This window comes from Phascolarctos cinereus, unplaced genomic scaffold, assembly GCF_003287225.1.
Source record: "Phascolarctos cinereus isolate Bilbo 61053 unplaced genomic scaffold, phaCin_HiC Scaffold_5;HRSCAF=322, whole genome shotgun sequence".
Classification (NCBI taxonomy): Eukaryota; Metazoa; Chordata; class Mammalia; order Diprotodontia; family Phascolarctidae; genus Phascolarctos; species Phascolarctos cinereus.
In genome coordinates, this window is record NW_027555958.1 from 194149209 (window position 1) to 194293387 (window position 144179).

Sequence of the window (144179 nt, forward strand, 5' to 3'; positions counted from 1 at the left end):
TAGCATGAACGACAGAACCTGTACTCTACTTGGCCAACATCATCAGATTACAAAATGAGATATTAGAATAAGAATCTCTGGAGTAAGATGTATGATCTACTTGGAACAGGCACGGATAGAGTGACAGGCCCAAAGTTAGGAAGTTAGGAAGACTTGTAATTCTAATCTGGCCTCAGACATTTACTAGGTATGCAACTCTGGAAAAGTCCCTTAACTCTGTTTGTCTCAGTACCCCATTTGTAAAACGAGCTGGAGAAGGAAATGGCAAACAATTCCGATATCTTTGCCAAAATCCCAAATGGGGTTCACAAAGAGTTGGACACAGGTGAAATGATGGAACAACAAAACAAATACAATCTATCATAATTCATTAGAATGAACCAAAAACTTTTCTTTAAACATATAAAGAACATACACCCACAACTCTGAACACAGCTTCTAAATTTCTTCTATGGTCTTTGTACTGAAAATCAAGAAAATTAAATTGATTCTATTTTATAATTGATTTCATTTTGTATCATGACTGGAATTTTGTGAAACTACCTAAGTCACAGTTCATTTGTTTCAGAGTTAAGTTTGGAAGTTCAACTTTCCTGTAAATCACTCCTTGTCTCTGAGTTAAGTCTAGAAGTTTAGTTTTCCAGTTAATCACTGTTCTCTTCTTGAGTCAAAAAGATCTGTTATCCTTGAAGGATGCAGGTGGATGGCAGAAAGTCTAGTCTATTATCTCTGTAACACTGACTATCCTAAAAAGTTCTGTTATCACTGTGAAGTACTAGCCATGCAGGTTGACACCCACCAATGAGCTTTCCATAGTGATAAGTTGGAAGGAGAAGTTGTTGCTAATACCGCATTCCAAATTTCCAACCAATCATATTGTCTCCCACATCTATAATGCTTCTGACTTTGTAAACAATCATATTGTTTTCCCCATCTATGATGCTGTCTTCTAATTTTTTAATGCTACTCCTTTTGCCCACAAAATAATCTGTCAGCCCTCATTCACAGTCTTGTGGCTTGCTGAGGAGCTAAAGACCCCTTTTTTTGGTAACTGCTAGCCTTACCAAAAATTGAAAGTGCGCAGAACTTTGTTGCCTTGGTTTACCTTAATTTCAATTGCAAAAGTACATATTTCTAGAAAGGGTTGTTTTGTTTCATAAAACTCTTATTACGAGTTATAGAATATCAAACACATATGTGAAAAAAAGAAAATTAAAATAGTATACTGTTTACCTGTGAAGCAGGCATTGAGAAAAAAATCTTAATATCCCCATGTAACTTTTCCCAGATTTTTCTATTTTTTTCTCATCTGGAGTGAGCAATCTGTATGATTCAAATTGGTGTTCCATGATAAGTGATGTTTTTCTTCTTAATCTCTCTCTTTTTTTTTTTTGTGAGGGCAATTGTGGTTAAGTGACTTGCCCAGTGTCACACAGCTAGTGAGCATTATGTGTTTGAGACCAGATTTGAACTCAGGTCCTCCTGATTCCAGGGCTGGTGCTCTATCCACTGCACCACCCAGCTGACCCCCTTCTTAATCTCTTTTTGCAAGATTTTGTAAGACGGTTTTAAATTATCTCTTTGTCAGTGTCCTCTAGTGTTTGATGACAAGATGAATTGAATCTATCATTCATTCCTCTTGGAATCAGATTTGTTCCTTGATCTCAATAATTCTAGAAAATTTCCTTGTATTATTTCTAGAAATATGAATAATCAGACTTTTGCTCACATTTTAGGGGGAGTCTGTTAACTAAAATGATTTCTCTGATGTGTGTCCCAATTCAGTCAGTCATCTTTGCTTGTAAAGTTGTCAAGCCTTCTTCTAGTTGATTTGTTCTTTGATCTTGTTTCTACTTTTGTTGGGCTGTATCTGCTATTTTGTTTTTCAGCAAAAGAGCTCTATTTCTTATTGAAACAATATTCATATTCAAACTTTCTACAGATTTCTACATGCTATTGAACTTCTTTGACATTTTTTGTCTTTTTTTCTTTCTCCTCTCTCCATGTCTTTTTCCATCTCTGTCTCTCAATCTGTCTTACTGATGACATTGATGTCAAATATTTCATTACACATTATGTGTCTTCTTTTATTTTCTTTGAACTGTTTATTATTCAATTTGATGTCTCTTGCCACTTACCATGGGGCAGCTAGGTGGCATAATAGATAAAGTGTCAGGCCTGAAGTCAGAATGATTCCTCTTCCTGAAGTCAAATCTGGTCTCAGACATTTAATAGTTGTGTGACTTTGGGCAAGTCATTTAACCCTGTTTGTCTCAGTTCCTCATGTGTAAAATGAACTAGAGAAGGAAGTAACAAACTACTTTAGTATTTTTGACAAGAAAATCCCAAACATCACAAAGTGATCAGACACAACTAAAAACATCTGAACAACAGCAACATCACTTACCATAGTACTAGCTTAGTTTCTGAGGACACTATTGCTATCAATTTATTATTATTTTTTAATCTGATTTCTTTTCTTTAATTCTCTTAATTCATGTTATATATTAATTACGTAATTGATTCACTATATTTTCAGCTTTTTCTTGACCATTTATGTATCTTGTTCTTCAATCACCTTTATACTCTTCCCATCTTTTTCTTTAGTGATAGTTTTCCTCTGTTCTAACCTGTGAGAGATTGGATAAGTTGGGATAAATCTTGGGACTTCTTCCTCTCCAATCTTATAAGAATTCTCAATATGTCCACTTTTCAGATAAAAAAAAATACAGATGGTCCTTGAAGATTATGTAAATACCCAAAGTGGGTGAGTAGCTTCCTAATATAGAATTATGCCAGTTTAAGTATATCTAAGGGCCTCTTTACTAAAGTTATTTGCATCCTTGTAAATGCAACCTTAAAAACCACTGTTATCTCTTTTGGAGTTTTCCCCACAAGAGGCATTTTAAATGAATTCAATAAACTAAATTGACTCTACTGTAACTGCTAGTTTAATGAAAATCTACCCTAAGCTTCACACAGTATCTAATACCACTCTCCCATACTCTTTTCCCCAACATTCCCATGTTATTGGAATAAGATAAAGAGTATGGGACAAACTATTCCTTATCTTCTGAATTCCTCATTTTGCATTGGTACTAAAGAGTTGCTATGGCTAGAAGTAAACAATGCTGAGTTTTCCAGACTGCAGAACTTTTAGGAGCTAGATGACTTTGGGAATAGTAGACTACAATCTACTTCTATACTGAAGGGATCTGCCACATTTGTGTTGATGAGGGTCAGGTTCTGTCGCCCATGTCACCATTCGTAGGGCTCCTGCCACTGCCCTCATCATCAAAGAGAATGTCAAATTATCAGGTAACAAAACCCAAACCCATATCAAAATGATAGACTAGACCAGGGGTGGGGAACCTGTGGCCTCTAAGCCACATGTAGCTTTCTAGGTCCTTGGGTGTGGCCTTTTGACTGAGTCCAAGTTTTACAGAACAAATCCTTTTATTAAGGGGGTTTGTTCTGTGAAGTTTGGATTCAGTCAAAGGGCCGCACTTGAGGACCTTGACGGCCACACGTGGCCTCAAGGCCACAGGTTCCTCACTCCTGCACTGGACAGTCTGGATTAGAGTTAAGTTTCTTCATTAGTAAAATGATAGGTTTCAATTAGATGATATCTAGGTTACCTTTTAGACCTAGATCTATTATCCTAGGAATTTTTTGATACATGTAACTAATATTAATATTTGAGGTTTACAAAATTTTATATTTCTGTATATGTACATACAGATGATAGGTAGATAGACTGATTGATTCTCATGTTATCCTCACAATAACCCTGGGAGATATGTGTTATTATGATGATCATTTTACAGATAAGGAAACTCAGATTGATAGATGGACATTAAATATATATATATATATATATATGGCTAATGAGAAGCTGAAGCTGGATTTTAACTTAGCTCTTCCTGACACCAGGTGCTGGTCTAAGTGGCCCACTTGGACTGCCTTCTGCCTAGTTGATATTATCTTTGATAGTTAGTTAAACCAAAAGTAAATTGGAGGGATGTGAGCCTGAGTTCTGCTCCTGCATCTATGATAAACTTGCTGTCACTTTGTGTCCCTGGCCTTTAGTATTCTCATTTATAAAAGAGTTGAACCAAATGATCTACCACAACTTTCCTCCATCTAGCCTTTTGACTTTTGAATCAGTACCTCCTATTTATCCAATTGAAAGTAAAATTTGGTAGATTAAAATAGCTAAAATTAAATTTTAATTTAATTTATTTTTAAAATAAAATTAAAGTTTGCCGAGAAATATCTTATATATTAAATTAGCTATAATTGTTCATTTGACCCAGTAGAGAATGATGAAAGGTGATACTAGCCACTCTGCAAAATTATGCAAGAAATCTCGTCTCATATTAAAAACCAAGGAAATCACTAATTTTAACCAACCTTTATTTTTAAAATTCCCTGCTTCATATTTAGTTCAGGGAGAAACTAGTTGAAGGATTCATGTTGCAACTGACCACAATTATAAAGCCTACAAAGACAAAATGAGGGCATTAAAATGGAAGTTTTATAGATTATTAAAGGAAAAGGGAAGTATGTCAATACACACACACACACACACACACACATACACACATACACACACACACTCATCAATCAGTACTCATTCCAGAGGCAACAGAAAACACCAAAGTATGGGTTTGGGAGTAGGTTTGGGGAGAGACAGAGTTCAAGGCCAGTTCAATGGTGCAGAATCATATCTGGGTGCCTAGAATTTTCCCAAAAGATGCAATCTTTTCCCATAAATTAACATGTGCTTCCTGGAAGTCTCTGAGTTCCCTGGAATTTTTATTAAGTCATTCAACAATAATTTTCAAATAACAGCTTCTGTTAACAAATGCTTGCTGGTTACCTGTCAAACTCTAAAAATCTATGTTTGCAGAAATGTGAATCAAGGTCACATAAATAACTCTAACTATAGCTCACAAATTGTTTTCCACAAATGTTCCCAGTCTCTGGAATTGTTAGAGTGGATTCCTTCCTTAAGTTGTCCTCACAGGAAATAGTTAGAACATGATAAGTAAAGATTCTAGCTTATCACACAGACCTCCTCAAAATCCATGATCTGCCCTTCTCAAAGTTACCTGGCTATACATTATTGAAAGATGAGCTAATGACTTTAGGCCTTAAAATGTCCTTGAAAAAAGGAGAAAAAAAATAATGTTCCAGGATGAGATAGCACATCAAATGCTAATACGTTCTGAGGCGGGGGAGGGAGGGAAGTCTTTATACCAGATGTGTTATCTCCAGGCCAACTCTATAAACTTCAGCTCTTAATACAATCAAATGGAGAAGTCAAGCTTCCTCTAATAAAAAAAAAAAGTTACTTTTGAAATAACCTTTACAACTAGCTCTTTATACCATTGAAGAGATATTTGCTGAATCCCTAATACACATAAGTTAGCAAGATACAAAATATCAAGTTATCAATGTAGGGCATTTAGGGAAATAAATAGATATAGATACTGCCCTCTAACTGTTTTCAGTATGGTAGAAGGGGTAAGACAAGTATAAAAATAATCTGATTGTGAGACAGAATGAGACAGTAGCTATCAAAGGGTTGCAAAGAACAGAAAAATCACATCCATTGCAAGTTGGTGTAATAGAAGGATCACTAAACCTAGGAATTCAACTAAATTCAACAGAAATCTACTGAGTGTCTTTTATGTGCAAGGCACTGGGTTGGGCTGAGGATAGAAGAAAGAACAGAAAAGTTCCTAACATCTGAAAATTGTTGGGGGGGTAGGGGAAGACCAAAATTTGTGCAGTAAGTCAATACAATAGATGAAGTAATTCTCTCCCTCCTTCTCTCCTTTCCTCCTTCCTTCCTTCCTTCTCTCCCTCCCCTTCTCTAGTCCACATAAGAAATCATACCCTTAGCGGCGGGTTCTCTGCCCAAAAGAATATAAATTTTGATCACTGAAACCTCACAACATATATTGGGATTTATGGTGTGGATTTCTTTTTTTAGGGACCATGCTTTAAACCCAAATCACCCTGGCTTTCATTGATTGGATAACGATAGGTCCCAGCCCAAGCCTCACTTGGTTATTATTTGGGTTAGGATGGCTCAGAGCGAGTGTAAATAGCAATTGTTTCTGTTTTGGCCAGAAACACTGAGAGTCTTCCTCCTCCAGGTTTTTTTTTTTTTGCCTCATTTCTTACCTAGCCTTAATCACTGAATGGGTGTTGCCTCAGACAAACTGAGACCTGGGAAACACCTCAGCTTAAAAAGGCCAAGGTCTCCCACTGCATCCAGGGCCATCTCCAGTCATCTTGATATATATCTTGCCACTGGACCTAGATGGCTCAGGAGGAGAAAGTGAGACTAGTGACTTTGCACAGCCCTGCCTCACTTAAATCCAATTCACTTGCAAGTCATGACATCACCTTCTTGATGTCATGGTCCTCTTTGAGAACAAACAATTACAACACTCTGTTATAATAATTGACTCATTTTAAGCCTAGGGCACAATATAATGGCCCCCAAGGTCCAATAATTTCCTTCTCTACCTGGCTTTGAAGTTCTGAGTCTCTCAGCGTGTGTGTGTGTGTGTGTGTCTGTGTGTGTGTGAGAGAGAGAGAGAGAGAAGAGAGAGAGAGAGAGAGAGAGAGAGAGAGAGAGAGAGAGAGAGAGAGAGAGAGAGAGAGAGAGAGAGAGAGAGAGAGAGAGAGAGAGAGAGAGAGAGAGAGAGAGAGAGAGAGAGAGAGAGAGAGAGAGAAGAACCAAATCAACCCCCTGGCCTTTTTGTGGATATGGCAAAATTCAGTTTATTGGAAAGATTTGGGTAATGAAACATCAGGTTATATTATGGTGTGGGGGGGATAAATAGGCATTACACAGGCAAATTAGAGGAAGAAGTGGCCTTTTCTTGGTACTTCCATCACTTTGGTCCTCCATCCATAATACCCTAAGATCTAAGAATTCTCCTCAGTAACTCTCTTCTCTGGCCCCCAAGTGCCCTCCTCTCCCTAACGTTCCTATTGCTGTTAAGGGTACCACTATTCCCCCAGTCACATACTCTCACAACTTAGATGTCCTCCTCAATGCCTCACTCACTCTCTTACCACACCCATCCAATCAGTAGCCAAGTTGTATCAATTCTATCCTCACCATACCTCTCTTATCTACCTCCTTCTCTCCTTTAATACTGTCACTATCCTGGGCCAGAACCTTATCATCTCATCCTTGGATTATTGAAATTGACTGTTGGTTGGTTTTCCTGTCTCAAATCTCTCTAGTCCAATCCATCCTCCAATCAGATATTAAAAAGATCTTCTTCAAGTGCAGGTCTAACCATTTCATACCAACATACACACAAATTAAAAAAAATCCATTAATTCCCTATTACCTCTGGGTAATATAAAATCTTCTTTTTTGAAAAAAGTCCCTCATAACCTGGCCCATTCCTATCTTTCCAGTCTTTTTACTGCTTGCTTCCCTCTACAATGCAGTGACACTAGCCTCCCTACTATCTCTCCAAAAAGACACTCTAATCTCCTGACTATGGATTTCTACTGTCTGTTCCCTACTCCTGGGATTCCCTCCCTTCTCATCTCTGCTTCCTGGAGTTCCTATCTTTCTTTAAGTTCCAACTAATATCTCACCTTTTGCAAGAAATCTTTCACAATACCCCTTAATGCTTTTGCCTTCGCTCTGTGACTATCTCCAATTTATCCTGTATGTATCTTATTTGCCTTGCATCAGACTGTGAGGTCCTTGAGAAAACTGGTTTTTTGTCTTTCTTTTTATTTCTAATGATTAGTATAGTATTGGGCACATGATAATTACTTAACAAATGGTTGTGGTTTTTTAACTTCTCTGAGCCTCAGTTTTCTCGTTTTCTAAATTAAGATGTTAGACTGCTATTGTTTGTCCTTTGTTTTTGAAGGGGACCAATAACATAATGGGTGATGTCTTGACTTGTGCATGAAATTAGACTTAAGTGAAGCAGATGCGCAAAGCTGTCAACCTCCTTCTCTCTTCCTAAGTCATCAAAGTCCAGTGGCGGGACAAAAATCAAGATGACTTGTGATAGCCTGGGATGCAGTAGATGAGACTCTTGTTGTTCTTTCTTCCTTAATTTTGTCTGTCCTCCATCTGTCTTTTCATATCTCCATTCATTCTTTCCCTTTACTGCATATTTCTTCCCATTTTCTTTCTTTTGCTACTCTATTTTTATTGTTTGTTTGTTTTACTTTCAGTTTCATTGATTAGGTTCCAGGTAATAATTAAAAGCAAAACAACTAAACAAAAAGATAAGTTATAAATGCCACAGTGCCAGGGAATCTAATCTAAATACTTTAATATACCCTTATTCTTAGTCTATTTTCTTTCAGTAAACTGCAGTTATTTAGGGAGGTAGGGGAAAACAAGGAAAGTGACTTAGATCTGAGCTACAAATCTGTGTGTTATTTACTGTTTATTTCCTTTCTAATTAAAGGTTCCACCTCCTTGAAAAGAAATGCTGTATCCTATATTCTAATTTCTTGAAAAGGGCAGAGACCTAATCATAATTTTGTTTAAACTAACTAGATTTATTTGCTTTGCCTTAAAATGTATGTGTTAAAAGTGATCTTATTTTCCACTTGCACAGTCTAAATAGGTTTTGCATTCCTGAGGGCAATAAGAAACTGTTCTATAGCTGACTGGGGCTAGGGTTTCCTTTAACACTTAAAAATATCATTCTGAACTGTTTTCAATAATGTAGGCAAGGGAAACTATGATATCTGGTTTTCATTTATATATAACCATGAAGTCTTACAGAATCTTTTAAAAAATCAATTTTATTTCTCAATAAGAAGGCTACATGTACTTTTTCTTCCTTGTAATAGAACGATGATGCTAGTCTGAGAACAGAATGTACAGCCTGGATTTCCTTTAGTCACATCATCAGAAAAACAAAGGTGCCACAAGAAAATCTACTGGCTAGCTTGTTGCATGGATCATAGCTATCTGACAAACAGAAGATGGTTTGTATATTATGTATGTTTATCAATTTACCAGTAAATCCTTCAGTTAGTCTCACTCAGATCCACACTAGAGATGTCGTAAAATAAACCCTAGACAGAGAGTTGACATGACACAGTTGAGAAAATATTGGATTCACATTCAGGGGATCTCAGTTCAAATTTCACCTGAGAGATGCGTGGATTTGAGCAATTCACTTGAATTATGTGCTCCTGAGTTTCTTCATTTATAAAAATGAGGAGGCTAGACAAAATGACCTCTGCAAAGGACATTCTAATTTAGAAATTCCAAGAGTCCATCAATATGTATCATCTTCAACTAATGCCATTTCTGTTTGGTTGTTTTTGTTAATAACAATAGCAAAAGCAAAGAGCTTTTTTATACACACAGTAGAGCACAAAAAAGTTTTTTGTATGAAATCATGACTCTCCATTTCATAACACTTGCTTGTTTACAATAAATTATGTGATTTTCATAACTGTCCTACTTGTATGTGATTCCTTCTGAACTTCATTCAGTTCTCTTAATTTTTAAAATGTTACAATGACCCTCTTTTTTTGTCTTCTCCATTTCTAAATTTTCTTCCTCCTAACCTTTTTTCCCCCTCCCCTGATGCTGTTAAAAACTGAGAGAAAGGGGGGTAAACTCTTATAAAAAGAGTAAGCATAATCAAACAGAATGAATCCGCATAGTGTCCATATCCAGAAATATGTCTTTCTCTGCACCTTGTGTTCATTACATATCCATCAGGAAGTGGGTTACATGTTTCATATTAGGTTTTTTGGAGACATGGTTATTCATTGTGTTGATCAGAGTCCTTAAATCTTTCAAATCTGTTTTTCTTTACAATGTTGTTATTGTATAATTTGTTCTCTCGGTTATGCTAATTTGACTCTGTGTAAGTTCATGCTACACAGGAGTCTTTGAAAACATCTCTAATGTAATTTGTTGTGGTATAGCAATATTCCATTATTTTCACAGGCTACAATTTGCTCGATCATTCCCCAATTGTGTTAGAGGCAATGCTATTTTACATTCTTGTTTTGTTTGCTTTTTTCCCCCACACCCCTTTTAATTCTCCTCTAGGATCAAGAAGTTTATTTTGCTTGTGACACTTCTCTCCTCTCCCTCCCCAGCATTATCCTCCCTCAACTCTCATTTTTCTTTGCTACTTGTTTTCCTGTTCAGTTTGCTGTATTTCTATACCAAACCATCTATGCACATGTGTGTTCAATTCTTCCTTGTCTATTTTTAGATAAGACTAAAGCCTGTTCTCTTACCCCTTCCTCTAAATTTGTATATTTTTCTTCTTAGGCATCCCAATACGAAAAGTAGGAAGTTCCCCTTTTTTTCCTCCTACCTTCAACTAATGAATTTCTTTTACTTTTTCTTCTCTTTCCCCTCTTAAAATGCTCAGAACAGAACAAATATATCCCCATACCCCTTTTAATTCTTATTTAATTCCCTTAATACCCTTTGAAGACATTAAGTTTCTGAAGGGACACAACTGTCCTCCCCAGCTAGATGCTAGCATTATGCTATACATCCTTATATAGCTTCTTCCAATGCTCAAATATATTTATTTTTTAGGTTTTTTGGACTCGTATTTCTATACCAAAGTTCCTACTCAGTTCTGGGATTTTTATCAAATGTCTATTTTTTTTCCCTTGTAGAATTAGAAACTTTGTAGAGCAACTTAGGTTTAGTTGTAAGCCTTTCTCTTTTGCTTTTTAGAATATTGCATTCCATGGGCAGCTAGGTGGCCCAGTGGATAGAGCACTGGCTCTGGAGTAAGGAGGACCTGAGTTCAACTCTCTCCCCCCCAGACACTTGACACTTTCTAGCTGTGTGATCTTAGGCAAGTCACTTAACTTTGATTGACTTGCCAAAATAAAAAAAGAATATCGTATTCCAAAATTCCCTCTCATTTAGAGTAGAAGTTGCCAAATCTCACACATTCCACACTTGAGCAATTTAATTGTTTCATTCTGAACGCTTATAGAGTTTTTTTTCTTTGACATTAAAACTCTGGATATTAGCAATGACAGTCCCAAGATGTTTCTTTTGGGGGGGGGGATTTGAGAAGGTGATTAGTGGATTCTTTCTATCTTCACTTATTTCTGCTAATAATAAGTCTGGGCTCTTTTCATTTATCATTCCTTGAAATAAATTGTCTAGGTTTTTAAAATCACAGTTTTCAATGAGTCCAATGATTCTTAAGTTATCTTTCCTTGAAGAGAGCTCCATGTCAGTTGTTTTTTACATAAATCAATGAATATGTACTAAGCACCTACTATGTACCAGGTACTATGCTAAGTGCTGAAATATTTTACATGTTCTATTTTGTTTAATCTTTTTATTTTATTCTAACTTTCTTACTGTCTTATGAAGTCATTAATTTCAGTTTGGTCTATTCTAGTTTTCAGAGATTCCCTTTCTTGGGTAAGGTTTACCACTTTCTTTTCTAAGTTATTTATATTCCTTCCATTTCTTTCTTCTAGAGATTTTATTTCATTTTTTTTAATCTCTTGCCCCATTTCTTCTACTTATTCATACAGTCCTTATAGAAAATCAATTGTTTTCATTTAAGCCTTTACTTAATTTTTTTTACTCACTTCTTCTTTTGAAGGATCTCTAGATTTGCAACAATTTTTTTTATACCAGTAAATATTTTCTTTGATTTACTCATCTCTTCAGATTTAGTTCCTGAATCTGAGCTTGGTGCCCAATCCAGGCTCTGTTCCTGCTCTACTTTTGGATGGAGTGGTCAACCATGCTTTGTAGTGTTCCCTTGGTTTCTATACTGATCTTCAGCTCCTGGGATTTGATCCCCTGTATATTCGATGTTCAGAATATTTGGGCCTTCAACTGGAGTCTTACAACACGGCCTTTGGGTCCTTAAAGTCCTTTGACAAGGGTTGTCCTCTGAGTGCTACACAGAGTGGTATTCTTCCCCAGGGGAAGGAAACAAACATTTATTAAGTACCTACTATATGCCAGGCACTGCACTAATCACTTTGAAAATATTATTTCATTTGATCCTGACAACATCCCTGAAAGGGAGGTGTTATTATTATCACACCCATTTTATGGTTGAGACTGAGGCAGATAGAGGTTAAGCAACTTGCCCAGGCTATGCAGCTAATAACTGTCTGAGGCTAGATTTTGAAGGATCTTTCTGACTGACTCTGGGCCCAGCACTTTATCTACTGTACTACCTAGCTACCTGGCCAGTGTTTTTTACATCATCACCCTAGAGCTTTCTGATCACTCTTCATCTTCTTCAGGTGAGCTCTCCACTCTGGCTGCCTCTAGATACAGTCCTGCATGCTACATGTGTCCTTAGCTTATCTAAGCAGCCTTGAGAGACATCTCTGTATAGGCAATGGCTTTGCTAGTGGGTGTCATTTCACATTGTTATGAGCTTCTAGCTGACTTTTTGTGCAGTTCAAAGATGAAAGAAGTCACTTACTGGAGCTTCTCACTACATTTCTTGGTCATTATTCAGTCTAGGGTAAATTTCAGGATTTTGATGGAGTAGTTATGTTGGATATGCTGCTCTTCTTCCCATTCAAGCAGCTACCTTGACTAGAAGCCCCCATGTAGTAGGCTTCTTACTACAATTACTGCATTCAGTCACTTCAATTCTAATCTAATCCATCCTACATACCACTTTGAGACTAATTTCATCATGTTATCTCACACTCAAAAACTTCTAATGGCTTCCAAGTATTTACAAATTTTTGTTTGACTTTTAAAACCCTCCAAAATCTGGTCCTTCACTGTTATTGCAATCTTTTCTCCCATACTTTCCAACATATGCTTTGGTCTTCAACTTAGATGATTTTTCTGACATACTCCAAATGCTTATTGCCACCTCAAAGTCTTTGCTACCACCACACCTGAAATATCCTTCCATCTCTACTCTGTATACCAAAATCTTACCCTTTCTTTAAGGTATATTCAAGACCTGCCTTTTCCATGAGTCCTGCCCTAACTCGGCTGTATACTGTCCTTTCCTTTCTGACTTCCTTTGCTATGGTCTTATCTTTTATTTTAGCATTTCAAGAAGTACTGCCCTGCTTGGTTATTCAAGGAGGAAGTGAGAAGCAGGAGACTGTGATCTGTGAAGCACATTACATGTAATCATGATATACATCAAGTCTTTTCCTAGCAGTCATCATGGCTAAAATCAATCTCACCTGTACTCCTTAAGAAGCTGATGTCTATCATAGACATGACTTTACTAGCTGTCTCCCATATTCAGACTGTGTGTCTCATTAATAATGGTTGATATTGATTGAATACCTTAAGGTTCATAATACAACTAGTAAATATTGAACAAAGGACACAAATCCAGGTTCTTCTTTACTGAAGTCTTTTGTTCTTTACCCTATTTCCTGCTGCCAAATGACCTTAATTATAATTCTCAAACAATGAATGGAATGCAAACTCAGAATGATTAAACAGTGTGGTATAGCAGCCAAAAACAACAAAAACAACAACGACAACAATAACAAAACAATGTTGACTTGAATTAAAAGCTTCAAAGCTTCCAGGAATAAAGAGTTGATTGTCCCACTGTACTCTGCCCTGGTAAGACCACATCGGAGCATTGTATTCAATTCAGAGTACCACATTTAGAAAGAACATTAATAAGCTGGAGAGCACCCCAGAGAAGAAAAACTAGAATGGTGGATGGTTTTGAGTTTATGATTTATGGAAAAAATAGTTGAAAGAACTAAAGATGTCAGTATAGAGAAGAGAAGGCTTAGAGGACTCAGATGGGAGAAGGCATAACAACAGCTGTATTCAAATACTTGAAAGGCTGTCATTCACAAGAGGAATTAAGCTTATTTGGCTCCAGAACCAGTACCAGGAGCCATGGGTTGCAAAGAAGCAAGTTAGGGCTTGCTATAAGCAAAAGCTTCCCAATAATCAGAGATATACACAAGTGGAATGTGTATTCCAAGCTTCCACTTCCTCACCTCCAAACCAGTCAGACTCTGCTCAGGCCATCATACTCACTTTCCCCTCACCAGAAACTTGGACCACACCCTAAGAGTCATCTTGGGCTCTGTTCCATTATTTTGCCCAGAATCACTCCATTCACCATCCTGGTGGCCAGCTCCTTCTTTTTCCCTTTCATGTATTATATCCCCCCAATTATTAGAATCTAGATTCATCAAAGGCAGAAATTGTCTTGATTGCTTCTATTTGCATCCTTAGCTATTATCACAGTGCCTGGCAAATTGTAATCATTCATTATGTATTTTATCTATTTATCTATCTATCTATCCATCTATCATGTCTCTCTGTCATTATGTCTATGTATCACATAATTAACTACAAGGTATATAGAATACAAGATCATACTGTGTTTGCTGTTTGTTGCTTATTAAGAGAAAGAACATTGGATGCTGTAGAGCAAAAGAGAATCAAGTCTGTCCACCTGAAAGGTGTCAAACATTTGACAAATTAATATAAGATTCCTTGAAAGAGCCAACAAATATAACTTTCTAAATATTTATTTTTATAGATGGATACCCCAAAACTTTTCTCTCCCTGAAACAGAAATACATAGTTGGTGATAAAGTAAATCATACATGCTACAGTGAAAGTTTTAAGTCTCAAGTGGACAGTAACACAAAAGGGAAGAAGCTTTCAAATCTTCCCTGGATGAGGACAGATTTCTTGTCTTGCATTTCAAAATGAGTCAGAATTATGACCCTCCAGGAAAAACAAACAGTGATATCACTAAGTTCTCATGAAGTAAAACATTAATACTCAAACTCTGATTTTTATAAAATCATTTGATTTTCTTCTAACCTTTCTTGTCTTGGTAAGTTCATAATAGTTATCAGTGTTAAAAAAAAATACTGTAATAGGGGCAGCTAGGCAACACAAAGGATAGAGCACCAGCCCTGGAGTCAGGTAGACCTGAATTCAAATCTGACCTTGGACACTTAAAAGCTGTGTGACCCTGGTCAAGTCATTTAAGCTTGATTGCCTCTTCCCCACCCTTTAAAAAAAATTATGATAATGGAAGTAAAGGTGATGAGAACACCCTGAAGTAAACAGGATTTTGGGGGGGGATTACGATTTTGCAAAAAGAATATGCATAGATTTTAAAGAGGCAGCCTAGTAATAAATATATGAAAAATATGTCAATATAAATAATCAGTATAAATAATAAACATAAGTATACTAAATAATAATGAATAAAAATAATTTTAGGCTATAAAATTTAGTAATAATTTACATACAAATAAAATAATTTTAAAAGATATTAAGTAATAATAAGTTGCTACTCAGGGGTCTGGAAGAGATAAAAATCCCAGTGTCACATAAGGGAAGAAGAAAGACAAGAATTATATGCTGGTACCTTTAATTCCATATTCAAAGAGAAGTATGTGTGTGTAGAAGTACTGCGTAGCCAGGGAAGTTGGCCCAATGTTTATTAACCTGGAAGCTTAATGTTGCCAATCCATGAAGATGAACACAAGCACAAAATGTTTTACCTTCAAAGTTTTTGACTGACAAGTTGATGTCTTGCAAATTAAATTAGGATATCATTTAGTTAATGCTTGGATCTACTTTTTATACACTTCCACTCTCACCTTCTACATTTGTTCAATAATTAAGATAGGCCTTTTCAAGTCAGAGCAAGTTGGAATAGCTCGGTGAAAATCCAAACTCAATGAACTTAGGTCATATGGAAATCTGAGTAGAAAAAAATAAACTATTTTCCTGGAGTTTGTTTCTTAAAATAGTATTTTATTTCCTCTCGGATACTATACCAAGGTGCATCTTAATGGACAAAATGTGTGGAATCAGTTGGAAACACTTTCAGAACTATTCACATTATTGTGCTTGCCACAAATGTCTTACATCTCCACAACTGGTGGAAAAAAGGAGGGAAGGATTAAGGGTGAAAATGGGAAGAAGCTTTTAATTCAACTTTCTGATCTTTAAGAAAGTACCTATGTTTTCTCTTTAAAATATTGAGTGTGAAGACATTGATAGAAGGAATTCCTTTGAAGTCCTCATAACCTGTTCATAATATCTAAGAGTCATAAAAGACTCCAAAGGGTATCTGACCTAACCCCCTACCCACAATACAAATTCCCTCTATAACATTTCTATCAAGTATTCAGCCTCAGTGTACACAACTCCAGTGATAGGGATCACTGATGGAGCCTTATTCTATTTTAGAGTAGTTCTAACTTCAGGAAAGTTTTCCTTACATTGGACTGAAGAATGTGCCATTTTTATGGAATATTTCCATTTTGTTAATAGTCCAGAGGAAAAAAAAAACACGGAAGTTAAACTTTTACCATTGAACCATATTCATTTTGGGGGCTACTTAAGAAACTCAATTACCTCTACATCATTTCTTTCTCTGTTTCAGCACCAAGCAAAGATCCTTTGGAAGTGTCCCCAAAGTAATGAGAACTATTTCCCTTCCCCAAAGTTGTTTGCACCCCAAGCCTGAAACTGGAAAGGGAAAGAAACTCAAAAAAATAAACACTTGATAAAATAAACACTGGATATAAAACAAACATTAGATTTTAGTTGCTTTGCAAATCATTTCCCTTCTTCCCTTCCTATCACTCTCTTCCTTATTCCAACATCAAAAGAGATGGTAGAAGTTCATCTTGTACCAAACAGGAAGGCCTTCTTGATTGAGTAGCCTCCCTATTACAAAGAAATGAAATTTGATATGGTACTTGTCTATGTGGGACATACCATCTCACTTTGCCACACAACAACTAACCCATTTTGTGGAGATCTTAAGTGACTTTCCCCAAGTCATTCAGCTAACTAACGTCAGAAGAAATATTGGAAGCCAGACCTCTAGACCTTTATGAACTTGGTTAAATGATTGGTCTTTCCAAAGGCCAGAAAAGGAAAATACCTTTGGACCCAATTGTTAAATCCATGGGAGTAAAATTCATTTTGAAGAGGAAAAATAAAGTTTTCTTTAGTTTATATACAAGCAAACCAAAGGATTTCTTTCTCTTTGGGGACTTAAACTAAGGAGATATCCCAAACAGCAGATTCTACCATAGATACAAGGAATTTTTTAAATGACTCTTCCTCCATAAAATGCCAAGTTAAAAGTCCTTAATTAACCAGAGGTTACTAAAGTGCAATATAGATATCCATTTTGGGGAAGTGAAATATTTGTATCTTTTGATTAATAGCCTTTGAACTACATTTAATAGAATTCTGAATTATGGGAATTTAATGAACTGATACAAATTAATTTAAAGTAACAGCTCCTTCTCTCTTAGAACCGAAAGCATTTAGGAACCCAGGGTGTCATTTCTTACCTGGTACTACAACAATCTGGGATGCCTAACAGAAAACTATCATTGTTTTGTAAGCTCATGTACAAGCTTTTAATTCAGTGATTTTTGCTAATGAGGCTATCAATAACTAGTTAAATTATCAAAACTATTAGATTATTGACAGAACAGTTTCCACAAGGAATTTGTTTGCTAGAGGTCTATAATCCAGTATACATCAGGGGTGGATCTTCTGAGTACCTATTCTGGTGATAGATAGATAGATAGATAGACAGATAGATAGATAGATAGATAGATAGATAGATAGATATTAGATATAAAGATAGATATGTCTTCTTGTGCCTGAATATTATTGGCAAAAGTGTAAAGAGACCAATAATTCAATAATACAAAACAGAGACCAATACAAGAGCCATGTTGGTTATGAAGTTAGAGGGATAGATGGAAAAGTTAGCTGAAATGCTAAAGTTTTAAAGACTTATGTCAACTCAGGGAACTGGGTAAAACAGAGAAAATCCAATGACCACATTATTGGAGTATCTTGTACTCTAATGCATTTTTACTTTCATCATTTTTATTTTGCTACTTAGAACCATAGACTATTAAAGTTGAAAGGTATCTTTGAGTCAATACTCCATCATCTCTCTGATATCCTCCCTCCCTCATGTACACATAATGTCTGGATGAGATAATGAAGTCCCAAAGTCAAAATGACTTTCCTAAACTCACACAACCAGCAAGTAGCAGAACTGGGATGAGAAATCAGATCTTTGATCTCCCAGTACAGTGTTGCTTCCACAGCACCACTCAGTACACAAATCAGTTCCAAATATCAATCTGTGGAAAAGGAATAATGTCAGTGGATTTAATACAGGTCAGTAGCAGCAGCAACAGCAAGGGGCCCCAAGGGCTTTCAAGACATTGTGTATCCACCATAGACTGTTTTTGCCAGACTAGATTAAGACTTTTCCAAAAATAATATTTGGGTAGGCAAGAAATGTAGACAACTGATAATTTATATGACTGAATTTTTGTAACAATTCTATAAGTACTGAAACCAAGGATTTAACTGAAAGTTGTATGTATGGATCAACTCAACTACTTCCCCATTTCCTGAGATTCAACTCTGTTCCCTTAGAGGATTAAAATCTTAATGTCATGACTGAAAATCTTGGTGTCGCAACTGAAAAGAGGATTCATCCTTCTCTTCTTGGTGAGGTCCTCGACTTCTTTGGAACAGATACCTATATGTTTGTTTCCTTCAGTTGAAATGAAATATAGGAAACTTGGGATCTAAGAATGAGCCACCAAAGAACATAGCTGCAGGGAACATACCTTTAGTCCATGGACCAGATAACTTGCAAATTTCTTAATAATTGGAATCATTTGACTAAAGAAAATCCCCAACATTGTTGGCCAACATGGAATACATTTGACCACGACAAAATTAACTTTTTAAGAAAATCATTAGATAAGGCAGTAAAAATATTTAAGTCTCTTAAGTGGGAGACTTTTAATAAGTGGCAGCTTGAAATAACTAAAAGGGAAGTTGAGAGTAACCTGGCTTTTATTAAAGAGTGTTTGAGCAAAATGAAGTTAGAGAAATGGCAGAAGACTAGCTCTGTTCATTGAAGTTCCAATCTATGTCTATAGGCAATCAGCAACTAATAGAAACCCTCAAGCAGGAGATCTGAGATCTGAAAGCCTACCAGATGGTTGGTCCATCCCCTTCTCCTATTTATCCTTCTCTTCCAATTGAGTCACTGAGTGACCCTTTTAGGCTAAGAAGGATGCAATCATAGAGACAGGCAAGTATAGTAAGGATTTCCTTGCTGAACTTAGGTTCTCCTAAACTTCTTGGACTGAGGCTGAGCTCAGAGTCATCACTAAAGAATTTCCACAAGCCAGAGAAGACCCCTTTGTCCTATAAGCGGAAGTTCCAAGTCACTCCACCCACAACCCTAGACTCTCTGACCTGTGTCAATTAGTCCAAACTTGTGGAAATTACAGGTCACTGGCTAAGGCCTGCCATTCAGGGGTGTACCAATAGGCTTTCAAAAGTGTCCAGGAGGTCATACAAAACTTCCTTGATGCTATTCCTGAAGCTTTCCCCAACCGTGTAGACTGGGAAAAGGTCTAGGCATGCTGCTAGGAGCTGGGTGAAAGCATCAATAAATTTTATGATCACTTCCTCTACTGTTTTTATTCACATTTGGAACTATGACACCGTAATTCCCCATAGTCACTTCACATTTAATTCTTTCTTAATTAATGGCTTCAAAAAAGTACTTGGGTGTTTAGTTAAAAGGAATATGCTAGACTGGCAGACAAAAGAAACCAATGTCATTATAGATGTAGCCGACCGCTACCTGTCCACACTATCCTCTGAGAGGACCAAATGGGCTAACAAAATTATGAGCCTTTAGACTAATTAGCTGCAGAGACAGGAGACTGGCATTTGACACTCATGCCCAGAAGGGGAAATAAACAAAGGGTGCCCAGATCGCAATTGTTTTTACTGCAAGAAATCTGGGCACTGGAATAGCAACTGCCCTGCTATCCAAAGAAAGTCCAATTGTGCTCCCAGGTCTCCCTCAGTCACTCCACCCTACCAAATTCTTGGCCACCACAAAAAGAGCTGCTATAAATATTTTTATACATTTGGGTCCTTTTCCTATTTTTATGATCTCTTTGGTATACAGACCTAGAAGTGCTGTTGCTGGGTCAGAGGGTGTGACATTTTGATAGCCTTTGGGCATAGTTCCAAATTGCTGTCCAGAATGGTTAGATCATTTCACAACTCCACCAACAATGCATTAATGTTCTAATTTTCCTACATCTTCTCCCACATTTATCATTTTTCTGTTTTGTCATGTTAGCCAATCTGATAAGTGTAATGTGGTACCTTATACTTGTTTTGATTTGCATTTCTTTAATCAATAGTGATTCAAAGCATTTTTTTCATATGACTATAGATAGCTTTAATTTCTTCCTCTGAAAACTGCCTGTTTATAACCCTTGACCATTTATCAGTTGGGGAATAACTTGTATTCTTATAAATGTGATACAGTTCTCTACTATTTTAGAAATGAGGCTTTTATCAGAGACACTGGCTATAAAAATTGTAGCCCAGCTTTCTACTTCTCTTCTAATCTTTATTTCATTGGCTTTGTTTGTGCAAAAAATTTTCAATTTAATGTAATCAAAATAATTGATTTTGCATTTCATAATGTTCTCTATCTCTTGTTTGGCAATAAATTCTTCCCTTCTCCACAGGTAAATTATTCCTTGCTCTGCTAGCTTGCTTATAGTATCAGAATGGCTTGTATTCTTATAAATTTGACTCCATTCTCCATGTATTTGAGAAATGAAGCCTTTATCAGAAATACTTGCTGTAAAGATTGTTTCTCAGCCTTTTGCTTTCTTTCTAATCTTGGTTGCATTGATTTTGTTTGGGCAAAAGCTCTTTTTTTTCTAGGCAATTGGGGTTAAGTGACTTGCCCAGGGTCACACAGCTAGTAAATGTCAAGCGTCTGATCTGAAGCTGGATTTTTAACTCAGGTCTTCTTGACTCCAGGGCCAGTGCTCTATCCACTGTGCCACCTAACTGCCCCTGAGCAAAAGTTTTTTAATTTAATATAATCAAAATTACTTATTTTACATTTCATAATTACATTACATACATTCTCTATCTCTTGTTTGGTCTTAATTCTTCCCTTCTCCCTAGATCTCACAGGTAGACTATTCCTTGCTCTTCTAATTTGCTTATGGTGTCACCCTTTATATCTAAATCATATACCCATTTTGACCACATTTTTGTATATGGTGTGAGACGTTGGTCTATACCTAATCTGTGCCCTATTTTTTACTGCTCTGTAACATAGTTTGAGATCTGGTGTTACTAGGCCATTTCCCTTTGGGTTTTTTTTTTCATTAATTTTCTTGATACTCTTGACCTTTTGTTCTTCCAGATGAATTTTGTTGTTATATTTCTAGCTCTATCAATAATTTTTTGGCAGTTGATATGGCACTAAATAAGTAAATTAGTTTAGGCAGAATTGTCATTTTTATTATATTGATTTGGCCTACCCATGAGCGATTGATATTTTTCCAATTCTTTAGATCTGACAAAGTGTTTGTAATTGTGCTAATATCGTTCCTGGGTTTATCTTGGCAGGTAGACTTCTAAGTATTTTGTATTGTTTACAGTTATTTTAAATGGGATTTCTCTTTCTATCTCTTGCTGCTAGGCTTTGTTGGTTATATAGAGATGATGATTTATGTGGGTTTATCATACAGTAGTTCTTTAGTCACTTCTCTAGTGTTCTCTAAGTTTCATCTGCATATCATCTGCAAAGAGTGATAATTTTGTTTCCTCATTGACTATTCTAATTCTATTTCTTTTTCTTCTCTTATTGCTATAGCTAACATTTCTAGTACTATAATTATTAATAATGGTGACAGTGGGCATCCTTGCTTCATCCCTGATCTTACTGGCAAGGCTTCTAGCTTATCTCAGTTATTGATAATGCTTGCTGAAGGTTTTAGATAGGTACTACTTATTATTTTAAGGAATGCTCCTTTTATTCCTATGTTCTCTGCTGTTTTTAATAGGGATGGGTGCTATATTTTGTTAAAGACTTTTTCAGTATCTATTGAGATAATAATATGGTTTCTGTTGGTTTTGTTATTGATATGGTCAATCATATTGATAGTTTTGCTAATATTGAACCAACCCTCCATTCCTGGTATAAATCCCACATGGTCATAGTGTATAATCCTTGTGGGGTTTTTTGTTTTGTTTTTGTTTTTTGATAGAATTGCTATAATTGCCTTGCTAGTATTTTATTCAAATTTTCATTAGGGAAACTGGTCTTTAACTATATTTTTCTGTTTCAGCTCTCCCTATTTTAGGTATCAGCACCATAATTGTGTCACAAAAGGAATTAGGTAGGACTCCTTCTTTGCCTATTTTTCCAAATAGCTTATATGGTATTGGAATTAATTGTTCTTTAAATGTTTGGTAGAATTGACTCATGAACTCATCTGGCCCTGGGGATTTTTACTTAGAGAGCTCATTAATGGCTTGTTAAATTTCTTTTTGTAAGATAGGGTTATTTAGGCATCTTATTTCCTCTTCTGTTAAGGGGCAATTTATATTTTTGTAATCCATTTCACTATGATTGTCAAATTTATTGGCATATACTTGGGCAAAATATTTCCTAATGATTGCATTAATTTCTTTTTCATTAGTAGTGGTTTCCCCCTTTTTATTTTTCATACTGGATATTCTGTTTTCTTCTTTCTTCTTTTAAATCAAATTAATCAATGGATCAACTATCTTTTTTTGCATAAAACCAACTCTTAGTTTTATTTATTAGCTCAACAATTTTTTTTTAACTTTGAAATTTATTAAACTTACCTTTGGTTTTCAGGATTTCCAATTTGTTGCTCAATTGGGGATTTTCTATTTGTTCTTTCTTCTAGTTTTTTAGTTTCATGCCCAATTCATTGATCTGCTCTTTCTGTTTTGTTGATGTAACAATTTAGAGAAATAAATTTTCCCCTAAGTACTGTTTGGCTGCATCCCATAAATTTTGGTATGTTAACTCATTGTTGTCATTCTCTTTAATGAAATTATCGATTGTTTCTGTAATTTGTTCTTTGATCTACATATTCTTTAGGTTTAGATTATTTATTTTCCAACTGAATTTTAATCTATCTTTCCACTGCCTTTTGCTGAGTGTAATTGTCATTGCATTATGATGCAAAAGGAATACATTTAATACTCTGCCTTTCTATACTTGATTCTGAGTTTTATGCCCTAATTCATAGTAAATTTTTGTGTAGGTGCCATGTGCTACTGAGAAAAAGGTATAGTCCTTTCTGTTCCCATTCAGTTTTCTCCAAAGGTCTGTCATATCTAACTTTTCTGATATGCTATTTACATCCTTAGTTTCTTTCTTGTTTTATTTTTTGGTTGAATTTATCAAGTTCAGAGAGGGGACAATTGAGGTCCCCACTAATATAGTTTTGCTGTATATTTCTTCCTGTAACTCATCTAACTTCCATTTTAAGAATATGGATGCTATACCATATGATACATATAGGTTTAGTTATTTGTATTACTTCATTGTCTATGGTAAATTTTAGCAAGATGTCATTTCCTTCCTTATCTCTTATAATTAGGTCTATTGTATTTTTGCTTTGTCTGAGGGCAGGATTTGCTACACCTGCTTTTTTTTTTTACTTCAGCTAAAGCATAATAGATTCTGCTTCAGCCCCTTACCTTTATTCTGTGTGTGTCTCTGTGCTTCAAGTGTGTTTCTTATAAACAACATATTGTAGGATTCTGGTTTTTGATCCACTCTGCTATCTGCTTCCATTTTATAGGAGAGTTCATCCCATTCATATTCAGTTATGATTATTGTGTATTTTCTTCCAGACTATTTTTCCTCCTGTTTGTCCTCTCTCTCCTTTCACCTTTCCCTCTTCATCATCATTTTACTAGTGGCTACAGCCTCCCTGGATCTGCCCTCCCTTCTGTTAGTCCTTGCCCCCCCACAACCTTTATTTAATCGCCTCTCCTCCTAAGTCCCTGTCAGGAAAGATAGATTTTTTATATTCAACTGATTGTGTATATTATTCCCTCTTTGAACCAATTCTGATGAGAGTCAGGTTCTGATGAGAGTAAGGTTCAAGTGATGCCCATCGCCCACACTCCCATCTTCCCTTCCACTGTAATAGGTCTTTCACATCTCTTCACGTGAAGTAATTCACTTCATTCTACCTCTTCTCTCCTTCTGCACTCAGAATACTCCTTTTTCTCGTCCCTTAATTTTTTTTTGTCATTCCCTCTGTCTACATATGTTCCTTCTAGCTATACTATTAGTGGTACAATTTTTAATAACTACAAGTATCATCTTCCCATGTAGGGATATAAAGAGCTTAGCTCTATTGAATCTTTTATGTTTTCTTTTCCTTTTTTCCTTTTTTTTTTTGGCTAGGCAATGGGGTTAAGCAACTTGCACAGGGTCACACAGCTAGTAAGTGTTATCTGTCTGAGGCTGGATTTGAACTCAGGTCCTCCTGAATCCAGGGCCAGTGCTCTATCCACTGTACCACCTAGCTGCCCCACTCCTTTTTTCCCTTTTTAGTCTTCTCTTGGATCTTGATATTGGAGGTCAATTTGTTGTTCAGTTCTTGTCTTCTCCTTATGAAAGCTTGAAATCCTACTTCAAATGACCATTTTTTTCCCTTGAAGTATTATATTTAATTTCTTTGAGTTGGTCATTCTTGGTGGTAGTCCTAGCTCCTTTGCCTGCCAGAACATCATGTTTCATGACCTCTGATCCTTTAATGTTGCAGCTGCTAAGTCCTATGTAATCCTGATTGTGGTTCCCCAATATTTGAATTGTTTCTTTTTGACCTGATAGTTCTGAAATTTGTCTATAATGTTCCTTGGGGGTTTTATCTTGGGATCTCTTTCCTGAGGTGATCGATGGATTCTTTCAATGTCTATTTTGCAAGATATCAGAGGAGTTTTCCTTGATAATTTCTTGAAAGTTGCTGTCCAGGTCCTCCTTTTGATTATGGTTTTCAGATAGTCCAATTATTCTGAGATTCTCTCATCTGAATCTACTTTCCAGGTTAGTTGTTTTTCCCATCAGATATTATGTTTTCTTCAACTTTTCTGTTCTTTTGATTTTGCTTGATTGACTCATGATGTCTCATAGAGTCATTGCCCAATTCTTACTTTTACAGAGTTGTTTTTCTCAATTAGCTTTTGTGCCACCTTTTCCATTTGTCCAATTCTACTTCTTAAGCAGTTGTTTTCTTTTTCTAAGTTGTTGACTTTTTTTCTCCATAATTCTCTTGCATCACTCTCATTTCTTTTGCCAGTTCCCTTCTACCTCTCTTATTTGATTTCTAAGCTTCTTTTTGAGCTCTTCAATGAGTTCTTTTTGGGCTTGAGACCACTTCCTGTTTTTCTTTAGGGCTTTGTCCATAGCTGTTTTAACATTGTTGTCCTCTTCTGAGTTTTTGTTTTGATCTTCTCTGTGATCGTAACTTTCTATTGGTCAGATCCTTTTTTTCTGTTTGTTTTTCCTAATGTTTTTTGGTCATTTCCCTCGCTTTTAAATTTGAGCTCTGCTCCCAGAGTAGAAGGGGCACTGTTTCAGGCTTCTTGTATAAGGTGCTGCATGCCCTGGCTATTTACTTGATGATGCACTAATACTGCCATTGGGCCCATGGAGGACTCTCATGTCTGGTGCTGCACTGAGATAAGGGTGGGGTTTGATGAGTGCTACTGGAGGCAGTAGGGGTCTAGCAGCTTTCCTGTTGCTGAGCCAGGGGCCCAGTGTTGGTGTCTCATGTGTGCTAAGGCCAGTGGGGTGTTCTTGTGTTGCGGTCTGCCTGTTGGCCCAGGGCTACACTGATGCACATAGTATGTCTGTGGTTGCCAGTTCACCTGACTATGCTGGATTATGTGTGGGGTCCCATCATTGGCATCTACCTGTTTGTTGAGGGCTATGCTGAAAAACAGAGGTGATATAAACATAAATGTAAGCACTTTTTATACAAACTCAGATCTAAATAATTGAAGTAATATTTATTGTTCATGGGTAGGTAAAGCCAATATTTATTTTCAATGTCATCCCAATTAAATTCCAAAATAATATTATTTTACTGAGTTAGAAATACTATCAAAGTTCATTTAGAAGAATAAAAGGTCAAGAACTTCAAAGAAACAAGGAGGGGAAAGATGTAAAGGAAGTATATTCAGCAGTATCAGACATTACACTATATTATAAGGTGAGAGCATTGCTGAAGTGTAAAAAGGATCATTTTAATTTTTTTATTAAATTTTTCTTATATAAATGAAATCTATGTAGCCAAGAATAGAAGAAATGCAGAAAATTGTGGAGGAGAGCGGAACTTTCATAGACAATCTCTCAGATAGGATGTTATTGGGTTGGATTATTGCTATGGTATAAGAAATGATGAGCTAGTTGATTTAGAAAAACATGGAAAGACTTGAGCTTGTAAAGGAAGATGCTATCCACCTTCAGAGAAACAGATAATAGGAGGAAATAAATACAGTGAGGTTATATATATATATATATATATATATATATATATATATACACATATATATGTATATGTACACACATATACATATATGTGCGTGTGTGTGTGTATGACTGTATATGTGTATAGATGTGTATAGATATCTATGTATATATGCACACATATATGTATATGTGTGTACATATGTATGTGTGTGTATCTCCACACTTAATTGTAGCCTTCTTTAGGGTGATGAGGGGAAGGAGGGGCAAAAATAAAATAAAACATGCAAAGCAAAAAACAAAAGAAAACCAACAATGAAGCAAATCTAGGCAGCTTTGAAAACAGTTTAGTATTTATTATATAGGTTTCCATAAATGGAAATTTATTGTTTTATATTGAATCTTCTCTTATGGTCTGCTGTATACATAGCAATATTTTGTTTTGTTTTCTTTCCTTTTCTTATTTTGTATTTAAGTCTAAAATTTTAAAAAATTGCAAAAATACACACACACATATGGTGAGTCTCAATACTGGTGGCTGCCTGTTTGCCTGAGGCTATGCTGAAGTACATGGTGGTAGTCTGAGCTGGCATGTGCCCATTTCCCTGGCTATGCTAAGAAACATTGATGGGGAAGAAGGGAGATTGGTCTTGGTTGGCCTTTGCCTGCTGCACTGGAGCTTAGGATTTCCTGCTGACTTGCTGGGATGCTTCTTGTTTCAGACTGCACTTTCCTTTTACCTGAGTGAAACAGACCTTTCCTTCCAACCTTACAAGTTTCTTGGGCTAGAAGATTGTTTCACCCCATCTTTTTGCTGTTCTGCTGATCCAGGATTTCTTTTGGGGTGCTATTTAATGGTTGTTTGGAGGTATGGTAGAATTAGGGCAATTTCCTGCTTATTCTTCCATCTTGGTTTCTGGAAGTCTTGACCTAGTTCTTAACATTAGGGTGCGAGAAGACAAATCATTTATAAATGCAATGTGCTTAATCTACCTTTTTGTATCTCAGTTCAAAGCTGTTGTAGGAGTGCCAGCCTTGCTCCTCAGGTTGCCATTCTACTCAGCATTCAAATACTTGCCAGCCTCCAGCAATATTTCCCAGCATCTCATTCATATAAGTAAATTTGTACTAGAACTGGTTGAACTAGGGAAGAGATATGAGTCTCATCCCAGAGATTCCAGTCATTATTTACTTGATGATTCATCATTTCCATTTCTGCATATTTTAGCCAGAAAGTGTTATTTTGATAGTCAACATCTAAGGCACATTGGTATGTGAAACAAGTCCTTTGGATTTCTTTTAGACTCTCTTCCTGTTATGCATATTTTATCCAGTTAATAATCACAGTTCTTTTCTTCCTTAGATGTCTTCAAAAGTCTTTCTTTTACCTAGTTTAATAAATATTTAATTCTTCATCTGTGATCTTCTCTTGAGAAGATGGGTGGAAAAATCTCAAGCTCTCTTTCTTTAGCTTTGTACCTTGGGCACTTGGAGGATCCACTGCTTTCTGGCTGCAGTGGAGGCCACCATGTTTGGGCCCACACTGCCTTCAGAGCTGGCTCAAATCCACAAGCTATGACCTCTAATCTCCCACAACTGCCTTGGTTGGTCTCTGGCAAGCTCAAAAAGATCCAGCTGAGGGTCTCAACCTAGCCTTGCTGTGGCTGCCACTGTCCACCTTGGTCCATGGTCCTGGTTGCACCTATATTGCTCCACAGCTGCCGCAGCCCTCACTGTGGTGTTTGTGCTTCTTATGCTCATGATTCTTAAGCACTTGCAAGGCTATGTTGACCTGAACTCCACACTGCCCCCAAGCCCTGGCACCTACCACCATACCACTCCCTCTCCCAACGCTTTCACAACCTGCCCCACCCCCACCCACCCAGGCCCCCAGCCCCACATCTCCCCCAACCCCCATGTGCTGCTCCTTCTAGGAGTCCTTGATGGCTTCCGTCACTCTGAAGCCCAGCTACCCATCACCTCCAGGACTGATGTAAGCCACTAGTGGCTGTTACAGGAAACCAATAGAAACTATTTTGTTGAGCTCTGGTTCTCTGGTAAAATGGGGAGGATGGGGGGGGGGGGAGTCAGAACAGGGGACAGTCAGAGCCAAGGCTTACCAACAATTGTGCTTTAAATAAGTCCACAAAAAGTCTGTAATTTGACAGACCAGTCACCTCCTTAAATCCTCTACAAAACTTCAGCTGAAGGCTCCCTTTCCCCTCCATTTTTGTAGTGCTTTTTAAACTTTCTTAAAAAATTTTGTACTGTTAGTATTATTGATGTGGTTTGTTTTTATATTACAAACATTTACAAATTACTCTCACTTGTGACAGTTCTCTCATAACAAAGTAAAACAGTCAAATACAGTGACCTCAACTGAAAGTTAATGCAATGTTTCACATCTATAGCAATGCCACCTTTCTATTAAAAATAATAATAACAAAAATCTATTTCCCCTCACTCTTCCCACTCCACTGGAAAAAAAATCAAATTTCTTATAATTATACAAAGTCTAGCAAAAAATAAAATTCCCAATTGCTATACAAAAAAATATGTCTGTCTCATTCTATACCCTAATCCACCACCTCTTTGTAATGGGTATCATGTTTCATCATTGGAATGGAATCTTGGATGGTCATCAATCATAGTTCTTACAAGCTTTTTAAGCTGTTTGTTTTTACAGTGTTGTTACTGTATAAATTGTTCTCCTTGTTCTGCTCATTTCACTCTACATCAGGTTACAAGTCTTTGAGATTGTTCATTTTATTATATTAACATTTTATTGTAAATTATTCTTCTGTTTCTGCCCACTTTGCTCTGCAACTCTTCATGTTTTTTCATGTCTTTTTGTCCTCATCTCTTTCCTCATTTCTTACAGTATGATAGAACTCTTACCACATTCATATGCCACAACTTACTTTGTCATTCTTCAATTGTTTGACATACTCTTAGTATTCCAGTTTGTGTGTGTCTGTGTTTTGCCACCATAAACAGTACTGCTCTTTTATAGCAACTCTTTTTGTGATGAATGCCCCCTTCCAGAACTTTTTAGTCTATCTCTCCTGCAACCCTAGTTTGAGAAGCAATTCTAAAGCAGCAGCAATAACCACTTATGTCTTTATTATAGTGTTTTATGCTTTCAGAAACAGGGCAGTTAGGTGGTACAATGGATAGAACATTGGGCTTGGAACCAGGAAAACTTGTCTTTCTGAATTCAAATCTGGCCTCAGACAATTACTAGCTAGGTGACCCTGTGCAAGTCATTTAACCCTGTTTGCCTCAGTTTCCTCATTTGGAAAATGAGCTGGAGAAGGAAATAGCAAACCACTCCAGTATCTTTGCTAAGAAAACCCCAAATGGGGTCATAAAGAGTAGGCCATGACTGAATGCTTTCAGAACATCCAGTGAAGTAGCACTACTACTAATTTTTTATACAAGAAGGGAAGTAGAGTCAAGAAGAAATTAAGTGGCCTGCTGAAGGTCCCATAGCAACAATCCCTGCTTTGCTGCTTAGAAGTATCAAATACTGTCCTCTTCCATGATCCAGGCTAAGGATATTACTCGTTTACAAAGATAGGCTTCTCTCACTCCTTTGATCTCTCAGAGGAGTTTGTTTTACTCCTTACATGTTCAATCTACTTTTATTTGGTAAACCTCCTTTATCTCCCCCTCACCCCAGCTTATTCATCCTTATACCTATGCCTTACTTAGAGTAGGCCCTCAATAAACATTTGCCGGATTGGAATAAATTCTGATTCTTTCCACTGGAAGGAGCTTAAATATTCTCTGAGAGCTAAGAGAGAAAGGGAGGATAAGATGAAGGGAATTAGAGGATTCCATACATGATTTGAAGCTAGAAAGGAGCTGGATTCATATTAGATGTGGGAGGGACAAAGAAAGGAGGCAGGAATCTTCAGGATAAGCATCACCAAGAAGAATTAGACATTTTCTTCGTTCCCAGTTATATTCATTCTCTGTGCCAAAACAGATATTTTGTGTATTTCTTCTCCCCCAACTTCTTCCTCTTCGTTCATCTTCCCTCCCTCTCAATCCAGAAAATTCAGTGCAGGGGATTTAAATCTCCTCATCTAAAGCATCTGCTAATGGATTAAGCTGGAACTAGCTGCCCTAGTAACATATTAACGGATAGCTACATAATGGGTTTCTTCCTCAAAATTCCCCTGTTGGTTTTTGCTAAAGTAGATAATGAATATACAGCGAGAAGAAGATGGTTTGAGAGAAACACAATGAGCTTTTCTTATGTATCCAAGGAATACTGTGGTACACACAGAATGCCTTCTTCCAGTCCTCTTAAAAAAGAAGGCATTTTACAAAGGGCCACCTACAGTAGTCTAACATTTTCACAATATAATTCATAAATCTATTGTCATATTGCTTTAAAAAACATTATCAGTCTTCCTACTTGTTCATTTAGTACTAACTCCGTGGAAAATGTTACGTTCTAAAGATTCCAAAGATTAATTTGATCCTGACAAGACTGCAAAAACATGTACACTCTCCAATAATGATTTGTAGTTAGTTGGTTTTCTTTCTGGAAAAATTACAAGTGAACTATTTAAAACAGTAGCTGTTTTCTTCATTCATCTGTTTTGGATCAAATTGATCCCAGTTTTGGATGGAAGGTATCATGAATCTGTGTTTATGGTGTAGCATGGTATTTATTAGTTATTACACAATTGTATTCATCTTTTGGAAATTTCTGGCTCTCTAACATCAAATAATAGGAAATATTTCTACTCATTAGGAAGAATAGCCATTATTTCAGACCAGATTACAAATCATTACAAGACATTCCTGATTTCTAAGTCATTGGAGTTATTGCTGAAGAGAGGCTGATTTGAAAGAGATTATTATCAAATAAATGAATCTTCTCTCTGACCTTGGAAATTATTTCACATTCCATATACCTAGAATATCCTCCCATTTTTACCAAGTGCTCTGTCTCACCCTCATTTAAATCATTCCTCCAATCCTACTCCATGAAAGTCTTCTGGGGCTAAGCATGAGGAGTATAAACATTCACTTCCCACAAATCCTTGCAATTTTCATTCCCCAAAATTTCTACTTCAAGACAAGCAAAGGAAACAAGTGTAAGAAATGTATATCTGAAAACTAGGAAGTGATCAATCTATAATTATATGTTAGCAATGTATAGACTTCTATGGACATGCTTAGACAGATCAATAGCGTCAACTGGACCAAACCAGCCTCTAACCTATGGATATCTGGGGCAGAATGAAGCAGCCTAGCTACAAGAGAGTCAGGAATCAAACAGAAGTTTAATATCAAAGTGAGGAAAATGGCTTGCAAGCAAGGAGGCAGATTAGACACAAGTGCCAGGGCCCCACCCCCCTGGTGGGGTAACTTGCTTTAGTGTAGGCAGATCTCAATACTTACACCTATGGCTGAGCTGTAGCCCTGACAATGAGGGGTAACAGCAACAACACGATGAGTTTGATTCTTAGCAGGGCTTAATGACCTGAATGTGGATACCTGTCTGAACTTGTCTGGGGTTTGTTGGAGCTCAGAGAACACCTGCTGCTGTTCAAAGCATTATGTGATTTTGCCAGAGCATGAGATCATCCAGAGGGAGAGCACAAAGGATTGTTGTTATGCCAATCACAGAGCACAAGCTTGCTTGTTGGGCCTTGGCTCTGGAAAACAGGGTGTCTCATAATATCTTGACATTTCCCCCTTTTGGTCAAAGGGAGGGGGTTTAAAATAACCCTCACCTTTCTGGCCAATAAAGGAGAGGCAGGTATAAACCAAGATGCCCCAAGAGGACAGTTGGGCCAGGATGAGATGTAGGTTCCTTGAGCGTACCTATTGGAGTAGTGTGTCCCAGGTATGATTACTAGCTATTGTTTGCTTGCAAGCAGAAAAGAGAGGGGGGCCAAGAATGTGAAGGGAGAAAATGCCAACACATGATTGAATCAGGGCCTTGGTGGTTGGGCATATAACAAAAAGGAAGAGGAAAAAATAAACTAAAATAGTATACTCAGCCCTCATTCAGGATCTTGGGACAGCTGTTTCATCTGGATGTTGGCTCCTTTTGGAGCTATGCTAGATAAATCTCAAGGTTCCCAGAGGGTTTTGGCATCCATTCAGGAGCAGTGGCTTTCTTCAGGTGATCCAGGAGTACACATTCACAAGTTTGGCAGCTGAGGGAGTAGCCAGAAGGATCTGGGAGATGGCCTTAGAGAAAATTCCTCATATCAATCTTCAGATCTGAGTTCCTGGTCAGCATCTCTAAACAGCATATGGTGATAGTCATTTTTTAGCCAAACGGGGCTAGGTTCAAAAAATGCAATAGTTTTTCATGAATTCATAATCATAATTACATTGTCAGGTCACATTAATGTCATGTTATAGATCAAATTACTTAGAAGGCTCACAGTGGACTAGTTTTGAGAAGGGAGATTTACATGTCACCAAGATAACCAAGAAAACTTATACACAAACATCTTGAAACAAAAGACCAAAGTAATACAATAATTATCACCAGTATTAACTAACATCAAGTTTCCTTATATCCTAGTAACTCATTCTCAATGTCCATTTAGCCAGCATGCTTTGAGTACCAGATGTCTTACATAGTTATCTGGTCCCTAGATATCTTTTCTTGGAAAATAGACTTTATTCTCAGGACAGCTCTAAAGGACCCTCTGCTCCTCTGGTTCCAAATCTAGAGGTTCCTGGATAATTCTGATTTAATATAATTTAGTAAAATCACTTAAATTTGGTTCTTCAATCTTGAAATTTCAGAGGATATCAGCCATAAAATGAGCTCTTCTGCCTTTTAAAATTATCAGATGGCATTTTAATAATGGGAAAATAATTTCCCTTTCTTTATCATTATCCATACAATTTATCTGTAAAATCTTAATCCAATTTTAAGAATTTATTACTAAAACTTACTCAAAGCCTGAATTTCCATGACAGATAAATTTGAAAGACAATCATATAATCCTGTTTCTTTCTCAAAATTTGCTATTCCATTCATTTAGAAAAATTTTATATTATAACTTTGTCTTATTACTTTGTCTAATAATTTTGCCCTTAGGTGGCTACCATCCTTATATTATAATTTGACCACAAATACAAGTTAAAATTGTAAGATGTTCATACTAGCATCCTATTATCATAACTCAGAGATGTTCCAGTATCAATCTATAATTTATTAGATTTAGTATTTTACTTACAAAACTTCTTGATTATAGAAATTGCTATAAAAGGAAAAAGTAGGAAATAATTACAACAATGTCGTATGTCAGAACAGAGGGAAATACTTCTTTAGCTCTATTTGATTGCAGGCATAAGTCATATTTGATAGTCAATCATTAAGTCACAGGGTATCAAAAGCAAGGCTCAGGATTAATAGGTGAGGAAATTTTCTTTTCAGAAAGAAAATTTCACAATGGAGAAATACAGTTAGGAGGATCCTACCTTGGGCCATGCCAAAGTCATCCCCAAAACTTTTCCTTGGTACAAAACTTTATCTTCAGCAACTCCCATACTGCAGCACATATCATTTTCTACTATTGGATTCATGAAGATTCAGACAACTATACCTGTTATCAAAGCTCAAACAATAGCAAATTACAGGTCCAGGAATTTTTACCTTAAATAGCAAAATTTCACTAATCACAACTTAGGGCTTGAATATCTTTCCTGATATTTCCCTAAAAAGTTAACTTTTCATTTACCCTTTACTTTTAAATTAAAACTACCCATATTCTGGGGCTTCAGACATACAGAAAATACCTGAAAGTTGACTCATCATTAATATGTTAAAGCTACATCCTTAAATTACCAAATACACTTTCATAATAGTCAGGATTTTCTGCTTAATAACAAAATATAGCTCATCAAATATTTTAGTTTTCAAATATCTATTTTTGTCACATCCTTTTAAAAGCCCAATTCATGTGTAACAGCATCCAGATTAAAAAGTTGCTTTGTCTAACAGCATTTCTGTTACAATGGTCTCTCAAACTTCACAATATAAGAGAATTTAGAAATACAATAACACAAACAACATCATGTATTTAAAACATGAAATAAGGTTTCTGATGACATTAATTCAGTTATTTGTATTTTCAAATTATCCCATATAAAAATAATTAATCTTATTACTTTGACATTTTAAACCTATTTTCAAGTTATCTGGTATGGAACAATTACACTCAATTAAAGAAATAATAATATAGCACTTAGCAAATGCCAGTCACTGTGTTAAGCAATTTAAAATCATCATATTATTTTGATCCTCAACAACAACAACTCTGAGAGGTGGGTACCATTATTATTTCTCTCTTTACAGATAAGGAAACTAGGGCAAACAAAGATAAGATAACTTGCTTAAGATTACACAGCTAATAAATTTCTGCAGCTAGAATGTAATTAAAGTTTCTCTACATTTTTCCAGCATTTTTTTTCAACATCTGTATTTGGGAATCTGATATGAGATTAGAGGGGTTAACAGAATGAGAGAGAGAGAGAGAGAGAGAGAGGTCTCTGAACTGGGGTGGTAACAGGAGATCTTTGATTTAAACAATCATTTCTCTTTTCGTAGTCAAAGAAGTGTTAATAAGAGGTGGCTCTAAGATACAAACCATTTTCCTATTTTTTTTCCTTTCTTCACTCTAGAATTACTTCCAAACTAGCTACCTTCCTTCATTGCCCTAGAACAATGAAGCTATTAATCTTGCCATTTACTTATAAAACTTTAATAAAATCTAATCCTAATTTTTCCTTAAAACAAATTCTACTAAGTAGCACTCCAAAACTTAGTAAGATATTTCAGAAGGGAGAGAGTTCCTGGAATTACCCAAAGTCTCAGGAGTTCTCTCCTGCAATCTTAAAATGATTACTTTCCAAACTTTTTAATGATTAATCTCCAAACCTCCAATACCTACTAAGATGTTTTTAGCAGTGCTACAAATTTTCATTATCTGACTTAATTTCTATAATTTCAACATAGCTAAAGCTGAAATGACAGGGGGAAAAAATGTCATGCTGTTTTTTTTTTCTTATAACCTAATCTCCTATAGAAAACCTAAAGTGGAAGTTAGTCCTGTTTACTGGGACAGTTGATTCAATTATGAAAGTTCATTAATCTTTCCAAGTGTCCCAAATTTTTTGACTATAGCACTTAGAAGTTTTTCTGTTTGACCACATTTTAAATCTTTCAAGGTAACAGAATCTAGCTCACAACACAAATACAACACAGATATTTTACATTTTACAAAGACACAACAGACAAAACAAGACAGATACGAACAGACACAAACAATTCTAACAAAGCACATATAGTCCTAACTTTACCAATTTTCAACAGAGGCACACAGTTACCAAGATGTACAATTTAAAAACAGCAGAGTCATGCAGAGAGGCCAATTAACAGAGGTGTGCAGTTTAAGAAAGGATATCCTTACCAAAGTAATCCAAGATGAACCAGGTCACCAGAGGGGCACTGGAGTTTTTCTCACAAAGAATGGTAAGCTCAACCAAGGTGGTAGTTCAGAGAATTGGAGCAGGGACAAGAGCAGAGTACTCACACGATGAAGAGGGGGATGAATCAGACTCAGGAGAAATAAATCTCTGGTGGTGTCTGCTCTATTCCTGCTGGCACTGGAGAGTCCAATGGCCCCCTTCCATGTCCAATCCTAATTCCATTTCTAACACCAATTAATATCAACTGGACCAAACCAGCCTCTAATCTGTAGATGGCTGGAGCCAAATAGAACAGGCTAGAGACAGGAGAGTCAGGAATCAAACAGAAGTGTAATTTCAAAGTGAGGGAAATGACTTAAAAGCAAGGACACATGTGCTGGGGCACTGTCCCTAATGAGAAGGAGGGGACTTGTTTTAGTATAGGTGGTCTCAATATTTATAACTTTGTATAACTTTGTTTATGCACAAGCTGTAGCCCTGACAATGAGGCAGATCAAAAGACTAGCAGCTAAAAACCTTCCAGAATTATCCTCCTCAGCAATAGTTTCCCTACCCTTCCTCTTACCTGAGTAGGTACAACTGAATTCCATTCATCTCTTCCAAGCACATCAAAGTCATAATTTTTATATGTGCTTGTCTTCCCCATAAGAATATAAGGTTATTGCATGTGGAAATTGTTTTATTCTTTTTACTTGTATCCCCCAGAGTCTAGTATACAGTACCTGGCACATAGTATTTGCTTAATAAATACTTGCTGATTGACTGATTGATCACATTCTAATTAATTGTTTTTGAGGCTATGTGGGCTAGAGCACTAGACCTGGAGTCAGGAAGACCTGAATTTAAATCCAGCCTCAGACATTTCCTAGCTTTGTGACCTAACTCGTCAAGTCACTTAACTTGTGTGAGTTCTCCATGAAATAGTATTTTAGGCAAACATACTTTGGGCATTTGAACAACATAGTAGCCCATCACTGTTTGTCTAACAAAAGGATCCACTGGAGAATGAAATGGCAAACCACTCCAGGATCCTTGCCAAGAAAATCCCATGGACAGCTATGGACCAAAGAGCCATAATTACTTAGACCTGACTGAACAACAAAAAAAAAGCTCAAACCCCTTTTTATTTGTCCTCATAGCCTTTGATAACAAGAGTTCAGCTGTACAAATTATCTTACTGCTTTGAGAAGGCTCAAGAAGGCCCTAGAAACACTGTAGGTGATGGGTTTTGCCAGCATTCCTACTATCATGATAAATCTCATGTCTTTCTTACATTTATATGCCTAGTTATTATAATAAATCAGAATGGGAGAGGAGGGAAGTCATTGATTTGCTTGCTAAGCAAAATAGAGACTTCCTGTCTCAAAAGATATACATTATAGTCATTATAGAACTATATTGAATATAGTTGTAGACATACGGTAATGGTGCGGCCACATCAAAGAAGGCACTGTTCTCTATGAGGAAAGCAGAAGTGTAGCAGCTTAAAAGAAACTTGGGATGCAAAAATTTAGAGACATCTCCACTCCAATGTTCATATGAGCCTTCCAAGCTCATATTGGTATGATCAGCCATAGTTGGACACACTATACCTTGACCCCAACATAGTTGTATCATTTTTGGTCCTCTCTGAAAACAAAAGATCAATCATCACCAACCAATCATCTATCATTTTACATTATTACATTAAGTGAGCGCATTATATACTCAAATTACATTGAGAGTCAGCTAAGTTGTATAGTGGATAGAAAAATGGGCCTGGAATCAGGAAGCATTCAAATCTAGCCTCGGAGAATTATTAGCTGTATGACCCTAAGCAAGTCACTTAACCTCTGTCTGCCTCAGTTTCCCCAACTGGAAAATAGGGATAAAAATAGCACCTACCTTACAGAGTTGTTGTGAGAATCAAATGAGATAATATTTTTTAAATGTTTAGTACGGTGCTGATATATAGTAGGCACTTAATAAATGTTTAAAAACTAAAATAATTATTATTTGTTATATTCCTCTACTAGAATAGCAAGCAAGCAGCTATATAGGCCTGATAGGGTATGGGACTAAATCTTTTCAATCTTTGTGTTTCTACCAGCACTTATCACTATGCTTTTCCCACAGTAGCTTTTCAATTAATGCTTTTTGAAGGGAAATAACGGAAATCAATTAACTAATAAACCAATGTTGCTGGTGGAGCATCCTCACGATGTAGGAGTGGTAAGTGTCATTTTTGAAGTACACAACTATTTTTTTTTATTTTAAGCTGTTATTTAGTATTTTATTTTTTCCCCAGTTAAATGTAAAAACAATTTTTAACCTTCATTTTTAAAACTTTGAATTCAAAATTCTCTCTCTCCCACCCCACCCCCCTCGTTGAGAAGGTAAGCAATTTGATATAGGTTATGTAGGTGTAGTCATGCAAAACATATTCATAATAGTCATGTTGTGAAAGAAAACATAGACAAGGAAAAAAAACTACAGAAAAATAAAGTAAAACAAAAAAGTATGCTTCAATCTGTATTCAGACACCATCAGTTCTTTCTCTGAGGATGGATAGCATTTTTCATCTTAAGTCCTTCAGAGTTGTCTTGGATCATTGTATTGCTGAAAACAATTAAGTCATTCATGGCTGATCATCTTACAATATTGCTGTTACTTTTTATACAGTATATTTTACCTTGTATTAGCCCACGTAAATCTTTCCATGTTTTTCTGAGAGCATCCTCCTTAGCATTTCTTATAGTGTGATTGTATTCCATCATAATCACATACAACAACTTGTTCAGCCATTCCCCAATTGATGGGTATATCCTCAACTTCTAATTTTAACCCCCAGAAAAGAGCTGCTATAAATATTTTTGTACATATAGGTCCTTTCCCTTTTTGTTTTTTATCTCTTTGGGGATACAGACCTAGTAGTAGTATTGCTAGATCAAAGGATATGCATGGTTTTATAGCCCTTTGGGCATAGTTCTAAATTACTTTACAGAATGGTTGAATCAGTTCACAATTCCACCAACAATGCATGAAATCTCATTTTTCCCATGTTCCCTCCAACATTTATCATTTACCTTTTCTGTCCTATTAGCCAATCTAATAGGTATGAGGCAGTACCTCAGAATTGTTTTAATTTGCATTTGACCAATCAATAATGAGCCAGAGTATTTTTTCATATGGCTATAGATAGCTTTGACTACTTCATCTGAAAACTTTAGATCATTTGTCAATTGGGGAATGGCCCTTATTCTTTAAATTTGTGTCAGTTCTCTATATGTTTGAGAAATTAGGCCTTTATCAGAGAAACTTGCTTCGAATATTTTTTCATAGTTACTATTGCTAATTGTATTTCCCTCCATCCTATTCCACACCCCACTCCTGTTTATTCTATTCTCTCTCTTTCTTTCACCCTGTCTCTCTTCAAAAGTGTTTTGCTTCTGACTATCCCATCTCCCAAACTGCCTTCCCCTCTATCAATTCCCTCCTATCTCTTCCCCTTCTAATTTCCTGTACAGTAAGTAAGATAGATTTCTATACCCAGTTGAGTGTGTCTGTTATTGGAACTACACTATGATAATTGGGACTATGCCACTGCACCAGGTCAAGAACTGAACTACATTCAGTGTTAGGCACCCTATTTTAAGATCATAAACTAGCTAGACTCTTCCAAGAGAATATAAATAGAATTATAAGGAGGCCTTGAAACTATGTTATATCTGGGATTAGGAACATTGAACACAAAGAAAAGAGTTAGGATAGACAGAAAGGTTGGGAACCAGGTCAGTGTTTTCATTGGTACAATGAAAGCTCAGAAGAAACTCTTGCTACTAATGCAGGTTGGCACCTTCTCTACAACTTGCAGTCTTAGGGAGCTACCTAGAGCACTGAGAGATTACATGACTAGCCCAGGTCCCACAGGCAGCATTTGCCATGGTCAAAATGTGAACACAGGCGTTCCTCACTCCAATGCCAGTTTGCCATCTATTATGCCATGTTGCCCCTAGGGAAAAAATAAATATTCTGAAATAGTCAAAGGTTATAATATTGAAGTTATATTAGAATTAATCTGTATGTGATGGGATATGGGCCCAAAGAATTTGGGTCTCATTTGTCTACATGTCTCAGAAAACCCTTAAACTTTCTTTGAACTATCTGATCAAAGAAATCTCAAGCAGTTGCCTGAGGCTATAATCCACTCAATTGGCCTTTCTTTATCTCTTGTTCTTATTCTGAACAACCTCCTCTCCCTTATCCTAGGCCCTCTCTCCCTTTGATACCCTAATGAAGCCTAGTCTTATCCAGACCCCACTCAACCTCTTCCTTCCCTAATCTTCCAGTTCTTTATTGCCCTAATAAAGCCTAGCCCTCCATTGTCTATTCCAGCAGGACCCCATTCAACCTCTCAGACACTCCCAAGGGGATTCTCCCCCAGTCACCCCAGCTTCAGGATCCTCCTACCAGACCCTCCTCTGGTCACCCCAAATTACTTGGCTGTGTATAAGATCCATCCTGGTCCCCATTTAAGCTCTAAGATTTACTCATGCCCGCTCGTCCTTATGAGCATCACTAGTGTTCAGATTTCTTAAGAGTCTGGCCTGTATAGTTCATCTGTAATAAACCTTGTCTTTGGCTAAAAGACTTGGGTTGAATTCATTCAGACAGGACCCATGTGTTGTGATTTCAGGATCTCAGCACCCCTAGCATCTACACTGATGAGGTGGGCCCAAGCCAAGATCTTAGCCCCTTGTACCAAAGGGAATCTGACTCCCATTTGTCTACATGCCCCAGTCCCTCATCTACCTTTGAAAGCCTTAGCCTTACCTTTTAATCTTATTCAGATGAGCCTTTGCCCCTCACTCTAAAAGAATCTGGCTCCCTTTTGTCTATGGGCCCCAGAAAGCCCTTACTCTGGTCTTAAATGGTTCCTTATCAACTCCCCTTATCTCCTCCCTTTGAAAGGCCTAGCCCCACCTTTTGATTTTATGCAGATGCCTTTCAAAGGTCTACTGTCCAGTTCCCTTCACTATCTATTTCCATTGTCTACTCAATCCCTGAGATCTTCCATTTAAAATGCTTACCTAGACCCTTTTCCTAGCCCCCTTCTCTGGCCACCCAAAGTCATTCTAGTATATAAGATCTACCCTGGCTCCCATTCAGATGCTGAGAATCTCATACCCAAAAAGCTGAGACTTTCTCATGTCTGCTCGTCCTTATGGGCATCACCTGGCCTAAGTGTTTTATCACTAATAAACTTTTCCTCTGGCTGGAAGAAGATTTAAGTTGAATTCGTTCAGACAGGGCCCAGTGTCACGATCTCAGGGGGTTCCCCCAGCAGCACCCCCAAAGTCCTAGACCTCTTCATACACCTCAACATATGAATCCAGAGAACAGAACTAGGACTAATGGGTAAAAATTTCAGGGAGGGGGATTTCAGTTCGCAATAAAGAATTTCCTTAAAATTAGTGGTCTTTAACTGGAATAGGTTGCCATCTCAAATAGTGAGTTTTTTCTCATGGCTGTGTTTATACAAAGGCTAGACAATTACTTTTCAGTTATCTTATGTTGTCAGTTCTTTCATCAAAGGATTAGGCTAGATAGCTTTTGAGAATTTGTCCAAAACTAGGGGAGAAGGGAATATATTTATTAAATACCTACGATATGCCAGGCACTATGCTAAGGATCTTACAAATATTATCTCATTGATCCTCACAACAACACTATGAGGTAGGTGTTCTTATTATCTCCATTTTACAGTTGAGGAAACTGAGGCAGACAAAAGCTTAGTGACTTGCTTGGGGTCATACAGCTAGTGAGTATCTAAGCTAAGATCTGAACTCAGGTCTTCCTGATTCTAGGCCAAATGTTTTATCAACTGTACCACCTAGCTACCAGGGATTAGACCAGATGACCTTTAAGATCTTGTCCAACATCAGAACTTTATGATTCTGTGACCACCTAATTCTCTATGCCAATTGATAAATTTCTATTTCAGGAATAGAGAGGTAGCCATGTCCTGAGCTAGAATAAAAATATGAGCCTATTCCTATTTGTACTTCCCAGCTTGCCCTATGAGCTTCTCATTGAACTAACAATGTGTGGATGGGTGGACAAAGTAGGAGAAAGCATGGAGTCATGGAATTGATAATTCAGGATTTAACTCATTTTCATTTAAAAAATAAATGTGTTCAACAAACTATTATTAGAAAAATGTACCATTGTCAGAAATAGGCCAAGTGGACTGTGAGTCTGACCCAAGGTTAGTGTTGTTTATGAAGACACTGTACTTTATCAAAAGATAGCTAATGCCTTCCTTTACAGGATTCTTACTTAACACATAAAAAGTAGGTTATATTTTCTATGTCCTAAGTCAAAAGCATAGGATAAAATTAAAGGCTTTGAGGAGAAAATTTATTCTTATTCCCTAATTAGAGAATCAGAAGATTCTCAGTGCCTGAGTAAGAAAGTTGAAGAATAGAATGCATGCCTAGGAGGAAAAAAAAAAACACTGTTATTAAGAGGAAATAAATCATTGTTGTTAGGAAGAATAGTCAATACCTGCCCAGATAAATAAATGAATGAATGAAAAATGAATCATTAGATAATGCTTCTATTGTTTGTTAGAAATTCCTGGCCTGAGGCTAATGCAAATTCTCTTAATTGAACTGTTTAAGCTGGCTAAATAGTGCTGGAGCAAGGAATTTCAGTAATTTAAGAGCTCTCAGAAGACTTGGTAGTTAGGAAATCCATAGTTAAGCAGTTAAAGGAAAGAAAAAGGTAATATTTTCTTTAACAAAGGTTAACTGTCAGAATGGGGTGAAGTCTGTCTCCAGTGTAATCTTAAAACCCCCATCACATTCAATAGAAAAACAGTGCCAAATTATTGTCTAGTGTAATTGGAAAAGTAGATTCCCTTTGCTCCATTAAGATTTGAGATTTCTAGTTTATTATTCCCTTCTCAGAATCCTCATTAAATGTTCTAAGTTTCTCTATTCATGATTCTAATCTAAGGCTTTCATTTGAGATTTCCGCATTCCTAGGATTCTACTGATGGATTTAAAAACAAGAGGCTCCCCTTAAAACACACACACACACACACACACACACACACACACACACACACACACACACACACACAAAATAAACCCTATCACTTCCGGGATCAAATACAAAAATCTTCTGTTATGCATTCAGCTTCCCACATAACCTCCTACCGCATCTCCCCCCCTCCCCCCTCTGCTGTCTTCTTAAGCTTTAGGGTATCTGCCCAAAGGAACAAATTTGGATGCATGAAACTTTTTTTTTTAAGGACCAAACCTTAAAGTCAAATCACTCTCCCTCTCATTAATTGGCCAATAATAGGTCCCAGGCCAAGCCTCTGCTTGGTCATTCTTTGGGTCCTGAAGGGCTCAGAGTGAATGTAAATAGCAATTATTTCTGTTTGGGGCAGAAACCCTGAGAGTCTTCCAATCCCAAATTGATTTTTTTTATATGTAAACTGGGCCATTTCTGGGCCCATTTCCTAACTCAGCTTAATCACTCAATGGTCATTGCCTCAGTGAAACTGAGACCTGGGAAAGACCTTAGCTTAAAAAGGCCATGGTCTGCCACTGCATCCAGGGCCATCTCTCATCTTGATCTGTATCTGGCCACTGGACCCAGATGGCTCTGGAGAAGAAAGTGAGGCTGGTGACTTTGCACAGCCGCCCCTCACTTAAATCTAATTCACTTGCTTGTCCTGTCCTATTCTGAGAATAAAGGAGTAACAACAACCCACTCTCTTCCCACTCCCACCCTACAACATCTCAGCGAGTCAATGACACTGGCTTCCTTACTTTTCCCCAAACAAGCAAGTCCTGGGCATTTTCACTAGCTGTCTCCAAGCCTGAAGCTCTCTCCTCATCCCAGCTTTTTTTCAAGTCTCAACTAAAGTCCTACCTTCTAAAAGAAGTACTGTCTCCTTTTAATTCTAATGCCTTCTTTGGTTTATTACTTGCAATGTATCCTATATGTAGCTTCTTTTATATATCACTGTTTGCATTAGAATTAGAACAGTGATCTACTCCATTAGAATGTGAGCACTGAAGACTGGAATTATCTTTTGCCTTTCCAAAGTGTTATCCTCAGTGCTTAGCACAGTTCCTGGTACATATCAGGTGCTCATTCACTGAGTGACTAACTGAGTCTGGAAGTGTTATAACATTATAGAAGAGAATATGAGGCTATGTACTGATGTATCCCATTGGTTTCCCCTCTTCCTTTATAGCCAGATTCTGTAACTGACAAAATAAGCATCTACAGGCAGGTAGCACTACTAATATACTAGTGTTGCTGCGGTAAGGTTGATCAGAGAAACAGCTGCTGCTGCTACTACCAGGATCATGATTGAGATTGTCAGAGACCAATTCTGAGGAGGAGAAACATGCTTTGAATGAGAACTGAATCACAAAATTAATACCTAGTGAGAATCCACATGAGCAGTTGAGCAAGTAGATGTAGGTGGATTTCTCATACTCCTCCTCCTGTTCTTTCCTTTGTGATCTAGAGCTGGGGTCCTTATTCTTTTTCCTGGAACTGTGGTTGTAGGTGGTTTCAAAATTTCCTCCTACCACTCCCTGAATATTTGAGAGGGCAAGTGGGAAGAAATTTGGAAGATTCCTAGAGGCACATGGCTTAATGAAAGGGCACTTAAATTTTTCCTTCCGTTTTTGTTTTGTTTAATAAATCATGTTATCACTTTATATGGAGCTTCTGGTCCAGTGAATGTAAGAAAGGGGGAGGCATAGAGAAGGGAAAGGAAAGAGAATAAGCATTTATTAATTGCCTACTGTGTGGTAGGGGCACCAAGCAATGCAAGCAGATAGAGTACTGGGCTTGGAATCAGAAGACTGGTACAAATCCAGCCTCAGACCTGTGACCGTGGGAAAGTCATTTAACCCTGTTTGCCTCACTTTCCTCATCTGTAAAATGAGCTGGAGAAGGAAATGGCAAACCATTCCAGTATCTTTGTCAAGAAAACTCCAAATGGGGTCACAAAGAGCTGGACACTACTGAAACAAGTGAGTAACAACATGTGCCAGACCCTATGCTTAAACACTTTACGAATATTATCTCATCTGATCCTTACAATAACCCTAGAAGGAAGGTATAATTGAGAAAACTGAGGTAGATAGAGATGGCATCTTGTTCAGACTCACACAGCTGGTAAATATCTGAGGTTCGATTTGAACTCAGGTCTTCCTGATTCCAAATCTAGCACTCCATCTACTTTACCACCTAACTGCTGCACAGCCAGAAATTCAATGTTTCATATATTCCAAAAATATGGTTAAAAATCATTCTATTTTCTTCATGAAGGAGATTTCTGTCATTTTCCTGATTATCGATAAATAAGTTAGGAGAGGGAGCCTTAGTAATACAAGCCTATATAGTGAATTATTACTGCCTTTACTTCTGTTTTCTGACAATAAGACTGATTTTGTAAATAAATCTTCTAGAAAGACCACTTCCAAAAAATTGATTCAGTTCTGATTATGTATTGTGAGAAGAGTGAAGACAATAGTTATGATTTAATCTTGTGATGAACTCTCTCCTTACTCCCTTCATTACAGCAGCACCTTCTCAGCTATATACAGTTTTTAGAGAGTTTCCTGGGGCATTGAAAAGATAAATGACTGGCATTGAACGTGCAGACCGCATGTTTCCATGGCCTTGCATACACACACACAGAGCATGAAATAACAACCACATTGACAAATAAACAAAAACTGTATGTAATTAGGAAGAATGGGCACACAATTTGACTAATGAATGGACTGAATGAGAGTAATTCAATTTAATTCAATAAACATTATGAAGAAACTTTAAAAGGGAAATAGCAATCATCAAATGCAAGTACAGGTCATCAAGAAAAGCTTGTTCCAACTTCATTTCATTTTCTTTTTCAGTAAGGTTCTTGGACCTAGACATTGTATATAGATTTCAACAAACCAGTGGACAAAAAAAAATCTCTATCCTTCCTGAATGAGACGGAGAGGTGATAATACAATTAGATGTATTCAGGAACCAGCCCAATGACCAAACATATAGAGCAGTCATTAATAGTTTGATGTCGACTTCAAGGGAGATCTTTTTTGTAGAGTGGCTCAGGGTTAGATCCTTGGATCTCCACTTGAAATGTTACATTTTGTAATGTAATCATACTTCAATTCATAACATATCCATACTTCCCTATTTCTGTCAAAAGTACTACTAGATGTAGGTAGATGGCACAGTGAATAGAGTGTGGGATCTGGAGTCAGGAAGACTTGAGTTCAAATCCTCCTTCAGATACTTACTAGTTATGAATGTGGATAAGTAATTTAACCTCTATCTGTCTCAGTTCCCTCAACTTTAAAATGGAGATAATAATAGCATCTACCTCCCAGGATTGTCATAAGGATCAAATAAGATAATGTTTCTGATGAGGATGGGATCTGGACCGCAAAAAGGAAAAATCCTAGACTTTCCCCACATGGCCAAATCTCTGGCATTAGCCTGAGGCTATAATCTCATCAATTGGTTTTTTCATTGTGACTATGCCCAATCTCCTAATTCTCCATTACCCTTAACCTAGCCTAGCCCTCCATTGTCTTACTTCCCTATATCCCTCTTCCACTTCCCACCCTTAATCTTAGCTAGGCTCCATTCTCCTTTGGCCATGTGGTCCAGGTCCCTGGCATTCTATTACCTCACAGTCCCTGTAGATTACTTGGTCACTCCTAGATCTCTCCCATTGTCTTTCTGTATATAAGGTCCATCTTCTCTCCCTTAAGGTGCTTAGATTCTTATAATCTAGACACTATTCAGATTCTTACAATCTAGCCAATAGCTCACAGATGTTCAAATTCCTTAAGAGTCTGGGTAATATGGAGGATCTTTAATAAATCTTGTCTCTGGCTGAAAGAAGGCTTGGGTGGAATTCTTTCGGATAGGACCCACGTGTTATGATTTTGGGGTCTAAGCACCCTTAAATTCCTAAACCTCAACATTTCCAATTTGCTTAGCACAGTACCTAGAACAGAGCAGGCACTTGTTTTCTTCCATTCTTCCAACCACCCAGTTTCTTAATCTCATCTCTAGTCATTATTACTTCCTTACTTGTCCTTAGCTGCCATGTCTAGGCAACTGTCAAGCTTTATCAGTTTTATTTCTATCATATCCTCTAAATCTGACCCCTGTTCTCCATTCACACAAACTCTATCCCCAGTTTATGCTTCCATCATGTCACCTGAACCATTGGAGCAGATACCTAATAGGTTTTGCTGACTTAAATTTCTCCCCTCAAGTTATTCTCCAAACAACTGCCAGAGAGATAATTCTTAAAAAAAAAAAAGTCTGACCATGCCACTCCCTTGTTCCATAAGTCCAGTGACTTCCTATTATTTCTAGAATCAAATGTGAATGCCTCTGTTTGAGAAGGGTATATAGAGTCCTTTGCCACTTGGCTCAAACCTACATTTCAAGCCTTACTTACATTACTCCTCTTTATGCACTTTTTAAAAAAAATTATTTTTAACTTGTGGGATAAAAATGATTTTTTTAAAAAAAATTTATAAAGAAGAAACAAGCATTTCCATAACAGCATAATTGTTACACATGAAAGTGCAAATCTGCTATGTACAACTTGTTATTCCTTTTAAATATACAACAAAATTATCATGTAAATTTCTTTTTTTCTTTTTCTTTTTTTCTTCCCTCCCCACATCAAACCTCAGAGATAGCTACCATTACACACAAATATATGTGTGTGTATGTGTTTGTGTGTGTGTGTGTATTTATGTATGTATGTACATATGTATATGTAAAATTATTCTATACATACTTCTATATATCAGTTCTTTCTCTGGATGCTGACAGTATTTTTCTTCATATGTCCTTTATAGTTAATTTGGGTATTTATAATAGTCAAAATAATATATTTGCTCAGTCATTCTTAAAACAATATTGCTGTTACTGTCCACAATGTTCTCTTGGTTTTGCTCATTTTGCTCTTCATTATTTCATTCAAGTCTCTCCATGTTTTTCTAAGATCATCGAGCTCATCAGTTTTTACAGCACAGTAGTAATCTGTCACAATCATATATCCCAACTTGTTCAGCCTTTCCTCAATTTATGGGCATCCCTGCAATTTCTTTTCCACCACAAAGAGAGCTTCTCCAAACATTTTAGAATATATAGATTCTTTTGCTTTTTCCCTAATCATTTTTGGAAATAGACCCAGTATTGGTATTACTGAGTCATTGGTGGTATTGTTGGGTCAAAAGGTATAGGTAGTTTAATAACTCTTTGGGTATAATTCCAGGTTACTCTGCAAAATGATTGGATTGGTTCACAATTCCACCAAAAATGAATTAGTGCCCACATTCACATCCCCTCCAACATTTGTTGCTTTCTCCTTCCATCATTTTACCCAACCTGCTAGGTATAAAAGGATATCTCAAGGTTATTTTAATTTGCATTTCTCTTTTTTTTCTTTCTTTCTTTCTTTTGGGGGGGGGTTAGGCAATGGGGTTAAGTGACTTTCCCAGGGTCACACAGCTAGTAAGTGTTATGTGTCTGAGGCCAGATTTGAACTCAGGTCCTCCTGAATCCAGGGCCAGTGCTCTGTCCACTGCACCACCTAGCTGCCCCAGCATTTCTCTAATCAGTAATGATTTAGAGCATTTTTTTGACCATAAATTGTATTGATTTCTTCATTGGAAAACTGCCTGTTCATATTCTTTGGCCATTTATCAATTAGGGTATGACCTTCATTCTTACAGATTTGAAAAAGTTCTTTATATATTTGAGATATGAAACCTTTATCTGAGAAACAGTCTAGGGGAAAAAAATTTTCTCAATTTTTTGCTTTCCTTCTGATCTTGGCTACATTTGTTTTGTTTGCATAAAACCTTTTTAATTCAATGTAAACAAAATGATACATTTTACAACTAACTTTGCTCACTATCTCTTGTTTATTTATAAATGTTCATCTATCCATAAGTCTGATAAGTTATATGCCCATGTTCTAATTTTCTTGTAATATCTCTCTTTATATTTAGATCATATATCCATTTTGACCTTTTCTTGCTAAATGGTGTAAGATATTGGTCTGTGACATTTCTGCCATACTGCTTTTCAGTTTTCCCAACAATTTTTACCAAATAATGAATTCTTATTCCAAAATCTTAAGTATTTACACTTGCAAAATACAAGGCTATTATATTTATTTGCTGTTGTAAATTGTATGTCTACTCTGTTCCATTGATCTACCATTCTATTTCTTAGCCAGTACTAGATAGTTTGATAACTACAGATTTACAATATACTTCAATAACTCTCTTCACATTTTTTTCATTAGTTCCTTTGATATTTTTGATATTTTGTTCTTCAAAATGAATTCTGTTATTATTTTTTTTCTAATTCAGTAAAAAAAAATGGGTAATTTAATTGGGATGGTGTTGAATATATAAATTAGTTTGGATAAACTTGTCATTTTATTATATTATATTTATTATATATTTTTATTATATTATATATTGGCCCTGCCTGTCTATGAACAATTAATGTTTCTCCAATTATTTAAATCTGATATTATTTGTATAAAAAGGTTTTTTTTTATGATTTTCTTTACATAGTTCCTGGGTTTGTTCTGGCATATGTTTTTAAGTTCACCCAAATGAACTTTCCTGCCATTCTTAACATTTAAAATTCTAACTCCCATCTCTCTGCTTTTATGGGTACACAGGCATATCCTAGGCCTGGATTCACTCCTTCCTTACCTCAGACTCTTAGAATCTCTAGTTTCCTTAAAAGCTCAGCTAAAATCCCACCTCTTACATGAGACCTTCCCTGATCCTCTCATCTCTCCCCAGTTACTTTGCATTTATTTTTTTTCACATTTTTATATATTGACACATGCATCTTTTATTTCCTCCAATAGAATGTAAGCTCTTTGAGGGCTGATACTTTCATTTTTGTTTTTTTGTATCATGAATGCCTTATCAACACTTATTGGTTGTTTATTTTATATTAAAACATGATTATTATTGATCTGCACCATTTTATTACTGTCAAAAAGAATGACATAAGATGAAAACTTACTATTTTGTTTTCAGAGTGAGCATTTACTACTTAGAAATTAGCAAATACTACAAATTAGGGCTTGATTTATTGTTTTGTTGATTCTCAAGTCTTAAGAAACTGATGGAGAAAATGTTAATGCATATTAAACTTGAAAGTGTGTCATGGGTTTAAAAAAAGAATGATATAAGCTAGATTTAAGCCAAGTGAAATATTGATTCAGATTTGCTCAGATAATTCATATAAAATCTAAAATAATGCCTAAAATATTCACATCAGCAAGAAAAATGAGTCACTAAATTTGATTTTATTCATTTTAATTATCTGCCTAACGCGTCAATTTTTGACCATTTTATTTTTCTAGTATGGACTTGCCTATTAAACACATGAGAACAGAAAGATTATATCACTAACTCCATAAATCCTTTGGAAGATTTTTATAATTGTGAGTGGTTATCTCTATTTCTGAACAAGGTCATACCAGACATTGCTAACATTCTACTGTCTAGTACATGTTTTAGCTATTCTCAAAATGATACCATGTGGCCTTACCATGGTTAGACACGTATCTTACAGCTGTTCATATTGAAGTATAATATTTCTTTTCCTTGCTGGAGTTATATAGGAATAGCTGATTGCCTGCTGTGTTGTATAAGTGTTTGGGTCAATTAAATGAGGAAAAAGGAAAAGTTAAGGGAGTTCTGTCATCTACATTGCCCTCTGCTGTGCCTACTTTATGATAATTACAGAATTGCATTTTCCTTTTCATAATTATACACACCCAAAATCCAAGACTCAATAACTTTGAAAATAATATTATTTTCTACTGAACTGTGAGCTACGTGGAATTCTGTGGCAAAGATATATATTTTTTTAAAAGACTTACATAACTAGTTACACAGACAATTCCAGAAATTAATTACAATAATAAAATACTTTTCTAAGAGATGAGATAATTAGCTATTTAGGAAATATGAAGCTATATTTTTAGTGTAAAAATCATTAGAAAACAGAGTGTGTTTTATGTATGTTTACTAAAAAAATCAATTCAAATCAGCAAATATTTATTTAGAAAGGTACATATAATTGAAATACAACTTTAAATTATTCAGATTTGAATAATGTCCTGTTATTCCCATAATAAACAATTCTCTAGAATATCTTTCTAGATAGTTGTAGACTCTGGCACAACTGTAAGAAAGTTTCTAAAATGTTATCTTCAACATTTTATTTTCTTAAAGGCATGGCCATATTTTATAATAATTTTTACTTGTAAAAGCAGAAATATCATTACTCCTAAGGATAAAACAGTTTTTAGTTACTAGAGTTTTTTCTTATTGCATAGATCTTGGAGGGAAAGATATAATTTTATCTCAAGATTTCCCTTTAAGTATTTTTCCCTTCTTTAAGTATTTTCTCTCTCTAAAGAGAGCTATGTGAAGTGTTGGCCATGAAGCAAAGTGAAAGGTGGATATTTGAATTTGACATGATGCCTAGATGCACAGCATGTTGTCTTAATCTGCTCTATATGCACCCGTTGCAAATTTTTCTTCTGAGCATATCATAATTGTTTTGAAGAGGGAAAATGTTACTCCTGAAACCTGCTGTGATACCATTTGATCTTTTTGAGAGTTTTGACATGAGCTTTTAAATTAGTATTCCAATTCTAGTTCACCGTATAGAGTGAGTGAGGAAGTAGAAAGAGTCAGACATTACCTTTGCTATTGGTTTCTCAGGGGATGGAATTCCTCCACAAAGACCCACTAGTACAGCATACTGAACTGCCAATCATGAGATTGCTGAAGGCAATGTCTGAAAGCTTTATCTTCATTACAGGAGACTTGCTTCAAGCCTTCATGGGACCCACCACCTAAGGTAAAAGAAAATGCAGCTATAAGAGCCAAGCAAAACGAAGGGGCTGATTGAGGAATTCCCATTTTTGAAAGGACAAGGTGGATAAACAACAATAAATTGCAACTCAGCAGCAGCTAAAGGCAAGGTCACACACGATACTGCCCAAGGGGCTCTAGTCCTTCAGACAGACTCATTTATCTTAACTCTCCTAAGTGATTGGTGTTGTTCCAACACAATAAGATGGGAAATTAGGTCTCTGTTCTATATGTAGCAATATTCTGTTCTACTTCTGTTGGATTCTTTTCCAGTACATTATTACACTGGCCAAAGGTCTCCTTGTTCACTTTTGTGTGTAAGGTCATGGAAAACTCATTTAACCTAATTGTTTTGTTTTCTCTTTTTGTTTTTGCTAGACAAGGGAATGAAGGAGAAATGAAAATTGATAGCACCTATAGTGAAAGGCGTTACTAAAGAAAGCCAACAGATTAAGAAGGTGGGGATGGAGAGAGGGGGAGAAATTCTTGTATGGGTAATTAATTTTCCAAGTCCAAATTAGTATATAGTTATCATGCTTGATTCCAGTTACAAAAATTTCTCTATATTAGGTGTTCTTAACCTAGAGGTATCAGGGAATACATGAACTTGGATAAGGAAAAAAATACATCTTTTTGTTTTTTACTATTGTAAGTAAAATTTAACATTTTCTTCAATTATGATTTTTTTAATTGTACTGAGAAGAGATATATAGGCTTCATAAGATTGCCAAAGGTGTCCATGACACAAAAATGAATTAAGAATCCCTGCCCTAAGTGAAAGAAACTTTTAAGAAATGAGTAGAACACATCTTTAACTCCGTCCATGAGAGTTCAAGGAAAGAAACAAGCCATATGATAAAGCAAAACAATAACAACATAAAAAGTTTCAATGTCAGGGCATCCTAACATTCAAACAGCAAGTAAAATGTATTTGAAAGTTTCCTCATTAATAAATTCTCTACATTAGGAAATGTTTGATCACCCTTCCACAGCTACTGTATACACAAACATGAATAATATTGTTTTAAGTATTCATTCAAGGATAACAATTGATTGTTCTAAATTGTCTATTCTGGAGGAAAGGAATAAACTTTTTTAGGATATAATATACTTTAACATTAACGAAATATCAAGAAACGGACAAAGAGCTAAAAAGAAAATCAAAACGGATATTTTCAGATTGATTGTGCAAACAGATCTTACTGTGGGTCTCCTTCGAGTAGCACTCCCATATTTATGGCCACCTGGCTAGCCCCAGGGAAAGTCATTTTTCATTTTCGTATTCTAATAGTAATAGACTGAGATGTTGCAAGATTTTTCTTATTCTAAGTCTAAGCATGTCCCAAAGCCACCCACTTGTCTGTATTCATTAATTCATGTTTTCTTTCTTGAATACAACTTTCACCAGCTAGTAAAAGTGTTCCCTCAATCCTATTTTAACATATGTGCTTGTAATCCTATTGAATGAAGGAAATGGAAATATTAAACTACATGGTGAAGATTGTCACCAAATTACATTTGTTATCTTTTTTCGATTGCCAACATTGAGTCAGAGCAGTTATTTTGATACGTAGGTGTAACCTTGACCAATATTGGCCCAAAATCTTGTCTTTTCTAAAAGTGTAGAGGGCTCTGTTTGCACTGAAATCCATTGTATCTCTACATGACAGGAACAGAAACTACCATTTTGGTTTTCCAATCTTTATTGCGAACTAAACTGAGTTGATCTTTTAAACATATTGGTGACAGAGAAAAACCTTAGAAAACGTCCGATTCAATTGCATTGAGGAATCAGAGACCCAAGTGATGTGATGTAAAAATAGCATGTGGGTCAGAAAATTATAGATACCAAGTTTTCTGGAAGACACCTGAAAAGTCCTCTAAGATAAAACCTCTCCTTTTACAGATGAGGAAACTTTATATTTGATTTTCCAGTCTTCTCTGAATGTCAATAGAACTTTTTCTTGATTAAACTCATTCACCAACCGACAATACCTAGTAATTCATTCAACATTTTTTCAATGTATATTTATTAAGTACCTCCTCTGTTCTAAGGGCAACTAGGTAGTACAGTGGCTAGAGCACTGGGACTAGGGTCAGGAAGACTTATCCTCCTGAGTTCAAATCTGGTCTCAGATACTTAAAAGCTGTGTGGCCCTGGGCAAGGCACTTAACCCTGTTAACCTCAGTTTCCACATCTGTAAAATGAGTTGGAGAAGGAAATGGCAAACCACTCCAGGATCTTTGCCAAGAAACCCCAAATGGGATCATGAAGAGTCAGACAGGACTGAACAGAACCACCACCACTTTGTCGTAGGTGCACTACTAAGCTCTGGGGATAGATACACACACACACACACGCACGCACACAAACACAAAGAAACTATTTCAATTGTTTATAATTAAAGAATACAGGTTGTTCATAAATGACTAAGAAACAAATCAAATGGAAGCCCTTTCTTATAAGAGGAATTGAAGAAATTCCATTTTTTAAAATCAGCTAGACTTGAATCTACTTTACCTATCACTAAGATGTTCAAAAAGCACACAATTAACTACTTCCACAGTTAATTATTTACAATTTAATTCACATGCAATCAGTACTTTTGAATCTTTTAAATTTCAGCTTCCCCCACCCCCCTTTGATGCAAATGTAACTCCCACTGGGATTAGAGGAAGTTAGGAATGTACGTTCTATGGAGAATAAATCCAACTATGTTTGAGTTAACATGTGGAGGAGTTCAGGAAATGCTAACAGAATATTTAATTCCAATGACAGATCTCAGGTTACTAGCAATATTGTTGGTATTTTATCCCCCATTTGGAGTTCTGAACAAAGAAACCTCTTGCAAAGATCCCACATTTATAATTGGTAGAAACGTCAGAGATCATCTAGATCAACATCCTCATTTTCTAGCTGAGGAAACTAACACTCAGATAAGCCAAATGACTTGCCCCAAGTCACATAGGTATTAAGTGTCAGAGAGGCAGGATTCAAACTCAAGTCCTCTGACTCCAAAAATCTAGGGCTCCTTCTACCTAATTAGCTTGTTCAGTTGTTTTCAGTCATGTCTTCATCTCTGTGACCCCATTACTGGTTTTCTTGGCAAGTACAATAAAGTAGTGGTTTGCCATTTCCTTCTCCAGCTCATTTTACAGATGAGGAACTGAGGCAAACAGAATTAGGTGACTTGCCCAGGGTCACACAGCTAGTGAGTGTCTGAGGCCAGATTTGAACTCAAGATGCATCTTCCTAACTCAAGGCCCTGGCACTCTATCCACTGTACCACGTGGCTGCCCTGTGGAAGTTAAAGATCAGTCCTAATAATTAATATTCCACATTGTACAAAGTGAAATTGAGATTACAGGTAAGAATTCTTTATCTCTGGAATCATGTAAGACTATCAGACATGTTTATACTGACATAGTTTGAGATTGGATGTCCACATTGCATTACAAACACCATGTGAAACATGAAACATTCAGTCAATTGCCCATGTGACTACAAATAGCTAAATTATATAGGAAACAGCATTGTAATGTAAAGTATATGGGATTTGGAGTGAAAAGACCAGTTTGAAACTTGCTCTGCCTCAAAGTACCCTGGAAAGAATTTTCTCTCCAGCCAGAGGAAGCAGGATTGCACCCCCCCCCATTGAGATGTTTTCTGGCTGTGTGACCTTAGGCAAGGCATTTAACCTCCCTCAGGAAGCCTCAGCTTCCTCATCTGTAAAAGGAGGGGATTAGACTTAGATGGTTTTTCAGTTCCTTTCCAGAAAACTTGATATTTATCATTTTATGGCTTGCATGATGGTTGCTGTCATATCACCACTATCTCTGATTCCTCACCTGTAAAATAATGCAATTGGATTGGATATTATCTAAGATTCTTCTCTGTCACAAATATGTTTAAAATCTCAACTGACTTTAGTTCTCAATAATATGGTGGGTCTCTTTTTTCATTGAATTTTGAGTGGTCAATTCAAGTGATTTTGATGACCAGTCAGGTTAAATGAGCACATAAACATTTGGATGAAAAATTTTTAATTATGAACATATATTTATGAATACCTTAGACAACTGGCTTGTAGACCAAACTAATCTGTTTATCTTCACCTGGTTGGGTAATGCTGACAGGATGAGAAAGCCTGGAGAACAGATATCAAAAGAGTGAATGCACACCTGAATTTGTGTCTACACAGCTGGTTGAAAGTGAAAAATGCAGCCAAACAACCAGCAGGGTATTTGTGTTGCTGTTGCTGGCTATGTAATGAAAAAACCACTGAAATTCTAATCTGATATCTTCTTGTGGCATGGAGGTGAAGATAGATACTCAAATGCTATGGTAATAGAAAACATACTTTTGGCAGTTCCTAAAAAGTTAGGAAAACTTTAAGGATGAGTCTGGCAACTGGCTATATGCCTGTGGTCTGAGGACCAGCCTAGCTAAATTCAGAGAAGCTCATCTACAGGAGATTGAATGGAAAGTGAATCGTTTTTTTTTTCAACCACAATTCATGAAAACCAGATATAAAGGCACAGAGAAGTTTTAATATAAGTCAGTGTAAGCGTTGATTTAATGAAAACTTTACCCCTCAGGATTATAATACCTAAGCGTTATGAGACTCCTCCTGTTATAATTATGGACTGATACCCTTTTTTTTTTAACTGGTAGCTATTTGGAAGTATTCTCACAAATGAAAATCATGAATCCTTGAAGTATTGAAATAAGATGACATGCATCCGTCTTATCTGTACACAGAACTGACTGTCTTACTAGCACAGAGACATTGCATGGAGCCTGTTTAGAATACATTGGCATAAAAATGAAACCTTTAGAAAATCAACACTTCCTTTGGTAAAGGCCCCTGGAGAGTACACCAGTTTGCAAGCTATAAGTATTTATCAGGCATGCCCTCCAGCCAATATACCCAGTGATCCAGAACCTAAGTAAATTGAGCCTTACCATAGAGGAAGCTGGACCAAACCAGGAGCTTGATGATTAATAACTGCCACAAAAAAGGAGGTGACTGGCTGTAGCCTTTGGATCAGCAGCCAGTATCCATGGAAGCACTGAAGGTGATTTTCTTCACCATCACTAGTCCATTTTATAGCTAGCATTAATTTTTCCCATCATCTATATGTTTCTACTGCACTCTGGCAAAACAGTTCTGTCTTCCACTCCCCTCTTATGAAACTGATCATTTTTGCTGTTCCATTCATTTTTTTTAATCTGTTGGCTTCCTTTGGGACTGATGTCTTTTTTCTCTTCTGTGTCGGAAGTAGTACAAATCCTTTTCTAATCTTGTAAAAGGCTTTCTTTGAGTAGGTCTTTTCATCATTTCTAAATGTTCCACTTTATCTTTTTCCCTCAGTGATTCTCTAAGGAGACACAAACTGTAATATCTCTCTGAGACCTACAGAAGAAAATTCAAATTCCTTAACTTTGAGTTTGGGCCTTTTCCAAGAGGAGTCTAACCTAATTTTCCTGCCTTAATTCCTAGTGCTTCTCTACAGGAACCTTCTACTCCAGTCAAACAAAGGTATTCATAGAACCCAAGCACTCTGTATTTGTTTCCACTTCATCTGCCCACACCATTTCTCCCACCTAGAATGCACTGTTCTCCTCAAACCTCAGCCCCCATATACAAACATTTTCAAGCTCCAAATCCAATCTATTTTATAAAATATTCCTCTAACCTTTTCTATCATGGTGATTTCTAAAGCCATACTTAAGTAGAATGCCCTTCCCTAGTGTTTTGAGATGAGCCTGACTCAAACCAGTCACCTGGTGGTTTATATTTGATACAAAAGTAAAAGACACTCCTGGGTCAGTTAATAATTGATAGAGATAACCATACCAAAAGAAAGATATTCAGCAATGACGTCTGTTGAGTATACTACTATGCTGATTCATTAGAGCAAAGCTCTTTAGCCTGAGTTACCCTTTATGGTCTGTCAGTTAAGTATCAGAGCATGTATAGAGCTTCTCATGGCTGTTTTATACTCAGGCAGCCAGGAGATGATATCAACTGACTGAACCTTTAATTCCCTAAACCAATCATGTTACCAGGATGGTTTCAATGTCTTTTGAGGAAAAAAAAAAGCCAGCTTAACTTGCATTGGACTTGAGGTTAGGACATTACTTCCACCACATCTAGTGTTCATAGGTCCCCTGTGTCGAGACTCTTTATATTTTAATTATCAATTAATAACATGTTACAACTTCTAGTTATTTGGAAGTATAAAATAATGATATATCTTCACCCCCATTTTGACTTAAAACAATAGCTTTTTGAAAACAGGACAGCAGTGGGCCAATTAACTGAACTGAGGAAGTAGCTATCTTCTATTAATCCTTCTAAATTCATATGGACCTAAATCCTCAATGATTATGAAAGCTGGCATCATTTGAAATAGAGAAAGTAAAATATTGCTTCTAACCACTTAATCAGACTGAGAAGCAGTGTATAGTCAGAGAATACAATCAGACTAAATCAGAAGTAGTAAGAAAATGTAGAAAAGGTACAGAATAGGATTTCTCTTCTTTTTTCTAGGTCAGAGACAACATTGCTCCGTTTTTCTTTTGCTGCGTGTCAAACACTATAGCTGTATCTTTCTCGAGAGTTCTCATTTCTATTAGTGGGCAGAGGGGCAGCTAAACTATAGCTCTTCCTTTTTTCTATTGTCTCAGTTCCAAAGCTAAAACATATTTTTAGGGTCTGGCTGCTGGTGAAGTTTGGTCGAAGCTCTTCTCCTTATTCTTTTCATTTTCCCTCACTCTCTCTTTCTCTTCTTCCACTTCCTCTTTCCTTTTGCCCTTCCTCTCCCTTTTCTTCTGCCCTTCTATCCTTCCTTCCTCTCCCTTCTCCTTCTCTTCCTTCTTCTCTTCTTCTTCTTCTTCTTCTTCTTCTTCTTCTTCTTCTTCTTCTCCTTCTTCTTTTTCTTGACTTTCTCTCTCGCCCTCTCTCTGTCTCCCTCTCTGTCTCTGTCTCCCTCTCTGTCTGTCTGTCTGTCTCTGCCTCTCTCTCTCTCTCTCTTTCTCTTTCCCCTCAACCACAAGGCCTCCTATAAAGCCAGGCAGTACTATAAGCATCTGAGGGAGTTCTGATTTGTAGTCTAATTTCATCTATGTGCATGTAGCCTTATAGTTTTATGGTTATTTTTAACAATTATACTCCCAATTTATAAACATCTCTTTTGAGAGATTTACATGTGTAACTGGGGTTCCAACTGAGCCTGGGATATTTTTGTATGTAGTTGCCTGTGTGGAATTAGATGCGACTTTGGATTGTTGGAGAGAATGCTGAAGCATACTTATATAAGAGACAAAGATGGGGCCAGAGCTTCTTGTAAGACAGATATGGGTGGCTCCAGAGATGCTTTGGGAGACAGATATGTAGATAAATATTCCAAGAAGTAGACAGGAAAAGACTTTGGAAACTGCAGACACATAAGTGAAGCTGGTTCCTCAATATGTTGTCTGATTTTCAGCTTTCTTTCCTAGAGACTTCACAGAGAATTTCTCTTCAGATGAGATCAGGTCCTCTCTCTTGGTTTGACTTGAGACCTTATTTCGCTCATATCTAAAAAAACTTGTTCCCTCTTGTTTAGTGTTTGATACGTTATAATTTGTGTAACTACCAATATCTGTTTAATGTTTACTTGGCTAGATGGGCTGGGCCTGGTAACAGGAAGACCTAAATTCAAATCCAGCCTCAGATACTAGCTATTAGATAGTTACTATTTGCTTTAGTTTCCTCAACTGTAAACACCCTCAGCGCAGCTAGGTGGCATAGTGGATAGAGTACCGGCCCTGAAGTCAGGAGGACCTGAGTTCAACCTCACACCAAACACTTGACACTCACTAGCTGTGTGACCTTGGGCAAGTCAATTAACCCCAATTGCCTAAAACAAAAAAACAAAAAAAACCCTGTAAACACCCTCTTCCCCCTTGTTTTGTTGATCAAACAAGATACTATTTGTAAAGTGCTTAGCCCAGTGGCTGACAACAATAGATACTATACAAATTATTATTGGGTTTTTTATAAATACACATTGGAACTCACTTCCTCACTACTTATTGCTACTGCTGCTGCTGCAGCAACATCAACAGCAGCAACAATATTAGTAGCAGTAGCAGTATTAGGAGTAGCAATATTAGTAGCAGTAGTAGCAGTAGCAGCAATATGTAATAGTAGGAGCGATATTAGTAGCAGTAGTAGCAACAGCAATATTAGTAGCAGTAGCAGCAGCAACAATAAGTTATAGGAGCAATATTAGTAACAGCAGCAGCAAATAGTAGTATCAGTAGTAGCAGCAAACAGTAGTAGTAGCAGTAATAGCAGCAGCAGCAAATAGTAGCAGCAGCAATAAGCAATAGTGGTAGCAATAGCAGCAATAAGTAGTAGTAGCAGTAGCAGCAGTAGCAGTAGTAATAGTAGCAGCAGCAGTTAGCATTTACATAACACTTTATGGTCTAAAAAGTATTTACAAATATGATCTCATTTTATCCTCACAACCCTTGGAAACAGATACTATTATTATCTCCATTTTACAAATGAAAACACTGATACACAGAGAGAGGTTAAGTGAGTTGCCCAGGGTTACACAACTAGTAACTAGATTTGAAGGTGGTCTTCCTGAATCTAGCTCCTGCTACTTTGACACATAGCTGCTTTTGGGGCATTTTCTCCACTTATTTCTCTTTCTATGTCATGTCAGTAATCTTTCATAATATTCCATTCCATAATTTCATCTGCACATTTTTTTCTTTCTCCTCAAACCCCACTTTAAAGCCTTGATAAGGTCAATGAGGCTTCTGCGAAATACATTCTTCCCACTCCTAATGAGAGGCACACCATGCCTTGTCAAGTGTCCTTCATTCAGTTCAGTAAACTGTGGTCCAAAAAACTCAATTCTATTCTTCAACATCATCTTTGCAATGAGTTGTTTAATTCCCTATCCTGTTTTCCCTCCCAAAATCATGAATTTTAACCAAAAGACAATATAGAAATGCTACCTGCACTCCATGTTTTTCATTTTACTGTGTAGGGCTTCAAAGTCCCTAGAGTACTACACTTATCTGGTGGTAATATTCAATCCCATATGAAGAAGTAGAAATTGATGTGACTGGTAGGTTTGATTGGCTGTAAAAGATGAAAAATGAAGAAAAGGGGAAAAGAAAGGTTTGGAGCCCAGACAACCACAGAAAAAGATAGATTGTAGGCTCAGTGGATTAATTATCCTGGCACATAGTAAGCACATAATAGTAATTTTTTGGTTGATTGATTGATTTTCCAATAAGAAAGTAAATCCCTTTTTTGACAGCATCAATTAAATCCTTTCCAAACATGTTTGCCATTACCTACATATGAGCATAGCTTGCATTGCTCTACTAGATGAAAATGAAGCTTGCCAAACCAAACCATACCTACAATTTATCTTAAACTTGTTACAGAAATTCTGGTGAAGGAACATGAGATGTTAGAACTGGAATGGACTTTAGAATTCATCAAGTGTAATTCTCCCATTATATAGATGAGAAGACTGAGACATATAAACATAGCAATGAGAAAACACAGGTAAACTGATATGTCCATGGTTATATTGATAGTAACATGATCTAGACTGGAACCTACATCTCTTGAATCATAATTCAGTGCCTTTTTTGACTATATTCTTCTGCTTCTAACTAAACAACATTGCCTCCTAGCCTCTCCACATTAAAAAGAAACAAAATTAGGACTGCATCTGATAGCTCCTTTAGTTATTTTCTGTCCTTTTAGCTGCCCAAATTGTCAAAATAATTCTGATTGCCTTCATCTCCTCACCACTCATTTCATCCTTATCATGCTATTAAAAATGTTCCCTTGATACTTTCCAGTGATATTCTTGCCAATTCTAGAAGTTTTTTCTCTGCCCCATTCTCCTTTAACTGTTTGCAACATATGATGCTGTTGGACATTTGTTTCTTGAAACACACTCTATTTTCCTGGTTCTCTCTTATTTCTTGATCTCCCTCCTTATGTCTCCATTGCTCTTTCTTTTTCCCCCTTCTCCCCCTAATGGTGGACATCTTCCAAAGCTCAACCTTTGGCTCTCTAATGCTTTCCCAGCTCTTCTCTTTGCTGAATTGATCCTGCCTTATGGCTTTCATTATTAACTGTATCCTAATTTTTCAAAATCTTTGCTTTTTGTGTTTTTTTTTACCTGAGGTTTTCTACTAACTAGAGGAAGGTCATCTTCACTGTGATGCCTTGTCACTACCTCAAACTCAATCCACTCAAAACTAAACTCATAATCATTCCCTGTAAAACATTTCCTTGTTTCAAATTCCTCTTTCATTCAATAGCACCACCATTTCATAGTTACCTGGGTAACACATTTCAGGACAAAGCCAGTATAAGGCATTTATAAATCCAATGCAAGATTTGAAAATTGTACACCATATTTGTCACCATCCACAGATACTTTGAGCCTTTACTATACCACGAGACATAACTCATTCCAAATTACCCACAGCAAGTATAATTTTCTAATGTTAAAAGCACATGCCCTTATAAGAAGCAATATTTAAAAGATTAAAATACATCAATTGAGGAATGGTTGAACAAATTGTGGTACATGGTGGTAATGAAATATTACCATGATATAAAGAGTGATAAACATGATGACTACAGAGAACGATGGAAAGATATACATGATCTGATACAGAGTGAAGTAAGTAGAGTCAAGAAAGCAATATACACAAGGAATGCAACAATGAAATGAAAAGAACACATATACACACACGGGACAGAAGCTAATATTGCAAAATTACAAAGAACAAGTATAGTTAGAAAGAAGAGAAATGAAAAGATATTCCCACTCCACCCTTTTGCAAAGGCCTACAATTTTGTTGTATTGTATATATTTTAAAACATTTTGATATATCAATTAATCATGCTAATTGCTGATTTTTTCCTGTTCCTTTTTCCTTTTTTTTTAAATTTTGTCTTTAAAAATATTACTTTGTTACATTGGATGGCTCTCGGGAATGGGAAGAAGTAGGAGTATACTGCAGGAAATTGTGGTGATTTTAAAAAATGAATCATAACAATAAACATTTTTTTTATTTTATTTTAGGCAGTTGGGGTTAAGTGACTTGCCCAGGGTCATACAGCTAGTCAGTGTCAACTGTTTGGTCTGAGGGTAGATTTGAACTCAGGTCCTCCTCACTTCAGGGCTGGTGCTCTACCCAATGTGCCGCCTAGCTGACCTAATAAACATTTTTTAAAACAGAAATCCAGCCCCAGAGCCAGAAAGACCTGGTTTCAGTTCCTGTCCATGGCATATATTGACTGTATAATTTTAGGTAAGCAAATTGTCCTTTTACTGTTTCACAAAGCTTTCAAAGGGTATAAGTTGAAGAACAATTTCTGATGCTCATTGGAGGAAGGTATTTCCACTGAGGAAACTCCCTCTACCAATGAAATCACAGGGCCTCAAAAAATAAATAAATAAAATAAAAGTCTCCCTCTTTTACTCCCCTACCCTTGATTTTTTTTTTACCCTAGAATTTTTACCCTAGAATTCTCAGCTTCTAGTGCATACTCTACCTCATGGTTATTTTTCACCATATTATCTCATTCACATACAATGATCCATCACTGGGTCTTGGTAATTCTTCCTCATAGATGTATTTCACATCCATCACTTCCTATCTATTCTCATTGCCATCAGTCTATTCCCTGCCCTCCCTGTGGCATACCCATCCTTCTCAACAGTCTCATTTCTAGTCCTTCTCCTTCCAGACTTTCTCCTACCTAATCCATTTTATACACCATCAAATCAGCCTTAGAATAGCAATTTCACCCTGTCATTCCCCATCCCCAGGCAAACGTTTTCATTGGCTCCTTTTCTCTATCACATTAAATCTGAATGTAAGATATAAAGTTACAATAACTTACTTTTACAAATTTCTTGCCATACACAGTTTTATTTGATCCAACCATATGAATTAGGTCTTGCAAGAATTGTTATTCTCATTTTAAAGATGAGGAAACTGAGGCCTAGAGAAGTAGTCAGTGAGAAACCTGAGGAAAATTAATTGTATTGTATTGTATTGTATTATTTTTTACCAATATTTCTATATGAATCCATCCATTTCCTCAGACCCCAACCTCTGAAGGCAGTTTTACTGAAGGGTATATTAAAATAAGGTAATTACTCCAAGTTCTCAAGGCATCTACTCATTAACTAGCTTGGGCTGGTCCTCTTACTTCTGTGTTGCCCTATAAAGAGGCCAGTTTGAGCTAAGGCCCTCCCTAATGGATGTCCTAGCTCTTCCTAATCTCTCCCCCACCTCAAAGATAAATAGGGAAGAGCTGCAAACTATTAACCCACCTCTTCATTAAAATATCCACCCACCAGGTTGCCTGCCCCTCATAATATAGGATAGAGAGAATTGCTTGGAGAATTGCTTCAATCTGCCCTTTGTTAAATTCTGGCCCAAGACATCTGGGATTTAAACCCAGATATTATCATAGGATCACAGATGAGGGATGTCACTTTAAACTGGAATGGACCTCTGAGCTCATGGAGTCCAGACCCCTCATTTTACAAATGAGAAAACTGAGGCCCAGAAAAGTTAAATGAGTGTTTCAGTATCCCACAACTAACCTGAGATGAGCTTCAAAATCAAATCTTCCTGATTCTAAGTCCATTGTCCAAAGTAGTACATCATGATATTAATGCACCTATGCACCCAACCAAACCAACACTAATTTCCATTCTTTATAATCCTAAATGTATTATATGATGAACTATTATTATTATTATTACTAGTATTACTAGTATTACTAGTATTACTAGTATTCTGCAACAGGAACCATTGGTTCTAGTCAGGCTGGTTTCCTCACTATCTCTGGAATATACTAATTCATTCCAAGCACCTAGAATTTCTTGATTATTTTACCCCTCAGGTTCTCTAGAGGCAACTAGGTTGCACGATAGATACAATAGAGTACTGAAGTAGAGTACAGAAGACCTGAGTTAAAAATCTGACCTCAGACCTTATAAGCTGGGTGACTCTGAGCAAGTCACTGAACTCTTCTAGGCCTCAGTTTCCTCAGCTGTAAAATGGGGATAATAATAGCACCTACCTTCCAGTGTTGAGGATCAAATGAGATAATAACTGCAAAGTGATTAGCACAAGGCAGGGAATACTTTAGGTATTTAATAAATACTTGTTCCTTTCTCTTCCCCCTCTGCTTATCTGAATCTTATCAATCTTTCAAGATACACTGAAGTCTTACCTCACCCAGGAATTTTCTTCAAATGAGCATCTTCCAACATTTATCTTCCTCTTCTCTGAAATCTAGTATTGATCTTATGTGCTAATCACTTTGGCACTGAATTGTATGTTGCCTTATAGTTGTTATTTAATCATTTTTGAACGTAGACGTCCCTTGGGGATAATTATAAAGGGGCTTTTTCCTCACCTCCTCCGCTTTGGGGTAGGTGCAGATATTACCTTGATTGCTTCCTCTCTGTCGTGGCACTTACTTGGCTGCTGAGACAAAATTCTGGGAATTATGACTGCTGCCATACTCAAAGAAGGCCAAAATGTTGGGGTCAAGGTACAGTGTGTCCGATTGTGGCTAATCAGACCAAAATGAGCTTGGAAGGCTCTCCTACAGGTTGAGCATAAACAGTCCACATGAACATTTGGAATGGAGATATCTCTAAATTTGTACATCTCACATTTCTTTTGAGCTACTGCAATTCCACATTGCATAGAGCACAGCACCTCCTTTAATATGCATATTACAAGCTGGACACTCTTGTGCCAGTGTCTCCCATGTCTCACAATCAATCCCAAAGTTCTTCAGAGAGACCATGGGAGTATCATTGTATCCCTTCTTTTACCCTTCATGTAAGTGTGAGTTCTCCATAAAATAGTCTTTTAGACAAATGTACATTCATATCTCTTCTTTCTGCTGTCTTCCAGGAATAAGATAATTCTTTGAGCTTGGAGGGTCAGTGGGGAGTGCTCTTCCTCCCACCCCATTCTGTCACAAGCTGTGAGTTCATGGACTCCTAAGTAAATCTGTATCAGAGATGAGTCCACCTTTTGTCTGTTCTGCTTCCTCTTGGTACAGGGTCTTATGAAATCTAAAAAAAGTAGCTGTCATTTCCCCCTTTCCTGGCATTTGAACAATAAGGTATCTGCTACCAAAGCAGTTGTAGTAGCAATGGCCCCAGTAGAGGCAGTGGTTAATCACTTAAGAGGGAAAAAGTCACAGAGAAAGAAATCACCAGAAAGAGCCAACTTGGCACTGATGGGACTGTACTCAGTAGAAGTAAAATGTTGAAGAGCTAATGAACAGACCTATTGCAGAGGTCCCAAGGAGGCTTAAATATTAGCTTAAGTGTGATCATTCCACGAATCTTTGTTGCTTAGCATTCCTTTCCTGTTTGGGAATACAAGTGCCTGTTCATACCTGACTCATATTTGTATACCATTCTTTTTGTTTCCTTCCCCCTATGGAGAGTACCACTTAGACTGGAGCAAAAAATAGAATTGTTCCTCAGGAATCTGGAATGGGGTGAAATTAGAGCATTACAATCTTAGTTCCTGAGAGAAATGATTATTAAATAACCAATTATTGGGAAGGTCCTTTTTAAGGAGATCTCTGACCTTGCTCAAAATTTTGCCCCACCTCGACCTCTTATCTAGGTGGAGTTGTGGCCCCACCCAACTAGAAAAACTTTCCGAAGAATTTTAATTGGGGTGAATTTCTTCAACCCGCTGTGTTCTACTCAGGCTTGGGGGGGGGACCCCCTTTTGTCTAGATTGTTTTAGGTGAGAGTAGTCTGGATAAAAGATATGTCTCTTTGTCCAAGACTGAGTGATCAGAGTCATGCCCCTCAGCCCTTTATTAGAATAAACCTATCTCTCATAATATGAAATCTCTCATTAATTGTTGTTGTTGTTTTTTTGTTCAGCAAAAGACAAGGTTTATTAGAATATCTGTCATATCTTTTTAAGTCTTTTTAAGGAGTCTGAACATTAGTAAGCTATTGGCTAGATTATAAGAATCCCAGCAGTGGCTAGATTATAAGAATCCCATCCTTCTCTCATTAATTGTTAACCAATTAGAGTTGATTGCCAACCTCAAGAACAACCACTCTTCCAAGGGCATATAAGCATTGGGTTCCATGAGAGGTCGTTGGCATTTGAGAATGCCATTGATGTCTTTTATTAATTATCCACTAGCATAATTAATAAAATTATTGCCCAAAAACTACATCTCTCAAACTTTCTATATGTCACATTCCCCTACTGAGGAGAGAGGCAACCCCAGAGCAATGAACCCCAGGACACACTCAGAAGGCAGGTAAAGAACAGAGATTGGCAGAGGTCACTATCTATTATGGCCTCAGTCTATTAGTAACTAGCTAGTCTATTGTTCTAGATACAAATAGGATTATTTATCTGATAGTATATCTACACACATATACATATACGTGCATCGTGTATAGAAAGATAGATAACCTAGAACTTGAATTAGTTATTACTTATTCCTTAACATTTTGTGTCTGATATTTATACATCTGATATGTATGTGTGTATATACACACACATATATAGTGTGTGTGTGCATAATGTCTATATGCATCTGTGTATGTGTGTGTGTGTGTGTGTGTGTGTGTGTGTGTGTGTACACAGAGAGAAATAAACCTTATCTCCCCAATTGGATTGTAAACTTTTAGAGGGTAAGGACTAGGCTAGATTAAGAATCAAATGACTGGGTTCCAGTTCTGACTCTTTCACCTAACTAGCTAACTCTGTGATCATGGACAAATCAGTCTCTCCAAGCTGCAGTTTTCTCCTCAGTAAAATAAAGAAATTTGACAAAATATTATCTAAGCTCCTTTCTAGCTACGATGTTCTTTGATTCATTTATAGCTTAGTTATAGTTGTGACCCTTGCAGCACTTAGTACAGTAGGGGATTAACAAATATTGTTGAATGAATAAGGCAACAAGGGAACCTGTCACAACAATTCTTTTGTTTCCTTCACTGGGGTATTACTGGTTTTCTTTCTCAAATGAATCTTTCTACATTATGAATAAGTTGTCTCTCTAAATTAGAATGATAAATGACTTTTAAGAACAATTCGCATTAAATATTTATGCTAATTTAATGCATCTCTCCTCAAATGTAGAAAAGACCTCATACTCATTAACCGGACAATTTCCCAGACATCCTTTTCATAAGAGGAGAGGGACTGTATCAGTCACATCAATTACAATTGTTTTGCTTTTCAGTGGCATTTGGCTGGACTCAAAGTTATGCATCATCCCTCCAATCCTTCTGACATTTGTTTCATATTTAAATATTTTCTTTTCTTTTTGTGGGGGAAAAGGTCTTTTTTTCCAAAACTTAATTAAAGACATATAACACAACATAGCTTCTGTGATTGATGAAATCCTTCTACAATATAGAGGAAAGAACATTGACTCTGGAGACAAAGGATCTGGAATCAAATTCTGCCCCTGATGCTGTGTGACCTTGGGAGAGATACAATCTCCTTAGCTTTTAGCTTCCATATCTATAAAAGGAAGGGCTTCGATTAGAGACAGTCTTAGGTCTCTTCAAGCTCAAGAGTTATGATTCTATGAGTTCTCATTTCCATACTGTAATGAATCTGGGATCTCATTATTGCAGGTAGTGAGTACTCCCAGTGCCCAGTATGATGCCAGAAAAAACGAGTCTTCCTATGGCTTAAGACTTAAGAGCTCTAGGCAATCTTATCAGGCACTAGCAGTTAGTTAACTCTTACCTGTGTCCTAGTTAAGCCAGGGGTAACTGAGATAAGAGATCCTATAAAGAAAACCCTAAATTTCCTCAAGCGGCTCAGCTCCACCCCACCTGTATTCCCCCCAAAAGAGCTTAGCATCTGACCCATTGTAAGTAAGCCCTGGCAATAAAGCTAACTTGTTTGAATTCCTCCCTGTTAATGTGTCTTATCCATTAAACCCATTCTAAATGTGTATTTATCCACACCTTTCATAAGTTCTTCACAGAGGAGCCACTACATGTGTTGAAGTCTTCCTTCCACTGTATCTTTTCATATTTTTCAGTTACAAGTGCAGAATTTACTCTATCCATCAATAATCTTTTATCCTCGGTGCTCAATTACCCCATATCTTTTCTGAACATACATACATCAACACGTTTGCTAATTTATTTTTCTTTAAATTCTGTGGCCAAGAGTCTGACTAGTTAAATAAGTTATGCCAAACATCGAAGCTATTTTTTAACTTTTACTGTGAATTATTACAATGGGTGTCTTCACCAAAAAATAATATTGTGAATTGGAAATTGAAGTCACATGAACCCTTTGTTAGAAAATACTATGAAAACTGACAATTGCAAAAATCTATTACATTTTGATCTTTGAATAGAATTTTAAATGTACATTGTGCTTTTTTTCCATAAGCAAAATGGTCTCCAAGCAAATTAGGCAATTAAACTTTATTACCAATTTTTTTTAGTCATTTCAGTAATGTCTAACTCTTCACAAACTTATTTGGGGTTTGAGCTTTCTTTTTTTTTTGTGGCAACAATCCTGGAGTGGTTAGCCATTTTCTTCTCTAGCTTATTTTACAGATGAAGAAACTGAGGCAAACAGGGTTAAGTAACTTGCAAAGGGTCATACAAATAGTAAATGTCTGAGGCCAGATTTGAGCTCAGGAAAATGAGTCATCCTATCCAGCTAGCTTCCCCAATCAATTAGCTTAAATAATTTAACCTACCCTCTGTGATATTTGAAACCGTTTCATCAATCCATTCACTTAACAGATAGTTAAATGCCTGTTATATACATAGCACTGCTGTGTGGATACTTTGGGAGATACAAGGAGGTAGATCACATGGCTTAGATTCTAATTGGTACATGTAACATACTGAGTTCCATGTAAATGTGAAAAGGTAGATGAGGTGATCTTTCAGGTCCCTTCATACTCTTAGAAACTATTAAATTAATCTATAAAATTGTTAGTCTGTTATAAATTTGTCAGTCTATAAACCATTAGTCTATAAATTTATATATATTTAATCACTTTTACTCTCTCTTTTGTCTGACATGTACAAAGGCTGTCATAGGACTAATTCTAAGCATAGTACCTGACTTAAGGTGATCCCTAATAAATGTTTTTTGATTAACTGATTGATCTGGTATTGACAGAAGCAATAATAATAGTTAACATTTATAAAGCACTTTAATATTTTCAAAGCACTTTGCATAAGTCATTTCATTTGATCCTTAAAATAACCCTGTAGCAGAGATGCTGTTATTATGCCCAGACAAGAAAACTGAGGATAAGAGTAGTTAAATGACTTACTAAGAGCCACACAGCTGGTTAGTGTCCAAGACAGGATTTGAATTTGAATCCTCCTAACTCAAAGTCTCGATTTGCTCTATCCATTGTGCCACTCAGTTGGCTGAGCAAGGAGAGTAGACTTGAACTCCCCACCCCTGCAGTGGAGTATGGATCAGAAAGGGAGAGAAAATATTAGCAGCTGAGTAGAAAGAGGAAGAATGTGAAGATGACATGAAGAAAGTGACAAGTAGTAATCTGGAAAAGTTATATAATCCAGAGTTACAATTATGATGACGTTTAAGAATAACTTGGCAAACTCCAAGAGAATAAATAACTAGCTAAATCTATTGTATTGTTTGCCCTTCATTTTCAAAGAAGACCAATGACATCATGAGATGATGTCTTGACTTGCATGTGAATTTGATTTAAGTGAGGCAGAGTTGCGCAAAGTCGTCAGTCTCGCTCTCTTTTCCAGAGTCATGGAAGTCCAGTGGCAAGACAAACGTCAAGAAGAGTTGTGATGGGGGCAGCTAGGTGGCACAGTGGATAGAGCACTGGCTGTGGAGTCAGGAAGACCTGAGTTCAAATCTGGCCTCAGAAACATAACACTTACTAGCTGTGTGACTCTGGGCAAGTCACTTAACCCCAATTGCCTTAAAAAAAAATTGTGGTGGCCCCAAGAGGCAGTGAATGACGTTGGCGTCTTTAATGTCTGACCAAGCTCTATGCACTCCACGTAAATGCTTCAGTCACCTTTCTCTCATCTGCCTATTCCACCGAGAAAGTTTTCACATGCTTGGGGTAGACATGCCACTAACTCACTGACAGATTTGAGATTTGTCAGTTACCCTCAACCTGATTTAACCCATCTGCCAAGATGGTTTTACTGGGGTGTGGTCTCTGCACATACTACAGCTTCTCTGAGCAACAGGAGAGAGATGGGTGACAGGTGTATACCAAAGGTACATAAGCAGCCCTGAAAAGAAAAACCCTCACACCAGAGGCACTAATTTCCTCTGAACATTCCATACATCCTAAATAACAGGAGCTCTATTTTTCTGTGAGTAGATAACTGATTTTTTTTGTTTGCACAAGTTTTAAACAGATGACAGCTCTTTAAATAAGCCTAATAAATTGATTCAAATTAAGATGGTAACTGAACTTTGATTTACATATTCAGTGAATTAATCTGGTACATAAAAATACTTTTTTTGTTGTTTTTAGGCGATTGGGGCTAAGTGACTTGCCCAGGGTCACACAGCTAGTACGTGTCAAGTGTTTGGTCTGAGGCCAGATTTGAACTCAGGTACTCCTGACTCCAGGGCGGGTGCTCTATCCACTGCACCACCTAGCTGTCCCTAAAAATACTTTTGAACCATGTAAATTTACATATATATTGACAATGCAAAGATTCACATTCTAGTTCATATCTATTAATAATCAGATTGGCTGGCATTAAAAGCATGGAAAGATTGTCAAATGGTCTTCCTTTTTTCAAACCGATCTAAAGAAACTGCATTGTCAATATACAAGGGTAATTTTCTGGCTGAAAGAAGCTCAGTCCTCTGACTCAATGAAGAATCACTTCCTTTTACCTTCCCTGAAAGAACAGGCCCCAGTGGTCCATTTGGCTTTCAGTTTGAGACCTGGATGCAATAATATACACGTTGTACTCTCTCTGATCAAAGGCAGATACCAGCGAGGGACCTTTGCTAATTGGCTGATGGTGCATAGTTTTCTCAGCCCTTAGCAGACACAGTGAAAAGAAACCAAGAAATCAAAAGGCTAAAGCTCAGGGCTAACTGGAGAGTTCTGAAACTGGACGCTGATTTACAATGTGAACCCATAGGTCAGTTAATTTCTCTGTCTTAGTTCTGCCACATAAAGAATTAGATTGTGGATACTTTCTTAAGATAATTTGCCAGAGGACTGGGGAAATGTCACAGGTTAAAAAATGTGAAGGTTGCTTGAAGAAGAGTTCTCTATTAAAATGTCTTCCTTATTCCTCTTTAAAGCTGTGGGTTCATGTAATTTTCCCTAGGAATGACCAGAGAAATGCAGAGAATTAAGGAAGCTAAAACCCACTGATATCAGGGTTTTGTTGTTTGCTTTTATTTAGAGAAGACTGGAACAGAAGAGGCGTTCTTATAACCTTCATATCTCATGATCCTCCCATTGTCAGCTACACTATAGTAATTGTAATCCAGCCAAAACCCGGAAATTCCAATAAGGAGAAATTCTGTAGGTGGGCCTAGAGTGCCAGACTCTTCCCCATATACTATGTCCCACCTACAGAACTCCTCCATAAGCATGAATATCACTTTATTACCTATGATATTTTGGGTAACCTCTCTGGGCTTCATCTAAAAAATGTGAGTGGGGTGGGAGGGTGGAACATATGACATATGATATCTGTTTCATTTCATTTCTAAATTCATGACCCTATGATCTCAGAAAACATCTACTCCAACTCATGCCTGAACAAGAACCTCTCCTTAAACACTACTACTAAGCAGTCACCAACCTTCTCTTCAGAACATCCCACATTTGGAGAGCTGTAATGATTTTTTTCAAGTCCATCCTCCATTCAGCTGTCAAATTGATCTACTTAAAAGCAGGTTTGACCATATCCCCCCTCTTTCAAGTTCAATAGCACCCTATAAATATAAAAATATAAAATCCTGTTTGGTTATTAAAGCTCTTCATAACCTGGCTCCTTCTTATCTTTCCAGTCTTCTTATGCTTTACTCTCCTCCACGTATTATGTAATCCATTGACTCTGGCCTCATTGTTTCCTGAGCATGATACTCCATTTCCATACTTGAGTATTTTCTTTGGCTATCCTCCATGCCTGGAATTCTCTCCTTCCTCATCTCTGCCTTCTGACTTCCCTGGCTTTTTTCAAGACTCAGCCAAAGTCCCATCTTCTTCATGAAGCTTTTCCCAGTCCTCCATAATCTTAGTCCCTTCCCTCTAAGATTTTCCCCAATTTATCCTGTATACAGGGTGCTTCAGGATGTTTCAGATATGCAGGGAGACCCTATATATCTTGCTTGTACATAATTGTTTGCCTATTGTCTCATCTATTAGATTGTTAGCTCCTTAAGAGCCAGGACTGGGTTTGTAGTTGTTGCTATTGTTCTTACTTTTCTACATCTAGCACAGTGCCTGGCATATAGTAGGTGGATAATAAAGGCTTGATTGACTGATAGAGCCAGAGAAGTTATCATTCTAAAGTATTGCCAGATGAAATTACTGAGCCACAGTCAATGACCTTGGAAAGAGAACCCAGAAATAAGAGAAACTGTAAAAGGGAAATTGTGGTTTGAGATTTAAAAAAAAAAAAAAGAGTAGAGGACAGATAATATGATCTATAGGCTGAGACCAGTTATCTTGATTTTTATTTCTTAAAAAAATTATAATTTATTATTAAATTTTTTTTTAAGAATTTATAAAAGAAAGTGGTAGTCTATAATAGCTCTCATGGCATAATCAAAATCTTATCACTACAGACTAGTGATAGCTCCTTTTTTTCACAAGGTGGCTAAATCATGGAATTCTAAGCCTATAGTTTACCTGGATTTTACTACAGCATTTGATGAAGTATTTCATAGTATCCTTTTGAACATAATGAAGATACTTGGGATAGATGATAGTACATGAATGACTGGACGCAAAGGGTATTCAATAATGTGTCAATGTTAACTGAGAGCAAGGCCTAACATGTGGCCCCAGAAATCTGTCCTTACTATCCTTCTAGTGTTCAACATGTTTACCGTTGACTTGGATCAAGTCATGGAAGGAATTTTGCCAAGTTTTCATTTGACATGAACCTGGGAAATACCACTCAACAAATTAGAACAATGGACCAAATCAATCGCCAAATTTAACAATAGTAAGTGGTGTTTGTGTTCAAAAACTCAATTTCACAAGTGCAAGATGGAAAGCGTGACTGGGCAAAAATATCTGTGAAAAGGGGCAGCTAGGTGGCATAGTGGATAGAGCACCGACTCTGGACTAAGGAGGACCTAAGTTCAAATCTGCCCTCAGACACATAACACTCACTAGCTGGGTGACTCTGGGCAAATCACTTAAACCCAATTGCCCTCACCAAAAGAAAAAAAAATTTATGTGAAAAAAAAATGAATATTTTAGTAGAAAAGTACAGAATGAAAAAAACTATTGAAAGATGGTAGCCAGAAGAATTAATGTGAGATTGAACTGAAGAGGACATCAAAAGTTAAGAAGACAATAGTTCTGCTGACCTCTGCCCTGGTCAGACTACATCTGGACTGCTTCATTCATTGCCGCATTTTAGGAAGGACTTTGACAATCTTAAGCTTGTTTTAAAAAAAGGAGGAGGGGGAGGCAACTCAATTAGAATGATGAGGAATGGGGAATGGGTTTGAAGAACATGCCATAAAACCACCATTTAAAAGAACTGGGAATATTTAGCCTAGAGAAAGTATAGGATGATACGGTAGACTTTCTAAGGATTTAAAGGGTTGCAATATGGGAGAGAGAGAAGACTTGTTCTACTTGGACCCTAATAGGCAAGATTAAGAGGAAGAAGTTAAAGAATTTGAATGCAGGTTCTCAGACTTTGGAACAATCACTCATCTACTGTAGCACAGTACCTTCTCCAACTGTGAGAGTCTGTTAATTTTGCTTCATGATTTATACATTCACAAAGTAAAAGCTGACTTCTTTGGAACCATAAGTACCAAATATGGTCCTAGAGATTGCCACCTCTGATAGCCTCAAATAAAATTTTTAATTCTAATAACTGGTACCAACAATAAAATTGATGGGAATCAATGCTGAAGCAGCCCAACAGGAACATTTTCAGATAATAGATTAACTCTGCTCCGAGAACCAACAAAAACCTAGGTCACATTTGTATGTGTGTGTGTGTGTGTGTGTGTGTGTGTGTGTGTGTGTGTGTGTGGTGTGTGATCACCATCTGTCTCATTATGGAAAGCACCTTTTGGAGCAGAACAAAAGTTTTTTCTCTTTATCAGCAATGCCCTGGTCCTTTCGCTGTAAACTACAGATGGTCTGGTTTCCAGCTTCATTTATTTTGGCAAGAGTTTCATTTCTCCACGCAACATATCTTTGTATTTTGAGAATTCTTGGGGCTTGGGAAATTCATTTTAGAACATGACATGTGTTATGTTTACCCAGGTGGCCTGCCTTTCATCATTCCCCTGTTTTGCCTGAAAATCTTGATGACCTTGTTGACTTAAGTATTCCCCATCCTAGGGATTCCCAAAGATTTTGCTTTTACCAGGCAAAATGATGGAGGTCAATGAGCCTCACTCTTCACCATACTGCCTTCACTTTGGTTATCATACTCATCTCCACACCTCTCTTCCTCCCCCAATACATGTACACACACACACACACACACACACACACACACACACACACACCCCTTTTGGCTCCCTTTTGTGATGTCTTCCTCCATTAGAAGAAAAGCTCATGGAGGGAACTATCTTGCTTGCATTGGTAACCTCAGTGCATAATATAGTGCCTGACACATAACAAATGCTTAATAAAATATTTTGTCTGACTGTCTATCTATCTATCTATCTATCTATCTATCTATCTATCTATCTATCTATCTATCTATTAATCTATCTACCTACCTATCAATTAATCTATGTATCTATCTATCTATCTAGTTACCTATCTTCTATAAGAAGACTATCTGGAGCACCAGCTACTACTTCTTAATTAACCCTAATTCTTTAGTAACAAGCAGTTCTATTCCCTCCATCTACCAAATAACAAAGCTTTTGTTTCGATTCAATTCCACTCAGTTCAATTTAAATCAATCTCACAAATATGCACACTGAGACCTGATGATAATGTAGTTCATACTTTGGGATCCAAATTGAGTACATTTACACATCAATGATATACAAAGCAAAACAAGACATAATCCCAGCCTTTGAGGGAGGGGCGGTAAAAATGTAACACTGGTTCAATGGAGCAGTTGAATGGGACCCTCTCTTTTTTGGTAGAGATCATGAACTTGTGTGAGGGAGTGGGGTGGAGTTGGTAAAAGCAAGAGAGAAGAGAGGTCTAGTATCTTTAGTCTCTTTGGTTTCTTCTGGTGTCCAGTTTTGAGAGAGAAGATGGGCCATTCCAACTGCTCTCTTTGAGCTGCTAAAGGGAGAGAAGAACTCTGAGAAGAAGCCTGTATGTGAGGACCTAGTAGTCTCTGTCATGTCTCTATTTCCAGTTTTCTACACTCAAGATTTGTGGGAATTTTCCCTTTGGATGAGACTAAAGACTCTCTTGTTTGAGCGAGATATCTTACTCCCAATGAGAGAGCTTCTTCTCTCTGTAGAATCTTGTATGGATTCTCCTATATACTTTTTCTCTAATTTCCATTTTGCTATTGACTTGATGATTTTATTTTTCTATTAGCTATGTATATTCATTGTGGAATTACATAGGAGTTGAGTCAAGCCTTAAATGTAGAGCTTGGGGTCCTTCTTTCCCCATTAAGGAACAGTGACCAGGAGTTTACCTTGAACTTTAAAGTCACTTCCCCTAGACTAACTGCCTTAGAAGATCAGGTAGGTGGTACAGTGGATAGAGTGCAGGGTCTGGAGTCCCAACGACCTAAATTCAAATCTGGCTTTAGATGCTTACTAGCTGTGTGACCCTGTGCCAATCACCTATCCTCAGTCTGCCTTATTTTCATCAACTGTAAAATATGGATAATAATATCACCTACTTCAAAGGGTTGTTGTAGAATCAAATGAAATAATATTTATAAAAAGTGTCTGGAGCATAGTAGATGCCATATAAATGCTTATTCCACTTCCCTAACAATATTAAAGGGAGGAGATAGATATAATTCTATCCCAGTACCCCCTCTCTCTAAGGAAAGGCCTATGGACCTCCCGCTTTTCCTCCTAGAAGGAATTAAAAAGTCTTTCCCTTGGAGAAGGTTTGGGTGAAGAGATCTGTCTATTCGTGCCTCCCAGTGAGACACACACATTGTTGACAATGAAAGGCAAAAGACAGTCCCTGCTCTCAAGTTCACAGGCCAATTGGGAAGAAAATGAATAAATAACCTCATATAGACAAAATATATATAGGATAAATTGGAGATAATCCACAGACTGAAGACACTAGTATTGCAAGAGATTTTAGAAGGTGCAGTTTTAATGGGAGTTGAAGGAGGCCAGGAAGAAATGGAAAATTAGAAGAGAATGAAGTCACCTAGAGCTAGAAGGATTAGGGAAGACTTCATTGAAGTGGTTACACTTGGTATGGGCTATGAAGTAAGGAATGATTTAACAGGCAGATATGTGGGGAAGTGAGGAGACAGGCTATTTCAGGTATGAACAAAGATATGGAAATGAATAGAGCAAGATGATAATGAAGGCCAGTGAAGGGGACAGCTTGACTGAAATATAGAGTATGTGAAAAGGAGTATTGCAAAAGCAGTATGAAAAGGTAGGTTGGAATCAGATTGTAAAAAGTCTTAACTGCCAGAATAAGGAGTTTGTTTAAGCAGGCAATAGAGAAATACTGTAGGTTTTGAAGGGGCATGGTATGTTAGAAATAGTGCATTGGGAAAGTTACTCACATAGCATTGTTAAAGTACTCCAAGGAATAGGTGATGAAGACCTGAAAAAAAGAGATTGAAGCTGAAATGGAGGGAAGAATGAAAGAGATATTAATGAAGTAGAATCAGGGTATTTAATAAATGATTGAATGAGGGGAAGGATGTGAGGGAACAAGAAAAGAACATGAGTATTTCGATGTGTTGAGTCCAAGAAATGGAAACAGTTGTGCTCCCAGTATTCAATATTGAAAAGTTGGAGCAAAGGGTAGTTTTTTGGGGGAAAGTAATAAAAGTTTAGATTTGAACATCTTGAGTTACCAAACAAAACATCTAGGATATGTTCAATTGGTAGTTGGAAATGGTACTACTATATTTTAAAATTATTTATGAAACCTAATGAACAATTTTTACATTTATATGTTATCATTTAGTGTATTAAATGAAAAGACTCAGAACTGAGCTGCTGAGCTCACACAGACTGGGTTTAGGCTTGAAGGTTCCTCACTAGGAATTTAATAATGGCTCAGCCTCATCCAAGCCTCAGCTTCTGGCAATGTTTAAAATTGTCTCATTTCTAGCCCTTCTCTAAGGCTTTTCAGGTCCCTTAAAAGAATGAGGAGGACACCTCTTTTAAAACATTCTGATATTTTTGAAATACATGTAAAGAACACATAAAGGACATGCACATGATTCCAATGAATAATAATAATACTAGTGAAATAGTTACAACCCATCTCCTAGAGAGTGTCATTTTTTCCTTTCTTCCTTTCTGTTTCTTACCAAATATTCAATCACAAGCCCCACAAAACTTTCAATACTGACAAAGTTCCAGCAGTTTGGGTGCAGTTGAGAATCTCAGGGAAAAGTAGTCTACATCTCACTATTTCCTTGACTCTTTCTGAGTATACTTCCTTGATTTTGCATTTTCTACCAGAATTCTATCTCCAGTGATGACTGACACCTATTTACTGAGCAGTGTATGACTTAATACTGCCATATGTAATTGCTACATCCTTATCATCCTCATGGCAACTGCTACCTCTGCCCACTTCTGGCTCTTATCTCTTGTAGTCATATAATCTGGAAGGCTATTCTTCCTTTTAGTACTGTGAATGCAGGATGGGCCTATGCTATCCTGGGGAAGGGCTATTTGGCTCCCCACACTGGTGATACTTAAATTCCTTCAGCATCAGGCCCCTGGCATCATGGGAAGGGAATATTTGGCTTCTTTCAGAGCTGCTTATTGAGTTAGATTTTAATCATTTATAGCACTAGTTTACTAAATAATTCAGTATGCTTACTTAGCCATCAAAATTTTAAAGGGATTTAGTCATAAGTTTGTTTCACCTAGGAGATGTTCTCATTGCATATTCTCCCAAAGCACAAATTACATTATGGTCATGCTCCAATGCATGTGTTTTCTAGATCAATATACTTGAGCAAGTTTCTTAAATTCTCTGGGTTTTAGTTTATTTATCTGTAAAAAGAAGGACTAGATTAAATAATCACCATGGTCCCTTCTTACTCTAAATCTATGATACTATTATGTACCACATACAATAAACTGATTTCATCACATATAATTTTAAGAACATGGTAAAGCAGAAAAATAATTTAACTAGGAAACTGGGAAACTAGTTTCAGTTTTGTCAATGAGTGAGTCACTTTGACCAAGCAACTTAGCGTCTCTAAAACTCAGTTTTCTCACCTATAAAATTAGAGGATTGGACCAGACAATGCCCTTACATCCCTTTTAGCTCTAAAACTTTATTTTCATAGTGAGTATTCCATCCTCTTCAAAACTACATGGGTCTATGTTATGTTGGACAAGTCTCTTGACCTTCAAGAATATTAGTCTGTAAAAGGGAGAAGTTGGGATGGATGACATCTAAGGTTCCTTCCTGCAGAAATGTATGACTCTGTCAAATGATAGCTAGTACAAAGAGACAGAGATGGGAAATGGAGTGTTATGTGTTTGAATGGACCACATTGTAGTGAAAGAGAGTAATGGGTAATAAGGCTGAAAAGGAAGCTTCTTTGTGATGGGCTTTACATACTAAGGAAGGCATATTTGATCCTATAGGTTATAGAGAGCCACTAAGGAGTGATATAGTTAGATCTGTACTTGGAGAGGAAAAAAAAATCACTTAATAAGCTGTGTGGAGGATAGACAAGAATGGGGAGAGAATGAGGCAAGGATATGAATTAGGAAATTATTGCAATAATCCAACCAAGAAGTAATGGATGGGATCCTGAAACAGAATGGTGACTGTGAGTGAAGAGGAGAAGGGAAAGGGAGGACAAGCATTTGTATAGCATTACATAGTGCCAGGCACTATGTAAGTACTTTTAGCTATATTACCTCATTGATACAATAACTCTGTGAGGTAGTAGGTGCTATTATCACCATTTTACAGTTGAGAAAACCGAGGCAAGGAAGAAATTAAATTATTTGTCCAAGTCGCATGGCTAATAAGTGTCTAATGCCAGATTTCAAATCAGGGATTCCTAATTCCAGGCCCAGCAGACTATTCACTACACCACCCAGGCGACAGATCTAAAAGATGTTATGAAGGTCAAAATGAAAAGATTTGGCAAGTAAGAGGGACAAAACTGGAAAGCATGTGGCATCAGGAAATTAGACAATGCACACCCAATTTCCACAGCCAATTTTCTTCTGCGTATTGACTTCCAGGCAAGTTTTCCTGGACAACATACAGCAAGGAGTATAGTTGTGATGGTGGATAGTTACCACCTGAAGGCAGCTGAATTGAATAAGCTGGGCTTTTTCAGAGAGACTTGAGAAGGAAAGTATGCTCCCCTCCAGAGCTCCTGGGGTGCCTTGGTATACACTGTTGAAATAGAAAAAGATAAATCAAGTACAAACATTGAAAAAAATGCACTTCCATATCAGCTTTTTCATATGCTTCTAAGTATATAATTCAACTTGGAGACTAAGATGGATTATGGGGAAAAAAGAGTAGATGTTAGCAGTCTTATTAGAAAAACAAGAAACAGAGTGGGGAAAAGGTTGATGGTATAGCTACACAAGGCATTTCAGAAATAGGAACACAGTGTTCCATTCCAATAGCCTTAGGAACTATTTTCAGAGATGTTCACATCATGAAAAGGCAGAGTGTGGTTGAAAAGCAGAAAAAAAGAAAAGGATTGAGAACTTCTTAGCTCATATTTCATATTTTTCCAATATTAAGGGAACTGAAGCCTAGCCTTCACAGGAATGATATCCTGGTATTTGGACAAAAATCAGACAATTCAAATTTTTAAAAATGTTCCAAAGAATAATACTAGCAGGATTAAAAAAATGATGTTTTAGAGAAGCATGGTGTACTTACTACACCTGATAGAAAAAATTGTTTTAAAATATTGATTTATTTTACCTATTTGAATTTTAAATGAAAATAATAGTATCCCAGCCTTAATAGAAGTTATAAGACTTAAGGGAATGTAAAGCAACAGCTTTCTATCTTGTCACTTTTAAGCTCACTCAGTAGGAGATTTAAACTCATTTAATAAGAAATTGAGTGAATTTGTGTAAATATATATATATGCACATACAAGTTTTTATGTGTATATATGTATGTACATACATGCACATATATGTATATAATATGTGTTATATACAATGTATATGTGCATGCACATATACAACTATTTCAATAAAATTGGTTTCCTCTGTAATACTATGTATTTTATTTTATGTATTTCAAAACATTATTCTGAGAAGGGGTCATAGGTGTCACCACAGACCGTGACACACAAAAAGGTGAGGAACCCCAACATAGAGCTGAAACAAAACACACAGGGGCAGAGGGATGGATGAGAAAGCAGGTTCAATGAATGAAAAAGCATCAGGACAGATTGAAGGCTGGAAGGGATCTTAGAGGCAATTCAGTTCAACTCTCTCATTTTATGAATGAGGAAACCCTAGAAGAAGTAAAATGACTTGCCTAGAATCACATAGCTAGGAAATGTCTGAGGTGGATTCCGAGGTGTTTTAAGGGCAAAGAATATAACTCTCAATTTCCAGAGGTGGCCACTCGCCAGAGGCTCATTAGGTCTAGGGAAGCAGCAAGAAGAGAGAGAAGAGTCAGAGGTGGTATTTTTGGGAAGTTGCCCACAGGTTTAGCATAATCAGATTCTGTCAAACTTTCCCCTCATTTACTCCTCAGTGTGAAGATATCTGAGTCTTGTTATCTTCATAGCAGGGCAGATTGTCTCTCCATTGTGATCATGGCTTTTTTTTTTTAATAGAAATGGAAAACAAACTCTGGTTTGTACTTTCCTAGTCAGGCATCACATGTATGGAAAATTAATCGGCAGTCACCAAATGCCCAGTATCTCTCTGGAATCACAATTGGGGAGCCATTTGTGATAGGACACTATAAATACCTTACTGTAGTGTGTGCAAATGAATATGCTCTATGGGATTTTTATATTAGGGCATAGGAGTCAAGAGATAGATTATGGGTTTTGCTGCCTTGCAACATTCTATCACCAGATGATATTTAACTGCCTAAATCTAACGTGTTTACACAGGTTATACAAGAGTACAGGAACCCAGGGATTTATGGCAGCTTCAAAGAGCAAGCCAACCATGCCTTCTTATATACATGTTTATATTATTTGTACATATATAAGTGCATGCATTATGACTATATGTTACCATTTTCATGGCTCCATGATTTCATTGATGTGGGTTCCCATTCCACAGGTACATATCACACTCCATTAATGCCATATAATCTTGTTCATTCCTTACTGGTCATTTCATTAAACACACACAAACACACACACACATCAACTCTCTGTACTAGAAATAGTCCTACAATACTTTGAAACTTCATATATATATATATATATATATATATATATATATATATACATATATATATATATATATATATATATGTATATATATATATATATATATATATGAATAACAATGCTAGGGTTATCCTTCTGTTACAATACCTAGCAAACATATGCATACCACTTTAAGGCTTGTAATGAATGCATTTTAAATGTTATCTCATGACAACTGTGAAGTAGGTACCATTATTATCCTCTTTTTCAAAGATGAGAAAACTCAGGCTGTGAGAGGTTAACTGACTTACCCATGGTGACACAGCTAGTAATTATCAGAAGCAGGATCTCAACTCAGGTCTTCCTGACTCCAAGTCCAATCATACAACTTAGTTGTTATCTCTCATTCTTTCTGCATAAGCAGCCTTCTTCTCCAGTTGTATGTGTCCTTGGTAACATATTTTACACTTATGCTTTTGCACAAATTATCATTGAAAATATAAGTTCCTAGTATTCATCCTGCATAATAGGATCATAGATTTAGCACTGTAAATTTAGCATAAGTCATCACAACCCCTTCTTTTTATGGATGAAGAAATGAGACAGCAAAGTAAAGTTGTTGTTCATCCTTCATTTTTAAAGAGGACCAACGACATCACGTGGTCATGTCTTGACTTGCACATGAATCGGATTTAAGTAAAGCAGAATTGCAAAAAGATGTCAGCCTCATCCTCTCTTCCAGAGTCATCAAAATTCAGTGGCAAAACAAAAGTCAGGACAATTGGCGATGGCCCAGGATTCAGTGGATGACCTTGGCATCTTTGCTGTCTGACCAAGCTCTAAGCACTCCACAGTGCCTGCTTCAGCCACCTTTATGGCCATTGGAACAAATTGTTCTCATCCACTCATGTAAAGTAACTGGCCCAAGATTATTTAGGAAGTAAGCAGCAGAACCAGAATTCAACCTTAGGTCCTCTGACTCCAAATCTATTATTCTTTCCACTGAACCATGCTGCTTTCCCATCTTTCCATTGACTTTTGAACCATCTCCAATTTCAATTCGTTGGAGATTGTGGTCTTCCATGATTTATACATATACAAATAAATACGAGATCTGAGTACCTTACACAACTGGTTCTTAAACGTTTTCATTTAGTACAGTCCTCCCCCAAGGACTCTCAGTGAATTGACTCCATTATTTTTATGGGGAGTTAACTCTTAAAAATTATTTTCATTAGAAATCCTTACCTAACGGACGCTATTGAGGCTACCCCACGATGATATAAAAGCATCAGAGAAGTTAGAATAACATTGTACAGTAACAGAGTAAGGAGAAAAGTATAATAGGACCATGAGAGTGCCATATCATTACACACCTTTTGAGAGTATACTGTGAATAATAAGACACATATTACTAATATATAAAAATATGTTTAATGTTTTGCTAAATTCAACCACTTCCAAATATTCTTCACATAATAATAGCTAACATTCATATAGTGCTTTGGGCAGCTAGGTGGCACAGTGGATAGGGTACCAGCCAGGAAGACTCATTTTCCTGAGTTCAAATCTGACCTCAGACACTACCTTGTGTGACCCTGGGCAAGTCATTTATTAAGCCCTGTTTGCCTCAGTTTCCTCATCTGTAAAATGAGCTGGAGAAGGAAATGGTAAACCACTTCAGCATCTTTGCCAAGAAAACCCCAAATTGGGTCATGAAAAATCAGACACAATTGAAATGACTGAACAATAACAAATACAGTGTTTAAAGGTCTAAAAGTGTTTCGAATATGTTATTTCACTTGATTTTCACAAAAACTCTGTTAAGATAGGGGGTATTATCTCCATTTTATAGAAGAGGGAACAGGTTAAAAGAGGTTTGTTTATTTATTTTTTTAAACTGATTTGCCCTGGGTCACATAGCTAGTTTGCATCTTGTCTCAGTGAGGATGTGAACTGAGGTCTTCCCGACTCCAACTCCAGCATACCCCCTCTGGCTCAGATGTCAGAAGAGTCTACCATTCTCTATCTCAGGTCATTCTAAGGGAATGCAGCAGTTTCCACATTCAAAGAGGTGGTTCTGTAACACGTATGGACTAAATCACTCTCAATAAAGAGACTTTATACTCACTGCTTCTGCAGTGGCATGCAATTAGGTTCTTATCTTGAAGTTCTTCACTAGAATCACTAACAAGGTCCACAGCCAGGACGTTTAGTAACTTCTAATCCTACACTCCTCTTAATTTGTGAACTCCTCTTATCTGTCTTGGGAGTTGTAAACATCAGATGAAGAAGAATTTTTATAATTGAAAAACAAACTAAAACTAGCATTTCATACATGTGAGAAATGATACACCATTGCCATAATGTAAATCTTTTAAAAGTACTTGGCAAAAACATTTTCAACAATTTTTACTTTAAGTAGGTGAACTTTGAAAGGATAGTTCAAATAGTACATTTTGACAAGCACACTCTGTCTTGCAAAATATGTTGTTTTTTGGGATGCATCTCAATCTCTTTTACTTTTCATATATCTATCTCTTCTTGCATTTCTCATAAAAAACTTAGTCTTTGATTATTTAAACTTTTTCCTTGATGGTTGAAGGCCTTTACATTGACTTCCTTTTAATATTTATTATTTGAACACAAAATTTAGTTTCATCACTACATTTCTTCATGATTTAAAATTGGGGTTTCTGTCCATCAGTAATTTGTGGATTCTCTGGATCATTTTGTTCTCAATTTCCAATACTTCTGGGAACATCTAATGTTACCTGCAGTACATTGGGTTTTTTTTAATTCATTGTCAATTTCTGGTAGACTGATGATGCTTACATTTTACTTGCACATCCTATCTTTAAGGTCAAATTCTTTGGCTTGTATAGAACTCATGTATCTTTCCAATGTTATTGCCTTTGACTCTCTTCTGTCAAACTTGGTTCTGCTTCTAAATTTTTAAGTTCTAAATCTATGATTCTCTTTTTAATATTGCTACTGTTTTAGAGACTTCCTCCATCATCTGTTCTATTCCATTATTTGTCATACAGTTTTTTTTTCTTTGACATTGATTTCTACCCTAATTTTGTGCCTAATCTATATCTTGGTGCAATGGATAGAATGCTGGGCCTAGATTCAGGAAGATTTGTCTTCCTAAGTTTAAATCTTGATTCAGATACTTAATAGCTGTGTGAGCCTGGGCAAATCACTTATCCCTGTTTGCCTCAGTTTCCTCATCTGTGAAATGAGCTGTAGAAGAAAATGCAAAACCACTCCAATAGTTTTTCCAAGAAAACCCCAAATAGAGTCACAAAGAGTCAGAAATGACTGAACAACACAACAGCTATATGTTAATTTATTATTTCAATTATTTTATTTCTCTTATAAATGATTCCTGATCTTTTTCTATCTATCTCTATACATATGTATGTATAAATGGGTTACAGTTAGGTGGCTCAGTGGATAGAATACCGGGCCTGGAGACAAGAAGATATAAGTTCAAAGCTGGCCTCAGACATGTATGAACTGTGTGACCCTAGGCAAGCCATTCAACTTTTATCTGCCTTAGTTTCCAATTGTAAAGTGAGGATAGTAATAGCATCTCCCTCCCAGGGTTGTTATAAAGATAAAATGAGCTATTTATAAAGCACTTAGCCTAGATCCTGGCACATAATAGGCACTTATTTCCCTCCTTTCTTAAAATTATATTCCTTAACCAACTAATATTTATTCATTTCATTTTAACCTTTTATAGATTATTTGCTCATCATTTCTTTCTTCTTTATGAGTCCCACTGAGAATCATTCATTTGACTATCTTATTGACAACATAAGGGGACTTCCGTATCTTTAGCTAATGAATGTCAAAAAATTAATATTGTCTATCTGTTAGTCTGAAATGTACCTACATTCCCTATGTGGTATTTATATTACTATTGAAATTTGATAAACATTGGGAGGTGACATTTGCTGGAAAATCCCATTGAAACAATTTCCTCCTTTCTTTAACTTAATAAAAATGATCTAGAAGTCAAATCTATTAAACTGGAATGGAGAATCCCTAGAATGTTTTTTAATCAGGAAATGCATGCAGATAATCTTTCTTCTGGATTATAAATATTGATAAGACTAAAATTCATAAGATAATGGCATTCTTCAATCAAGCTAGGTGGGACAGTGGATAGACTACTGGGCCTGGAGTCAGGAAGACCTCATTTCAAATCTGGCCTCAGATTTACTGGCTATGTGACCCTCCACAAGTCACTCAACTGTTTGCTTCAATTTCCTCATCTAGAAAATGGAGACAATAATAGCACCCACCTCTCAAAATTGTTGTGAGTATCAAATTAGATAATAGTTGTTAAGCATTTAGTATAGTACCTGGCACACAGTAAGAACTGTATAAATGTTAGCTACTCTTATTAAGCATTTATTAGGACCCTACAGTGAGGCAAGCTCTGCATTAAATGCTGGGGATGCAAAAATGAAAATGTAACTTTGCCTTCTTGACACTTACATTCTATCAAGGGAGAGAACATGTACATATAAAAGCATACACAAAATACATATTAAAAATAAATAAAAGATAATTTTTTGAGGGAAGACAGGTCAGCCAGAATGATTAGGAAAGGCCTTATCTAAAGAGGGGAACTTGAGCTGAGATTTGAAGGAAACTAGGCATTAAAGAGTCACTCAACCCTGTTTGCCTCAGTTTCCTCATCTGTAAAATGGGGTTAATAATAAGGGTGCTGTAGAGGGGCATGACATTGAAATGGGAACCTAGACATCTAAGCTATAATCCAGGTTCTGCAATCAATTTGTTGTATGACTTTGGGAAATTCGTTTGAAGGCTTTGGACCTCAGCTTCCTCATCTGTAAAATGAGACACTTGGACTAAATAATCTTTAACAATCTATGAGTTTCTGGATGATGGGCTCCTTTGGCAGGAGACAACAAGTCAGTGGCCAAAAGCTGGTGGAGACAAAGAAAAATTGTGGTTAACCCAACTGAAGAAGTTGTCCACACTTCTTTTCCAAGAACCTTCTGCCAGCAGAACTATAAAAAGCAAATCCAAGATTAACCCTCAATCACAAACTGAATGGAAAATATGCAGATTAATTTTCTTGATCTCTTCACAGGACTTCAGCAAGATTTTTTTTCTTTCCAATATACATGGGCCAAAGAAGATGATGAGCTTTAACCCACTACACACACATTAATCACTGTCAGATTCAATATCTTCTTCCTTGGTGATTGTAAAGTTAGTAAGTAGCCAAATTTTAGATTAACATTAGTCATATTTAAACTCCAACCAAGTTTCAGCCTTCCCTAAAACGTGGAAAATTTACAAGGACAAGTCACTGATAGGAAACAAAAGCAATATTGAAGCTGAGCACACTCATCTAAGATGATCCCAGATGAAGATTCTAGAGAACAGAGGACATTTATAATTTTAAAAAAACATATTCATTATTATTTCATGGTGGGGTAGAAGGGGGGGAACAGGATCTATTTGCTACGTGGATTCTATTGTTGTCAGCTTGTTCCTGAGATTCCTAGAAAGACTATACCTAGAATGCATTTCTGTGCCAAAGTTTCCACCTAAATGCACCCTTAAAGTGGAAAATTATATGGAACCAATTTTCAAATTCCATGAACCTAGCATGACCTTCATTTGCCAAGCCTAACAAATGAGTATGTTGGGAGTAGCTGGGGTGGGTAGGGTAAACATACAATGTGAAACACAAAAGCAAAAGAACATCTGATATCATTACATCAGTGGGGAGATATGAAGATAGCATAGCTTCATTTGACACACAATGCTTAAAATTTTAATCCCTTCTAGGCAAGGCATAGCCTGAAGAAATGAAGAAGACTTAAGCAATAATATGACTATCAGTTTCACCAAAAGTAGCTATTACTGCTATCCAAAAAGTAGATTACACCTTTAACCTGGGTAGGAATAGTTAGTTATTCAAAGAAATACATTAAGAATATGTCATTTCATCAGTGTGGGAAACTCACTGTGGAAATTTTGCCCACTTAAAGGCAGACTTCAAAGTCCGTGAAGTATAGAATGGTTAAAGTGACTTGCTCAGAAACATAGGGAATGAGTAGCAGTGGAAGAATTCAAACCCAGGTCTTCCTGGCTAAAAGGCCTGTGCGTTATCCACTAAGTCAATGTTGTTACTACAAAGAAATATTACGTGGCACAAATCTTAGTGGGTCTTTTTTTTCTACCTACCCACATACATATGGCTGGTAGCACTACTCATTGGTCTAGTTTTGACTAATTTGAAAAGAATAGTCTGCAAAAACAAAACCTCTCTCATCAAAATCACACTGGACTAATTACTAAAGGAACTTTAAAGTCAGCATTATACTTGAGAGGAAATCCCCGCTTCTCAACTCTCAGAAAGGAGTTGCTGACACAATTTTTTTGATAGCCTAGAGATTATATTTTCCTCATGATTGATCACAGAGGAAAAACTAGAGAAGGTATCTTAGAAATAACACCTCCAAAAATTTTAAAACTTTCTTAAATGTTATTATACTTTAGGGGGCTTGTGTTGAAATCTAGCACATTTACAACATTTTACAGGGAAATGTTTTGCCTTCGGTTATCCAAACCTGTGTGAAAATGGTATGTTGTTCAAATTGTGTGTTCATTTGATGTCACCTTTAAGCATTTTCCAACATGAGGATTTGATCCAATGTCCATAATTTCAAAGAATATAAATCTGGGAACCATAAAATCTCAATCAAAATGGGCCAAGTATAAAAACCATGTGCAGAAGAGAAAATATGTTTCCACTTGGTTTCTATATCCTTCATTCTAGAGAAATCCTATCACTTCCCAAAAATCAAATCTGTTTCTACTGAAGTCTGTTTCAGATAATGAGTACATATAATAAAGTCCTAGATAGTAGCACTGGAGACCAAATCATTAAAATACATGACTAATACTTTTATCAGAGTAGTCTTAATTGAAACATAAATCACTATAATCCCTACAATTAAATATTAATGCTTATATAGGAATGGTTTTAAATGAACTGAGTTCATTATAATCCCTCCAACTAAACCAATGTCTCCTCTGAGTAAAGAGATTATTTTTAGAAGTAAAATATTTCTTCTTCTTCTTGCAAAACTACACTTTAAAAGGAGAGAAAGAAGTGTTCTACTATTTTGCCATGAAATGTTCTCATGTTGTTCCCACTGAATGAACCTTATCAATATCACTTGGATAAATGTTGGTACTTTCCATCCAAAGAATCATAACATATGGGGATTATATAAGCTCAAATAAACTCACATATACCCAAAGTTTAGTTAGAAAACCCAGCTGTTATGAGGCCTGCAGGAATTTGGTAAGGAGAGGGTAGGATAGGAGGTGGCATTGAGAATCGAGCAGTGGATTTCCCCAGTTAGTATCTCCCAAACTCTTAGGGCTTTTCATAGTTTTATAATATATATGTCATGAAAGGAACAAATTTCAATAAATTAAACAATACAACACAGACACACACAGAAAGAGCCTAGAAAGAGTTTATTTTATTTATTTGACATCATGGTATTTCCATACTTTGAAGTTATATAGGGTCAAAGAAAAAATATTCATCTTGAAAAGCACATAGACAAATTTAGGGGAGTTACAGCTCAACATAAACATGTAAATGATTTTAAGGATAGCAACTACATGTCAAGAATTTCATTTGGACTAATTCTTACCTTCACAAAGTCCAATTCTGATATCTCATTATGGTGTGGAGGCAATACTGGATTCTCAATGTGTAAACTCTATTAGATTCTACCATTCTGGAAAGGCCACAAGTATGACCTCAGCAACAGATGTAGTCTGCTTTCTGAAGACCAGCCCATCTAAGTACACATAGACTCATCATCCATAGGCTGACTATTTAGTGATGAATTTTTTGTCCATGGAAACTTATAAAATTAGAACAAAATTTTAATGACCCTCAGTGGTCAGCTTCTGCTTCTAAGTGATGGTGGCAGAATGGTGAAAAAATAGGAAGAGGATGCTAAAAATGACCCAGTTTTTAGACCAGTTTAGGTTAAACTTAGCTATTAGTACTCCAAATGTGAGATTCTTTTCCAATGACCTGTGAGTGGGCAAACTGCTAGATCTGCTAATCTTGACGTTTTTTCCATAAATGAAACCAAGAGAAAAATGAAAGAAGAATGTATCACAGGTATTTCTTGTAGAGCAAAGTAAAGGAGTTGACAGAATTTGCTTTATTATGCACATCAAAACAAGAAGCAATAAAGTTTCGTGGGAGCTTTGATCATCTTGCTTTGCTACATCTATATGTACTTGCAAAAAGGCCACTGGGAAGATATTTGAAATCTTTGTCCTTTAATGTGTTGTACAGAATGAAGAGGAACAGAAATTCTATGAACACTTGATAAGATTTCCCATGCTTAATCAATATACACTTCGACACTTGACATCTTCAATGCAAAGTGGCAATTGGAGAAATTTATCAGAAAGCTTTCTATGATTCCTAAGCTCCTGGTGGCACAGTAGATAGAGGGATGGACTTGGAGTCAGGAAGACCTGAATTCAAATACAGCCTTAGACATTTATTAGTTGCGTGATCCTGGGCAACTCATCTGACTTCTATTTGTCTCTGTTTCCTTATCTGGGATCATAATAAAATGAGGATTATGACAGCACCCATTTTCTAAGCTTGTTGTGAGGATTAAATGAGATGATACTTGGAAATCCCTTGGCACAGTGTCTAAAATAGAGTAGGCACCATATAGATGCTAACTATTGTTATTGTTATTTCTGGTTTCCCTGTTGTGATTTCTTGTGTTGGTTTTTTTCATTATTATTATTTTTAAGAAGCAGTACAATGATGCAATCAATGTCAGTTTTTTAATTAATTTATTTTAAGCTTAAATACTAAAACAAATACAAAATAGAAAAAGAAAAAAAGAGCATTGCTACATGCACAGCAGAATGTAAGAGAGGATTCAAAATATACAGCAGTAAATTTCCATTTTAAGAAAGCCTACATAGTAAATGCTACGCTTTGTGTTCAGAGCTGTTCATCTTTTCTTTGCATCTTTGTAAGTTTTCTTTTGTTCTTTGCTGTGCACTTTTAACTTTGTTCTTTTTTCCCCCTTCCTCCTTCTCTTCCCCAAAAAGGCCACAATTTTATATGTATATATATATGTGTGTGTGTGTGTGTACATGAATATATATACATGAATATATATACATATATATGTATGTATGTACACATGCATATGTATATATATACGAATATATATACATGAATATATATACATATATATGTATGTATGTACACATGCATATGTATATATATATTTGTATATGTATATATGTGTATGTATATATATACATATGCATGTGTACATACATACATATATATGTATATATATTCATGTATATATATTCGTATATATATACATATATATGTATGTATGTACACATGCATATGTATATATATATATATACATACACATATATACATATACAAATATATATATACAGACACTTACATACATATATATAATCATACTCATATGTAGATATATACATTCACATGCATCTATGTAAGACCATACTATACTTGTTTGTCCTCTATTTCTCTGAGGGTGGATAACATCTTCCTTCATAAGTCCAAGTCTTTTCATATTTTTCTAAGCCCACCAACTCATCATTTCCCCACACCACAACAATATTCCAACTTTATACTGTATAGTTATTTTAAATAATCCAAAATAATAATTGATTAATATGGCTGACATAGTTTCCTTATTTTTCTCTTTTGATTAAATCTATTTTAGCTTTAACTCTGTCTGAGATTATGATTACTACCCCTGCTTTTTTTCATAATAAATTCAACTCCTGATTTTTATTTTATGTTTGTGTGTAGCAATTTTCCATTTTTTCAGTTTGCAGGTTGTTTAAACAGGTTATATTGTAGCTTTATAAAGATTCAAAGTATCAGAGACAGCTGGATGGGACAGTGGATGGAACACTGGACTTGGAGTCAGGAAGACTTGAATTCAAATACAGCCTCACATATTTACTAGATCTTGGGCAAGTCCCTTAACCTCTATTTGCCTGTTTCAATTGTATAATGCAGATGAAAATAGTACCTACCTCCTGGGATTGTTGTGAGGATCAGATAATGAGATAATAGTTATAAAGCACTTATTACTGATTTGTGCTATATAAATGCTTAGCTCCCTACCTGCTTTCACCCCCCTCCAATTACTGCCTTGTTGTGTTTATTGTAGTGGAGCGGTTCAAGGGGCTTGAGTAGCTCAATGAAACTATAAGCTATGGCGTGCAGGGTTACCCAGGTCCTAATTAAGAATTTTGACAAAAGATCATCCACTGGAGAAGGAAATGACAAACCACTGTAGTATGTTTGCCAAGAAAATCCCATGGATAGTATTAAAATAATGAAAGAGATGGCAAAAGAAGATAAGCCCCTCAGGTCAGAAGGTGTCCAATACACTATTGGGGAAGAGCAGAGGACATTTACAGGTAGCTCCAATACTAATGAAGTGGCTTGGCCAAAACCAAAAAGAAGCTCAGCTGTGGATGCATCTAGTGAAAGCAAAGTCCAATGCTATAAAGATCAATATTTCATAGGAACTAGAATGTAAAATCTATAAAACAAGGCAAGCTGGATGTGATCAAATAAGAGATGGAAAGATTAAACAACATCTTGGGTGTCAGTGATTTTAAATGGACAGGAATGGGTAAATTTAATTCCAATGACCACTACATGTACTACTGTGGGCAAGAATACCTTAGAAGAAATGAAGTAGCCCTCATAGTCAACAATAGGATAAGAAAGCAGTACTATAGTACAATCTCAAAAATGACCAAATGATATCTATTCAAATCCAAGGCAAACCATTCAACTTCATAGTAATACAACTCTATGCTCCCACCATTGAGGCTAAAGAGGCCAAAGTTGATCAGTTCTATGAAGACCTACAACATCTTCTAGAAATAATATCAAAAAAAGAAGTCACATTCATCATAGGAAATTGGAATGCTAAAGTAGGAAACCAAAAGATAATTGGAACAATAAGCAAGTTTGGCCTTGGAGTACAAAAATAAGCAGGGCAGACACTGATAGAGTTTTGTCAGGATAACTCATTGGTCATACCAATACTCTTTTTCAACAGCCCAAAAGGTGACTTTACACAGAAGAATGTCACCAGATGATCAACACAGAAAGATAGAGAAGCTCTATATAGACAGTTAAAACAAGACCTGGAACTGACTGTGAATCACATCATGAACTTATTGCAAAATTCAGACTTAAATTGAAGAAAGTAGGGAAAACCATCAGATCATATAGGTATGACCTAAACAACATCCCTTTTGAATTTGGAGTACAAGTGATGAATAGATTTAAATGATTAGATCTGGTAGACAGAGTGCCTGAAGAATTACAGACAAAGGTTTGCAGTATTGTACAGGAGACAGCAACAAAAAACATTCCAAAGAAAAAGAAGAATAAAAAAAGCAAAATGGTTGTCTAATGAGCTTTACAAATACCTGAGGAAAGAAGGAAGGTGAGAGGTAAAGGAGAAAGGGAAAGATATACACAACTAAAAGCAGAATTCCAGAGAATAGCAAGGAGAGGTGAGATTTTCTTAAATGAGCAATGCAAAGAAAAAGAAGAAAATAATAGACCAGGAAATACAAGAGATCTCATTAAAAAATTGGAGATATCAAGGGAACATTTCATGCAAAAATGGGCATGATAAAAGCAAAAATGTAGGGACTTAATAGAAGGAGAAGAGATTAAGAATTAAGATTCTTGCATATGCAAGACTATACAAAAGAACTATACAAGAAAGATTTTAACATCACCAAAAACCAAGATGATGTAGTTACTGATCTAGAGCTAGACATCTTGGAGAACGAACTCAATTGGGCTTTAGGAAGCATTGCTAATAAGAAGGCTAGTGAAGGTAATGGAATTCCAGTTGAGCTATTTTAAACCCTAAAATATATCATTAAAGTGTTACACTCAATATACCAGCAAATTTGGAAAATACAGCAATGATCACTGGACTGGAAGAGATCAGTTTACATCCCAATCCTAAAAAGGGGCAATGCCAAGAAATATTCAAATTACTGAATACTTGCACTCATTTCACACACCAGTAAGATTATTCTTAAGATTCTACAAGCTGGGCTTCAGCAATATGTGAACCAAGAATTACCAGAAGAGCAGGCTGTTTTCAAAGAGGCAGAGGAACCAAATTGCCAACATTTGCTGGATTATGGAGAAAACAAGGGAGTTCCAGAAAACAAAAAATCTTCTTCGGCTTCATTGACTACACTAAAGGCTTCATTATGTTGATGAGAACAAAATGTGACAAGTCCGTAAAGAGATGGGAGTATCAAATTATCTTACTTGTCTGCTGAGGAACCTGTATGCGGGCCAAGAAGCAACAGTTAGAATCAGAATAACTGATTGGTTTAATATTAGAAAAGGAGTATGATAAGGCAGTATATTGTCACCTTATTTATTTAATTTATTGGCAGAGTACATCATGCTAAATGCCAAACTTGACAAATCAAAAGCTGGAATTAAGGTTTCTGGGAGAAATATCAACACTCTTAGATATGGACATGATACCACTCTCATGGCAGAAAGTGAAGAGGAATTAAGAAGTGTCTTGATGAGGGTGAAATAGGAGTACAAAAATTGGCTTGAAGCTTAACATCAAAAAAACTAAGACCTTGGCAATTGGTCCCTCCACTTACTGTCAAATAGAGGGAGAAGAAATGGAAGCAGCATCAGATTTCATATTCTTGGGCTCAAAGATCATGGCAGATGGTGACAGATTAGTGACTTTCAAAGAAATTGAAAGAACTTGATCCTTAGAAGGAAGGCTATGGCAAATCTGGACACTATAGTAAAAAATAGAGACATTACCTTGCCAACAAAGCTCCATATGGTCAAAGCTGTGGTTTTTCCAGTAGCAATGTATGGTTGTAAGACTATAAGGAAAGCTGAGTGCTGCAGAATCAATACTTTCAAATTGTGGTGCCGGAGAAGACTTTTCAGAGTCCTTCAGACAGCAAAGAGGTCAAATCAGTCAATACTTACAGAAATTAATCCAGGTTCTTCACTGGAAGGTCAAATATTGAAGCTGAAGCTTAAATACTTTGGCCACATGGAGAGAAGATGGGATTCTTTAGAAAAGATTCTGATGTTGGGAAAGATTGAAGGCAAAAGGAAAAGAAGATGGCAGACAATGAGACGGAGAGATAAATATCATGGAATCAATGAACCTGAACTTGGACTGACCTCAAGTGATAGTGGAGGATAAAAGAGCCTGGCATTCTATGGTCCATGGGATCACAAAGAATCAGACACGATTGAGCAACTGAAAAACAACAATAAAAAAATGCTCAGTCCCTAACTCTTCTCATTATTAATCTTTTTTTCTAATTCATTATTAACTTTTACATTTGACTAAATATTCTATCTGATTGGATATATACAGCTGATTATGATTTGAATCATATCAATAATCAGTTATTTTCAGTCTAGCAAAAAAGTCAGCTTTATTTTGGGAGATTTCAGGCGCAATTTTAACTGATTCTCTTCTTAAAGAAGGTATTCATGAAGAACAATTATTAGTCATTTAATTAGTCTATAAGTCACTAGATGCTTTTATTTTTTAATCCTGAATCATAATTTCAGACATGGTTTCCAACATCTTCCCTTGTACCCATTTTTGCTTTGGAGTCCCTGAGAATCAAAGTAAATTTGACTTAATTTGGACAATCTTGCCAAATTCTTCACAGCATTTCTCTATTTCTTTATCCTCTACAAAAGATATTGATATATGAGCTCTTGTTATTTTCAGGGTGATATGTTTGCTTATACTCATGAACACTACAATCACTACAAGACAAAAATCACTAAGTATTGCTTCTGTGTCTTTGTGAATGTGGTGAATCCAACTTAACCAACCCCCGTATTTAGAATGTATGCTCCTTGAAGTCAGGGACTGGGTTTTTTTTTTCCTTTTCTTTGTATCTTCGGCACTTAATAGAGTGCCTTATTGACTGACTTCCTGAGAAAAATCTCTGAACCATCCTTCCATTTAATTGTGACATATTTGTATTTTATGGTTTCATTTATAGCAAGAACAGTCTCTCTGGAAGCACATCAATTATTTTGTCATTAAACAAAAATCATAATTGAGACCACTGACAATAAATGTTTATAGATGATTTAGGAGCTTTGTGATCATTAATGTGATCATTCATCTCCCCCACTCAACTATGACAGAAAAAAAGTGGAAAGGGATCAAAAAGGGCAGAGAGTCATTTTGGATTTTTGGTCATTTCACGCTTCCTCATAGCCAAAAATATCCACCAGCTGGTGATAAACAATCTGGCAGCAAGGTTCTCTGCACTCAAACAGGCTCTCTCTCTGAAAATAGATACCGTATGTCATTGGATCTGTGTTTAAGCTCTTTACATCATGGTAGAACCTGTTAAATCTTGAACTCTATTGGTGTAGCCCAGTTATCTTCATATGATAAAGAAGTAACAGGATGGGACTTCTATGGAAATTTTTCATTCTAATCCCACCTTTTTTTCTGAATCAATCTTAAAATTAAATGTGAACACATATTCCTGCAATGAGGATAGATATCTATCTAGCTCTATCTAATGGCCTATTAGAAGGGGCTGATAGAACATCTCTCAATTCATCCCTCCAAACTCTTATTCATGAAGAAGAAACAAGGTAAATAAAGGAGAGAGAATGTTGAGAAAATAACACTAGATTATAAAATAACAGACGTCAAAGACAAACAGAAGAAAATAGAGTAAGAATAAATTAGGAGAAGGGGAAGGAGGAAGAGAGAAGGAGACAGAGAGAGAGAGAGAGAGAGAGAGAGAGAGAGAGAGAGAGAGAGAGAGAGAGAGAGAGAGAGAGAGAGAGAGAGAGAGAGAGAGAGAGAGAGAGAGAGAGAGAGAGAGAGAATAAGAAATGTTCAGCTCTTCTAGTATTTATGGCGATATGGAGAAGTGTGTCCTGATCCTGAGAGGGAACAGGAAGCAAAGAAACATGTCTTGTGAGGTAGGTCAATAGTGGCAAGAAGGAAAAAATAAAAGACAAAAAACATGGGCATAGAACTTCTCCAGTTTAGAAGCTTTTGCATGTGCTTCATCTATTTTCTACCTTGTGTTTGTCCTTCATTCTTGAAGAGGACCATAATATTAAGGAGATGATGACATGATTTTCAATTGACTTTGATTTGAGTGAGGGAGGGCTATGCAAGGTCATCAGCCTCATTTTCTCCTCCAGAGCCATCTGGGCCCAGTGGCCAGATATTCATCAGGATGACTGAAGAAGAATAATCATTCCACGTATCAATGCAGGATCATGTTCTGATGTTCTAAGGTTAGCTGCTGGACTGCTCAAAAGCATCTTTCATATCTGTCCACTAGTCTCCTCTTGGTGTGCCTGAGAAGAGACAGAGAGTAAGTTTAGACAGGAGGGCTAGAAGGAAAGAAGGAAGACACGTTGTCCTAAGGTTATTGGGGGCTGCAGAGGAGATAGATAATGGAGAGAAGAAATGACACATAATAAGGAGTCTAGGAATATTTAACCTGCTTCATAATATTGCCTAAGGCTGGTCCTATGTTCTGCCTAAACTTCTGAGAATTGGAAAGCAAAGGTACATCAATGTGTTGTCACTGCTAGATCACAGATACATAGATTTTGTGATGTGGAGGGCCATTTACTCATCCTAATCACTCAAACACGAAGCCACACCAAACTACCAAATTCCAAATTATAGAGTAGCAACACTTCCTGACCTAATCCACAGCTATAAAATTATGGGTAATAATAATAATAGCATTTTAAGGTTTGCAAAGCATTATGTACTTATATACATGTACATAGGTGTGTTTACAGAGTATATATATAATATACATACATGTGTATGCACATATGCGTATCTATAATCTTAGTGTCACCATAACTTTTGGAAGTAGATGCTATTATTATCCCCATTTTATAGATGAGAAAACTGAGTCAAGAAGTGAATAAGTGACTTGCTCAGGGTCACACAACTAGTAGGTAATTGAGGCAGGATTTGAACTCAGTTCTTCTTGACTCCAACTCCAGCACTCTATCCATTTTGACATACAGCGTCAGAAGCTACACTCAGTAAGAATAACCAAACAAAACCAAACCAAACAAAAACAACAGCAAAAACAAAACAAAACAAAACAAAACAGCAGCCACATGGCCCTGAAGCTGAAGGAATAGCAACAGAGAGGTCTTTGATATTTCAAATCTATGTTGAGCAATGTTCACCGCTCTTAACATGGGTTTTGCAATTTTAGAGGAAAAGGAGTTGACTTCAGCATATTTCCCATCTGGGGAACTCAAGTGCAGCATTGCCCTCTAAGTCAAAAGGATTGCACACCCCTTGACTCGGTTCTTAAAGAGCCCTCTTCACTAAATGGACATTACCTCATTCAAAGTGAGAACCTGAAAAAACCTTAGCTTAAAAGGGCCGGAGCCCCCCATTGCATCCTGGGCCACATGCAGTCATCCTGATGAATATCCGGCCACTGAACCCTGATGGCTCTGGAGGAGAAAGTGAGGCTGGTGACCTTGCACAGCCCTCCCTCATTCAAATCAAAGTCAATTGCAAGTCATGTCATTATCTCCCCCGATGTCACAGTCCTCTTCAAGAGCGAAGGACAAATACAACAATAACAACAACAAAAGATCCTTGCAGGGATAAGACTCATGAGGTTCACTAGACCAGAAAGAAATTGCCTTGATTATTTATGGGCTCATTGCCAAGTCTTTTATTTTCTATAGGGCAAAATAAAGGCTGCTCTGCACTCATTCACTCAATCAACAAGCATTATTAAGTGCACTCTAGGTGCCAGGTGCTGTTCTAGGCCCTAGGTTTACAAATAGAAAAGTGAAACATTCCCCCCTCAAGGAGTTTATTTGCACATATAGTTAGACTGAGAGCTTACATAAGGAGCTGAGGACCCTTTTCTGTAGAGACCATGCCATAAGATTGGGAATCTGAGATTCCCAGTGAAACCTTGGGTGAGGGCACATGCAAAAGCAATTTGTGGGAAGCATCCTATCTCCCCTTCCCCATGACTGAATTTGGTCTGTGTAAGTTGGGGCTTCTAGGCCACTAGTAAGCAGAGATTATTAATCCTTTTCATTTCAGGGGCCCTTTTATCAATCTGGTAAGGCCTGTGAATCTCTTCTCAGAATAATGTTTTTGAATTCAAAAATAAAATACATAGAATTACAAAAGAAATCAATTATTTTGAAATAGTTCTTTAAAAATCCACAGATTTTTAATAACCTTTGTTAATAACCTTTGTGTTATAGAGATAACACTACTTACTGCTTAGTGAAAATGTTTTGTAAGCTAAAGCACTATAGAAATGTGTTGGGGGTTTTTGTGTGTGCTGATTGAGGTCGGATGATTGATAGGAATGGGGGATGACTGAATTGAAGAACATGTATCCAGGGAATTTTGTCCTCTAGAAAAGGAATGAAAGATAAGAGGATGGATTATACTGACTGGGGTCCTGAGGACTTGAGGAGAGGAACTAAGGGGGTCTTAGCTGGAAGGCTTGGGTCTTGTCAGTGAGGCTGATGATTAAGTCATCAGCTGGGGAAGTTGAGGGCTGGAGCTGAAGTTGATACTTTGAAGGGATAGAAAAAGGTTGAGAAGAATAACTGTGGAAAATGAGATAAGGTAGCCCAGTACCCAAAACAGTGTCTTACATATAACAAGTGTTCACTAAAAAGTATTTTTAAGTACATAAAATGCATTGAATATTGAATGTTGAAACGTTGAACGAATGCCTGAATTCTTTGAAAATGTTGGGTTCCACAACTTACTACATGAAACGTACAAGAAACTAAGAATGTTCTAATTTTAGATTATCTTTCAACTTACATAAAACAATGTGGAAAAGCACACCATAAGACCTGTTAGTTCTGATGGACTTATTCCCAAATGCCGGTACTAATGAATTTTTTTAATCTTTTTTTTAAATTTTGAGTTCCAAATTCTCTCTCTCCCTTCCTCTCACCCTCCCCCATTCTTTGAGAAGGCAAGCAAAATAATATCAATTATGCATGTGAAATCATGTAAAACATATTGCCATATTAGCCATATTTCAAAAGAAAACATACACAAAATGAAGAAAAATAAAGTTAAAAAGTATGTTTCAACCTATACTCAGAGTTCATCAGTTCTCTCTCTGCAGGTAGATAGAATTTTTCATCATGGGTTCTTTGGCATGGTCTTGGATCATTGTCTTGATCAGAGTAACAAAGTCTTTCACAATTGATCATCTTTACAATATTGCTTTTACAATATATAATGTTCACCTGGTTCTACTCACTTCACTTTACAATACTGAATAATATTTTATATGTGCTGTAATTAAACTTATATCACCAATAGGATTCAATAAGATGCAGAGATCAAAGTCAGTTTGTGTATAATCTAAGATTTTTTTGGGGGGGTTTCTATTTTATTTCACCTCTCTAGAGAGGCAGAGCAAAAAAAGGGACAGGGATAAAAAGGTTTTTTTTTTCTTGTTTCTTTCAAAATTTTGCAGCAAGAGAACATTTTATACAGTAACAACAATAATGTTTTAAAAAAGGCTTTGAGCAAATAAGTCATTTTGACTATTATAAAAACCCTAATTAACAATAAAGGACATATGAAGAAAGACACTATCTGCATCCAGAGAAAAAACTGATAAATATAAGTATGTATAGAATAATTTTACATACATGTACCTATTTGTGTCTAATGTAGCCCTCTCTAGAATCGGGGAAGAAAGGAAAACAAAATAAAATAAATAATAATTATTTAATTATGTATTTTAAAGGTATACCAAGTTGTACACAGTAGATTTGCAGTTTCACATGCAATCTTTTTAATATTATTATTATACTATGTTATAGAAATGCTTGTTTATGGCAGAAATTAAAAATAAAATACATTTAAAAAAATTTTGCAGGAGCCAACTCTGATGCCCAAGACATACTATTCCCCTGCCTAAGGCTGTCAAGACAAAGTTGTGGTGTTGGAATGAAGTCAAGCTGATTTTAAGCTCCATTAAAATTTCAGGGTGCTCCAAACTATGAGGAGGGTCATGAACACCCATCCAAATACTCATCAGGCACTTCTCAATCTCTCCAAGGAAGGATGGGGGGGGGGGATTTCCTATACTATTGTTCCATTTTTCATGGGGATTATTCCTTAACTAATCATGTTTCTCCTCATTGTCTCAGTAATTCTGGGAAAAGAAAAACCATGTCAGATTAGATCTTTAAAAACCATGGGCCAATTGATTAGTCAGCTAGTGAATAGCATAGCTAATGAGCTGAAAAATCAAACTGAGCCAGTTTTTCATTCTGGTGCAATTCAATGACCTTCATACTGATATGGCTTATGGAAAACAACCCTTTCAATTAGTAGAGTTTTTTGGGTTTGGGGTTTTTTTTAAGCATTTATTTAGCACCTGTAATACTCCTGGCACTGTGTTAAACATTATACAGATACCATTTGATTTGATCTTCATAACAATTTTAGGAGGTGGTATGATTATATTCCACTTTACAGTAGAAGAAACTCTACTATGATTTTAACATTTTTATATTTTAAAATTCATGATAATCTCAATATACAAAAACTTCACTGTAGCTAAGTTTGCATTAACATCCAAGTTGGTATAGAATTTCAGTTGGACCAAAGCTCTTTGCCCTGCTCCCAGGAAGTGGGAGTCACTCAGAAAACCAAGGCTTGAGGAAGTATAAAACATGAAGAGGATTCCTGCTGATTTCTAGTCTGGGGCAACAGATGAGGATCACATTACAGAAATACAATTTTTAATGATTTGCCCAGGTTACACTGCTAGTAAGTGTTTGAGGTCAGATTTGAACTCATGTCTTTCTGACTCCACATCCAGAGCTTTATCCACTGGGCCACCTGGCTGCCAAACTGTTTAAACTAAACTAGCCTCCTTAGCATTTTGATAAATTAATTATTTGAGAATCAACTACATCACTTTCTATAGTGCCTCTTTTAGACAGTACAGTTTAAAATACCTGCATCTTAGCAGTAGAGACTATTTAAAAAACAATCAGAGGGAAAGACAGATTCAAATATGTTTGCACTGTGAAATGAGTGTTCTCATTCATTGTCATATCATTTTAATTCATAAATGTTGGGTCAATTTGCAAAGTGCAATTTCCATGAGAAGCAGAAATTCAATAATCCCCCTCCTAAAGCCTATCCCACCCCACTCTCATAACCCTTCAAAACTGCCTCTGCCAGCAAACACTTGATTTCCTTGATAAGCAAAGGGATGTGTAAGCCAAGGACAACTCTAGTTTAGAATGTAAAAATATTATTTAAATTGTCTGGAGGAGGATGGTAAAAGATTATGAGTAGTATCATCTCTCATGAAACACTAAGGAAAAAAACAAGTTAATAGAAAGCTTGGCAAGAGATCAAATTAGGCCAGTTCATCCTGAGAATATTTAAAGATGAAACTGGAAGACAACCAATAGATAGAAAGTGAAAGAAAAAACAAAGATTTTTCAAGATTACTATAGCAAAGTAGTCTCTCCATTAATGGTAGTGCAGTCATCATATCTGGACACTAATTTCACTCTCCAATATGTTATATAAGGAAGTAGAAATGATATTAAAGAAAATAAAGGCAAAAAAAGGAAGTAGATTAAATCAAATATACATAAAGGAGACTTGTGCTGGTGAGAATACAATTTTGAGGGCACCAAGGTATCTGTTCTCAAAATATATGAAAGAAATGAAAATAGAAAACATTTGAGGAAAAAGATCAAAGGGGCAATTAGGTGGTGAAGTAGATAGAGTGCCAGGCCTAGAGTCAGAAAGACTCATCTTTTTAAATTCAAACTTGGCAAATTATTTCATTTGTGTACAACACACCACTTTATAAAATATAACAATATAAGAAATAAAATATATGTGTATGTGCATATATGTGCATATGTATGTGTGTATATATATGTATGTACGTATATGTGTATGTAGCTATACATACAGAGAGAGAGAAAGACAGAAAGAGAGAGGGGGAAAGGAGAGAGAAAATTCTCCACAGTCCATCCTCTACCCACTCTAATCATATGGCCCCAGAGACCGAGGGTACTGAGTAGGCATGAATTTCAGGACTGATGTAGTCTTGTAGGATGATGAGATTCCATAGATGATGAAGTCATCAGAATGATAGTTGCCCTGGAGACCCTCTCTAAATGAGGAATGGAAAATTATAAATGTTCACACTGTATATTTAACAATTGTCCCTGACAAACCAGTACAGGCAATATCCAGCACACCACTGGCATAGCTGCCTCTTTCTACATCCTTAGAATAGTTGTAATGAAATCCAGAAAGAAGTTAAAAGTTGAGACCACTTGAATGGCAGAGTCTTCTGATGCCATCACCATGGTTTTTGTGGTTCCAAAGCTTTAGCTCTTCACTACATGTGGATCTATCTCTTTGAGTCAATATGGTAGAAAGAAGGAAAATACATGAGAAGGAAACTGTGTTATGTAATAATATATTTACAGCAAGACTTGTGTCCTAAAGAATTTCAAAAACATTTACAGCTAAGCATACTTATTGGGGACATAGCTACCTCTGGATTGTAGGAACCATCTTCCTACAAAATCTACACATATAGACACACACACACACACACACACACACACACACACACTCAATAAAGGTCTAAGAAAGGAAGTGACCAAGTGATTTCTCCAAAGGAAATCACAAGGTAAATATTTTTTTAAAGTATACATTTTCTGACCAATTGGTATATAAAATATTTTCTGGAACAGTTTCTCACTCAGTCGGCATTAGAACCAGTCCTGATAAAAGCTAGTTGCTAGATAAAAGTATCTGCCTTCCTTTATGTCTAATTGCCCTGAGTGTCAGTCTAAGTCATCCAAAAATTTATAAGTGATGTTTATCATCTTCCCATTTGACAGGATGCGAACTTTGCTCCTTCCAATGTAAACAATCTTTTCTTTTTTCATACAACTATGAGAATAAGATTGTACTTTTCATAAAGATAATGATTCCTCAGGTTGAATCATAGCCAGGTTCTGAGTTACCAGTTCCCTGAAGTGTTTTCTCTGGCACCTACTGGTATTTCATCTCAAAATGAATGACCCAGAACAACACAAATAGCTCTATACTAATACCTCTAGCCCAGTTTAATTTTTGCAACATTCAAATGTATTCCGTGACAGTATCATAACAAGTTAGACGTCTATCTTAGTGGTACCTTTTTCTCATTTATTTTCATTTGCATTTTTGTAAATGTAAATTTCCTTAAGATTATGTCTCAGGATATTTTCTGATTTGCATTGGTAAAGGGAGTTTCCCAATTGAGACCCTGCCAAAGAAATCATGACCTCATTTTTATAAGTGAAAAAACTGTACATATTTATTTGTGAGTGATAATCAATAATACAATTCATAAACTATTAGATAAAATCCAAAGCTAATGGGAGTTTTATACCTGAAAGAATTAGATTTGAAAGCTGAAAATGACCTCCAGAGACCATTGCTTCCATCTTCATGTTTCTAGGCAAACCTCATCTTAATCCCAGACAAATGTGGATTTAACCTTGTAAAGCTCTCCAGAGAGTTTCCAGTATCTTCCTCTGTTTCCTGTTTCAGTATTTAACAACCTTATTCATTCTTCCTTTGCTAACCTAACACCCTATAGCAATTCAAGCCTGTTTCTTCTCATCTGTCCTGTACAGCTATTGAAAACAGCTGGCCATGATGCATTAATCCTCTGAATATTTAATGACCATTACAAAGTCATAAATCCACCTTCCTTCTCTAGAGCTAGTCATGATGGACACAACTTTCCAAACTTCCAACCATTTCACACTATTTGCATGACTCACACCATTGTTTGAACCATATTTCTTCTAGTTCTTCCAGAAATTAATACAATTCAGGAGAATCTGAATGTCCAACTGTAATGGGTATTGTTAAACAAAGACTTTGTGGATTGATCTTTCAGCGTCCTCATTTGCAGCTATGTGCACATGAAGAACATATTTAACCTAGGGGAATGAGTTACTTAGGGAGAAAACCATGGGGCTCAGATGAAGGCTTATTTATCCTCAAAAAGATCAGTCACTGAGTTCTTGTGTATGCTTGCTCTCTGCACCTGAAATTCCCCATCTTTAAAGTCATATTTAGAATTCTTGACACTTTCATCAAAATAGTGCTATAAAGCCTAACAGAATATTTTTAGGAACTATGACTAAATCATAATGTGACTGATTCTTTAATAGACATACCAGAACCCACATTTCCAAATAAAAACATGTTTGGAATGCCTTTTGGGGAACTGCCTTTGGAGCTCATGGCACATTCTTTTGTATATCCTCAGAGGTGGCAAATCCTTATTCTTTGAGAGTGCATTTTATATTGGGAAATTGCTAAAAGCCATTAAAGCCAAGTCTAGTGAACAAAGTAGGTGATGGGGGAGGTTGGGAAGGAGTAATATGATATAAAATAACAGGTCTAATACAGTGGGGTGCTGGTTAATGTTTGAAAAACAACTTTCCATGAAAAAAAATACATACAGCACTTAAAAAAATTAATTTGTATTATTAACATTTTCTCCATCACTTTAAGTCTAAAGAATCAGCAAAATAATCAATTGAGCTTTGATTTGTGGAGAAATCCTCAAAATGAGTATTTAAAAATTGGCTCTCATGAGCTGGTTTGAGCTGGCTCCTGCATACCTCTAGATTAATATTTTTCTATAAAGCCAAAGAGGAATTGTGAAAACTTTTATGAAGGTAGTACTGTCACACAAATAAATGAATAGACTCTCAAAGTGACTACTGTGAAGGACAACACTCATTTGCATGTATTAATTGGATAGACAATGAGTGCAGCATAATGTCTGTGTGTGTGTCTGTGTGTGTGTGTGTGTGTGTGTGTGTGTGTGTGTGTGTGTGTGTGTGTGTATACCTTGAACAAACAAGTAATTTGGACTATGAGCTCTTCTGGCCTTTTGCTACCTTTTAAATTTATTTATACATTATTCCCCTTTATATACATAGCAATCCAATTATACTGGTTTACTTGCTGTTCCTTTTATATGACACTCCATCTCCTGACTTTAAATGGCTTTAACTAGCCTCTTAATTGGCTATGCCCTATGCCTGGAATGCTTTCCCTCCTCACTTTTGCCTTCTGGCTTCCTTCAAGGCTTAACTCAAATCTTATGTTCAGAAGGAGGCCTTTCTTGGTTTCTTCTCCATTAGAATGCCATCTTTCAGTTGTTGTTTTGAGTGAAAATAGTGCTTTTTTATTTTGAGGTAATGATCAAATAATGCAATTGATAAGCCTTTACATATAACACAAAGCCAATGGAAGTTTTATATCTAAAATAACTGTATTTTAAAACTGAAAATAATGTCCAGAGAAAATTGCATCCATTCCACTTTCTAGGCAAACTTCAAATTAATGCCAGACATAGGTGGACTGTACTGATACAACAAGAAATATATATGAGCAAAGTCAAATGATGGCAAAATTAATATTATTTCTAAGTCATCACAATTGACTTTAAAAATAAGTTAAGTGAAATAATATAAGTATTAAAAAGCCTCCTAGGGACAGCTAGGTAGTGCAGTGGATAGAGCACCAGGAGGTCAGGAGGACCTGAGTTCAAATCTGTCCTCAGACATGTGATACTTGCTAGCTGTGTGACCCTAAGCAAGTCACTTAATCCCAATTGCCTCACCAAAAAAAAAAAAAGCCTCCTAGTAAGACACGGAACCCACAAAATCCTAAATATCACATTTTGAAATACTGTAATAAGTAATTATATAATTGTAAGAAATATTTTAAGTAAAATTCAAAATCCTGGTTATTAGAATATACTGGAAACCAACAGTAAGGAAATGAAGGTTTGTTTAACTCACACAGAAATCTAGTCACCAAGCTCCAGATCAATAAGAAAATCTTGTACATGGCTAGGAGGAGGCAATTCTTGTAAGAAAAAACTACAGTTGGAATCACCCAGGAAAAATAATGAAAAAAATGATAAATGAAAGGAAACAAAGGAATATGAAACACTGAAAAAGAAAAGAAATAACATCTTTTGCATAATTATGATTCTTTTTTTAATTTATTTTTAATTTATGGGATAAAACAAGAATTTCCATGACATAGTATAATAAAAAATATTGCACATGAAACTGAAAATTGATTATGTACAACTTGTTATTCCATTAATGTACATAATAAATTTTTATATATAAATACATAATTTATATATAATGAATTCCTTTTTTTCTTCCCTCCCTCTTCCTCCCTAGAGATGGCTATTATTAGACACACAAAATATATGTATATAAAATATACATATATATGTGTATGTATGTACATATATATGTAAAATTATTCTATACATACTTCTATTTATCAGTTCTTTCTTTAGATGTAGATAGTGTCTTTTTTCCTATGCCCTTTGTAGCTAATTTGGGTATTTATAATAGTCAAAATGACTTGCTCATGCATTACTCAGTCATTCTTAAAACATTGCTGTTACTATAAAAAATTAAGTATAATTCTAAAAAAACTAAAGAAGATTTATAACTAAATGGAGTAACTTGAGAAGAATAATATAAAAATTAATTTGAACCTAATAGTACAATCATAGATTAATAAATTCATAGACCTGAAATTGGAAGGAATCTCAGAAACCACCTAGCCCAACTCTTTTGTTTAATAAGCCTAATGAAAGGAACTATGAAGAAGGAATTCTATTCAACACGATGTGCTCAGAGAACTGGGTAGCCACTTAAAAATAAGTTTAGACCAACATCATACACAATGTTCCAGCTAGATATTTTGATACCTCAATGTTTTGATGAATCAATGATTTGACCAATTTGGGAACCCCTTCCAACATTGCATGTAGATTGCAATCAGTATATGGCTCTATATCCTATGTAACTCTCAACCAGGTCCTGTGGTCTTCTAGAAGAGGTCAATCAAACAAACAAGGAACCTTTCTTGAGATTCCTTACCAATGCATGGATAGTATGCAGATTGTCCATTAGCCATCTGTCACCACAGCTATAAGACTGCCCCATATGATTTTCCTCCTGCACAATTTATTGTTGGTGATAGCAGCAGCCTATTGGCTCTTGCCATGCACTTTTCCATTATGTTCTTGAGGACCTTCAATTTCTAATCTTTTGGAACTATGCCATTCCAAGACTCATAGTCATATAGAATGACCAAAAGAATATTTTTGGTTGAAAAAATGGACATTTGTTTTAGGGAAAAGTTTCAGTCATTTTTTTAAAATGCAGAACAATTTCACCATAGCAATCCAGTCCATTTTCCTCTTCCTGTTCAATTTTGGGCTACACACATTATTTACCCTCAGTGTCTGTCCAACATATATGTACAAATGGAACAGCTCTACAGATTGTCCTTCCAACTGCATATCATATTCTAGGAAATAAGCATATTTTATGACCTTGGTTTTTTCCAGAGCAGGCTAACTCTTCAATGTCTGTGCTTTCAATATTTAGGACTTGAAGCAATCAACACAATGTCATCAGAAAATAGGAATATCTAAAAGATCTCATTATTTACAGTGAGTCCTTCATCATAGGAAGCTAGGTGATACAGTGGCTACAGTGCTGCAGTCAGAAAGATCTGAGTTCCGATCCGACCTCAGACAGACTAGCTGTGTGACACTGGGCAAATCATTTAACCTCGATTTGCCTCAGTTTCCCCAACTGTAATGAGGATAATAGTGACATCTACCTCTCAGAGTTGCTGTGAAGACTAAATAAGATATTGGTGAAATGCTTAGCACTAAGCACATAGTAAGTACTTAATAAATGCATATTTTTTCCTTCATCCATTTGGATTCTACTCTGATCATACATTTTACTGACGCTTTTGACAAGCTTGTCTCAGGTGTGGTTTTTTGGTATCACTTGATGCTAATAATCAGAGGTTCAAAGAACAAATGTTCTCTTATATCATGTTTCTTGAGGAATTATGTCTGATTTTTACATATACACAGAAGATATCTCAAAGGTGGCATTGAGCTCTATCAAATCAAAAGCTTTTTTATACTCAGCAAACAAGTAAGTACAATGGGATCTTTCATTTTCTAGATCTTTCAATCAATTAGATTAAAATGTCATCTCCTATAGGATATCATTTGTGAAAGCTTGACTGTTCCCAATCCCATTCTTTCTGCCAGGTCATCTTCGATGTGTATAAATTACTCTCAAAAATTGTGTAGAGAAGTCAAGTAGGAAAATGTGTCACTAGCTATCAATCTCTTTTGTTAGCATTTTTTGGGTAAAAATATATTGAGATTTTTTTTTCTAAGCTTTTGGTATCCTTTTGTTGTTTATTCAGTTGTATCTGACTCATCTGGACTCCATTTGAGGTTTTCTTGGCAAAGACAATGGACTAGTTTGCCATTTCCCTCTCTAGTTCATTTTACAGATGAGGAAACTGAGGCAAAACATGTTTAAGTAACTTGTCCAGGGTCACACAGTTCATATGGTTCTGAGGTCAGATTTGAACTCAAGAAGATGAGTCTTCCTGACTCTAAGCCTGGAACTCTATCCACTGCACCACCCAGATGCCCCTTGATATCCTTGATTTTATTGTTTTTGCCTCTGTCTCTCTACTTCTCAGATTAGTGCCTGGCCCTTGGTAGGAGTGTAATGAACGCTTATCAACTGTCTGACTCGCCTCTTTCAAATAACTAGAAAATTGATTCCCCAGTGTCCTCAAAATCTTGTTGCCTCCGGCAAAGACCTCCTCTCTGCATACTTGGCCTAGGCTAGCTGCTCTTGAAATCTGTTGGATTTGGTGTCTTTTCTAATTTTTCACATAGCACATCAGGGTTATAGTCCTATGGTTGCCATCTTAATGTGGTGGCTTCATTCAATAACAAAGGAAAATATTTGATAGAAACATCTTAATAGATCTTTTCCATTCTTCATCTGTTTGTTGTTCTCTTTGATTTCATTCTTAAATACCCTTGGGATAATTTTGCTCAGCTGTATCTCACCCTGAGCTTTCTGAAAACTTTTTTACCCTCCACTGCTTCTCACTGATTTATGAGGTAATACCACTCATAATCATCTACTGTGTTGCCCTGTAGTATCTTTCAAACAAATTTATATTCTTAACAGTGTGATGCAACAGCCAAAAAAAACCTATTACAATAGGATCCTTCATGAAATGAGACATAGTTTTCAGAAGAAGGTGGGAGGGTTGGCAGGGAGAGAGGAAGGCAGGGTATTCTTGTTCTATTTTATCTTTAATCTGCTTTATTACTTTAATCTACTTTATCTTTAATCTACTTTATATTAATCACAGTCTTTGTGTAACATTGGCAGGTAGCTAGGTGGTGCAGTGGATTGAGTGCTAGGCTGGGAGTCAGGAAGATCTGAGTTCAAATTCAGCCTCACACACTTATTGGCCATGTGACCCTGGCAAGTCACTTAACCTGTTTGCCTCAGTTTCCTCAACTGTAAAATGGGGATCCTGCAGAAGAAAATGGCCAACTACTCTTTGCCACGAAAACCCCAAATGGGGTCAGGAAGAGTTGTACGTGACTCAACAACAATCTGTAGCATTGTGTTTAGTTCTAAGCACTGTATTTTAGAAAGAAAGACTTTCGAGAAATTGGGGACCATCAAGAAGCAGGAAATTAAGATAATAAAAGGCTCCAAGATCATGCAACGGTTAATGGAGCTGAGGATATTTAAACTGACTAAGAGAAAACTAAGGAAAGCCATGATAATCTATTTTGGGGTATTTGAAGGACAATCAGGAAGAAAGGGAACACACATTTGTTAAATATTTACTACGCGCTAAGTACTTTACAAATATTTCATTTAATCCTCAAAACAACTCCAAGAATTGGATCCTGATAATATTCTTATTTTACAATTGAGGAAGCTGAGACAGACAAAGGTTAAGTGACTTGTGCAGGGTCACAGGGCTGGTAAGTGTTTGAGGTCACATTAGAACCCAGGTCTTTCTGACTTCACATCCAGAGCTCCGGCCACTGTGCCACCTGATCAACAGTTTAAACTGAACTAGCATTCCCAGCATTTTAATGGACTATTTGAGAATCAACTACATCATTCTTTATTATACCTGTTTTTGACAACATAGTTTAAAATACCTATGCCTTATAAGCAGAGACTATTTAAAAACCAATCAGAGGGAAAGACTGACATCCAATTATGTTTATACTACCAAGTAATCCATCTCATTCATTGTTATACAACCTAAATGCACAAATGTAGAATCAACTCGTAAACTGTAAGTCTTGTGGCGATTTCTGTAATCGATAGATATTCAATAATATCCTCATACTGCCCCTCCCCGACCAAACTGCCTCTGCCAGCAAACATTAGATTGCCTTAATAAGCAAAGAGATAGGTCAGCCCAGGTCTGCTCTGGTTTAGAATATAAAATTACTGAGTGCCTGAGGACAGATTTAAATTCAGGTCTTCATGACTCTAGCCCCAGCATTCTATCCACTGCAGCACCTAACATCAACAGCCAGGTAAAAGAGAGATTGGAATCAGTCTTTCTTGTCCCCAGAGAGGAGAATTAGGAACAAAGGGTCTAAATGGCAAAATTATAAGGAAAAATTTCCCAAGTATTAGAGCCATATAAAAGTGGAATACGGAGGCTGACAAAGTAATAGGTTACCCTTGCTAAATTTATTTTAGCAAGGGCTAAAGAACCACTTGTTTCAGGTATGGTTGAAATAGATGGTACCATCATAACATACTGGGCTTTTGGAGTCAAATCTGTCTCTTTTACATGAGCACCTATGTGCACAAATCTACGTCATCATTTTCCATAAGCATCAATCTCATATTTACCACTGATTTTAATGTTTCTATAATTGAATATTCTTCCAGAACTTTAAATTCTACATGTTGACTCTTCCTTCTCCAACACCCTCTCCATTTATTCAGTTACCAAGTCCTCTCAATTTGGCATCTAAGAAGTCTCTTGTATCTACCCCCTTTCTATTCTCCCCCGTCACCCTAAATCATGTTCTCATTACCTTCACCTGGACTACTTCAGAAGCATTCTGACGAGTCTCCCCACTTTCAATCTGAAAAGGAAATCAGTTAGTGTTAATCACTGTGATTTATTTTTAGTTTGAATATAGGATTAAGTTCCCTTATTTAGGAAAAGCTGGCCCTAACAGCTAAGCCAAATTAACATAGATATTCTCTTAAGTCTAGGTTACCTATAGATTTAGGAGAGTAAGGTACAGGGGAAGGAATCAAGGCTAGTTCTTCTATGCATCAACACCAGAAATAAGGAGTGACATCTAAAGTTACCTGAAACATCAGCAGCACCTCTGGTTTGTGAGGTGGCAAACAGAAGTGATGAAAGCTCAGAGAGAGCCAAGAAAACTGAAGACAAACCTCCAAAGACACTGATCTGGGTATCACTTTCTAGATTAACATACATTTCCTAAAGAAGAAGTCATCTGGCTTTTTAAGGCACTGTGTTCCAACAGGACGGAATTGTCACAGCGATTATCTCACATGGATGGGGCACCAAGTCAGGACCTATATTTGTTTCTACATTGAATGATCAAAGGGTGAACTTGCTTGAGTACTGTGTAGTTCTCTCCTCTACTTGGTAACATACAGAATCCTGGGGAAAGTGACCAGATGACTGGAAACTCAAGCTCTGTGTGGATGTACAAAAATATGCACAGCTCATAAGTGATGTGGGAAATGTTTTGTAGGGTGGAACATTAGTGGAGCAAAAACTCCTTCCCTTAGCAATTTTTTCTAAAATGTAGAGCTCCAATTTGGTGGTCCATGCGGTTGCTGGCTGAATACAACTCTATTGTTAAACTGGCTTATTTAGATTTTTTATTTATATTAAGGTCCTTGTGGTGATAGAGGATAAACCACTGTAGCAAGCTGGTATTTAGACTGAAGAGTGAACCAAACTACTTTTAAGGTATGAGGTTGAAAATAAAGACCAAAATTTGGGTGAAGTCTAAAGAGGTCAAGTAGGAAATTTAAGAGCAAACTATAGATAATTTAGAGATTCTTGAGGCTAAAAGCTAAGTATATAACATGAATTCTGAAGTTAACTTTGTAAATAATGTTTTAGAAGGGAAATAAGGAGCAACACAGGATTGTTTGGTAGGATGCTAAGTCTCTAGATTTAGTGTTGCTATCTCTTCCTTAGGATCAGAAATTTCCTTTTTGTCCCCAGAACACAGCATAGTTCCTGGCATATAGTAGACATTTATTATTGTTGTTCAGTCGTTTCAGTTGTGTCTGACTGTTTGTGACCCCATTTGGGACTTTCTTGGCAAAGATACTGGAATGGTTTGCCATTTCCTTCTCCAGCTCATTTTACAGATGAGGAAACTGAAACAAACTGAATTAAAAGACTTGCCCAGAGTCATACATCTAGTATCTGAAGCCAGATTTGAACTCAGAAAGATGAATACGAATCTTCCTGACTCCAGCCTTGACACTATCCACTGTGCCATGTAGCTACCCATTTATTAAATATTTATTAATAGATTATAGAAACTGAACTGGAGAGATGACCTTAAAGGATAATCTCATTCAATCTTCTGTCTCTAGGTAGAGTCAAAACTAAATGAGATGGTTGTGCATGATATTTTATTTTTACTGATGTCTTTTGTTTATGCATACTCTTTATTTTTGAATGTACCACTTACCCTTTGCTATTCAGCAATCCATTCCTTGTTTTAAAAAAAAACACAGGAAGGAAGCAAGGGAGGAAGGAGTGAAGGAAGGAAGGAAGGAGGAAGGGAAAAAGTAAGAGGAGGAGGGAAGAAAGAGCCCAACACAATTAATCAACACAACCAACTACGATAGCATATGCAATGTTATAAGCACATAGTACCCCACTTCTGGAAAAGATGGAGGAAAGTGGATACTTTCCTCTCTTCTCTGAGGACAATCTTAATCATTAAAATTGTGTAATGTTGTTTCATGGTGGATTTTTTTTTCTTTCCATATGTATGAGTGTCTACAATATTTTTCAGGCCTTTTTCAGAGATAGATTCTACTACCACCCTCAACAGTTCATTTCAGGGTCCAACTTCTAGAAACTTTTCCATACACCTGATTCAAATTTGTCTGCATTCTAACATATTTTCTCAAATTCTATTTTTTTTTTGAAACAGATTGGTTCAGTGGTTAGTACACTGTTTAGAATAACTCTACAAATACTTATAGGCTGCTCTTTTGCCTAAACCAAAATGGCTCCATAATGGTTGAATTACATTTAACTTACCCCATGGCTAAGAAAGGTTATTTTGGTTTTTTTGGTGAGACAATTGGGGTTAAGTGATTTACCCAGAGTCACACAGCTAATGAGTGTTATATGTTTGAGGTTGAATTTGAACTCAGAGTCCTCCTGACTCTAGTGCTGGTGCTTTATCACCTAGCTGCCCCAGAAAGGTTATTTTTTTAAATCAGTTTTCAAGGCTGTGATATGAAGCCAAATTTCTATTCATCCTCTATGTAATGACTGGGAATCCTCTGAGGGTAGACTGCCTGCATTACCTAGTCTATGGTCTGACTAGATAAGGTGTGAAGAAAGATCTAATAATTAACTGTAATTACTTTAACACTTCAGTTTCTTTCTAAGAAAAAAATCTACTAAGTCACACTACTAATGGGTATGATTACTAGGAAATGGCAATGTTTACCTAACATGTATACATGCAGAGAATATCATGCTATTATACATATACATATGGAAAAGGAACCGCATTTTTCTCACATTAAACAATGTTTACATGGTATCCAAAGCATAAAATACAGAGTTGTGCTAAGCATCTTGTGTAGGCAGGGAACAAATGGGAATTGTGAAGCATGAGGACATACAAGTGGAAGAGAACATTCCACTAAAGGAAGCCTATTTACTACTCAATAAACATCTGGCTTCATGAGGCAAGAACCATAAACAATGGGATTGCTATAGGGACCTGGCAAGATAGAGATAATTCTGTTCCTCCATGACTTCTGCTACCAATTACAGTAGAAAAGGATGAATTCTGAAGAGGTTGTAGAGCTTGTTGCAGGGTCTTTTATGGGAGTATTACATACCTGGTTGATTTATAAATCAAACTGACACATTCAGAAGAATCACTTACCTTGAAAATGTTCCAATATTTCCCACTTCCTATAACTAATATATAAGTGAATGTTTAGACTTGACATAAAGAAAAACACCCCAAACACTAGAACTATCCAAGAGTATAATTTGGGGAGTGAGTTCTCTATCCCTAGAAGTCTGAGAAAAGTTTGGATAATCACTTGTTAGTTTTGTAAGAGAAAAGGTTCATTTTCAGGCATGAATTAGACCAGAAGGCTTTTGTGGTTCTTTCTCACTCTCAAAATCTGTAATTTACTTACCCCTAGGCTATGGCACAAATGGTCCCCCATGCCTAGAAGGCATTACATCCTCCCTTCCACCCCATAGAATCCCTAGGTTCCTTCAGGGTACAACTCAGATGTTATGTTTTACTGCCAGGCATTTTCTGATCGTTCTTGTCGTTATCATTCCCTCCTTCTAGAAATTACTTCATATCTACTTCATACGTATTTATTAGTATGTGGTATTCCCCAGGTAAAACTCAATTTCCTTGAGGGTAAGGACTATTTTGTATTTGTCTTTATAATTTGAGCACCTATCACAGTGCTTTGCTCATACTATGTACTTAATATGTTTGTTGAACTAAGTTAAATTTATGAAATATGTGTTGGATTAAATTGAATTTACAAAACAAGATACTTCGGCACTTCTGTCCATCTTGCACATAGTAAATACTTAATTGGTCCCTTTTTCATTTCTGCATTCGTCTCACTAAACCAGATCTGTTTCTTTTTTTAATCACAAAATGGAAAAATAAAAAATAAAGAAAATTAGGCAAATTAATAGTAGCTGTTAGCTAAATATCATAGGTGAACAATTTAAAAAATAGAATGAAGAGATTGCCAGAAAACTCCAGGTCTCACTAGGCTCTTTTCTTGTAAAACTTATAAGGAATCTCCAGTGAGAAAAAGAAATATGAGATACATCGAAACTCTCCGAGCAGCAGGTGACATGGGTCTAATTTTGTCTTCAAGCCTGCATACCAAAAACCAGTAATGCTGCCCTGAATACTGTTTTACACATGAGTAACTTTAAAAATTTTCAGCATTAGACCCGAATAACCCGACAGCCTAAAAATTCCCATTTATATTACTGAGAAGTGACAGAGCCTAGGTTCATTAATAATGGATTACACATATTCCACATCGGCAAATCTCATTTTCATGTCTATTGATAACAAGCCATTTGCTTGATTGAAAAAATGGGTCTAGCAATGGTAGAGTAAGAGAGTATATCCTCTCTGACTCCCTCTCCTCACTCTCAGAGGGAGAAGCCTTGAATAAATGTGCAAGGTTGTTATTCCCTAAGGAAGGCTCTGTCTGTTGATAAACATATGTTTCCCATAGAGCTGGGCCTCTTGGTAATTCATAGCATAGGGCTGAGAAGATATCCTTCTCGTAAGAATAGATGTTCCCCAGGAGGCCTTGTCTGCTGTTAGACACATGGTTCAGTATACTGTGGAAAGGGAGAGACACTGGAAGGCAGAAACACCAGTCAGAAGTCTATCATAGGGTCAATCAAATGAGCAAGCAATTACTAAGCACCTATTGTAGGCCAAGCACACCACTATGAGATAACCTATGTTGTTGCTGTTGTTGTTGTTAATTATGCTAAGTGATGGAGATAAAAAGACTAAAAGCAAATAGTCCTTTCCCTCAGGGAAATAGGGAATGCAATTCTTAACATGTATGTGATAAAGACCTAAAACTTGGGTGATAATGTGGGAGATGGAAAGAAAAGGAAAGATTTAAGAGATATTGTAAGAGAAAAATTAATAGGAGTTGGCAAGCTCTTGGTTAAGCTGGAGTCTGAATAAAGATTCCCTCATGCCTACCACCATACCTAGCAGCTGATGATATGGCTCATTCCAAGCCAACAATCTTCTGGCCTTTAGTAAGCTAATGCTTACCCTCCCTTCTGTCTTGGCTTTCCTTATTTCACTCAGCTCCTCTGGTTTAGTGACATCCAAGAATCCTCTGGGATATGATGATAATTCATTATCGCTAACTCATCCATCTCCTAGAGAGTGGGAAGTGGGTAAATTCATAATGGCAGCATGAAAACCACCTAAGCAATGATTGCATATCATTGTTGTCCCCACACAGGACTTCTTTTCCAAATTCATCTGTTTCCCTAGATACTCTAGGCACACATTTTCCTATGAATGCACTATCTTGGAATTCTAACTTGTCCATTTCAGAAAGTCAATGTAGCCTCTTTTCTAGGCGTTCTCCCATCTGACCCATCACCTAGACCTCTGCCTTCCCACATACTAATGCAGGGCCAAGAATTCTACTTTAATTTCTTAAAATTCACATTAATAGCAGAAACTTTATAACTCTAAATCCTATAATGCACTTTTCTCAAATGCAAGTCTAAGGATTGCCATTTACAGATGAGGAAACTGAGGCTCAGAGAGGTTGTGACTTACCTATAAGTCACTTACCTACAATCCCACAGATATTTAGAGTCTGTCCCAAGTTTCCTGATTCCTAGACTCACACTCTTCCTACTAGTGTAGGCCACCTCTCATTTTAGGACAATTAAATTACCAGGCACTGGCTGAAATATAGGGAACTACCCTCCCATCATTTGAAGCCTGATCCAAGCTATGCCTCAATATAATCTTGTTAATAGACCCCAATCATCAAAATCAATGGTTGCTTGTTTGTTTGTTTTCTCAGTTCTCATTCTTTTTGAACCTTTCTACATCCTTAATATATGGGAACACACCTGGATTCTTGAAACTCTCTCCCACCTCAAGGTTTCCAAGCAAGAAAAAATGGAGCCAGCCTGAATGGCTCAGGAAAGTCCACTGTTAAATTTCCAGTGTGATCACTTATACCTTGGAAATCAGCAAACACAAATAGGAGCTTAATTTATCATTTTGTTTTAGATTTTAAAAAGTGATGGAAAAAATGTTAAATGTAGATTAAACTTGTGTCTTTCATACTTTTTTTTCCCCAACGAGCTAATTGGTAAATATTTCCCAGTATGAGTCTATTTTCAAGACACTATACTGTCCACATTAACTTCTTACCTCTTTGAATACTTTTTTTTTCAGAGGGGAGTCTCTCCTTTTTTTCTCCTATCTCCTAAATAAATATTTTGGCCCTTTGTTTTCCCCTGTTCCCCAGTAATAACATCAACACCCACAATTTCAGCCACTACTTCCATATGAGTGAGTGTAAATCTATACCTCCAGGACTGACTCTTTCCTGTACTTAAAATTTCCCAGTGAACATTTCTCCTTGAATGTCTTGATGTCATCTCACAATCAATATACTTAAAACTAAGTTCATTCTCCTCCCCCCACAAAATCTGTTATCTTTTCCTGATTTGCCTGTTAATATTAATGATCCCACTCCTCTTTCATCTTTGTTCTACTCTGCGTTAGAGAAATGGTCTTGTGATTCTTATCTGCCAATCTCCAACCTGACTTTTGACATGCCATGGACCTGACTTGAATGTTCTGACTTGCATTTGTCTACTTAGCTCTATCTACTGCCTCATTCTGAACTGGGGTCCTGACACTCAGTATAAACTGTTTACCTGATTCCAATCCCCCAGTGCCACCTTGACCAACAGATGGAAGTATGGGATTCAGCTCATTCCAGTGCAGGTCTCAGCTCATTAGAGTTTTGTTTCTTGCCCCTTCACTTTGTTGTTACAGCTTCTGATTACTTAAAGGATCAAATATAATCTCCTCTGCTTGACATAAAAAGTTAATGAGGTTTTTTTTAATGAGCTAATGAGATCACAGGACCTTTTCCTACCTTTCCACTCTTCTTATTCTTTTGTGAAGGCAAACTAGGCCATCTTTTGCCTCAATTCTTACCTAACCTTTAACGAAGTGTTGCTCAGACAAACAGGGATCTCAGCTTCAAAGGGCCAAGGTCCCCACTATGTCTGGGGCCATCGCCAGTCATCCTGACCTATGTCTTGCCACTAGACCCAAATGAGTCTGGAGGAAAGAGTGAGGCTGATGATTTTGCACAGCCCTGCCTCACTTAAATCCTATTCATTTGCAAGTCAAGCCATTGGTCCTCTTTGAAAACGAAAGATTAATAACAACAATAGTCTTCTTCCCTCACTTCTATAAAATATGTGATGTAGTCAGACTGGTCTATGTGTTGCACACAATGTTCCTTTCTCCCATATTCATGCCTTTGTACTTGCTCTCCTTCATGACTAGAATACTTCAGCTCTTTACTCTTAGCTCTTAGAATCTCTGTTTTCTTGAAAACTCAGCTAAAAACCCACCTTTTGCAGAAAGTGTTTCTCAGTCCTCCAGTAGCTGAAGTCTTCAATCCAAGATTATATTCATCTAGCCCTGGGATTGGCAAACTATGGCCATTGGGCCAAATCTACTCATTTTTTGTTTTGGTATGTCCAGTAAGCTAAGAATTATAGCCAGTAGACAGATTTGGCCCATGGGTCATTGCTGACCTTCTTCTAATCTGTATGTGTCTTATACATACTTATAGAAGTACATGTTTCCCTTCCCCCCATTAGAATATCAGATCCTTGAGATCAGGGATTATTTTAGTGTTTCCTTGTATATCTAGTGCCTGGAACTTAGTTAGCTCTTCATAAATACTTATTGGTTGGTTGACTGGTTGATTAGATGTCTGAAGTCCTCACACTCTCACCCAGTCCTATTACTTCTTCCTTTTGTAGTATCTCTTGAATCTGCCCTTTCCTTTCCTCTCCTTTCCCACCAGGGCACTATCACAAGCCTAACAATGATAGTAACCTTCTAGCTGGTGGTCTTTCCTTTTAATATTCTCCATTTCCAATCCACCCTGACCACCACTGCCATATAAATCTTCCTAAAATACCATCTCTACCTTTATTTGCTCTCTGTTGCCTGTGGGATAAAGCTGAAATTGTTTAGGCAAGAAACTAAGGCCCTCCAGATTCTAGTCTCATTCTACCTTTCTAGTCTTAATTACTTTCTCACATGAACCCTTAGGTAAGACAAAACTAGATGAACCATTTACCCTCTGACCATACACCTTGTGCTCCCTTGCCTCTGCCCCTTTGCTCACATAATGTCTCTCCACTCCTCTCTTTCCTTACCTATCTAAATCCTACTCATATTTTGAGAGCCAATTCAAATTTCATCTTTCCTAATGCCTTCTCTGACCCTTCTAGCCTCAAATGTGCTCTTCCTCTGACCTCCTAAAGTTTAGTTATAGGTTTAGAGCTGGAAGGGATCTTAGAAATCATGTAGTCCTCCCTAGTCTCCCCCTTACCCACCCACCCTGCTCCATTTCACAGATAAGTAAAATAAGGCCTAGAAAGGTTAAGTACCTTGCTTTCAATCACACAGAAAATAAGTTGTATATTTGGCATTCAAAGCTATGCCCTCTGACCCCAAATTCAACACTTTACCACTGGACCACATTGCCTCTCAAATATTTATGATCAGTATTATTCAACAACTGGCACTTATCTTCTACTGGCTTCCATGTCACCTTTTAATGAGTCTAACCCCAACTCCTCCAACCAAATTATAAGCTCATTGAGGGCAGAGACCACATCTTATATTTTTTGGGTCGCCCAAAATACAAAGTATATAGTAGCTGCACAATAAATATCAGTTGACTAGTAAATGAATTCTATTCTGTTTTTCATTGAGCTGCCCAAGAAGTCTATTAAAACTCAAATATTTAGCACCCTTGACCTGTTAAAGATAATTCAGCAAGTAACTGACCTATCTATAATGCTGTTACATTTCAAGGAGGAAAACCTTTCATAAAAGTAGTGAGTATACTGTCTTTTCAGTCTAAGGGTAAGGAGTGAAAGATGGGGGGAATTGGACAACTTCCCAGTTTCTCCAGCGTCAGGAAGTCTACTTGCTTCATTTCCAAAGCAGTAGACACATATGTTCAAATATAAATTTTAAAGTACCCCCAAGCCAGATATAAAAAAAAAAATGGGAGCTCTATGAAATTTTGCCTTTTCCACATTTCTGTTCACTTCCATTGGACAGATAATTGAAAGTGGACTCTTTAAAGACAGAGTAAGAATAAGAAGTGAATTAAATGTAACATTTACCAATAGATGTGATCCTTTTTTCTGTTGTCACTGACTTGGGCAGTTTAGGATATGGACATTTAATGTCATTTGGGTAAAGCTAGGCAGAGGAAAGGATATTCTAGGTCTTATGCAGAAAAGTTAGACCAGCTCTTGGAAAAATCAGAAGTCAGTAATAGTCTTGTAGTTAGTAAAAGGAAGTTATCCCATGTGAAGGACATAGAAAGAACCCTTCAGGAGTTATTACTAACTGGCCTTGGTCTGTTTTAGGAGATAACTTCAGTTGTGTTAAAAAAAAATGATCACAGCTGGTCAAAAACCTCTAGTGTAATGAGATAGCCTGGAGAACATTTGGTTGGGAATAGATGCTTTTAGGAACCTGGAGAGCAAATAAATAAAAACCAAACTAGATATATGTATGTCTTTTAGGAACTAGCAAATCCTATGTTAGTAGTAAACAGAAATAATCTTGGAAAGTTTTTCAAGATTGCAACAGATGTAGAACTCCTACATTTTTAAACTCTTTTTTTCCTTCTAAATTGGAAGGGCAAGTGGGGATGGGGCAGGAGTAAAGAAGAGTAGGAGAAAGGAACCCATAACAAAGCACATTCTGAGAGCTGATTGAAAATAGAACAAGATGTTATTCATCTAAAGCATTTCCTCATGCTGCAGGAAAGCAGGCAATGGCTTTATGTATAGTACCACCACTACCACCCTCAGCTTACTTCCAATTTACTTAGTTCCTGGCATATAATCGACATTTATTATTGTTTTTGTTCAGTCCTTTCAGTTGTGTCTGACTCTTCGTGACCCTATTTGGCATTTTTTTGGCAAAAGTTACTGAAGTGGTTTCCCATTTCCTTCTCTAGCTCATTTTACAGATGAGGAAACTGAGGTGAACAGGGTTAAGTAACTTGCTCAGGGTCACACAGCTAGTCTAGTACGTGTCTGAGGCCAGATTTGAACTCAGGAAGATGTCTTCTTGACTCTAGACCCAGTCCTCCATCCACTGTGCAACCCAGTGCTCTAATGCTCCCTCACATACTTACTAGCTTTGTGACCCTAGACAAGTCACTTAGTTTCTTAACCTTAACTCCCTCATGTATTAAATGGGTATAACAATAACGTGTCACAGGATTGTTGTGAGGATCAAATTAGCTAACACATGAAACTTCCTTATACACTTTCAAAATGCTATATAAATGCTGTTATTTACAGATGGGAAAACTGAGGAAGTTAAATTACTGCTTCAAAGTGATCCTGGTAGCAAGTGAAAGATGAGCAATCTGAAGCTAAGTCCTTTGATTTTAAGTCAACAACAATCTACTCTTGGTGTCTACTTCACATAAGGTATTGTACTAGACACTATGAATACAAAAGGAAAAATCAGTCAATCAAATCAATTGAAAAACAACTATGGAGAGTTTTTTAGGGGTCAAGCACTGTGCTAGACCCTGGAAATACAAATTTAAAAGTTTTAGTCCCTGCCCTTAAGGAGTTTGCAAGCTTAGAAAATCTTATAATTAAATATAGGAGGGGGTGGGGCAAGGAGGGATACTTACACAAATAAGTATACCAGCAGCAACTAGGAAGTTTTGCACATGAGCAAGATTGCAAACCCTGTCTGGGCAAGACACATAAAACTCACCCTCAGCAAAGAAATTAAAAGAGTGGAATACCACAAGTGTAGGGGAGACAGAAACCTTAGAACAATGGTACAGAGACCAGCTCCAGGGAGGCTGCTATTCTGGGAGTTCAGGAGAAGAGGCATCTATATGGAGCAGCCCAGAACTCAGGAAGACTCAAAGGAAGATCCAAATTCTACCTCAGATCCTTGACAGCTATGTGACATTGGGTAAGTCACTTAACTTCCACCTGCCTCAGTCTCCTCATCTCAAAATGGGAATAATAATTACACTTCCTATCTCTCAAGATTGTCAAGAGGATAAAATCTGATAATATGTAAACTGCTTTACAAACCTTAAAGGACTATGAAAATGGTAGTCTTGATTATTATCTCATCCTAGCCTGGCATATAGTAGCTTCCTATTTTAAATAATTATTTTTGCTAAGATTTCAAAAAATTTTTATTAAATTTATTTAAGTAACTTCATTACTTATAAGTAATTTACTTATCAAAGTTACTCAAGTTTATATAATTCACTTGTAATTTTAAAAGAATTTCATATACTTGGTAAGTTTACTTACTTAAATAAACATGAATGCTATTAGTAATACTTTCAATTTGATCTATAGGGCAAAAGCCTTTTGGGGAAAGTCTCCCGGCTGTAGATGAGTCATATTTAAAAAATATCATATAGTTCTGAGTTTATTTCAATTATTTCTGATGAAGGAGCCCTAATTTTGACATCCTTGGGTAAAGGTACAATTGTTCCTCCCTAGTTACAGTTGTATAAAAAAGGGATGACAGCGTAGACTGCTAATAAAAGCAAAGGAAATATTCAGACAAAATGCTGTAAGATTTGAGAAGACTTCCTTTCACTTAATGGCATCACAGAAGCTTTTCCTGAGCAAGCCCCTGAAGGATGAGTAGAATTTCAGCTAGCAGAAATCAATCAATATGCATTTATCAAGCACCTCCTATGTGCCATGCACTGTGTCAAGTTCTGGATCTGGAGAGAGGTCATTTGCAGCATGGTGGGCAGCCTGTGTGAATGCAATAGAAGCAGAAGACTGAAGGAACACCTAATTGTACTGTTCGTCTGGACCACAGAGCACAGGAAGGGAAACCATGTGAATAAGGCAGGAATGCTAGGTCGGCGCCAGATGGTGTAGGTTCTTAAATGCCAAGCTATATTTCATCTTTGAGGCAACTGGGAAAAAATTTAACACAAAGTTAATATTGTAACATGCTTCTAACATGTTGCTACCCCCTATCTTGCTATAAGTAATGTAAAACTGACTCAGTAACATTTAAAACATCAAACTGTGTTTGAGACAACCTCGAAACCACTGAAACTGATATCTGTACAGATTCTCCAGGTTATCATCACTGTTGTTATTAGCTTCAATGGCTCATAAGTTCTCCCAAAATGGATCTTGATGTTCTTAACCTACAAATCATTAGCTGATAAGTCTGGAGAAACATGTTTGGACATTATAGACAGAGTGAAAAACAATACTAAGTAATTTTCCATCTGTTAATTTTTTTCAAAAGCTTTTTTTTTTTTTGGCTATCAGATATCACAGTGTGTTTTGAATTTAACATTTTAGACTTGGCATGTGGGCCATACAATGAAAACCATGTCCTTTGCTGCAAGGAAAACTCAGTTAATAATGTTAACTACATCTGACAAATGATACATTGCTTGAGTAGAATGAGGGCTGCCCTTACCAAGCCACCTACATTGTGTGGCTCTAGGGCACTGAAAAGTCCACCAGCCAAAAATCTTTCTGTTTCAGCATTAGCTTTGGAAATTTCCACCCGTAATCATTCCCTTGAGTTATGTGTAGACAGTAAATCGCTAATCCTGTTGGGTAAAGGTAATAAGCATTAAGCCATATCCAGTCATTAACATTTTATCAAGAACTCCTTTCTTGGGATTAGTGGTATATGATGACAAGACCCTGAGGAGGTGGAACATAGGATAAATTGGTGATGAAGTTGGTAGCATAAGACATGGTCCAACCATCATGAAGCATTGACAAACTAATTTAAAGCAGAGTACCCTGGGCATCCACAATGGGGCAGGGGGAGAGGAGAGGTGGAGCAAAGCAGTTGGAGGGAAGCTGATGACAAATGTTACCTACTTCTAAATTCATCTCGGTTTGAACCTCTGGAAAATGATGTTTTCTTTCATTTGTTTTATATTTCTCCCTAAATTTTTTAAAATTAAGTATCATTTTTTTTCTCTTTCCCTTTTCCTCCCCCATTGAACATACACACACACACACACACACACACACACACACACACACACAGACACACACAAACCTTGTAACAAATATGTATAGTCAAGCAAAACAATTCCCATATTAACCATATTAACATATTCTAAAAACATACTAGAATGTGCACATCCAATCATCCTGGCCCTGCCATCCTCTCACACCCCAGGATGAAGATCTTTGCTAATTACTATTTATAGTTGTAGTAAAATTCTACTCTTAAGATTATTAAAATATCAAGGCAAAAAAAAATCAGTTCACTTTCAATAGAACAAGTTTGAACTTTCTAAAGAGTATTTTGTATTGGAAATGAAGTGAAATAAAGTGAAAAAGAACCAAGATAATGGAGATATTGGTATGTACTAGCTAAACCACAGTCTGGGTCAACTATATAAAGTTAAATTATTTTTATTCTTTTTGTTTGTCAAATTATATGATGAACAAGAAAGAAGGGAGGAAACAGACATTTATTAAGGACGTACTATGTGCCAGGCCCTGTGTTAACTGCTTTACAAATATTTTCTCATTTGATTTTCACAACAACCACGAAAGATCGTGCCAGTAACTTCATTTTACAATTGAGGAAACTGAGGGAGACAGCAATTAAGGGAATTGCCTAGGGTTACAGAATGGAAATCTATATTATGGAAGCATAATTAAGAAGTGGATGGCAAAAATTGTTGGCAGGGAAAGGGGTGGGAGGAAGGAAATAAGCATTTATATAGTACTTATATTACGTGCCCAGCACTATGCTAAGCACTTAACAAATATTATCTCACTTGATCCTTACAACAACCCTGCAAGCTAGATGCTATTATTATCTTCATTTTATTGTTGAGGAACTAAAGCAAATCAAGGTTAAGTGACTTGCCCAGGGTCACATAGCTAGTAAATGTCTGTAGGCAAATTTGAATTCAGGGTCTTCCTGACTCTAGGCTCAATGTTCTATCTAAGACACTGCCTAATGACCTAAATGTCTAGGGGAGGAGTCTTAAAATAAGTGGTTCAAAAACAAGCATAGAAATTTAGGGTCATAGATTTAGAGCTAGAAATTACCCAGGGGTCATCAAATCCAATCCTTTCTTTTTTTTTACAGATTAGGTAATTGAGTCATGGCGTTTAAGACCTTGCCCTGGGCCACACAGTAAGTTTCTGATTCAGAATTAGAATTTTGACCTCCAGCTTCTGAGTCTAGTACTTTAGCCAGGATGCCAGTTTATGGATTTCACTTGTACCTGATATACCCATCCATTCTTACCCCTAAATATGTCACCCGTGAATAAGAGGAGAGTAAATTATTAATTCCTAGTATCAGGATTCTGATTCATGTTCTACGTAATTTAGGAAAAATCTGATTACCCCAACTTTCATTAAGTCACACAGGAGTCTAGTCACTTCTCCAATTGTTGTTCTTCACACACAAGACACAAAGTGTGTTATATGACAAATGCAGAAGAGAACTAATTCATCAAGTTAACTCAATTGCCTCTTTTTAATGCTGTTACATGGCAGGTAGAATTTTGCCATTTTCTTTCTGTTGGTAACCTTCCATTTCAAATATTGCCTGTGATACCAACACTCCACAAAACAAAGAAAAAACCTATCCTATTAAAAATAATTAAACTATGAAATTATCTACACATGCAGTATGATCTCAAGTGGCTTGTACGATGCTGGGATTATTTTTGTAAGGGCCACTCAAGAGCACTTATCCCAAGAGGAATGTGAAGCCCACACCCACTCTACTTCATGAAATTAGGACAATATGTAGGGCCAAAGACCCAGTTTAGACCAGATGCTTTTCCAGTTAGCCACTGGCACAATACTCTAAACCCAAACCATCAAACTTCAACTGGTTTCTCAGTAATGACCTGTTCTTTCTGTCCTATGGGACAAAGAGAACATCATATGTGTTGGTTTACACAGACTAAAACATTGTTTGTCCTGCTAACTGATTTCCAATATGGTGATATTATGAATTAGTAATATGAACACTGTGAGAAAAATGAACATGGGTTGCCTGCAATAAAATTCACATCTTATTAGTGTGTTCATTAGGGTAATAAGTAATGCACTGGCAGGCTTAAGCCTTCACCACTGCTAATTTGCCAGGAGACCAAAAGACTATATACAATTTTCCTGGATGACATCCATTTCCACCCACATGGAAAGCATACAGTTTTTCCTCTCGTGAAAAAAAAATGTTATAGAAATTTTGGGCTGGACTCTGAGGATCATAAAATCTAATCCTATAATTTGACTGATGAAGAAATAGAGGCCAAGAGAAAGATACTCACCCAAGGTCACACAGCAATTTAGTGGGAAAGTTGAGTTTGGAACCCAAGCTTCTAGATTTTCACCTTGCCACTTCTACATAACTTTTACCTTGTTGTCTCTTAGATTAAGATTAGATTTATGGTAATAAAGTTTTAAATGCACTCATGTAATTCAATGACACAACCTTACAGTAAAAGTCTCTTTTTAAGGGGAAAAAAAAGCCTTATAATTGGCAAAGGAACTAGGAGAAATGTATTATTAAGTATGGCAACAATTCCACTCTATTCACAAAATGTTGAGTTTTGAATAGGCAAGTCTACATACATCCACATTCAGTAATTATTAGACAATTAGGAAAAATAAACTGAAAGCATGATCATATAGTGACTCCTCTAGGAAATAGTTACTTATTGCATTATTAGTCAAAACCTGTCTCAATTTTTGTAGCCAAAAGAAAAAGGAGAATGGGAGCAAATCAATAATTTTGTTGGAATAAAAAATTTAATTTTAATGTTATTTTGGCAGGAGGCCTAGATTGCCTTTGGGAAATTGTGCAGTTGTTTTAAGGAACTGAAGCTCTTCCCTGAAAAAAATAAAAAGTCCATTTTTTAAAACACCAGTATTCTTCTGGTGGGGTTCTGCGGCTTTGAGTCATGAATTACTGCAGACTCCAAAGAAATAAAGTTGGGGATCACTCAAAGAGCAATGGAGAGGTGCATTATGGGTATGAGATGTGAGCAAACTACAACATATTACAAATGAGGAATTTCACTGGGAAGTTGTGTCGAGAATACCATCAGAGAAATAAATGGATGGTGGGAGCGGAAAAGGGTAAAAGTTGAGGCAAGAAGGAGAGTAACTGATGGTTTTGGCATACCAGGTGAAGAAGTTGGGGGAGGACATGGAGGAAAATAGCAGAGGAAGGCAGACAAAGGAAAGTTGTTATTGGAAAGAATATCTGCATCAATGAAATCATGAATTTAAAATAAAAAACATTACAATTATTTTCCCATTATACAAATGGTCTTTGCATTATTTGCCTTTCATACTTAAATACAAAAGACAGTATAATGCAAAAGATAAAGAAGTGGCCTTGAATTCAGCCAGATCTGCACCTATACCTGCACCTACCGGCAGCCTTACCCTGGGCAAATCACTTAACAGCTCAGTGACCTAAGTAACTCTTTTCTTTCAAATGGAACTATAAAATATTAATATTTTATTTATATTTATACATATACATAGTTTATTTATATTTACATTATACACATATAAATATTTTAACATTCTTCAAATTCTCTCCCTATTGCACCTCTCCCATTCATTGAGAAGGCAAACAACATGATATTGACTACATGTGAAGTCATGAAAAACATTTCCATATTAGCCATGTTGCAAAAAAGAAAAGAAAAGAGAAAAATTATACTTCAATTAGTACTCAGAGTTCATCAGTTCTCTCTCTGGAGGTAGATAGCATTTTTCATCATTGGTCCTTAGAAAATGTCTTGGATCATTGCCTTAATCAGAGTGACTAAGTCTTTCACAGTTGGTCATTCACTGTGTACAATGTTCTGGTTCTGCTCACTTCACCTTGTATCAGTTCACAAAAGGCTTTACAGGTTTTTCTGGAATCATCCTGATCATAATTTCTTATAGCATAATAGTATTATTCCACTATAGTCATAAACTACAAATTGTTCAAACATTCCCTCAATTGATGAGCATCTCCTTGATTTCCAATTCTTTGTCACCATAAAAGGAACTGCTATAAATATTTTTGCATAAGTGGATCTCTTTCCCTTTTCTTTGATCTCTTTGGATTACAGACCTAGTAGTGGTATTACTGAGTCAAAGGTCATGCAGTTTCATAGGCCTCTGGTTATAATTTCAAATGGTTCTCCAGAATGATTAGACCAGTTCACAACTCCACCAGGTAACTCCCTTGCAGATATTACAATGCGCATTTGTAGAAGTTCCTTACCAAAAGCTATGATGGAATAGGCCTGGTTCAAAAATATGTAAATAAATCTATATTCTATTTAGTTAGCTTCTTTTCTAGGGACCTCCAAATGACGAGACTTTTCACATAGCCTCCCTCAAACTAAAGCATCCTTCTCCCTTTCAAAATTCCACCCATATTTACTTCACCCTTATGTTACCCCCTCTCCTTTTTAAAAAATCTGATCTTAGCTGCTTGTCCCTGGAAAGACCCAATAAACTCATTCCCAATAAAGCCTCAATGATTGATAACATGTTTTGCTCAATGTGGCAATATACACTTTCTGTGATTATCGGGGGAAGAGGGGACAGTAATATTATGTGCCTTATGCTACATATATTTTTCTTTTTTTCAAATACTATGAAAGCTATAGTCAGATGGGCAATGTGGTACAATAAACAGAATTCCAGGCTTGAAAGCAGAAAAACCTGGGTTCAAATCCTAGCCTGTTTTGACACTTACTAGCTTTGTCACTATGGGCAAATCAACTTAAATGCTTTGAGGCTCAATTTCCTAATCTGTAACATGAGGATAATGGTATTTACACTACCCACCTCATAAGGTTACTGTGGGAAAAGAGCTTTATAAACCATAAAGCACCCTATAAATGTGAATTCGTAGAACTCCCTGGGGGACAATTCGGAAATATGACTTGAAGTCTGAGGTTCAGAGACAGCATGAAGCAAAATGAGAGGCCAACCAAAGGCCATTGTTGATTGGACTCAAAGCACACCCTATAAGCAACTGAGCACGGGGAAATCAAGGGTGGGCAGGGGGAAAAGAACTCAAAGAAAAAACACTGGAGGATGCAAGTTTTAAATAAGAAAGAAAGATCGATCTGAGAAGAGGCACCATGCTGGAAGCAATATACTAAGGTCTGACTCAGCAGGCAAGATGGTGGCTTAGACAGCATAGGGCCTCCCATGCTGCATCCCAAGAGGATGAAGTCTAGATACCAATCCAATAAAATAACAGGACCAGCATCATAGGAGCACACATCTTCTGCTTGAATCTTAGAAACAAAACCAGTGCAACCAAGATTAGAAGGAAAGCAGAAAGCCAAGAAATATTTTTATCGCAAGTCTCTCTGATAAAGGCCTCATTTCTTAAATATATAGAGAACTGAGTCAAATTTATAAGAATATAAGTCATTCTCCAATTGATAAATAGTCAGAAAATATAAACAGTCAGTTTTCAGATGAAGAAATCAAAGCTATAGTCATATAAAAAAATGAACTAAAAATTATCGATTGGAGAAATGCAAATTAAAACAGCTCTGAGGTGCCACCTTATACCTTTCAGATTGACTAATATGGCAGTAAAGGAAACTGATAAATGTTAAAAGGAACTGGGAAAATTGGAACACTAAAGCACTTGGTGGACTTCTGAACTGATCCAATCATTCTGGAGAGTAATTTGTGCCCAAGAGCTCTGACCAAAGGACTATAAAACTGTGCATACCCTTTGACCTAGTAATACCGTTACTAGGTCTGTATCCCAAAAAGATCAAAAGGGGGGGGAAAGGACCTATTTGCACAAAAAAATATTTATAGCATCTGTTTTTGTGGTAGCAAAGAACTGGAAATTGAAATGATATCTATCAATCGGAAAACGGCTGAAGAAATTGTGGTGTATGATTGTAATGGAATATTATTATGCTATAAGAAATGACAAGGAGGATTATTTCAGAAAAATCCTTATACATGCATATAAGAAAGACTTATATGAACTGATGCAAAGTGATGTGAGCAGAACCAGGACAACATTGTACATAGTAACAGTTGTATTGTAAGGGTGATCAACTGTGAATGACTTAGCTATTCTCAGCAATAAAATGATTCAAGACAATTCCAAAGGACTCAAGATAACAAATGCTATGCTTCTCCAGAGAAAGAAATGATGGAGTCTGAATGTAGATCAAAGTATACCATTTTTCACTTTATTTTTTTCATGGTTTTTTTTTTGGGGGGGGGAATCTGTGTTTTCTTTCACAACATGACTAATATGGAAATATGTTTTGTATGATTGAAAATACATAACCTATATCAAATTACTTGCCATCTCAGGGAGGGAGAAGAGGAAAGTGGAAGGGAGAGAATTTGGAACTCAAAAAAATTTTAAATGAATGTTAAAAAAGTGTTTTTACATGTAATTGGGAATATTCTTTTTTAAAAATTTTTAAAGAATGCTAGAGGACAGAGTGCAATACCTCCATTTTTCAGATAAAGAAATTGAGTGACAAGGAGAATAAATAACTTATCCATGATCATAGAACTACCAAGTATCTAAGATTAGATTTGAACTCAGGCCCCTTAAAAGTGGCTAGAGGAATGACTTCAAGTTTGGACTCAGTGTAATTCAATGGAAAGAACAATGGCTCTGGAGTGAGAAGTTTTTCAGTCACTTCAGTCATGTCCAATTCTTCATGACCCCAGTTGTGGTTTTCTTGACAAAGATACTGGAGTAGTTTGGCATTTCCTTCTCCAGATAATTTTACAGATGAGGAAACTGAGGCAAAACAGTGACTTGCCCAGCATCACACAAATAGTAAGTGTTTGAGGCCAGATTTTTCAACTCAAGAAGAGTTTTCCTGACACCAGGCCTGGATTCCCCATTAAGTGAAAAGACCTGGCTTCAAAAATCTACTTCTGATGCTAACTATCTATGTGAACTTAAGCAAGTAGCATAAAATCCATGAGCTTCAGTTTCCTCAACTGTAAAAATGAGGAGGCTAGACTACATAATAATCACTAGTATCTATATGGTGCTCTTGGGTTTGCAAAGCCCTTTACAAATATAATCTCATTTAATCCTCAGAACAACCTTGGGAAATAGGTTCCACTTATTTTATAGATGAACAAACTGAGGAAAATGGAGATTAGGTGACTTGACCAGAGTTACAAAGCTAGTAGGTGTTTGAGGCAGGATTTGAACTCAGGTCTTCCTCTAGGTCTAGAGCTCTATCCATTGGGCCACCTACTTGTCTCAGACTAGTTAGTCTACGAAGTCATTTCTTGTTCTATAGCTATGCTCTTATGAAATGGCTCAGAAAAAAAATGATTTTTAAAAAAAAATATTTATTTTTAACTTATGGAATAAAATAAGCATTTCCATAACATAGTATAGTAAAAAAAAAAGAGAGAGAGAGAGAGAAGATTGCCCCATGAAACTGCAAGTCTATTACTCATAACTTGCTATTCCTTTTAAATATATAAAATTAACATGTGAATTTCTTGTTTTTCTTTTCTTTTCTTTCCTGCAGCCCCCACCCTGCCCTACAGATGGCTACTATTAGACACAAATATGTGTGTGTGTGTGTGTGTGTGTGTGTGTGTGTGTGTGTGTGCATATATATATATATATATATATATATATATATATATATATATATATATGAAAATCATTCTATATATACTTCTATTTATAAGTTCTTCCTCTGGATGCAGATAGCATCTTCCTTCATATGTCCTTTGTAGTTAGTTTGGGTATTTATAATTGTCAAAATTACTTTTAAAAATGAACAAAGAGAGAACTTCCAAATGCCCAGAGAGATAAGACCTCTAGATAAGGAATGAGTTCTTCTCTACCCTATCCCTACCCTACAAGCTAGAAAAAAGTCCAAAGTGTAAAACAGAAAATTTTTCATTTTGTCATTATAACCCCAGTACCTAACATGGTGCCTGGCACATGGTAAACATTTAGTGAATTCTTGACGTTGTCCAAGGGGCCATGGGAAAAGACCTAATTCCCCACATCTGAGACCAGTCAGTCTAGTGTTAGACGCTCAGATCAGAGGACTTGGTTTCAAACCTCATTTTTAATATTGTATGACCTTGAGAAAGTCACTTGTCTACTTAAGAACTTGGTTCCTTTTTTTTTTTAAATAAGATAAGACATTAGATTAGATTGCTTTTAATGGCATCTACATCTAGGATTCTATAAACCTGTGCATGTAACTGTAAGCTCTTGAAGGGCAAAGCCCAGGAAGAAAAGCTGGTGTACAGGGTATCAGGGAGGAAGGAATCAATGGACAGAATTATTTGTCGTAGGCCCTATATTCAAATAACTGGGGCTAAGGGTTGAAGAAAGTTCTGGAATAAGACTGAGTAGACTCTGGCAAAGGGCTGGAGATGAATCTAGCTTTAATTCCCTGCATAGGAAAGTCTAGATTGACTGAAAATACCTAAAAAATATAACTTTCCTAACTTTTTTTTAACTGCTCCCTTTCCCCCTTGGCATTTCCCTATGATGCTTTCTAGCATGGCAGCATCAATCCATGAAGAATCTGTAACTATCAATATCCACTGATGGAAATCACAGGATAGCTAGGTAACATAATGGAGAGAGTATTTGGAGTCAAGACCTGAAACAAAGTTTAAATGTTGCCTCAGATGCTTTACAAGCCGTGTGACCCTTGGCAAGTCACTTAACCTCCATCTGCCTCAGTTCCCTCATCTGTAAAATGAGAATGAAAGCACCATAAGGATCAAACAAGAAAGCTTGTAAACTTTGAAGTGCTATATAAATGTTAGCCATGAATAGTCTCAAAACTCCACTCCAACTTAGCTGGTCTTTGAAAATTGCTACAATAAGAAAAAAAAATCCATCAGCTTGCAGCCAACTACTATTTACCACAAGTACCATATACTATAATAAACTCAAAATGGATATGTGATTTGATGACACACATCTTCAAACTTAGCAAACAGTCTGGTCTTTGATTGGATTTTTTTCTATGCCCATGATTTCTTTGGTGTAGGAATTTCTACCCGAGCAAATCACTTGTCTTGCAATTCAAATCACAAGAGAGAGTTATTTTGGTACTGAAAGGTTAAATGAATGACTTGTCCAGAGTCACATGGGCAATATGTTTCTGAGGGGGAATCTGAACAGAGATTATACTACTCCAAGTCTTCCTCTCTATCTGCTGCTCCATGTTTCTCTGACTTTGAAGAACAGGCATATCTATCTGTTTCTATCAAGTTTTTCTAGCTTGGTAGAATCTACTCGAGTTTGTGGCATTGGCCTACTCTGGCACTGACTTTGAGAACCCAAGGACACTTCCATGACACAAATAGGCATCAGAAAAGGACTCAAGAGGAGAATTTATTATGGTGTCAAATTTTGTAGCTAACCCCTTTAAAGGCTCCCAAGAAGAGTAATATTCTTTGGGGGCCAGAAAACAAAGAAAAAATAAAGACTTCTGTCCTTCTTTAGCAGACCAGGGTGATATTTTGGTACCTGGTTCCAAGAAGAAGACACAGTAACACCTAAAACCGAAGACGAGACCAATGATCAATCTGGATTTTGCTGGTAGGAAGAAAAGAAGGCATCAGGGATGGGATTGTATGGCATTTTCAGGGGCTGCGAGATAATGGTGCCACAGGCTTCTTTTAGAGAGTTTTTGCACTTCATAAAAAAAAGAATAAAGACTCAGAACCAAATGAATGCCAGACCTATTAGAGAAGGGAGTGGTCCTTTGTGCTTCGTAATGATGTTAGCAGTTTGTATAAGCTGTGTTATTTTAAGAGCTATCCTTAAAATGTAATACAAATTTCATCTTCTTGGAAATTTTGGGCTATCAGACACTGGAAATTTTCCTCCCTAAATAAGCCCAGCATCAGGTCTCATTTTCCAGGTTCACAAGTTCATGTCAAGAAGCAGAATTGGGGAAAAGAGGGAAGAAAAATGCAAAATTTCCTTTGGGGGGTCTCAGAAGAGGTGAATAGGTCACAAGTGTCAAATGAAATGTTTATTTTTGCAAGCTTTGCTTCCTGTACATGGAGTCCAATTCACACTTTTCATTTACCTCTCAACAGCCTAGCACAGGCTTTACAAAGGATTCATTGTAAAAAGAGAAACACTTTGTGAAGCTTCCTGGCTCAAACTCTTGGACCAGGGCGAGACACACTTTTCTCACACATCTGTCATTTATGCCTTCATCTTTTCTGTGGTGAGTGTTAAAGGTCAGGACTATGGAGCCACATCTCTTGGCATCTTCTCCCTGGGTATAATAACCATACTGGAGCCTGCTTGTGACCTTATAAGATGATTCTCATCTACTATTGCTGACTGTTCCGAACCCAAAATAAGCTCCTATAAAAAATCATTTATAATCTAAAATGATGATTTAACTTGAAGACCTCATCTTAATTGTTTAAACCCTGTACTTATCTTTACCAATTAATCAATCAATAAACAAACATTTGCTACTTGCCTATTAGGGGGCAGCTACCTAGTACTAGACTTGGAGTCAAGAGGACCTTAGTTCAAATCTAGCCTCAGATACTTACCAGCTGTGTGACCTTGGGCAAGTCACTTAATCCTGCTTGCCTCAGTCCCTCATCTGTAAAATGGGCTGGAGAAGGAAATGACAAAACACTCCAGTATCTTTGCCAAGAAAATCCCAAACGGGGTCACAGACATGACTGAAATGACTCAACAACACTTGCCTATTATATTGCAAGCACAATATTGGACAAAATGAACACATAGATAAAATCATAATAGTGCCTGCCCTCAGGGAGTTTACTTTGTGGTAGAGAAAACAGCATGTACATATGTAAGTAAATACAATATGTGCACATGCATATGTAGACTCATACACATATTTCTTGGACTGGACAATGATTTAATTAGGGTTGGGAACTCTTGTTACTGAAGATCCTCTACCAGTGTAGTTCCACACCTTCTCTGCTACTTGGTCTTGGAAAGTCCCCTGGGATGGTGAGCTGTAAAATGACTCATCCAGGGTCATGCAGTCAGTATGCTCCAAAGGCAGGACTTAAACCCATGTCTTCCTGACTCCAAGGCCAGCTTTCTAGCTGTTCCACCAAGTTGCCCATATGTAGAAAATACAATCAATCAATCAATCAATAAGCATTTTTAAGTGCTTGCTATGTGTCAACAATTATGCTATGTACTGGGGATACCAAGAAAAAACAAAAATAGTCCCTGACCTCAAGGAACTTACATTCTAATGGGGAAGACATCATATAAAAATCAAAGAGCATATAAGATATATAGAGAATAGATGGAAGATAACCCTAGAGGAGATTGTATTAGCAGCTAAGGGGAGCCAGAAAAGGCTGCCTAGAGGAGAAGGTGCTTAAGCTGAGTCCTAAAAGCAGCCAAGGACTCCAAGAGTTAGATGTTGGGGACCAGGGGTTATGGGAGGAAAAAAATCAGGCAAGGTCTCATATAGAAAGTAACCCTTTAGCTACAATTTTATTTAAGAGCAAAAGGAAGTATTCAACCAGGGCCTCAGGCCAGGTAGCCTAACCTTTGAGTGAACACTAGTGTTTTTTTGAATTAAGATGTGTCTTTCAGGATTACATCCGGATGGTTTCTCTCAGGGTCAGTATCATGAGAATGGGCCTCTTCTTCAGTGAGAACATACACATGCATCTGTGCACATGTATATATCAGGAGAGATTTAAAAAGAGAACTTAATTCTATGACCTCATTCACAATGGGGCTGTCTGTTTTCAGCAGATCCCACTGCTGGACCATTTATGGCAGTTAAGTTTAAAGCTTAATAAAAGCCCATCTTTATGAGAAAAATAGCTAGAGATCAATACTAATGGCCTGCTATTTTATTAGTCACATTCTGGTGACTTTCATCATTTAAATTCATACTTTTTTAAAATATCAAACAAATATCTGTAAATGGCTGTGTTATTCCCTTCATGTATTGTTTCATTTTATACACTCAAAGTATAAATCAAAAGGACTGATTGAAAGCAAGCAAAGAGAGAAAGCTGGAGATTCAAACTCTTTCTAGCTGTGTTGGTAGCAGTTACATTTCCTGTTAAAAAAAAAAAAAACACCTTCCAAGATTTCCAGTGCTATATGACATTAGAGGCCTGTAGTGAGCAAAATACGTTAAAGAAAATAAGCTGCTCTGCTGTGCACATGGCAATGCTTTGTTTTTTCTTTTTTTATTTGGTGTTTAAGTTTTAGTATTTGAGGTCACAGTTTTTTTTTTCATTTTCTTTTCTTATTGTATATCTAAGTTTTAGTATTTGAGTTGAAAGAAAGAGAAAAAGGAAGGGAAAATAGCCCACTGTAAACATAGCAAGAAAAAGAATCAAGTCTGTTGGGGGCTGGTAAGAGATGTCGGAATGGAGAGGTAAAGGTGATTGGGGGCTGGCAGGGGACACCTGAATGGAGAGGTGACACCCCAGGAGTTGGGACCCGCCTCTTCTGGGATAGCTTGCGGGCTCAGCAGTGAGCTACGTGGCAATCCCGGATGAGGTGCTGGGGAGGCTCCGCTAATGGGTTGTTGGCACCGCCTTCGGGGTGGATCCTTGTAGCCTTCATGACCCGCCCTCAGATTATATAACGGGCTGAGAACAAAGGATCGGGGGGATCCTCCACAATAAAGAGCATACACCACACTCGCGTCCTGTCTGGTCCTTGAGCCCACCTTTCCCCCAGGGTGGGTCCGGAGACGTCCGAAGCCTAGCTCCCAGGGAAGGAGACGTGCCTGAAGGGCCCAGCCCGGGTCACAAGTCTACGAGTTCTCTCCCGACGTACTGAACAGTGGGAATGCCCTTGTAACTAGATACCAAGCTGACATTTATAGCTATTCCCTATACAGGGTGTCCCAAAAGTCTTCAAGTAGTTTCAAGCTTTAATGTCTTTAATAAAATGGCAGTGGAAGCTTTAACAGCTTAAAATTACTCTAAGGCTTTTGGAACATCCTCTATAAAGAGAATAAGGATAGTGACTAGGTCGGTGGTTTCTTTGATATGTGGAACTCCCAGATTAGAAACTCCTTCTATAGAGGCAGGTAGGTACCTTTGCTACAACTTGGGTTTTTTAAGAATTATCTAGAACAGTGAGAGGTTAAGCAACTCCTACATTGGACTTCAAGCTCCTTAAGAGCTGAAGCTATATTTTACCTTTCTTCGTGTCCTCAATGCTTAGCACAGAGCTGGTAACAAAGTAGGGGCTTAAGAAATCTTATTGACTAACCCAAGGTCACAAAATCAGTCAGAGACTAGACTTGATCTCAAGTCTTTCTGGCTTGAAGGACAGATCCCTGTCTGCTATATCAAATTGTCTCTGATAAAAGTTATTGTTGATAAATTGATAAGAGAGGAAGATGGAGAAAAAAAAGAAAGAGAATGGATGCTGGTTATTTAGAAAGTGGTTTTCATAATAGTAATTTCACAGAATTGTAAAGCTCAAAGGGACCTGAAACATCTTATAATACACCCTCCTCATCTTTTAAAAGGGAGGAAAGTGAGGCTTTAAAAGTTAAGTGATTTGCCCAAGGCCACACAACAAGTTGCAGAATTTAGAGAAGAACCTAGGTACACCTAGAGGCTCTAATGCAATCAGCATGGCATCAGAATCATCGTAATTATGACATTTGATTCAGATTATATACTTATGGTATCAAAAATGTCTAATATCTCCATTTCAGAGATGAAAAATATGAACCTTTGGGAGGTGGTATCTTATGTTCAACATCCAAGAGTCAATTATGGGGCAAAACCATAATAGTTGACATTTAGATGGTTTAAGAGTGGATATATAATGGTTTAAGATTTGCAGACAGCCAAGTGATGCAGTAGATAGAGTGCCAGGCGTATAGTCAAGAAGACTTTTCTTTCTGAGTTCAATTCGGGCCTCAGACACTTATTAGCCATGTGACCTGGCAAGTCACTTAACCCTGTTTGCCTCAGTTTCCTCATTTGCAAAATGAGCTGGAGAAGGAAATGACAAATCACTCCAGTATCTTCGCCAAGAAAAGCTCAAATGAAGTCATGAAGAGTAGAACACCACTGAGCAACAAGAATATTAAGTTTGGCAAGCTCTTAATATGCACAATAGAATTTGATCCTTGAAACAATTATTTTGAGAAATGTACTGCATGTCTTCATTTTACAAAAGAGGAATCTAAGACACAGAGAGGTTAAGTGATTTGCCCAGGGATATACAATTAATTAGCACCAGAGACAGGAGCTATATTCATGTGTTTCCTGACTCCAAACCAACTTTCTTTCCGCTATTTCATCAAAGTATTCCCTCTAGTGATATGAATTGAAACTCATCTCTGCCTTGTCATTCTATCCTCTTCTTGTCTATGTCTTCCCATACATTCTTCACAGTGTACTAGAAGACTTCCCCAGGTTGCTTAGCATTCAGTTTGTAATAGTGTAGCCCTGATGGTAGAGCTGCTATCCCTCACTCTCACCACATGATTAGCCAATTGTTGAAAGGAAGATACAAGGACTTTTGGTTAGAATGGCAACATGAACTGCTCTAGAGGATCCCATATGTAACGCTGATCAAGAAGACCAAATAGAAAAAATTTCTTTCTCAAGTTCAGCAACAGGTTAGACAACCTTAGAAGCCTAGGGAAGCTCAAAGAAAGTAGACCCCAGAGGGGGCAGAAACCAGCACAAGTTCCAGTAAAATCTGTCCCTCTTCTGAGTGCAAACCAGCTAGCGAGGTAAGGAGTTGTTAAGTGTTTGAGGGCTATAGGGCGCTAAGTGGAGACTTTCCATAGGGGCATGGCTCCCGCAAGTGGGAACTGAAGCTAATGAGATCTTGGCCTTGGCCTTTCAGAGCAGGCTGCCGAAAGCTAAGAGACAAGGAGGAATAACAAACCCTTCAAAGAACCCAGAACCACCACAGGAGATAGAGCAAGAATAACTGGGTGAGGACTAGAGTGATCTCTGACATTCAGCTGGGGACCGTCAAAGACACAATAGGGAACAAAGCCAACTCCTGGTTGAAGATCGTACAAAGATGAGACAAAGAGATTGGCCAAGGCCAGGAACTGCATCAGACCACCAATCGATAAATCAATCATTAAACATTTATTAAACATCTACTATGTGCCATTCACTGTGCTAAGTGCTAGGGATACAAAAAGAGGCAAAAAATAATCTTTGCCTTTAAGGAGTTTACAGTCTAAACTTGGAGATGGAATCTCCTTTAGAGGTGGCTAAGCAGCAAATGGATAGAGTGCTAGTCCTGGAGTCAGGAAGCCCTGAGTTCAAATCCAGTCTTAGACATCTAGTAGCTATGTGACTGAGCAAGATACTTAGCTTCTGTTTGCCTCAGTTTCTTCCTCTGTATAGTGGGAATAATAATAGTCCATACCTGTAAGTTGTGTTATGAAGACAAAAATAAGATAACATTTAGAAAGTACTTTTCAAATCTTAAAATGCTATCCAGGGGGCAACTAGGTGGCACAGTGGATACAGCACCGGCCCTGAAGTCAGGAGGACCTGAGTTCAAATCTGGCCTCAGACCAAACACTTCATAGTTACTAGCTGTGTGACCCTAGGCAAGTCAACTCCAAATGCCTTAAAAAAAAAGATTAAAAAAACCACTATCCACATATAAAATACTATAATAATAGTAACACTATGCCATTGCATTTATATTATATATTTATTATTATTGTCAGAAACCAGAGATTCTGACAAAGGACAGGGCCTAGTATTAGCTGCCCCATTCAAGACTGGCAGCAACAACAGCATCCAGATTACAGAGGGGATAGTACTGAATCGAAGCTGCTCGCCCCAACCAAAAGTGAAGGAGGTGAAGGAAGGCAGCTCTGGCACAGAGTCCCAATCCAATGATCTAAGCTGGTGATATGAATAAATAAAATAAAACTTCAAATATAATGAATGAATGTTATGGACTCAAGCAGCAAATGCAGTTTTCAAAAGAAGAAATATCAATAACTAAATGAAAAAAAAGTTCCAAAGCACTAATATCAAGATAAACGTCAATTAAAACAACTCAAGGTTCCAACTTACACCTGTTAGTTTGATGCTATGTAAAATTTAATATATACTTTAGAAAATATGCTGTATATAAAAAGTCATGATTTCATATACAACTTTTTTTCTAAAAATGTTTTATGGAAACATTCATGTTTATCAATGTTAGCTAAAACAGATAATTTCAATAATGTAATTTTTTAAAATTTTCATGAAAAAATATTACTGCAACTAGGCTAAGGAGGGAAAGAGGAGTCAAGTGGGGAAAATATTTATATCAAACATCTCTAATAGGGCCAAGATATCTAAGATATGGGCAACTAACAAAAATATATAAGAACAGAAGTCATCTCTAATGGATAAATGGCAGTAGATACAAAAAAGTTTCCAGATTTGCAAGCTATTAACAAGCACAAGAAAAAAAAATGCTCCAAATCACTATTAATAAGAGAAATGCAAATTGAACCAGCTTTAAGGAATTATGTCCTACCCTGAAAATTGGCAAAAGTGACCAAAGATGGGAGCAGTTCTTGTTGGAGGAGTTGTAAAAATTGAGGCTCACTATTGCACAGTTGGAGAAGCTGTGAATTTGTCCAGCCATTCTAGACAGCAATTTGGAATCGTTCAAAGAAAGTAACTAAAATATTGACACCCTTTGACCCCCAGAGCCCACTGCTAGACCTCTACTGCCAAGATGTCAATAGCAAAAAGTGAGGACCAAGGTACACCAAAGCATTTATAGCCACAGTTTTTGTAGTAGCAAAGAAATGGCAGCAAAGTACACATTCATTCATTTGGAAATGGTTAAACTAGTGATGGTACATAAATGTAATGGAATATTATCATGCTATAAAATTATGTATATCTTAAATGCAGAGACATGGTGAAAGACTTGTATGAGATGATGCAAAGGAAAGTAAAAGCAAGAAAATACATAAGCAATGAACACAATATAACTGGAAAGGATAATAATAGCACAACAATTTAAACTGAATGCTGCTAAATTTTAATGCTCCAAAGAAGAGATATGAAAGGTACCTCTCCCTGCTTCTTTGAAGAATTGAGGGCTATAGGTGTGGAACATTGCATACAATGCCAAACTTTTGTGAAATGCTGGTTAGTTATCCTAAATTATTTTCTTCTTCATCGTTATGAGGAATACCTCTCTGGGAGGGGAGATATATTGGGAAATATAGATGACATGAAAATAAAGACATAAACAAAGATTTATTCAAAAATATTTTCCCTAATGCTTTCAAAATTGTGTCACCTTTAGCATACATTTCTTCTTGGTGCATTTGTCCTAGTCTGACTATTCTTCCCATCTTAATCTTCTTTATTCCTAATACTACTTCTTCATCTAGCCTGTTGAGGACTGAGATGTTAGAGTATAAATGTTTTATGATTACTGATGGTAAAAAAAAAAAGTTTGCTACTAAGACACCGACAGATCTCTTCAATTTTTGACTAGTTGGTTTTTCTCCTAGTTTCATCTATAAATGCTCTTGGGGTAATCTGGTTTCACTGGATCTCATGCCAAGCTTCTTGAATACTTGCTTCCTCTTTCACTGTTCTTTGGTATTTCACTTCTTGTAATCTTTCACCATCCTCCTCTAAAATGTTTTGCAAATGAGTTGATAATGCTAATTGATACTGTAGTTGATTGGTATTTCCCTCAACTTAGCAAGAAGATAAAATGTTTGCTGCTGAATGAGATGATTTCTGGAAATTTCTGCCCTCCCTTTGGTGATGAATGCTCTATCTGTTTAAGTACTACTTAAAATTCTTCTGGAAATTGTAATCACTAGATTAATTTTTTTCACTTGTTCATTTCCCATTTTTTAGCCTCACTTGATGGAGTATTTCAAGTTCAAGTTGTTGCAATGGTAAACAGTACCTTATGTTTACCTAGATCCACCTTTTTTTTAATGTCAATATTGATCTTTTCTCTTTTTTGAAAAATTTTTTTCTTTAGTCAATGGCGCAAAGCACTGATTCAAAAATGACTCTCTTATTGAGATATTTCCTTTCGATAATGTGTAACTAATTTCATTCTCCTATTATTTTCTACGTTTCATGAGTTATTATATCCAAAGAATTGATTGAATTAATGACCTGTTTGCTAGTGATGAACTTCTTTATACTTAATTAGGTTGGTCCTCAAACAGCAGTCATAGCAACTATATTCAAAGAACAGAACCTACCAAAATTTGCTCACTCCT